Genomic DNA, 144,179 nt, shown 5'->3' with positions numbered 1-144,179 from the left:
ATTGTTTAAAAATCTGGTATATATGGACAATTATGAAAAGCTTTCTAGTTTCAGAAAAGTGCATATAAAAACAAAAATACACATTTTAGGTGATTGGTGTCACATTAAATGTGCTTAGCTATCCTTAATCATAACACTTCTGACATCAGACGTGTTGGATGCTCTTTTTTACACTAATCTATTCCTCTTATTCTCCAGACACCAACTGGGTGTCCTATAATTCAATTCTAACCCTAACTACCCAGAGTTATTTTGCAGATTCTATAGGACTACCCAGTCAAAAGTCTCAGACTGTCTGTCACCTGTATTTTTGACTAACCAATTAATAGAGAATTCTCATGATCTCCCTCATAATTCAATAACTTCGTAGAATGGCTCACAGAACACAGGAAAGCACTTCACTTACTATTACTGGTTTATTCTAAGGATACAACTCAAGAACAGCCAAACAGAAGAAATGTATAGGGCCAAGCATGACATGCCTTCTCTGGGCAGGCCACCCTCCTAGCACTTCATTGTTCTCATCCACCAGGAAGCTCTCCAAACCCAAGGTTTAGGGGTTTTATGGAGGTTTGATTACTTAGGCATGACTGGTGAAATCATTAGTCATTGGTGATTGAGCTCAGTCTCCAGTCGGGGGTGGGAAGGTTGGTGGAGTGGAAAGTTCCACCCTTCTACTGACGCCCTGGAGACCAGCTCCATCCAGAAGCTGTCTAAGTGCCTCCAGGTACCAGTCATCTCATACGGATACAAAAGGCACTTAGCACTCCCCAGAGTTTCCAAGGGTTTTAGGAACTGTGTGTCAGGAACTGGGAACAAAGACTAAGCATATGTATTTCTTATTATGCCACAGTGCTCTATTTAATGGAGAAGGCAATGGCAACCCACTCCAGTACTCTTGCCTGGAAAATCCCATGGACGGAGGAGTCTGGTGGGCTGCAGTCCATGGGCTCGCTAAGAGTTGGACAGGACTGAGCGACTTCACTTTCACTTTTCACTTTCATGCATTGGAGAAGGAAATGGCAACCCACTCCAGTGTTCTTGCCTGGAGAATCCCAGGGACGGGAGCGCCTGGTGGGCTGCTGTCTATGGGGTCGCACAGAGTCGGACACGACTGAAGTGACTTAGCAGCAGCAGCAGCAGCTCTATTTAAAAATGTTTAAAATGTCCTAACAGTAAGTACTGACTGATTAATCTCCCTCTAAGGATCTCAAAGCAGTTTGTCAATACCCCTTCTCTGACTGTAAAAGGGTATAGTGAGTCTTCTAGACTTTAAAATCATACTGATCCTTTGGAGCTCTTTGGACTAATTCATTCCCTGGTAAGCAGTCTCAAGAGGCAATGTGCTGATGCAATCTGTGCTTATATCTGCTGGAAACAGACTGCATCAAAGGTTCTCTGGGCCAGGCAACTGAATGCCATAATCGAAAGACCACCAGCTAAGTACCTGGCTGATTCATTTTCATCAAAACTGTTGTGGTTAAAACTTCCTTCTTTGTGTGGTTAACTAACACTTGCTGGCAATCCCTGAGCCCTGGTTGGGGCAGTGTTCTCTAAGTGTGGTCTTGAAGAACAGCATAAGCATCTTCTGGGAACTTGTTAAGAGATGCAGATTCTCAGCCCACCTCACACCGACTGAATCAGAAACTCTGGGGTGGGGGCCAACAATCGTGTTATAACAAGTCCTCCAGGTGATTGTGATGTGTGTTAAAGTCTGAGAACCACTGCCTGCAGTGCTCCCATCCCGCAGTGGGGAATTGGCTCCAATTGACTCACACTCTCAAGTCCAATCACATACGTACCTGGATCTCTGTGGCAGTTACTCAGGGACATAAATTCATAAAAACTCTTCAAGCTCTACACTTACTATCAGTGGATTTAATCAGGCCTACTTTGTTTTGTATTTTGGGGGGCTTTTTGTCTTGTTCTGTTTTTAATCACAGTCAAACTATTTTTAAGAAGGCTGGTTGGGGCTGGGCTTGTCCCTATGAATTAAGGTGTCGGATCCAGGGATACTGGCCCCAGCAATACTGTCTTCTAACCAGTGATCACTAGGTGGGCATTCCATGGTACCAATAGCCAAGGAGGCCTATCCCCAAAGGTATTTATTGACATTGTTTAGCAGTGAATTAGACCCTTAGCAACAACCTAAACTTGTTCTATAGCATCCTGGGTCTGTCTCCAAAATGTGGGGCACAGACCCAGGAAGCCCTAAGGTGACTCGTGGGAGCAGGTAGGTGGAAGTACTGGTCTTTGGGAGCAGTCATAAAACTCAGCTGATCTGGGCTATGTGTATATAGACAAGTCTTGGGCAAGAGAGAAGTCATGGCCAAAAAGCCATGAGTCACACAAACAGCGAGAACAGACCTGCTGAGAACAGCCTCTCTTCTGCTGATAGATTCTGCAGGAGCATGAGAAAGGGGGTGGAAGGAGATGGGCCAGGAAGGGCCCTGCAGCTTCTAACAGGCGTCTGTCCCCTGTCCTGGTCATCAGGGTGAGTGCAGACACCTGAGAGGCACAGAGAGCTCTGCACCCAGTCTCAGGACCACAGAAATCCTCTGCTCCAGGGCCAAGGTGTCTTGTGAATCCTGAAATGAAAAAAAAAAAAGCCCAACTTCCAGTCCCCATCACGAACTGTCTTCTTGATGAACCGGCCTTCCTTCGCTCTTATTTGGAGAACCCATCCTAGACTATGCAGCTGGGCCCACTTCTGTTAATCTCCACACTGCTGGGCAGTGACAGCCCTGCACAGTGAAGGGTCAGCGAGGGAAAAGTCGGAGAAAAACTGCTCCAGCAGGTGGACCCCGAGTCCACGCCTCGCGGTGCGCCTGCGCACAGTCGCCCGCCGCTCCCCGCCCCTGAGACTCCTCCAGAGTTGCGTCTGCGGTCCGGGACGCCGAACCTGGAGTTTTCCTTTCAAATGCTCCCTACAAGGTATTGTTCAGTTCGCCCTTGCCCAGTGAAATGGAAACACATTTACAACCATTCCTATCTAAATCAATGACGTCTCCCTTCATTTCCCAGACCATTTAAGGTGAGATGCAGGCTTCTGCGTTTCTGGTTCCAGGTCCTAATTGGTTTTGTTTCTGATGCTTCGATTGCATAGTTTCACTGTGGGGAGTGCTTGTTAGTTCCTTTGCCTATTCAGCATCCAAACTTTGTTTCTGTATTGGGTGAGTCTCCCATTGCATAAGGCTGGGCGGAGAAAGGCCTCCCTCTCATGGCAGAGACAGAAGCAGACAGGTAACCTCTTTCCATCTCCTGGGAGTTAGCATGGGCAGCTGCGGACCTGGGCTCGGCCAGTCAGATGCTACCGCCTGCGACTTTAAATCTTGAGCAATAATGCCAAGAGGAAGGGACCACTGCGAAGTTCTTCAGTGGGACAGCAGTGCAGTTTGTCCAGGGGTAGCGGAACCAGTGGCAGCTATCTGGTTCCATTGTCCTAAAGTGTGATCTTGTCAGCTGACTAGCCCAGGCTAGTTTCTGTTCTCTGTCTCCTCTGGCCATGTTAATGCTCGTGGTCAGCTCTCCCCTCCTGGGAGACTTGGTCTCCTTTCCCCAGATCCCAGGTCAGCATCATCACTGCCTCTGCAGGCTCTGCGCCCAGCACCTCCACCCTGCTGTGGGTGGCTGATCCTGGTTGTCAGGTTATCAGAGGCTAGCTTACCTGGTAACTCCTGCCTACCTGCTGCTTGTCTGCTAAAGCTAGTGTTCAGCTTAGTTTTTGGAGGTTTTATTCCAGGTATGATAGTTTTCAGCCAGTTCAGACGAGCTTCTCTGTGTACATACGGCACTTCTGGCCACACAGGTTGTGCAATAGGGCTGCTCTAACAAATAACCTAGACAGCATATTAAAAAGCAGAGACATTACTTTGCTGACAAAGGTCCATCTAGTCACAGCTATGGTTTTTCCAGCAGTCATGTATGGATGTGAGAGTTGGACTATAAAGAAAGCTGAGCGTGAAAGAATTGATGCTTTTTTTTTTTGTCTTTTTTTTTCCCATTTAATTTATTCGTTGGAGGCTAATTGCTTTACAATATTGTAGTGGTTTTTGCCATACATTGACATGAATCAGCCATGGATTTACATGTGTTCCCCCAAAGAATTGATGCTTTTGAACTGTGGTGTTGGAGAAGACTCTTGAGAGTCCCTTGGACAGCAAGGAGATCAAACCAGTCAGTCCCAAGGAAATCAACCCTGAATATTCATTGGAAGGACTGATGCTGAAGCTGAAGCTCCAATACTTTGGCCACCTGATGCGAAGAACTGACTCATGAGAAAAGACCCTGATGCTGGGAAAGATTGAAGGCAGAGGAGAAGGGGACAACAGAGGATGAGATGGTTGGATGGCATCACCAACTCAATGGACATAAGTTTGAGCAAGCTCCAGGAGATGGTGAAGGACAGGGAAGCCTGGTGTGCTGCAGTCCATGGGGTCACAAAGAGTCAGACGTGACTGAGTGACTGAACAGTAACACCAGCAAATCACTACAGACTGGGTAAGACCCACCAAGTGTCCCCTGTCCCAGTTCTTGGGGCCAGCACTTACACAAGGTGTGAGCGGGATTGGTTCCTCCTGGAGGCTCTGAGCGGGGTCTGTTCCATGCTCCTCTCCTGGCTTTGGGCATCGCTGCCTTCTTTGGCCTTCCTGGGCTTTAGCTGCATCACTCTACTCTGGCTCCGCTTCACATGCCCTCCCTTTTTGTCTCCGCTGCTGCTGCTGCTGCTAAGTCGCTTCAGCCATATCCGACTCTGTGCGACCCCACAGACAGCAGCCCACCAGACTCCACCGTCCTTGGGATTCTCTAGGCAAGAACACTGGAGTGGGTTGCCATTTCCTTCTCCAATGCATGAAAGTGAAAAGTGAAAGTGAAGCCGCTCAGTCGTGTCCAACTCTTAGCAACCCCATGGACTGCAGCCCACCAGGCTCCTCCGTCCACGGGAGTCTCCAGGCAAGAGTACTGGAGTGGGGTGCCATCGCCTTCTCCCTCTGTGTCTCTCCATCTTCTCTTTTTCTATCACTTTTGTAGAATGTAGAAAGGGAACATTTGGACGCAGAGGGAAGCCAACATAAAGAAGACACAGGGAGAGACCTGTGTGAACACAGTGAGCTGGAAGGTGGCCATCTACAAGCCAAGGAGGCGAGGGTGGTGGGGACAGCAGGAGAGTGCCGTAGAAATCAAGGGACAAAGATCACTTCAGGAAGGAAGGAATGACTGCCTGAGGTCAATGCTGCTGAGAGGCCTGAAGTTTCTGGATTCCATTTGCTTAAGGAACAAATGGCAGATAAAGAACTGGGGACAGAAAAGGCAGATAACCTGTAAAGAAGGAAAACGGGACTAAGGATAGATAGAGGCGGTCACTGAATAAATGTGAGGTTTGTCTGCTGGTAGGATGGGAGAGGGAGAAGGAAATGGCAGCCCACTCCAGTACTCTTGCCTGGAGAATCCCATGGACAGAGGAGCCTGCTGGGCTACCGTCTATGGGGTCGCAAGAGTCGGACACGACTTAGCGACTAAACCACCACCACGCCGCCAGGATGGGAGAGACAGCCCGCGGTAACGAAGCTGGGGATGAGTCTGCAGGGAGGTGCCTGGAGACGGCAGAAAGAGGAACATTCCGAGAGCGATGCCGAGATTCAGATGGAAGTAGTATCTCGAGCTCAGACGGGAAGAAGACACCTCTTCTGTCCTCTCAGGAGGGACGTGTGCCGCTTCAGTGGCAGGAAGGAGAGAGTTCCTCCGTGACGGCTCCTCTCTTCTGTGTGAAGTCACAAGCACAGCATCTCCTTCAGAGAGACGGGCGAATGGATGGAGGTTTGAGAAGAGTGGAGGTGACTGGACGCTACACAGAGAAGGGATGCTGCCGGGCTCACTGACACATCTAGTGAAGCAAATCATTATAGCCTGCTAGTGTTTTTTTAATGAATTTTTATTGGAGTACAGTTGCTTTACAATGTTGTACTGGACAACAAAATGAATCGGCCAGACATAGACATACATCCCTCCCTTTTGGACTTCCTTCCCGTTCAGGTAGCCTGCTAGTTTTGAAAATGAAAATTCTGAAATGTGGGCAGGGTGTATTTCTCTACACACGTAGAGACTGTGTGCCATTGGCTGTGTGAATGACACAGCCTGTGCCTTAAGAAAGGGGTGTTCAGGGCTACTTTGTTCAACAGGAATTTATCTGCCTGGCTTTTCACAGTTATAGCCCCCCACCCCAACCCCAGCTATGTAAACTCTTCAATATTTTAATATTGAAAGTTACCTGGTAAATAAACCGATAGTGAATTCGTTCCATATTTTCGACAAGGAACTTGTGTTCCTTGAACTCTTCACTTTCAAATATTTTCGACTACCACTAGGTGGTGCTTTGTTCAATTCATTCAAAAGTAAAATTTCTTTTGATTCAGAAGGAAATGTACTGAAAAGTGAACATGCTACCAGCTGCAGTTCAGTGCTAATATTTACTTTCCAACTCATTCCAATTTTCTATACCAGCTGTGGCATAAAGGAAAACTTTGCTTTTCTCAAGTGTTACACACTGTCCTGCTCATCTTTAAAGGAAATAGAAATGAAGAAGAGGTCCTTCTTTTTGTCCCCTTAAAAGGATCTGGGGAATGGAGTGATGCAGGAGGCAGGTCTCATATGAGAAAGAAATATGAATGTATGCGTGATTGAGAAATCACTTTGTATTTGCAATTCTTACACCTTTTAAAAAAATTAAAATTTTGGGACTTCCCTGGTGGTCCAGTAGTGAAGACTGCGCTTCTACTGCAGAGGGTGTGGCCAAAAAGATAAATAAAATTTCATATTAAAAAAAAATCAAACTGCCTTTTAAACCAAAGATGCTTACTAGCCCTTTTAGTTCCATTTAATAGTGCCTGTCACTTCTATGCTAGACATACCAGGTCTTCTGTAAATTCTTTACTAAAAGCACTCTGTTAAAAACTGAAATGGTCAATCTCTTATGAAGGTACTCTAAGCTAGTGGAACAACTATTTAAGTAAAATAAGGACATTTTTTCTTTCTCATCTGAAGTGGTAAAATGGGATTTTATGTATCAACCCAAAGCCTCCCTTTCCCTCTGTGTGCATTCTGGCTTTGAACACTAAACTTGCCGCTTACCAGCTCTGTGACTTTGGGCCAGCCTCTTACCCTCTCTGAACCTTGGCTTTCTCACCTGTAATACCAATATCTGCCCCGCCCCCACCTCTAGAGTTGTTATGGTGAACAGAAGCATTTTTTTTTTTAATTATTGTGAAGTTTGGGGTACAGAATGCTTGATAAATAGGAGAGATTAAGTACAAGTGCATCTTTTCAGATTCATTGTTATTTCTGCCTGAAAACTAACATTCTAGAGTTGTGTAGCACATCTTCCGTTCTCTCTTCCTCCCCCACCCCAGGCCCAGTGTCCACCCATCTTCATCTTGTATTGTGCCCCAGGGGGTTGACGTGTGTTGACTGGATGGACAGGTTTCTTTATCCTCTGGCTTCTGGCTGAGTTTGGACAGTGGACAGGAGATTGGAGGGAGGATGGAGAAAGAGTTTGGGATATTTGTTCATCTAGCTCCCTTCTGTGGGGTTACTGGGGGCTGGCTGCAGCTCTCAACTGAATTTCCCAGGTTCCCCGAGGTAGCCCTCACCACACAGCTCTCTCTATTCCTCTGAGTTTTAGCAACTTCTCACTCACTGTTTTTGCTCTTGCAGTGACTCTCACCCATTACTGAACTTGTAGGATCTCTGTGCCCTGCTCTTTGTGTTATTACATCGTCCCTTTATTAAATGCTCCTCACATAACCTAAGTGTACCCGTCTTTTTCCTGCTGGGTGTCTGTGATCCAAGACCTCTGCTAATTTTGGAGGCCACTATAAGAAATGCCCTTGGACTCTTCATTGCTTGGGGCCTCTGTGTTTCTCTGGAAATCTTGATGAAACTTGGACGGAACCCAAATTCCAGGAATTGAATTTGAAAGCCTCCCCACTACTTCCACTATGTTCTTCCACTGCCTTCTGTGCTCCCGAGTCCCCCAGTCTCCTTGGTCCAAGTGTGGATCAGACCCAGGGGGCAGCTCCAGCCCTTCTGCACTGTCCTAAGCACTCCAAACATGCTCACATTGTGTGATGCTCTTTAACTTTGCTGACTAGTGAGGGTGACACAGTAGGGACCTTGTAGCATCCCATCCAGATTTCTGCCAGCTTTACTGCCTCCCAACACCTGATCCACTCCCAAAGGAGCCCTCATTATCTCTCTTCACTTGTTCCCAGTGCTTCTTTGATTGAAGCACCTGTGACAGTTCAAAACCATCTCATCCTGTGACCCTTGGGGGAAACAGGCTCAACAAAGTCCTGAAATCACCCTACGGGCTCCACATTTAGGCTAAGTCCTTACCCAACCCCACTGACAGTTTTCCCCTAAGATCCCCAAGCAGACATGGGGGGAGCCTACAGTTTGGGAGTAGTTGGCAAGAAACAAACCAAAGGACCTGGGAACCAAGTTTTTAACCCAGTACTCTGCTTGAGAACCACAGCTGGGTGGACTTGGGACTTTTTCTCTTGTGTGCCAAGTAGCTACTTTTACACAGTTTAAAGAGCTCCTCTAAAACAGTGATTAAAGATCCCCGCCCCCCTCACCAACACACACACACAAATAAAGAACAAAATCTGGTTATAAGAGTAGTGCCGGCCCAGAACTGTGGGCACTTAGCCGGAGGGCCTTTCCTCTTGGAGCAGGAGGTGGGCTGGTGATGAGGTCCTAGGCCTGAAGCCTCACTGGCCAGGGTGATGGCAGGACATTGCAGACCCAGAGCACGTGGGCCCAGCCAGCTGCCCGCCGCAACCGCCCTCTGCTTAGGGAGTCTGAAGAGGGCCGAGATGGTGGGGGAGCCGCAAGGCCAAAAGGACACTCTGATGTCCCTGGCCACCAGCCTGCTGGTGCCGCACTGAGCTTTCAGCTGCGTCTCCTTGCACCAGCTTTGCCTCCATCACCCACAGTGAAAACTGAGGTCAGGTGGGAAGGTTTAAGAAGACTAATTGAGATTTTCCCAAAGGTCTATAGCAATTGTGGAGAAAGTTAATGGGGGGTGGGGGTGGGGGACCAAAAAAGAACAACAACACAAGAACAAAAACTTCTGAATAGGCCAGACCTTCCCAGGGCTCCTGACCTGATGCCCATTCCTCACTCCCAGCCCACCTGAGCAAGGAGTAGCTCACACCAGACATCTCCATGCTCCAGATCATGGCCTCTCCTTTCCTGGGACACTTCACACTCCGGTGCAAAACTTCCTTCTGTGTGGTCTGAGCTATTCCCAGAATGACTGACAATGAAAGTATCCACCCCATCAAGGGAAAACCCAGACTCCTCACAAAGGCTTCCTATAATTACCCAATAATTACAAGTATGTTTCTCAAATTCTGGACTGTTTTATCTAATATAAGAATATGTTTGGAACATCAAAAGCTGAATTGAATTTGGGTTGTGTGATAATCTAAGTCCAATTCCTTTGCATTCTCTCATCAAGACATCAAAATTCTTGGAATCCAGTTTATTCATGGTTCACTTTGTTACAACATGTTTTGGTGATGTGTTGTTCAGAATAGAAGGCTTATTCATATTTTTGATACATTTTTACTATTTTAAATGTTTTTTGTCTCATGTAATACATTAGACTTTGAGTGTTCCTCCACTCCCAATTTTATTAGTTTGCATTTTCCTACCATATCTTTTTTCCATCTCTTCATTTTCAACCTTCTCTCTTTTTGCTTTATATGCATCTCTCTCTCTCTCTTTTTTTTATATGCTACTCTTCTACAGAGAGTACAGTTGGGGGCTGGTTGCTCTTTCACCTAACTTTCTGTTTATTATGTAGTATTGTTTTGTTACCTTTTCACTCAGTGTCACAATTTCTGCTGAATTAACATTTTCTGCATTAATGTAGGTGGCTTCACAATTTCCTTTAAATTTTATTACTTCGCCACCAGGTGTTGACTCATCTGTGTGGCTGTCACGGCTTGCCTCCACGTGGACATCATAGCCCAAGGAAAGAGAACAAGGGCAGGGCATGACCCCGCAATTGCATAGGTGATTCCCTTTCGTTCAATGAACCAGAAACGCCCTCCCCGTAGCAAGGGACGCTGGGAAAAAGCAGTGGGGAGGCTGGTGAACGCTTGTCTCTCAGATCCATTTCCACCCTTCTAAATTCTGGTTTTTGATACTGGAATTGGCACTCTGCAAGCTACATTTCTTCTGTGTCCGCTGACTTTGTGATAAATTCCACGAAGAGAATGCGGTGGAGGTAGGAGAATCTGGAAGATAGGAGGAGGGGAGAGGGGAGTACTTCTTTATTTGCTGGCTGTCATTTTCATGTCATGCGGGGGATGGTTGTGCATCCCAGTAGCACCAACTGGTTTCAGTCTCCAACTTCTTTTGGCTCTCCCAGAACCAGACCTCAGAAGTCTGAATCACGGCTCTGGGAGACCCTTTCTCTGAACCTTTAGGTTCTACAACTTTAATTTCTTCTCTTTGTTCCCAAAGCCCTAGGAGTTGTAGCTTCTTCCTGAAGTTGTTTATCTCTGTTTTACTGCCACATTCTTCAGTCTTCCAACATCTGTTTGTTTGTTTTTTTAATCTATTTTTGGCTGCACTGGGTCTTTGTTGCTGGGATTAAGCTTTATTTAGTTGCAGTGAGTGGGGCTACTCGTCGTGGTGCGCCGGCTTCTCATTGCGGTGGTTTCTCTTGTTGGGGAGCATGGGCACACAGGCTTCACTAGTTGCGATGCATGGGCTCATTAGTTGTAGGACACCAATTTAGTTGCTCAGCGCCATGTGGGATCCTCCCAGACCAGGGACTGTGTCCCCTGCATTGGCAGGTGGATCCCTAACCACTGGACTAATGGGGAAGCCCCCTAACAGCTGTTAAACTAATTTCTTATATTAAATTCTTCTTATTTAATTAGTATGGTTTCAGCTTTCCTGAATGGACCCTGCCCAACACATTAATCTGTAGCTGGATGGCCAAATGGCACGAAAGATTCCAGTACTATTTAGGATGGGGAAAATGGATACTGAGAACAACCATCTTCAAAACAGACCAAGAATTCTAGAACAATTTCATTCTGTTGGGGGCATAACCCCACCATATCTTTCAATATTTGTTGAAACCATGTTAAGCTTTTGTTCCAGATGATTAATTTTTTATGCCTACAACATTTAAAGACTTTCTTAAACCGTTCTACTTAAATTCACAATAATTATTTAGATTTAACACATTTTATTGGTTTTATTTTAATAACTCTTTGGTATAACAGATCTTCTTATTTTATGTTATTCTTTTTCCTCCCGTGGTTTTTTTTTTTTTTTTTTTTTTTTTTAATGAAACGTGTGTATGTTGCATACATTCTGGATTCCTGGATGTTGAAAATGTGTCTTATCGTGAATGGGTGCACATGTCAGTTGTGTCATGTGATATTGACCTAAGATTATTTAGGGGAAAAAACCAGAAGTAGCACAAGGCATCAGTGCCCTGAGCTCCCATTACTCCACAGAAGGGTGATCTTGGTGTGACCTTCGTGGACTGCATGCATATAGAATTGTTCCAGGAAAGCAGACCCCCAAAGTACTTTATATATTTATAGGGAAGATGGAGGAACACTTAGTGGATATAACAGTGGGGTTTCCTGGTTCAGGAGGCTAATAAAGAGCCTCCAGAGCTCAGCCTTTGGTTTTAACCTGTTTTTCTACTGGGCTCATTTAAACCTGCTAAATGGGCTTCTTGTTAAGCCACTGAGAGAGGTGAGAAAATGAACCTTTAGCGCCTTTGGATGTATAGTTGTTGTTCAATCGCTAAGTCATTTCTGACTCTTTGCAACCCCATGGACTTCAGCACACCAGGCTCCTCTGTCCTCCACTATCTCTTGGAATTTGCTCAAATTCATGTCCATTGAGTCGGTGATGGTATCTAACTATCTCATCCTCTGCCACCCTCTTCTCCTTTTGCCTTCATTCTTTCCCAGCATCAGAGTCTTTTTCAAAGAGTCAGCTCTTCACATTATGGCCAAAACATTGGAGCTTAAGCTTCCGTATCAGTCCTTCCAATGAATATTCAGGGTTGATTTCCTTTAGGATTGACTAGTTTGATCTCCTTGCAGTCCAAGGAACTCTCAAGAGTCTTCTCCAGCACCACAGTTCAAAAGCATCAATTTTTCGGTGCTCGGCCTTCTTTATGGTCCAACTCTCACATCTGTACATGATTACTGGAAAATCATAGCTCTGACTACATGGATCTTTGTGGGCAAAGTGACGTCTCTGCTTTTTAATACACTGTGTAGTTTGTCATAGCTTTAGTTTCATGGCTGTAGTCACCATCTGCAGTGATTTGGGAGCCCAAGGAGATAAAATCTGTCACTGCCTTCAGTTTTTCCCCTTTTATTTGCACGAAGTGATGGGACTGGATTCCATGAGCTTAGTTTTATTGAGTTCCATGCCAGCTTTTTCACTCTCCTCTTTCACCCTTGTCAAGAGGCTCTTGGATGTTTATCTCCTCAGTAATGTTGATACTGATACATATAAAAGATAATTTGGCTGGGTGTGCAATTCTAGGGTCTGAACTCTGTAAGAAAATTACTCTCAGATATTAGTGTGGCTTTCTTGTATCTTTGAGAACTGTATGAGATCAACTTGAACCCTGACTTCACATTTTGTACATGTTCAGAGCAGTACCCAAGAGTTCTTCAGATTCCCAGGGGATTTGTGTAGCATAGTGGTTAAAAGAAGAAAAAAAACAAAACAAAACAGGTTCATGACCTAAATTGCCTGTGTTTAAATTCTGACTCTGTTGCTCAGGTAACCACGTGACCCGAGTTACTTAGACTTTCATTGCCTCATCTGTAAAACAGGAAAATAACACATCATCTGTGCTGACCAAATCTTTCCAGCCCCCTTGTGGTGGGTTAAGCTGTGTGACTAATTGTTGTGAGTAGAAATGACGTTTGTGATCCATGGAATTTTTGATTTGACTTTCAAGAGTCCCCTCCCCCAACTTTGGCATGGTGATGAGCAGTGTTTAAGATAGTAAGAATTGTCCAGTTTGCACACACAAATGAAAGGGAATAAAGAGAATCTTGGAATTTGAGGCCTTGTAGGTAGGCTTGCCCATAACATTTTTGAGGTCTGAGGCCAGAGCACAAAGGTGTATATTCAGTTGTCTGGATATGTGAAAGTATAAATGGAGATAAAATATTAAATAAAATATGTTCCACCTTCCTGCCTTAACAAATATAGTTCCATGATGAAAAAATAAAAACTAGTTTAAATCTATTTTTTATGACTGAGAGTCAACAAAATGTCACAAATAATTATCACACATATTTTAGGTGGTCTTTGTTGGGTCAATAATATTACATGAGTAAGAAAATTAAGAAATAAAATTTATGACATTTGATATCATTCTTTTATGAAATCACTAATTATAGATATAGTAAGATTTTACATTCCTTCTGTTCTTTTGATAGTAGTGATATAAAGGGTTAAAAGCAAAGTAATTATTCAAAGTATAAAAATTTAAATAGAATTTTATCAAAACGGAAAATTATATAGATGCAAAGTCAAAATCAAAAATTAAAATTATTTTACTTTCAAAAACATTTTCTCCCATAAATAGCAAAATTTCCAGTCTATGAAAAGGTAAAATAAAATGGTAATATATGGATATTAAACTTATAAATCAAATTAATAAGCATAAATGACTTTAATATTTTGAAATGTTAATCTTATTGCTATTTTATAATTTTTATTGCAATTTTAGTGTTCAGTGTCTACCCAGTTGCCAATATAAAGGAAACTGGCATCACTTTATGCATGCATCTAGAGCTGATATTTACAAATTTAAGAGTAACATGAATTATTAATATTGCACAATGTTTCTCTGGCACTATGTACATCTTTTGACAATACTACAGATTGGAACAGGAAAAGAAAATGAGCATTTGACATTACTGGGAAGTAGTACTCTGTGCGTGAATCTATTGCATTCATGTTCAGAGAAGGGCTTTGACAAGTTAGTCTTTTTTCCTTCACTTCCATAACTTGAATCTTCCATCCACTACAAATTAGCGTTTATCTCTGACATCAGCAGTGACAGCCCAGGAAGGTGCATGTCTCTCTGATGTAGTTACTTTGTTTCGATGATACATGAACGAGAGGAAGAGAAGGGTCTTCGTGGGGCCTGAATGGTGTCAGTTGTGAGAGCAGCCGCTGGTGCTGTGCCAGGGCTCACTGGCAGATCTCGAGGGACACGCAGACTCGCTGAAGTATGAGCCGAGGGCAGCAGTCCCTCTTGTCTAGGTCTGAGGGGACTAGAGTGGCAGATTTGAGAAGCTACCTACTCCTAAACTCCAAAGAATAAGAGACCTGAAGAAAAAGTTTGACTATCCAAGGCTAATCAGTAACTAACCCGGCAACAAAGGGTTGAGTCTTCCCACTGAAGTCTGATGGCATCAAACTGCCAGTGATGAGAGACAGACAGAGGCCTGGGAGTGAGACATTAATGTAGTAAAGTGATGTTTTGGGAAAGCTAAGAATTGGAATGAAAGTTGGGTGTGCCTACTGGCTCATGACGCTAACTTGAAACAGAGAGATCATAAGCCAGTTGAGATTTTGAGAAAGTTATATTGCAGAAGAATCTCTGAGCCTAGACTAAAAAGCTTTTAACAGGTTGAAACAATCTCTGGCCCCAAAACTTGCAGAGGCAGGAAGTAGGCTGTGAAATCAACAACACTCCCCATGATGTGGCCAAAGAGGATACAAAACATGGAAGAACCTGGAGAAAGGTGATCCAGGGGCCACAGAGAAAAGGGAAATTCCACCAACAAGTGGCATCAGGTCTCATCCAGGAAATTCCCCAGCTGCCAGCAAAGAATCCTCACAATGCCTGTCCCATCAGATTCCAGAGTTGCTGCAGACCCGTGATTGCTGTGTGTCCTCTGGCGGTCCTTCTTCTGGAGGGAAGTATCTGTAGTAGTTATCCTCTCCTGAATTTGCAGTGGTTTAGCAAGGGTACTGGGGGGTCTGAGGGAAGATAACATGTCCATTAGTTCATGTGCTGTGAGGTCACACAGAGCCAAATCCAGATCTCAGAGAGAGGCGTGTGCTGCATCAGCCCTGGACTTTGAACTGGCTGTAGTAACTTGATGAGACTTCTCATTTTCTTCCTTTGGAAGATGAGTATGCTCAATATTTGATAGCCAGAGAAGGAAGGAAATACAATCAAGACTCAAGCAGGAAGGCAGGATTCAGATTTTAGCAATCACCTTAGCCTCTTCTCCGGAGAAGGCAATGGCACCCCACTCCAGGACTCTTGTCTGGAAAATCCCATGGACGGAGGAGCCTGGTAGGCTGCAGTCTATGGGGTCGCTAAGAGTCGAACACAACCGAGCGACTTCACTTTCACTTTTCATGCATTGGAGAGGGAAATGGCAACCCACTCCAGTGTTCTTGCCTGGAGAATCCCAGGGATGGGGGAGCCTGGTGGGCTGCTGCCTATGGGGTCGCACAGGGTCGGACACTACTGAAGCGACTTAGCAGCAGCAGTAGCCTCTTCTCAGTGCCCTTGCATATCGTTTTTTCTTTGGATCTTTGCAATAACCCAGTGAGGGAGGTGGAGAAAGACCTTCAAGTACAGGGAACATCACTGACTATGGGCCCCAGCTGCTGACTCTGAAATCCATGGCCATGTTTGCTCTATGGCCACACCGCCCTCTTCCCACCAGCTGCTTCTAACCAAAGACTGGATATGGTTGGGATACTGGGACCCCTCTGACAGTGAACTTTGGCTCACGGGCATCCCCAGTCCCATGGCCCTGATGACCCTTCTTTAGCCTCCTCTCTACCTTCCCTCCTTCTCTGTTTTATGAGGGGTCAGCTTTATAGTCTCCTTCACCTTTTCTCTCACAGGGGTTTCCCCAAATAGAACCCTTGCTTGTTTGAAAAAAAAAAAAAGGCAGCCAAAGCAAAGGAGTAGATTGCTGTAGAGATCACCATCTTCCATTGAAAACAGTGCTCTTCTCTATAGTGTAGAGATATTGCTGGAAAGACATATAATCAGTTCTTCTGCCAGGGATTAGTTTTATGAGTGTCATGCTTTCCTGGCTCTGGCTTTATAATGGGAGCCCAGGGCAGTCTCTCCCTGCCAAGGACACCTAACTTCAAATCCAACTCTCTGCTGTGGGTGTCCTCTTTATTTATGGCACTCCTCTTGCTTTTTAGCTCAGCTGTATGTTGAAATATTTCAAATATTATATATAGCATTTTTATGTGTTTGGAGGAGGGAGGGTTACATTCCACATTATCTCTGTCTGCCATCCTTAAGCTCTCCCCAAACAGCAAACATCCAAAAAGAAAATGCAAAATTCCAAAAAAAAAAAAAAAAAAATTAAATCATTGGGAAAACAGAAACATTCATTTTTCTTTTAAAATATGTTTATTTCATCTTATCCTATGCATCTCTTTCAGTTCAGTTCAGTCACTCAGTCGTGTCCCCATGAATCGCAGCACACCAGGCCTCCCTGTCTATCACCAACTCCCGGAGTTTACTCAAACCCATGCGCATCGAGTCAGTGATGCCATCCAGCCATCTCATCCTCTGTCGTCCCCTTCTCCTCCTGCCCCCAATCCCTCCCAGCACCAGGGTCTTCTCCAATGAGTCAGCTCTTCGCATGAGGTGGCCAAAATATTGGAGTCCTTCCAATGAACACTCAGGACTGATCTCCTTTAGGATGGACTGGTTGGATCTCCTTGCAGTCCAAGGGACTCTCAAGAGTCTTCTCCAACACCACAGTTCAAAAGCATCAATTTTTCGGCATTGTAATTAGCATGTAAATCCTCTGAAGTGGCTCACTGGTATAGAGTCCTCCTGCCAGTGCAGGAGAAGCAGGTTCAATCCCTGGGTCGGGAGGATCCTCTGGAGAAGGAAATGGCAACTAACTCAGTAATCTTGCCTGAAAAATTCCATGAACAGAGGAGCCTGGCAGGCTGCTGTCCATGGGGTCACAAAGGGTTGGATGTGACTAAACACACATGGATGCATGATGTTACATGAAAAACTGGCAATGTGCTACTCTGAAAAATTCAGTGTAATTTTAGTAAAATTATTTGTTTAATGTAATATTTTATTTTTAAATTATACTTTAAATTATGAAACTTATAGAAAATTAGACAAGAGAAGTGAAACTGTCATCAGCTTTATAAAGTGTTATCAAGTTGCTCTTTGAAGTCATGGTACCAATATATGCTTCCACCTTGTTCTAATGTTCTCACATGCTCCCCCAATACATGGTCACATCTGATTTATTTTTCTAACCTGATGAGAAATTTTTGTATCATTGTTTTTTCATATTAATTTGTGGTTTATATAGTTTATTTAAAGGATAGTATTTATACATTTTTCTTAGTAGTAGACCTAGGATTTACATTTATCTTAATCATACTGTATCTTTAAATGGTATCATATACTTCACATACAGTATAAGAATCTTACAACAGTATTATTTCAATCTCTCCTTCCACCTTTTGTGCTACTGTGGTCATATGTATAACTTTTGCATATGCTATAACAATACATGGCTATTATTTTTTGCTTTAGACAGTTAATGATTGATTCACTTTGCTGTACATCTGAAACTAATACAACATTGTAAATGTGATTAGACATTAGAAAAAATGTGATTAGATATAAAAACTCTTTTATATTTACTTTCATTTTAACCATTTCTAGAAAATTTCCTTTTTGTCAATCTAAATTTCTGTTAGCACTGCTTGAAAGACTTCTTTTGACATTTCTTGCAGTGCAATTCTGAAGTTAATAAATTCTTTCAGTATTTGCTTGCCTAACAAATCCTTGTTTGTCTTTCATCTTTGAAAAGTATTTTCACTGAATATAGAAATCTGGATTTGTCAGTATTCTCCAACCATTTTAAGGAGACACAAAGGAGACTTGCTTATTTGGATAAGAAATCTGTGGTGAAACATATCATTTTCTTCCATATATAATTTTTCAATTGAATAGGCATTATTATTTATTTTTTCTGTTGAGTTGTGTGAGTTCTTTATATAGTACGGGTATTAATCCCATATCAGATATATGACTTTCAAACATTTTCCCCCATTTGGTATGTTGCCTTTTCATTTTGTTGATTTCTTTTGCTGGACAGAACCTTTTTAGTCTGATGTAGTCCTGCTTATTTATCTTTGCTTTTGTTGCCTTTTGGTATCAAATCCAAAAAATTGTTTCCAGTACCAACTTCATGGTGTTTACCTCCTGTTTTCGAGTTTTATGGTTTCAGGGCTTATGTTCAAGTCTTTAATCAACTTTGAGTTAATCTCTGTATGGTATAAGATGGTGGTCCAGCTTCATTCTTTTGCATATGGCTGTCCAGCTTTTCAACAGTTTATTGAAGAGATTGCTCTTTCTCCATTTTATGTTCTTTTTTACAAAAAAAATTCATTGGTGTGTGGTTGATTACAACCTTGTGTTAGTTTCAGGTGTATAGCAAAGTGAATCAGTTGTGCGTATGCACACAGCCATTCTTTTTAGATTCTTTTCCCACATTGGTTACTACAGAATATCGGGTGGTTTCCTGTGCTATACAATAGGTCCTGATTAGTTATCTGTTTTGTATATAGTACTGTGTATTTTTCAATCCTGATCTCCTAGTATAGCCCCCTCCTCCCTTTCCTCTCTGGGAACCATGTTTGTATTTTGGATCTGTGACTCTATTTCTGTTTTGTAAATAAGCTCATTTGTACCATTTTTAAGATTCCACATATATAAGCAATACCATGTGCTATTTGATTTCCTCTGTCTGACTGACTTCACTTAGTATGATAACCTCTAGTTCCATCCATGTGGCTGCAAATGGCATCATTCCATTCTTTTTTATGGCTGAAATCCACTGCGTATATGTATCATATCTTCTTTATCTATTTCTCTTGTTGATGGATATTTAGATTTCATCCATGTCTTAGCGGTTGTAAATAGTGTTGCAATAAATATTGGGGTGTGTGTATCTTTTTGAGTTAAGGTTTTCTCCATATGCACAGGAATAGGATTGCTAGATCATATTTATTTTTTTAAGGAGGACTGTCCCATTATTGTTCTCCATAATGGTTGTACCAATTTACATTCCCACCAACAGTGTAGGTTGGTTCCCTACAAAGTGTAGTTCCCAACACTACAAAGGAGGGTTCCTGTTTCTCCACATCCTCTTCAGTATTTATTGCTTGTAGAGTTTTGATGATGGCCATTCTGGTGGCGCTAGTGGTGAAGAACTTGCCTGCCAATGCAGGAAACGCAAGAGACTCGGGTTCAATCCCTGGGTCAGGAAGATCCCTGGAGGAGGAAATGGCAACTCACTCCAGTACTCTTGCCTGGAGAATCCCATGGACAGAGGAACCTCACAGGCTACAGTCCCTAGGGTTGCATGGAGTCAGACACATCTGAAGTGACTTAGCATGCACACATTCTGACCAGTGTGAGGCGATACCTTATTGTATTGGTGATGCTGAGCATCTTTACATGTGCCTGTTGGCCATCTGTATGTCTTTTTTGGAGAAATGTCTATTTAGATCTTTTGCCCATTTTTTGTTGTTGTTATTGAGCTGCATGAGCTGTTTGTATATTTTGGAGGTTAACCTCTCATCGGTCACTTTGTTTGCAAATATTTTCTCCCATTCTGTGGGTTGTCTTTTCATTTTGTTTATGGTTTCCTTGGCTGTGCAAAAGCTTTTACATTTGATTAGGTCCCAATTGTTTATTTTCTGTAGGAGGTGGATTAAAAAAGATATTGCTAGAATAAATGTCAAAGAGTGGTCTGTCTATACTTTCCTCTAAGAGTTTTATATTATCCCGCCTTATATTTAGGTCTTTAATCCATTTTGAGATGAGGATTAGGTCTTTAACCCATTTTGACGCAGTCATTTGTGCATGGTGTTAAAAGTTCTAATTTCATTGTTTTACATGTAGCTGTCCAGTTTTCCCAGCACCACTTATTGAAGAGACTTATCTTTTCTCTGTTGTATAGTCTTGCCTCCTTTGACATAGATTAGTGGACTATGGGTGCATGGTTTTGTCTCTGGGCTTTCCTGTTCTGTTGATCTCTGTTTTTCTGCCAAGACCATACAGTAATCTGTCCACTGGTGTAAGTGAGGTACTAAAGTCCCCCACTATTACTGTGTTACTTTCGATTTCTCCTTTTATGGCTGTTAAGTGTTTGCCTTATGTATTAAGGTGCTCCTATGTTGAGTGCATGTGTATTTAAAATTGTTATATCATCTTCTTTTACTGATCCCTGGTTTATTCTATAGTGCCCTTCATTGTCTCTTATAACAGTCTTTATTTTAAAGTCTATTTTTGTCTGATTTGTATTGCTACTCCAGCTTTCTTTGGATTTCCATTTGTATGGAATACCTTTTTTCATTCCCTTTCAGTCTGTATGTGTCCCTAGATCTGAAGTGGGTGGGTCCCTTGTGGACAGCATATATACAGGTCTTGTTTTTGTATCAGTTAGCTAGTCTATGGAGAAGGCAATGGCACCCCACTCCAGTACTCTTGCTTGGAAAATCCCATGAACGGAGGAGCCTAGTAGGCTGTAGTCCATGGGGTCGCTAAGAGTCAGACACGACTGAGCGACTTCACTTTCATTTTTCACTTTCATGCATTGGAGAAGGAAATGGCAACCCACTCCAGTGTTCTTGCCTGGAGAACCCCAGGGATGGGGGAGCCTGGCGGGCTGCTGTCTATGGGGTCGCACAGAGTCGGACACGACTGAAGTGACTTAGCAGCAGCAGCTAGTCTATGTCTTCTGTTTGGAGCATTTAATCTATTTACATCTATTAACATACATATGATATGTATGTTCCTATTACCATTTTGTTTTGGACTTGTTTTTTGCAGGCGCTTTTTTCTTCCTCCCCTCTTTTGTTCTTTTGTGATTCGATGACTATCTTTTGGTGTTGTGTTCAGGTTGCTTTTTCTGTGTGTTATCTAATGTAGTTTTTTGGTTTGCAGTTCCCATAATGATTTATTTTTTTAAATGGGGTGTAGTTGTGTTGGTTTCTGCTGTCCAACACAGTGAATCACCTGTATACATGTATCCCCTCCCTCGCGAGCCTCCCTCCCAGCCCACTCCATCCCACCCATCTAGGCCCCCACAGAGCATCAAGCTGAACCCCCTGCACCACACAGCGGCTTCCTGCTAGCCATCTGTTTTACATATAGGAGTGTATATATGCTGATCCCAACCTCCCAGTCCATCCCACCCTCACACTCTGCCCCTGCCCCCACCTTGTCCACTCGTCTGTTTCTATGCCTGCATCTCTGTACCATTTTACTAGATTCCACATATGTGTGTTAATATAGGATATTTTTTTTTCTCTTTCTGACTTACTTTGTATGACAGACTCTAGGTCCATTCATGTCTCTACCAATGACCCAATTTGTTCTTTTTTATGAATGAGTAATATTCCATTATATATATATGTACCATCACTTCTTTATCCATTATCTGTTGATGGACATTTAGGTGGCTTCCATGTTCTAGCTCTTGTAAATAGTGCTGCAGTCAACACTAGGGTGCATGTGTCTTTTCAAAGTATGGTTTTTTCCAGGGTACATGCCCAGTAGGGGGATTGCTGGGTGATATGGTAGTTCTTAGTTTTTTTTTTTAAGGAACCTCCAAAGTATTCTCCGTAGTAGCTGTATCAGTTTACATTCCCAGCAGCAGTGCAAGAGGGTTCCCTTTTCTCCAGAGCCTGTCCAGCATTTATTGTTTGTAGATTTCTTGATGGCCATTATGAAGTGGTACCTCATCTTGATATGAATTTCTCTAATAATTAGTGATGTTGACCATCTTTTCATGTGTCTCTTGGCTATCTGTATGTCTTCTTTGGAGAATGTCAGTTAGGTCTTCTACCCATTTTTTAATTTTTTTAATTTAAAATATTGAATTGCATGAGCTATTTGATATTAAGTCTGTCTGAAGGTTAAGTTGCTGGTCTCTTATTCCAAATGCAATTCCCATTTCTGGTGTTTGTACTCTCTTCTCCTAGTCTTTGGTTTTCTTATCATTTTTGTGTATGGATGATTTTCTACACTTACTGTATGTTTTTCTTTACTGATGACCTTTCCCATTTGTGATTTTATTTCTAGTTGTGGCCTTCCCTCCCTCCCACTCTCCTAGAGAAATTCCTTTAGCATTTGTTGTGAAGCTGGTTTGGTAGTGCTGACTCTGTTTTTGCTTGTCTGTAAAGCTTTTGATTTCTCTGCTGAATCTGAATGAGAGCCTACCTAGGTAGTATTCTTGGTTGTAGGTTTTCCCCTTTCATCACTCTAAATGTATCATGCCACTCTCTTGCCTGCAGAGTTTCTGCTGAAAAATCAGCTGATAATCCTATGGGGATTTCCTTGTATGTTGTTGCTTTTACACTTTTTCCTCTGTATTTAATTTTTGTCTGATTAGTATGTGTCTTTTAAAAAACAACTATTTTATTGTGTATTGGAGTATGTGTGCATGCATGTGTGCTTGCTGGTCAGTGACCCCATGGACTGTAGGCCACTAGGCTCCTTTGTCCATGATGTTCTCCAGGCAAGAATACTGGAGTGGGCTGCATGCCCTCCTCCTTCTCGACCCAGGGACTGAACACGTGTCTCCTGCATTGCAGACAGATTCTTTACTGCTTAGCCACTGGGGAAGCCCATATTGGGAGTATACCCGATTAATAATGTCGTGATAGTTTCAAGTGCAGAGCACAGGGACTTAGTCATACATGTCCATTCTGTCCCAAACTCACATCCAGTCTGCCACATAACATTGTGTAGTTTCCTGTGCTAATCAGTAGGTCCTTGTTGGTTATCCATTTAAAATACAGCAGTGTGTACATGTCCATCCCAAATTCCCTAACTATCCCCACTCCAACCCTTTCCCCCTGGTAACCTTAAGTTTGTAAGTTCTCTAAGTCAGTGAGTCTGTTTCTGTTTGTGAATAAGTTCATTTCTATCATTTCTTTTTAGATTCTGTGTGTAAGTGCTATCACACAGTGTTTCACATCTGTCTTGCTTCACTTAGTCTGAAAATCTCTAGGCCCATCCATGTTGCTGCAAATGGCATTAGAAAATTAAAGTGTTAGTCATTCAGTTGTGTCCGACTCTTTGCGACCATGGATTATGTACATGTAGCCCACCAGGCTCGTCTGTCCATGGAATTCTCCAGACAAGAATATTGGAGTGGGTTGCCATTCTGTTCTCCAGGGGATCTTCCTGACCCAGGGATCGAATCCAGATCTCCTGCATTGCAGGCATTCTTTTTAATGGCTGAGTGATATTCCTATTCCTTTTGCTCTGAATTGGCTCTTCTCCCCTTAGTGCTGGTTACAACTCATGCTTGGATTAGTGCAGTTTGTAGGCTGATTGCCACATGGGCCAGCCTTTCTATTGTCGTGCATTTTTTAAGCCAAGTCAATAGTTGCCTGTTTTCTAGTCTAAATCCCTTAGGACCCTCTATAAACTAGCCCGATTCTAGCTATGCAGTTTTGCTCATTGCTAACCCTCTTCTTCCCATCTTTCCATTGTCCTATAAACATAACATGTTTATATAGTCTTTTGTTGCTACTTTTGTTTCCTTTCTACCCATCTCATTCATAATTTAAGGTGAAGTTCAAATATAATATGGTTTGCCTCCTTTTGTGAACTTATAAATCCTGTTTCAGAAGTTGTAGATTTTATTTCCTGTCATAGATGTAATAAATATTTTGTCTTTCCAAATGTATTCTCCTTGACGGTAAGATCCTGGTCTTTACTTTTACTGTGGTCCCTCCAGTCCAACACCTCAGTGCAAAGTCCGTGCTTATTACGTACTTCATTTAGTGGGCCAACATTCGTAAGTGTTTTCACCAGCAAGAGAAATGAGACACCTAAATTAATATTTTTATGTTAGATATTCAGAAAAAAACTGGGGGAAAACCTTAACCAAGAGATCAAAGCATTGTTAAATGATAAATGATTTAAAATTATACATACCTATGCACTGTTATAGCAAACATAAAAATATTTTATGCAAGTTCTTAAATTATAGATCATGAATATGTTCAAGCACTTACTACTTTTGAGCCACTTATGTAACTTCTACAGATAAATAGAACACAATGAAAATGACAATAGAAGTAGGTATTTTCAAAATTGTCATCTAATATTACCTTGTCATAAATAATCTCTAGTTCATAAAAAAGAATTTCCAGTTGTGATCTTCAGTCATGAAAAATATCTGAAGATCTTTGTTCGCAATATGTTAATTTAGACTATTGATATGATTGTTCATAATTTAGCAGAGAAGCTACCTCAGAATCCATTAGCTGAGCTGAACAGATTAAGATGTAATGCTAAAAATTTAGCAACTGGGGAAAGTCAATAATTATCTCTTGAATAAGTTTTAAATGCTCAAATTAATTATGCTGATAGCTATATTACCTAACTCATTTTATTTTTCAATGATATTATTAGATCCTATTAACAGAATTTTAACAAGCACATCTCCTAAAAATAGAGAAATTTAGCTACTGTTTAATTACATGGGAGATTTAAACAAAGTATTGGTGAGAAAAAAAATAAAATTATCAATTAATACTGTATTGTGCAAAAGGGTTTCTTTTTGAGGATAATGGTAGTGACGGATTTTTGCATTTTCTCAAGCATCACATAATGCATTTCCTTCCTTCCAGTTATGAGAAACTCAGACAACTCTATCATCTTAAATTCTGTTAAGTAAACTTCATTTAAATACTTTTTGTGTCAGGTTATGGAAAACAGCATTTCTTAACTTACATGCTTTTAAAAAATCATTAAAGCAAAAATAGTTTTAAAAAAGAGCTCTTTTGAGGGAACAGTCTCTTTTGTCTACTTTCATAGAAAGCAAAACCTACTGTAAAATTAAGTGAATAAAGTAAAACTACCTTTGACTTGATAGTCAAAAATGAAATTCAAAATCATAAGTACTTTCCCAAATAATTGGGGTAATGCATGATAAAACCATGGTTCTAGCTCAATGAATTATTTCTTAAATGTAAAATCTAATGGAAAATAAAGCAAGAGAAGCACCATGACAATGGTGTGCCAATGCCATTCTCTTCTCATAGTCATTGGAAAAATTTGCATGTCCATTTGAGGAAAAAAGATACAACTTAATGGCCCATTGTTGAATATCAGAACCCTTCTAGTCTGAGTGCTATGACATTTTTGAAAATTTTACAATATTTGGTGCCTTGGACTGCTACAACAGAATAAAACTATTAATATTTTCTTTTATTGTAGGTTCCAATGGCACATGGCCTTGGTTATTTCAGAACTAATAAATGTTTAGTTCTGGAAACATTTCCATTAATTTTACTTCTTCTATGGCAATGTATAATTGGCAACTCACCATTTATTTCTCCAGAAAAATCCTTATTCTACTTTTTGTGAGTTTTTTTCTCCCACAGAGAGGGATCTTAATACTTTGCTTCAGTGAAAACCCAACTCTCAGTCTAATTTTAGATAGCTAGAAAGACCTTCACTTTAAAAAGTATGATAATCACAGAAAAAAATGTATTTATTGAAAGTTTAAAGAAGTGATTTTTCATAATTATATCAGACATAAAATGGTATAATTTTAATTGCTTCAGAAGTTAAGTATTATCTTGTGGTCAAGGTAATCTAGAAACATCAGATTAAAATTTGCTTCTACTTGGTTTGATAACTGTGCTCTTTAGGTATTTAGTGTATACATGTCTCTCTGTGTGTGTATATGTATGTATTTTTATAAGATGAAGTCCCAGCAGTAAATAGGATTCTTTCATAATTACATTCTCACAAATAAATTATTATTGTCAAACATGAAACTATAGTTTGAGATGGAGAATGAGCAAAACTACACTTAAACGCTTGTCTGTGGAATTTACTTATCTTTCCTGTCCTCTGAAATAAGTCAAAAGCAAATGTGTAGTTTCTCAGTGTATCATTAGTCAAGCTTTGTTACAGAAACACATCAATTTGTCTTCATGAAGTCTTTGATAGCATGTAATTTAGATTAAGCATTTATGAAATGTATACCTTAAAATTAAAAAATAACCACGTGTTTCTTTGTGTCTTTTCGGATTGGCTCTGAGAGAGAAGGCTGAACCATCACCCCAGTGCTCTCCAGCACAACTGGTATGTCCGTTTCTTCACTTGGCACTCATGGCTTCTATTATAACGAGTAAGATGATGTACTGATACTCAGCGTTGTGTTTCCCCAAAACCCCTCTCCCCACTTAGAATGTGAGCTTCCCCAAAGCAGGGGCTTTTGTGTTTTGGTTCTTAGTGTATGCCAAGTGCCTAGAAGAAAAACGGACACCTAGTAGTGCTCACAGTGTGGTAGGAGATGAGGTTAGAGATGTAATGGGATGCGGTTGGGGGAACAGATCTTGTAGGCCCCGTAAGGGCTCCAGCTCCGAATGTAATGAGGAGCCGCTCTAGAATTTGGAGTGGAGGGGTGCCGTAACCTGATGTGTGTTTGGGAAGCTTCAGGGCACTCCTGGACTGAGGATGGGCTATAGCATATGGTGACAGAAAGGAGGTACACAGTACTCTGGGTGAGGAACCATGCGGGCACAGAGCAGGGGGATAGCGCTGGGAATGATGAGTGGGTGAATTCTGTATATTTTGAAGGTAAAGTAACAGCATTTCCTGATGTGTTGGATGTGAGTGGTGAGAAGAGAGGAATCAATGATGAGAACAAAGTTGTTCAAACTTCAGCAACTGGAAGGATGGTGTGGTAATCAATTGATTTATGAAACATTATGGGAGCACTGTGTTTGAAGGTAGGGTAAGGGAAGATTATACAGTTCAGAGTGAAAGAGTTGTTTTGATAGGCAGTTACCAAGATAAGCCAAAGGCTGGTGCATCTGTGTGTAGTAACTCTGTGTGTGGGTAAGGGAATATTCCAGGCTGGAGACTTAAAGGTTCATTTTGTATGATAGGGCTTAAAGTGCATGCAGAGAAGAAGAAAGAGTCCTGAGTGACCTTGCAGCTGTGAAAGGTCTTGGAGAAGAAATTAATTTTATCACAGGAAACAGAATATTAGGTTCTTCTCAGGTAATAAACATTCTGAAGGAGAAAAACATCATTATCAAGTAATCTTACTTTAGGAAAGACAGGTAAGAACAAGCAAATTAGGAACATAATTTAAAGATAGAATTTATTCTTTGATGGTTTACTCATGCAAACTGCACATAAAAGAAAATAGTACAGTTTGTGTAACATTGCAAATATAAGGACTCAAAATGCTAGGTACAGAAGTAGTGTGACATCCTGAAAGTCAAAATGGAATTTGTGTTTATACAACTAATAATGATTTTTATTTGCTGAGTACAGACTGATTTACAATGAGTTTTGCTAACCTTGGTAATAAGCTCATTAACCGTTTACATGACTTCTTACATCTATGTAGTTTTATTTTACAGTTGCAAGAATTCCTGTTACCAAAGAACTTTAACTTGCATAAATAATAAAATTTAAGAAAAATGCACTGACTGACTTAGGAGAATGAAAAACGGAGGCTTTTCCTAACCCATCCAAACTACAATAAAAAACAGCCTTCTTGCAAAATTCATATTTTGTGCCTTTGAGATCAACTCCTTAGCATAACTATGGCAAAGTCATGATTAGAAATTGAGTACCTGAAAATTAGAAAATCAGTTAAAAAAAAAAAACTTTAGAAGTAGAATTATCAACCAAAAATGCTCATTTTTTATAAGCCAAACAATAAAATTCCTATTATCTTCATACTTAAAAGTCCTGAAATGTCATTTGTATAATCTGAATGTTTCCCAGTTCGGAACTTAGGCAAGGTGGGCTATTTCCTTGAATTGTCAAGGATATTCATACAGGTTTCAGTGTCAGTCTCATTAGGAGACGGGACTGGGACTTGAGCAAATAGTGTAGTATGGATGCAGGACAAACCACACAACTTATTATAAATGTGTCACAGATATTTACATAATGGAATCCTGCTTGAATGCCAGAAGTTGCTACTGGGGAGGACTCATAACTATTTTACAAAGTTTTCCTACACACATCTACTACTTTATTTTTAACAATTTCGTCTATTTTAAAATATTGTACTGTATTTTGAACATAACTGCAGAATAAAAATAGATAATGGCACATTAGAAAACTCAGTATCCCACAGATGACTGGATAATGAGAAAAGTGTACCTACAATCATCTCATCAGAAACAAACTACATCATGGAATGTTAGTTATCCAAGCCTGCACAGTAATGACATCTTAAATTGCAATCATCTATTGGCCAGCATCACACCGAAGGCATCATTAAACATTCAAGCAAAGATTGCTGGCATAAACTATTGAAAGACACACACATACACACATACTCACACTCTCTCACTCACTCTTGTTTCCCACATTATAATTACATTGTTCTAAAGATAGATACTGATTTTTTCCCACGAGAAACGTTATCAAAATTTGCTACTAAAAGATGACAGTGCTTCCACAAGAATAAGTACAAGTTAGCTTGCAAGTACAAGACAATGGGGGTAAACAGTCTTAAATTTTCTAAGTAGTAATTTTTAGGCTTTTCTGGCAACCATACCTTACTTGATTATGCATAAACTTCTCATTTTGAAACCTGAAATCTGCAAAAAATAAAAACCAAAAATCTAACATCAAAAAATTATTAAGTATCCGATAACCCTGTATTGTACTTTATATAATTTCATATTTTGTTAGCCTCAAAACATAGGATTTAAAATACTGAATTTAAGACTTGAAAAACAGTCATTATTGAAATGATAAAGGATTCCAATATTCATGCTTACTTAAAATCTTAAAATGCACTATTACTGATCTTAAGATTAAGAGTGTGCATAAAAGCACTGTATGTCTTTTACCACATTTCACTCACTTAAAAAGTGTTCGGTAATATTCTTCCTTTTGCATAATGTGCAAAATAAAAGGCAAACAGATTAAAAGAAAATTTCTTTCTCTTGCTAGTGCTTTATGACCTTGTTAACATTACAAAGTCAATAGGGACTATGCAGAACTTTGGTATAAATGATATAACAAAATTACCATCGTAGTTGAGGGTTAAGAGGTGGTCAAAAGAAATGGAAGTAGGAAGAGAGATTCAGTAACACCCCCATTTATTAAAACACCCCCAAATTAAAAGTGAAATAAACCACAATGAATTATCATACAATTTACACATTGAGCACAGAAAAATTAATAAATCTAACAATATTTATAAAAAAAGCAAAATCAGTCTTTTTCCAGAGACTAAAAACTTGTTCAGTCTGATCATCAACTGCTGCTACACCAACTTTAGAGTCAAATTTAATTTCAAGTAAAAAAAAAAAAAATTTACAACCACAGATTTCGCATAAATGGAAACTGGTCTTTCCTTGATTTCCCTTTGAAGTCACTAAGGAGTATCTAGAGCTGCTGCACTGCAGGTTTTTGATCAACTTCCTGAGGGCTGTGACTGGGAGGAAGGAGCCATGGCAACCTGCGAAAGCATGGGCTCTGTACTCTGGTCCGCCATCTGCGTGAGCACGGACGTGGCCACGGCTTCCGCCTTGGAAGTGGAGCTGACGCCATTGGATGTGCTCACAGAACTATGTTGTATAGCTTCGGTATGTGGACTACTCGGCACTGACAAATCTTCTGAACTATCATCTTTATCAGCAGCTGAGTGGAAAAAAGAAAACTACTCAGTTTCTTAGAATAGTTGTAAAAAATTTATGAGGCTGAGTCAATGTACAGAATAAAAAGTTAGATGGCATTTTACACAATCAGTTCAGAGAAGTTGGTATGACAGTAACTGAGTAACAGAAAGGTGGCTGTAAGTCGTGAAGTAGGCAATTGTGCCTGCAACAAGTCAAGTGAAGTCACAGGCATGCGCATGCAAACACCTCAATGCCCAGTAAAACAGAGCTGAAGAATTATTTGTTAAAGTGTTAAGACCCAGAGGGATGGGATAGGGAGGGAGGCGGGAGGGTGGATCGGGATGGGGAACACATGTAAATCCATGGCTGATTCATGGCAATGTATGGCAAAAACCACTACAATATTGTAAAGTAATTAGCCTCCAACTAATAAAAATAAATGGGAAAAAAAAAAGTGTTAAGAAAGAAAATTAAGTAGGAATTTGAGAGATAAGTCTCTTATAGATAAAATGAAACACCCAGCAACACATTTGACATGTAGGCCAATAGACTGGTTTTGTTATTCTTATTAAAAGGTTAGAAAACGTACAAGCATATACATAATCAAAATGAATTCTAACATACAAATTATGTCTTCAAATAATTCCCTCTGCAGAACTATATTTATTCTGACTTTCTATCTACTGCAGCAATGGATGATTATAACACCTGATTCTAATGATCTGTACATATGAGAATAAGCAATATTTAGAATCTAAATGCCACCAGCTGTTATAGTTGCATGCACTGAGATTCAAATAAAAATCCATATAAAACTGGAGATAGGACATTCTAAATATTTATGAAAATAAATCTACCAATTTTTTGGCTTGAACAACAAATCTACACCTTTCTTATTTTAACAGAAGAGAAACCAATAATTCCATTTGTATAACACTCACAAATAGTTACAGTGTATGCAAGTTATGAGACAACAGATAGCATTAACACCTGTGAACTCAGCTTCCCAACTTAAAAGACTGCAATTAACACTTGTTGATTGAGAGGACCTGGAGGGTCCTCTCTTCACCAAAGGTAATCACCATTTTATATGTATTCCCTTTATCATTCTCTTGTTTTTTCTTTGAAGTTTTACCAGATAGGTATAAATCTCTAAACAGTGTCGTTCAGCTTTATTTTTGAACACTTTAAACACAGTGTTACACGGGATGTGTTCTTTTGCACTTTGCATTTGGTATTAAAATAATTTTTACTTAGTGTTCAGAAATGACAATAAGCTGGCTTTCTATGAAATCTGAGAATACATACTGGCCTGCTTGCTGATGGCCAGGTGCTCATTCTGAAAGTCAATTATTAAGACTGTGGACCCCATGAAGCAGGACTTACCCAGGGATTTGTAATGGAGAAGATAGAGGGGGAGGAATCTGGCAAGCACAACTTTAGTTCAAATATAATTCTTCCTTTTGAGGGTTTTCTGAAATATAGTAACCCTTACAGAATTTTGATACTTTTGCCTCAAATTCATGCATTTTTGAAAGAATCTCACCATCTCTATAAATCTGCTTTAAATACAAAACTGCACCACTGGATAAAAATTTGATGTCAAGATACAGTAAAAAAACAAACCAAACCACAATCAGTAATCCTTTTTAAAATTACATAAAGCACAAAGGTACTTTTCTGATTAAGCAACAATGAAGGTTATAAAATATTTACAATTCAGTTAAATAGCCAATACAATAATAATGCATTCTAACAAAACACTGGCAAATAACAGTTTAACTGGAGAGAAGAGTAAAAAGCCCTCTATTTCACCACTACTTAACATGATAACAAAATGACCTTCGTCTCTAAGTTCTTGGGATATAAAGGCTTTCAGAAATAGAGCCATCTGTGACAAGTGGTATAAGGAAATGTAAATATACAATGGGGGCGATGGACTCAAAATGAAAAAGTGATAAGGGACAGGTGTATCCTTCTCCAAGCTTTCAGAATTAGGTAAAACAAATCTTTAGGCTGTACAAAGAATCAGGTACTAACTTATAAATTATGTATAAAATACCTTTGTGATGTGATACAGCTGTACCCATGTCCAGTTTGAGATGGTAAGGGGAGAAAAATTACTAGTGTAAATCACAAACGACAGAAAGATACAAGAGATCTTACTACACTCTAAGAGCCATTTTTAGCACTACTTAAACCAAAAGAAACCAGTTGTTTGACAATTCACCCTCTGAAGTTCCACTAATGTTTATACATATTTTCATTCATGAAAATATAAACTCACATTTAGGGTTTAATAAGCTTTGCTTCCCACTTATGATTACAGAAACAACTATGTTTGTTATGTTAATTATGCCCAGAGGTTTAGAGAAGATGAATTAATGGCAATAAGATTACTCTTATGTTTTATTCTTCATGGAATCCAAACATTAAAAATATTTTCATATTTCTCTTCTGTTTTATACTGCTGCTGCTGCAAAGTCGCTTCAGTTGTGTCCGACTCTCTGCGACCCCACAGATGGCAGCCCACCAGGCTCCCCCGTCCCTGGGATTCTCCAGGCAAGAACACTGGAGTGGGTTGCCATTTCCTTCTCCAATGCATGAAAGTGAAAAGTGAAAGTGAAGCCGCTCGGTCGTGCCTGACTCTTAGCGACCCCATGGACTGTAGCCTACCAAGCTCTTCCGTCCATGGGATTTCCCAGGCAAGAATACTGGAGTGGGCTGCCATTGCCTTCTCCGTGTCTTATAATGCTGCTGCTAAGTCACTTCAGTTGTGTCTGACTCTGTGCAACCCCATAGACGGCAGGCAGTCCACCAGGCTCCCCCGTCCCTGGGATTCTCCAGGCAAGAACACTGGAGTGGGTTGCCATTTCCTTCTCCAATGCATGAAAGTGAAGTGAAGTAGCTCGGTCGTGTCCGACTCTTAGAGACCCCATGGACTGGAGCCCACCAGGCTCCTCTGTCCATGGGATTTTCCAAGCAAGAGTACTGGAGTGGAGTGCCATTGCCTTCTCTGATGTTTTATACTATTTGACCCTTAAAATCAATGTCATAGTTTTCTCATGACTGAAAGGTTTCCTAGGATATGGGACTTTCCGTTGTTGAGAGACCCTATGACTGTGTGACTTTATATTGTCACTTTTACCTGCAAGATTTTGTCATATTACTTAATTTCTTCTAAACCTTAGTTTTGTATTACAGTGTTTTGAAAGAACTGGTATTACAGCTCATTATCATTAGCAATTGCTATGTACTATAATATGATGAACAGTTATGTATTTGTAAATTTCTCCACATTTTTTTCTGAGATTTAAACATTTACTTAAGCAATCTTTACCTTGACTATTAAACAGAGAAGTCAGATTTTTTTCCAGACTTCAAATTTGAAAATAAAAATTTTGAAATTTCTACAAAATCCAATTTCTAGAGCTGAAGAGAACTAATTTTATGCAATAACTATACTGATGTCAGTTTGACTATATAGATAACAAGACAGGAAAAAAGATGGGAACTGTTCCAAAACTCCAAAATGTCTTATTTTTTACATTTTTCACACCTTGTATATCTTCACTAAAAACTTATTAATCTAGATTTTCAGTCAGTTTGAGGATATAGCATGCAAACCTATACATCTGTACACTTAAAAAAATCTTTATGGCTTCAAATAAATAACTGGTTTGCATTTGCTGAAGATATACTGCCTGGATAACAGGGATAAAACTGTTGGGGTTATCCAATAAATTTAGATTAAAAAATTGAAGATAATTATAAATTGAATGCAACTTAAGAGTTAATTTGCCTTCTACTTTTATAGAATTATTTGTATATTTCTTTTTGAACTATCAAAATAAGGAGAGCTCTCTTGTTAAGAAAATCATGTATGCATAATGCTGAACTCAGTAGCTTCTAAAGGAAATTATGTTGTTAAGTCAGATGGGAGCCATAATGGCCTCCTCATCCCCGCAGCAGTCATTGTTAATACAACCCCAAACATAATTCTATATGGTTCCAGTTTACTCCATATGTGTTTCACAATTCTGTCAAAATGACAAGATGTCAAAGGACTGAGATTTATTTGCTCAAAACTGACAAAAATCAATGTTCTAAATATATATGGCATAGAGCTGCTAAATCTACTGAATCTTTTAAATTAAAAAATATTGCCCATTCTGATGAAACTGCTTACAATGACTACAAGTAAAGATGGTGGCCATTAAGTTTTATCGTGAGCACCTGAGGAACTGTTTGCATCCAATACAAAATGTTTCTTTCCTTTGAATTACTGACACTGGCAAATTAAAATGAAGTGGATACATATGGTTGAAACAATCTTCACATTTACAAATATCCTGAAATATCACTAAATCATAAAAATGAAAGCTGTGGGTTATATATTATGAATGTTCCTAATGCATTCCCAGCTATGTTATTTGTTACAAATTTGTGTACGATAGACAAAATTGGCCATTTATTCAAGACTAACAGCTGGTTCCAACATTGTGCATCTTATCAAAAAAGGACATTACAAGAAGGAAAAGCACAATTAACCTCTAAAATGCTGAAAACAGAAAAAAAAAACCCAACTCATTTTAAAGTGAAATATTTAAGAGGAAACTTACAGATAATTTAAATACTGTTCTAGTTTAGTATTTTTTAACTAGAAGGCTCAATATAAACATTCAGAACAATAAAACTGCACAATGCTGATTACCTAAGGAAGAATACTAGGATCTGCTACTGTAACAATAGGATCTGTTACTGATTGGTAAGTAAAGATAGTTAATTAAAAAAAAAATTACTAAATGGAGGCTGGAAAAGAAGTGTTCAGTCTGTCAATCCAAGAAGAATATTACTCTGAAAATATAAACAAAATATCATAAATACTTTCACTATATTTTAAATTATTAACCAACTCATTTTGCTGATCTATAGTAATCTCTAGGAAAAAGCTAGATACAGGTTAAAAACTCTAGATTCTGAGAAGTATATCCTCCATTCCATAATAACTCTGTAGAACTTCTGATATTTAATATTAAATATTAGAACTGCAGTCTCCATTTTTTTAATGGTAGCTTGGTTCACTCTGGCAGCATTTCACTGATATAGCCTGAGGCTGTAGGTAATGGACCATTACTCACCATGATAGCCAGATTTCTTCTGCATGGCGGTCACAGGGCAATCTTTATGAGCCAGAAGAAGCTGCTTCAGCTGCGCCACTTCATTTCTCAGCAGGGTGACTTCACTCTGGAGGAGAAACAACTTATGTACCTTACCAGCATCAGACTAAACCATTTTCACTGTTTAAAACAAGTGAAGATTAAGATATGAAAATTGAATATCTTTAAAAGAATACCAAGGAATAAACAAAAATATGCTGCTTAAATTTATTTAATCATTACACATTAGCTTTTATATTTTAACATTTACATAAAACCTGCAACTTACATAAAAATTTAAATCACAACTGGATAGCATATTTCAAAGTTTTTTACATTATCATTTGCCTTGGAACTGCTTATATACTACACAGGTTACCTATCAAAGGTATTTTTATTTTACGTATGTTACATGCTCTTTTGATTATATGAACAATTAGAAGTATCAAGGGAGTCAGGATAAAATTTCACTAACTCTGTTCACTTGGAAATAAAAAAAGTTTATCCTGGAAACTAATTAAACAGTTTTCTAGAAACTAGGAAAATCTCCATGGGGAAAACACAGTCACTGGAGAATCACAGCCATCTAAAGTGCACCGCAAGGCACTGTGTTTTTGGACACGGAACCAATGAAAGTAGACATAATGTTTAAATGGCTTAGTTGCCTTTGACCTAGGCCATTTGTACACATCTAAATTTAAATGTGATAAATCAATGATGATTTGTCCTTCTTATTACAGAGCAGTTCAGTCTTTGTTTTGGATGCATTAATCTGGTAGATTCTATGTAGAAGTTACAAGTTGAGAAAGCCCAATTAATTCCTTTGGACCACCCCCCAAACCTTAACACATAAATTAGTGATAATTACCAATACTCAAGAGTTACAAATAATATGAATGTAATAGATTAATAACATTAAAAAATCTTAACATACAAATACCTCTACTTATTTGGACTTACATTAACTATTCACATTTCATCCATGAACCCAAAATTAAATGAAGAAATACAGCAAAAAGGTATACATAAAAGCTCAAGCACTTCTTTTTCCATCCCTAAATCTCTTACCCAGAAAGCTGAATGTAAAATAATTTAGTAAATTAGACTCATTAGGTCTCCTTAAGTGACTGATGATAGGAACATACAAGATCAAACAATAAAAGTTCAGTAATCCAAAGGCAAGTTTGTCGACTCAAACAGTTCCTCACACGCCAATAACAACGAACTGTAATTGCTGTGTTAAAGCACAAAACAAAAACTGATGCTTTATAAGAACTCTGAGTCATTAAAAAAAAAGGTTAAATTATGTTTAGAACATTGTATTTGAGACAAGAATGGGTGTATAGTGATTAAAGTACAAAAGAAAAAGGTTTAAAGTTTTGCTTTAAAAAACAAGCTGTTATTTAGAAAATTAATTTCTATGCAATACTGAATCATTAGTGTCAATACTGCTAATTATCTCTATTAATGGCAGTACTTATGAGAAACCATATTATGAATAATCCACCATATATAATCCAAAATGTTTCTCCCTCTTTCTGCTGTTAGCTTGATTTTGAGACTTCCATTTACAAGTTTCTCTCATTAATTTCTCTAATATGAAATAGGGCTGAATATGTATTTTTAGTCAAGAATACACAATCTTTTATAATCGAGTACCTGTGACCACCCTTCTCATTAGTTTGAACCTATTAAATAATCAATATTTAATGATTTTGACCTATAAATAGAAATTTTGTATGGCTAACTAAATATATACTGTTATTTCCATCTAGAAAACCTTTCCCTTTTGCCTTGTTAACTATTTCACTGTCTTTAAAAGTCAACTCAGTACAATATAAATACACATGGTGTTCATTTCTGTGCTTCCACAGCCATATTTACATATATGTACATATGTGTGTTTGTATGTGTGTATTTACATAGCACTTATCTCATTGGATTGTTTTTGGTTTACTTATTTGCCACCGCTGTTAGATTGGGGTTTCTCAAGAGCAGGGATCACTTTGCTTTCTATATCCCCAGATCACAGTCCATGGCCTAGCATAAACTGAGTACACTGAATTACCATGGTCTTCTCTAAAATCTATTTCCAGTCGGTAAAAAAAAAAAACACCAAAGAGGGTGAAATGAAATAGCTTAAATAATATAAAACTGGTCAGTGGTTCTAATTTCATTATTTTGTCAACAACCTCACCACATAGTCACATTGTTCATTTTCTTAGAAAAGGAAGATTGACATACTTAATAGCATCATCTCAATTACAGAATTTTAAAAATCACAAATGCCTTCTCAACTAAATACTCAATATGGACATTCATCATAAACCATATTATGAAAGAAATGATGTATTAGATAAAATTCCTGAGCAGTCGCAAGTTGATAATCTGATACAAAATAGTTTGATTTAAATAAAATTCTGGGTGTTAACCATTAAAACAATATTCCTGTGCACTCAAAAATAAATATATTCAAAATCTCTCTTTAAATGACAGGTTTGAAACTGGTTAAGTTTGAATACAGAAACTGATATTCCATCTAACAGCTGGTGGTATTATGGTTGTTCACCTAATCAGACTACCTGGTTCATGAACAAGTGAACAAATAAATGTAAAGATGCCACTAGCTAAAAATGGGTAATGAACATTAAGGACTTTAGAGAGAAGGTATTTGATTCCTGTTATAAGGGCTTCCCTGGTGGTTCAGATGGTAAAGAATCTGCCTGCAATGTAGGAGGCCTGGGTTGGGAAGATCCCCTGGAGAAGAGAATGACCACTGAAGAATTCCATGGACAGAGGAGCCTGGTGGTCTGTATAGTCCCTGGGGTCGCAGAGAGTTGGACACGACTGAGCGACTAACACTTTCACAGCTTATATTTGTGTTAACTGAATTTAATTCAAATCAGGGGCAAAAACTGGAAGAGAGGGGTAAATTAAAAAATGTTTAAATATTATAATTTATATATACCTAAGTGATATAGTACACAAGTATGCTGTTCTTTATCCAAAATGCAAATAGTGTAATTTCCCCCTATACCTTTAAATGACAGAAATAGCAAGGAAAAAAACCCCAACAAACTCAAGGTGTGCTCAATACAAATTTAGTTCAATCTTTTACATCATCCTGATCTAAAATATTTTATAATGATAAGAGATTTTCCTAATGGTAATCCTAAGCTCATGTGATTTTTGATCAAAAGGTTAAATTAAATCAATAGTTTGTATTTTATTGTATTCTAATACTCAATTTCTTTAAAAAATGGTTATCAGTACTAGACTGAAAGCAGCAAATGGGACATGGTTACTAGCAAAGAATTGGAACTGTAAGAAATACTGCAAAGTAAACAGTTGGATAAGAGAGGCCAAACCTTAAAGAAATGGATTTAGTTGAGCTGGAGAGCCCTAAGTGTAAGCATATGCTTATGGTCAAGATCAGGTCCCAGGTAGGAGTTGATAAAAGGAGGCTTATCCTGGTATATAACCTTTACATTAGGCAAAATTAGAAAAGTTTGCCAAAGCCCGGCCAGTATTTTTTAAATCATTTATGACAAATGCAGAAAATTAAACAAATTAAACAAAACATTCAAGAATTATAGTCACATAGTTATATGTATAAAGGAAAGAACTTAAGAAGACAGACAGTATTTAGACAAGGCAGTTCCATAAATCATGACTTAAAGCCATAACAGAACCAGTTTGCTTAAGCCATAGTGAATCTGAAAGAAATGTTAAGCCATAAAGAGATTTAATATTAAATGAAAAAAGAAATATTTATACCTCTGTATCTGTGGATTATTTTAGACTGATTATAATTGGATTCAGTCTCCAAAACCTTTCTGGTTAGTCTTAGTTTATTTGCAGAATATATTAACTCTCTTTCTGGGTCATTCTGAAGATGAAATGAAATATGAGACATGAAAACATTTTGAAAATATTAAAGTCCCATTCAAATGTGACCAATTACTGATTTTTTTTTTTGGGGGGGGGGGGCGTCAAAGTAAAATGTATTTGGTAAGATAAAGCAGATGCTGAAGAAATAATTATGGTCTAACAGAAAATATAATTATTTGGCATTGTCTATACCACTGCTCTAAATCTATTTGTATCTACTCAAAGGTTAATTACATACTGATGAACAAATTATATATATATATTTACAGTTTGTCTGAAGCAGATCAGACTGATGAAATAATGACAGGATAGCTAATTGAATAACCAATCAAAACATTTCATTGATATTTGGCCACAGACTGATGTATCAGGTTCCATAAATTCATGATCTTTGACTTTCTAGTTCAGCTACTATCCCCCAAATTAAAGAAATAATATTGGCTAGTTTCTTCTTTGGGGAATTTCTCATTGCTATGATCATTGATTTTTGTGAAGAGTAGCTTAAGTATCTTAATTTCTCTATTACCTCTCTTATTTGATCTTTAAAATAGTACTTATCTTCTATGAGTTTGACAGATGGGGAGGTAAAGGCTTGGGAAGATTTTAGTAAAGACTAGTAAAAACTGCAGCCATGAAATTAAAAGACACTTGCTCCTTGGAAGAATAGCTATGATAAACCTAGACAGCATATTAAAAAGCAGAGACATCACTTTGCCAACAAAGGTCTGTATAGTCAAAGCAATGGTTTTGTCAATAGTCATGTATAGATGTGAGAGTTGGACTATAAAGAAGGCAGAGCACTGAAGAATTGATGCTTTCGAACTGTGGTGCTGGAGAAGACTCTTGAGAGTCTCTAGGACAGCCAAGGAGATCAAACCAGTCAATACTAAAGGAAATCAGTCCTGAATATTCATTGGAAGAACTGATGCTAAAGCTCCAATACTTTGGCCACCTGATGCAAAGAGTTGACTCATTGGCAAAGATCCAGATATTGGGAAAGATTGAGGTCAAGAGAAGAAGGGAACAACAGAGGAGGGGATGATTGGATGGCATCACTGACTCAATGGACATGAACCTGAGCAAACTCTGGGAGATAGTGAGGGATAGGGAAGCCTGGCGTGCTGCAGTTCATGGGGTCGCAGAGTTGGACACAACCTAGCAATTGAGCAACAACAGTAAAAAGAAGTACTCAGAATAAAATGCATGAGATAGAAGTGGCATCACTATTACCCTTTCCCCCTCTAGAATATAGTGAAAAACTCAGTCTGGGAATGGAGAAGAAAGACAGTTTTAGAGTTTTTCAGGAATTAAACAGGTATTGGATACCATCTCCCAATTGTTGCCATTCCTTTCTATTTCAAGTGATAAATACTAAAGTAAAATACTGTTTAGGTACCAGGATTAAAAGATCAATCCCATTCCCTCTAAGTCAATGGACCATTAAACAAAACCTTTTCCATATCATTAACTTATTAGTGAAAACTCCTCACGTATCTTGTTATCAAAGAATGCTTCTATTAATTTACTGAGCTTCCAGTCCACACACATTTGCAGTGTCTAAGTTTTAAAAGTAAAATCCACAACAAATTCTACAGGTTTTATCACAGATTGTTAAGAGCTCCTATGAGCCTGCCTTTTGTTCATAAAGGAAATGCTGCAATTCTAAACTGAAAACTAACCCACAAGATGAGTATATGAAAGACAAAGACATAACTGGGTTACCACCATTTCAAGTAAAAGACAAAATCATATATTACCTTTGAAAATATAATAGTTTATAACCAACAGCATCCAATTCTTGGTCTAGAGTACCATAAATGTCTCTAATACAATTTGATGAAACTGTTTTTAAAGCAATGGCTCTAGAAAGCTAAAATATAATTAAATTCAGTGAATGGGGCAGTAAGGTTGAATAATTAGTATTTTCTTAAAACCTAATATATATATATTATTTGGTAAAAATATGAACAGTCACACCTCAATACTCATTAAACCTTTTATTATATATAAGTAACCATGGGTCATTACTGCCCACTACACTGATCACCTAAACCTGAATGTCACGTGAAGAATTATTAAGGAAATGTAGAACTGATGAATGTTTTCACATAAAGTAGAGTTTAATTATTTCTTTGACATTCAATTTTCTTTATAAGTCATTCTGTTCTTCACAGTTAACAGTTTTGCTGTTGGCAGACTGAATGAAATTTTTTCTCCAGAATCTATTATAAGCATATTAACTCTTCATATTCTGAAAACTAGAATGTGTCACTTACTTTTTTAAAACTTATTTTATATGACATGTAAGTAAAAAACAAGAAAAAGTCTATATCCACTTGAAACAATAGAGAAAGTCATAGTTGAAGTACCCTTTCTTCCCAAACCCCCTTTATCACTGTTACAAACTAGTACATGTCATTCTTAAAATTTTACCTCTATTTAAAGATTCGTTTCTATACTAATTTCCATACATACAATCTATACATTTAACTATAAAGCTTTCATTAATGAAATTAGTATGTGACTTTTGAGTAATTTGTTGAGGTGAAATTTCCATAATATAGAATTAACCATTTTAAACTGAAAAATTCAGTAGCATTTAGTACACATCTGCAATGTTGTGCTACCACCACCCTCTATCTGACCATTCAAGAGTAAAACCTCTTATCCATTAACCAGTTTCTTCCTATTTCCCTCTTTCTCCCCCCAGTCTCTGGAAACTACCAGTTTGCATTTTGTCTCTATGGATTAATTTGTTCTATATATTTCATATAAATGGAGTCATATAGTATGTGACTTTGTGGCTTCTTTCACTTAAGCATAATGTTTTGAGATTTATTCACATTGTAGCATGTAATTTCACTCCTTTTTGTGGCTGAAAAATATTTCGTTGGATGTATATGCCACAATTTATCTACTGATGGACATCTGGGCTGTTTCCAAGCAACTTAGTTTTTGCCCATAATATTACAGACATTTTCCAGGTTAATATATTCAGAAGGACTTTATTCTCTTTCTTTTTTGCAAAAGTATTTTTTTTAAATACCCGATAACACATCATCTCACCTATCTTCATGTTTTGGTATACATCTTTAAAACTAAGAACACTTTCTTTCTAACCATGATGGTACCCATCCCTCAATGATTAAAAATACTTATTTTTATGCTTAGTGAAATAAATCAAAGAAAGACAAATACTGTATGATATCACCTGTATCTGGGTTCTGAAACATAAAACCAGTGAATATAGTGAATAACCAAAAACAAAACAGATACTGAGAAAAAACAGTGCTTACCAGTGGGCAAGATAGAGATAGGGGATTAAGAGATTAAAAACTGCTATATATAGGGACTTCCCTGGTGGTCCAGTGGCTGTGTCTCTGCACTCCCAATGTAGAGCACCCAGGGTTTGATTCCTGGTCAGAGAACTAAATCCCACATGCTTCAGCTATGAGTTCACATGCCACAACTAAGATCCAGCACAGACAAGTATATAAACAAACATTTAAAAAACCTGCTATGTATAAAATAAACAAGCTGCCAGGACATACTGTACAGCACAAGGAATAAAGTAAGTGTAAGTGGAGTATAACCTTTAACAATTGTGAATCATGATATGTACATGGAAACATGTAATTATATACTATATATCAACTATACCTCAATTTAAGAAAAACAACTGGTTCTGTTTTAATTTGAGGTATTAACTAGTTATGTTCAACAACAGAGTTTAACTTAGTGATTTCTTGATTGTGACTTCTATTTAGAAGTTTCATGCTTGCTTCAAAACTGAAGTGTTAGCTAACTTTTACTTAGGTGATAAATCTTGCCTTTATTCCTCCAATCAAGAAATTTCTACTCAAATTAGGAAATATAAAAAGGAACACATTTTACAATAATGATATTTTATATAGTATGGATGGTGGAAAAAACATGAAATTAATGAAGCAAATATTACATTTATTGTGAATACTGAATTCTCCAAAGTTTTCTGAAATAATAAAGCACTGTTGGTGTTCATAGTGGTGACCAGGGCTGCAGTATAATTAAGGAAATAGCAATATGATTAACATGAGTTTGAGCAAACTCTGGGAGATAGTGACAAACAGGGAAGCCTGGCATGCTGCAGTCCATGGGGTCACAAAGAGTTGGACATGACTTAGCTACTGAACAACAATCTCATTAAAAGTTGTTAATATTGTTATAACTCGGGTCAAAATAGGAAACTGGCCAAACCCGAAGTCCAGTACCTTGAGAATAATACCATATATTTATATACCACTTAGTTTGGCATAACAAGCCAAATTAAAAAAGAAAATATTGATAAATTTATCCTATTAAAATTAATTTATTTTAAAATGCCTGCAAAAATTCTAATTTGATGTATGTAACAATCCAGAGCAGAAGAACCAGCAAGTATTATTATCTCTATTCCATGGGTAAGACAACTGAGGCTAACAAAGAATGTTATTTTTAATACCATGTAACTGTTAAGAAGCCAAGTCAGTCAGAAGAATGATTTTGTTAGTTTAAGAATAGATCCACCTAAATCACTTTGTTAATGTATTAATATGAATACTCCAACATTTAAATGAGAGTTAATATTCAGAGAAATCTGATAAATAACCATTTTTACAGTACATAAATAAATTTGTATCTATAATGTTTCACTTGAAAGAAAAAAATTCAAAAGTTTTTTTTGAAAAATTATGAAAATAGTTCCAGAAGAATAATTTATCAGGTAATATATTATTTAACATATCCTAGTATATAAGTACATATTTGAAGTCTCTGTGATATGGTAAAATTAAAATCATATTTAATTTTATTTGAAATGGTTAAAAGTAAGTTTTGCAAGATAATTTATTTGTTCTAAAGCTAACGTCAATATTCAAAGCCCAACACAGAGTTTTAAAAGATGTCTGTCTCACATATGAAGAAGTGTTAAGTTATTAAAATTTACATTAGGCGAAATGCTATGCCTGGAGCTAAACAAGCTAGAAAGCTTTTTCCTAAGCAATTTAAACAAGACACTGATACTGGTGACATCTTTAAAGATGTAAGATGAGAGCAAGTCTCATCATTAATCATGATTAATTTTTAAGTAGGAATGGACAGCTCAGAGGATTGACCAATAATAACAACTACAATTCATTAAATTCATAATGAATTTAAATTCATCAATTTAATTCATAAATTCATCAGTGTTTTTCATTGACGCTCATCAACTGGTAGTTTAGATTTTACTTAAGAATATTCACAACATTAAAAACAACAACAAAAAAGGAAGTAAAAACAGAAGGAAGGAAATAGACTTAGTGCTGCCCAATACCATCATTGAAAATCTTACCAAAGACTGAATAGGAAGGAGCTTTAAAACCTTTATACCACATAGGCTTCCTAAGAAATAAATCTGAGGCACACTGGCAGGGCAGTATGAAATGATTTCTACTGCCACTGGCCATATTGTACCTGTTCTGTGGATAATTAGTCCTTCAGTTCCAAAGCTGTCAATCTGGCACCTTTCACGAGCACTATATTCACTTTAAATAAAACAAACAAAACAAAACAAAATTTATAATTCAAAGAACAAAAGAACTTAAAAACAAAAACTGCAAACTGAACCAACTCTATAGTTGTGACATGAACCAAAAAATAAGAAAAGTGAAGTACCAGTAATATTTTACAGTTGAAGATTCTGTTGAAGTCTATATCATAACTTTATAAAGTTTAAACCAGATAGTTTAGGTACTTTTGTACAACGCAAGTAAACACATTTAAAAATTTCTTCACTGTATCAGTATTGAAAGTTATATTACTTCATCTTGGTATTCAAATAGGTTTATTAAACTACACTTTACTACAGATTCCATACACACCCAATATTGTATCCTAAAATGTCTGAATAGGAAAAAATAAAGAAAATGTGTGTTCATAATAAAACAATTTACATATATGCACCATACCTGCAGTTGACCATTTAATGAACTCAAGTCTTCTGCTTTCTTCTCTAAAGACTGAACCCAGACTTTTCTTTTTTGCCGGCATCTTGAAGCTGCTGCTCTATTTCTTTCCAGAAACTTCCTCCTTTTTTCATCGGGATCTTCATTAGCTGCTCTTCTTCGACGACCAGTTGTATTTTGGGTCTGTGGAGTTGTGTGAGCTGGAGAAGCCTATAATAGACACAAATGAAAGCTTTTGGTATTTGTACCTACTGATTAAAATTTAACATAATAGGCAGTAAAGGACTGCCAAGGTGAAAGTGAAAGTCACTCAGTTGTGCCAACTCTTTGTGACCCCATGAACTATACATTCCATGGAATTCTACAGGCCAAAATACTGGAATGGGTAGCCTTTCCCTTCTCCAGCGGATCTTCCCGACCAAGCAACTGAACCAGGCTCTCCTGCAATGCGGCTGGATTCTTTATCAACTGAGTTATTAGGGAAGTCCCTTGCAAAGGTGACAGGTACTAATTTTATTTTCTAAGTCTCATTGTATACATCAATATTCTGAAGCAATGTGCAAATCACTCTGTTGTTTAACAAATTCCTTGAAATAAATAAGCATTGCTAAACCAAGATTCTCACTAACCGTCACAGTGAATGTATTTTTTGTTGTTCAGTTGCTAAGTTGTGTCTGACTCTTCGCGACCCCATGGACTGCAGCACACCAGGCCTCTCTGTCTTTCACTATCTCCTGGAGTTTGCTCAAACTCATGTCCATTGAGGCAGTGATGACATCCAACCATCTCACCTTCTATCACCCCCTTCTCCTTCTGCCTTCAATCTTTCACAGTATCAAGGTCTTTTCCAATGAGGTGGCTATTTGCATCAGGTGGCCAAAATATTGGAGCTACAGCATCAATATTCATACAATGAATATTCAGAGTTGATTTCCTTTAGGATTGTATTCTATTCTTTAATGTTTGTATAAATAATATTTTCATGTTTATAGAGAATACAAATAAATTAAAAAATGCAATACAAATGATGATGTAGAGATCTTTTATTTTTCCAAGTGCACTTTTAAGCAAACATTATGTTATAATTGAATCCTTTGATAATTATTAAGGTATTAATAAAAAATAACTTATTTAAATCCACTATGGGAAACCATGGTTTCTATGCTATTTTTGAAATAAAGAATAGCATTAAACTGTAAATGTTTTTTAAAAATTGGTTTCTCTAAACTTAAGGAGTTGAAAGTACACAACACATTTTAGTGTATTCAGCTTTTCTTCAGTTTCTGAAATTTGGGGTCAGTCTTTTTCTAAGGGTCAGGTTTATATAATTAATTAATGCTCATTTTCCTGGTAGGTAGAATCCCAGAGTCTAGATTTTCCTTTTAATTGGTCTGCCTGCCCTGCAAAATCAGCCAGACAGAAATCTTCAGTCATTAGTGATATTGTCCAGTGTTTAGGATTATAGAATATATTCATGTCTCTCACAAATCCCAAAATTGTGCCACAGAACACCTGAATACAGGAGATAGGATATAAACCCTTAGAAACAGCGCAAAAGAAAGCATTGTGTGGCCATAGACATAGGATCCAAAGTAGCAGCCTGAAAACAAATCTCTTGCCTCTACTTTAATGATATTTTAAAATGATGTATACAAAAATTTCTACATTTTCTTAATCTATACCATAGGCAGAAATCTTTAAGTTCTGCAGGTAATTAACCTGAATTATATATAACTCTACCTCTAACAAGGATTTGAGGCTACTTAGAAGCATATATTCTTCCTTCTCTCCCTTTTTCTATTGATTCATTCACTCTACTTCACTGAAAAACATATAAGAACTATTCTAGTGATATAGCAGTGATAGAGCAGGAAAAGTCCCGCTCTCCTGGAGCTTCATTCCAATACAATACAGTATGAAAATATAAATAAAAATGAGATCCAGGTAAACTATAGTTAAGTTTCATTCATTTATTTTCTTTTAAATAAACTTTTAAGTATGTAAAAGCCATACTGAACTTGCCAGCCATAGATAAACAGTCATGAGCTCCATTAGGCTCATGAGCCAGTTGGCTAACCCTGAATTAAGACATAAGAACACACTCACTTTTCCTCTCTTTTGGCCCCTAAGTAAAGTTGCTTGGTGGATGACAACCACAACTATTTCACTTTATCTTAAGTTTCACAAAGGTAAAATACAGTTATCTAAACACCTATGCTTAGGAGGTAGTGTTAAACTTGCTGTTCACGTGTGTTTCTTTAATTGGAAAGTTTTACTTTTAAATGCTAATATTCTTTAAGTAGAGAAGAAAAAGGTCTAAATAGAGCTCTGAAACATTTAACAGAAATACAGTCACCCTTTACTGCAGACACATAGAAACAGCAATCATCTAATGGCCGGACACAAATTAGAGTGAAACGGGCCTCTAGTATAAACAGCTGCCATTAAACCTATCTGTTACTTTGGTGACATTTCACAAGTGTTAATTCAAGAACTATCTTACATCAGTAATATGGTTCATATATACATTACTTGTTGAATACAACCAATAGTAAAAAAGTTTTCTTTAAATACTGTTGATGGATACTGTGCCATCTTAAACCAACACACAGATACTCTGAGAAACATTTACAGAGTGTCCTCAGCAGTAACAACTGCTTATTTATTTTTTGTATGTTCAACTTTTATGTTGAACTACCTTTTCTTAAGGCTTTTTAAATACACTTTTGGAATAAAAATTTGACCAGAAAAATCTTTTCAAAGTATATAGTCATTGAAGTCACACTGTGTTTTGTTTTTGTTTTTTTTTAAAGGAAAACTGAGTGATGAATGATAAAAACAACACACATACCGGAGTTTCTGTGGTGGATGTGGCTGGCTGTTGTAATGACTGTGGTCGAGATTCCTCTGATTGAGTCCTAACCAAACCACTACCGTGACCTTTGACAGTATCGCCATTGGTAACTGGAGGATGTTGCTGGGTCAAAGCAGCTTTTAATCTCTGAAATGCAAATACCAATTTAAAAAAAATGCTCCCTGCTTTCTACCCAAATCTAACTCCTAACACACTTTTGGTTAACCAAATGAGACATTTGTTAATGAATACATAAACTTTAAACTTAGTTCTGATTTATTATATTCCACTGCATTCCTAAATATCAGTAAGACAGATAAAAGGACCTTTGGGAAGCATTCCTGAGTCATTTTGGGCAACTTTTCCTCTCTTCTTTCTTTGGAAATAGCGTAAAGAGGTAGATAATAGAGATCAGCTTTAGACAAAGTCCCCTACATGATTCTAATGCAATTGTTTTCATTTGGTGCTCAGCTTTCTTTATGGTCCAACTCTCACATCCACACATGACTACCTCCCACCACAGTCCCTGAAAATCCTGTCTGTTTTTTGATTCTCAAAGTTTTGCCTTTTCCAGAATGTCATATAAATGGAATCATACAGTGTATATAATAAGCCTTTTGAATCTGGCTTCTTTCCTTTAGCATAATGCACCTGAGATCCATCTCTGTTGCTGTGTCATCAGTAATTTTTAAATCAGTTTCTAATAAACAGTATGTTGATTTTACAAATTAGGACGCTAGAGATCATTTGCCCAAGGTCATACAGCCATCAAGCTAGTTAAGATCCTAGATTTAAATCTGGATCTCCTTATTTTCAAAGTGCAGTTTTTCCATGGCATGATGTTATATATATTATCCTACCTCCCCCACCAAAAAAAAGAAGCAAAAAAAAAGAAAATGGAAAAATCAAGAAAGATAATCTCAGGCTGGATGGCTTGATGATTCAAAAGACAACTACAAAGGAATCCCCGGGTGGTCCAGTGGTTAGGACTTCGCCCCGTCATAGGCCCAAGCTTAATCCATAGTCAGGGACCTAAAATCCTGCAAGTCAAGTGGTGCAAAAGACAACCACAAGGGATTCGGAATGCCAAGTCTGATACTGTAACCGCTAAAGCCATATCAACCCAAATTAGGTGTGTTTTTCCCATCTCTTCTGACTGAGTACTTTCGTTCATAAAGTCCTACTTTCTTCACTGGTTAGCACACCTAGGATATATATATGTTTTTACACATACGTAAAGTCCTAGTTTCTTCACTGGTTAGCATACATAAGATATACTGTATATATATTAGCATACAAAATGTGTACAGCTGAGAAGATACTTTACTGTTCAGAAATTAACTCTGTCTCCAACTATCTGAACAAACGATCTGTAAAACTGGGGAAAATGACAACTTCCTTGTAGGGCTGAGGTAAAGATTAAATATGTAAAACTTACCTGAGTTACGTAAGGATTTATTAATTTTTTATCAGCTTCCTTACCTTTTTCAAAAATATCTATTGAGCCCTCTATTTTCACAGTTCAGGTGTTAGGGTATGGACACCAAAGAATCATGAGAGTTCCTTTACTTTTGTATTTTCAAAATATACTTAGGAAAAAAAGTACTCAGGGATCATTTTAAGGACAGGTTTAGCTCAGTCTGAAGCTAAATATTTAAAATTTAAAATTTTAAATATTTAATATTATATTTAAATTTAAAATTTTTAATATTTAATATTATATTTAAATTTTTAAAAAATATTTTATTTATTTATTTTTTTGACCGTGCCATGTCTTAGTCGCAGCATGGAAACTCTTAGTTGTGGCATGTGGGATCTGACCAGGGATCAAACTTGGGGATCCGCTCCCCTACAGCGGGAGCGCAGAGTCTTAGCTACTGGACCACCATGAACTCCTCCAGATGTATTTTATTTTGGAAAATATATTCTCAAGACCACATGGTACACTGCATCTTTCAGAATCCAGGTTTAAGATTCCCAGTTCCATTTTTTCTTCCTTCTCTTATAAACATGCAGAAATAACCACATTAGCAGCTAAGATCCAGGAAATTGGGACACTCATAACTGATGGGATAATGTGGAAGTGGATGGATTAAAACTAATTAGGTAGGTGACAAAGCAGTACTTGCCTGTAATCAGGAAGGAATACTTAAGCTCAATGGTCAAAGAAGTGAAAGCAAAAAGAGGAATTTGAAAGTGTGGGTCATATATACAGAAGGAGGAGGATCTGGGGAGGTGGTCAGTGTGCATAATTAACATCTTTTAAAAGTCAATCTGTAATAGCGTTAGGTTAGGGCTTTCATTTCTGGATATAAAATGTATAAAAATATAAGTACTGGTTGAAAAAAAAAATATAAGTACTGGTTGAGATGTGAAGCTTGGTAAATTATGTGTTGGTAAAACATTTTTAAGTCCTTAGGCAGAAAACATAGAATTGAAGAGCATTTAAAGTTTTATAGTAAAGAGCTTAGCTCTTAGAATTAATGAAATACAGTAACTGCACATAGGGGAGTCTGAAGTACATAAACATCACTCTCTTGAATAATCTTTAGTAGGGCAAGTTACTACCTTATAGAGCACTTAAAAGCAGCATCAGTATTCATTCATTATCCTCTCTTGACTGCCCTAGGGTATACAGTACTCATCCATGTTTGCTCCATGCTGTTACATTGATTACAATGGGTCTAACTTGGAAGTGTGCCACTGGATACAAAATGCAAGAAAAAGATTTTCAAGGGTTAATTAACACTGCTTTGAACTACAGATTTTTTTTTTAAAATATAAACTATAATTTTTTTTTAAACAAACATGTTTAAAAACAAATGTATGCTAAAAAAAATTACAGTGGGTTAGAAGAAATTTATCTAAATGGTGATTCATATACATTTTACAACTAATGTAAGGATACCCACAATCCACCCACATATATGTTGAGACATTTTAAAGAAGAGTAATTTGGTTCCCCCAAATTAATGAAAACGTCTATAAATATGATAGATATTTATTTTACAACAGAATTTTGGAGCTAATCAATTAGTTCAATTACCATCTTACAGATAAAGAAAGAAATTAAGGCCCAAAGAGTGAAGTTACTTCCCAGGATCACAGAGCAAGTTAGAAGCAGATCTAGGACCAGAAATTCTGTCTCTTGACTCCTAGTTCACTGAACAAACATATTTTAAACAAAAGCTTTTCCAAACTAGAGCTTTTGTCTTACATTAAGTATTCTAAGTATATTTTAGTAACTATTAAGAGTATCAGGCACTGGTCAGTCCATTACTGGATCAAAATTTCTATCAATAGAGAAATCTAATATAAGTAAATGAAGATTAAGTACTCAGAGAAATTATGTAAGATTTAACAGGTTTATATTCTCTAACATGTACAATAAAAGCTAGGCATCATTTTAATTTTAAACTAAAGGAAAGAAAACGAAAATCTTTATTACTATGTTTCTAAGCAGACTAGTGCTTTAATGTTAGAGTTAAATTTTAGTGTTGTAAAATTCAGCCACTAGGTTGAAAACTTTTTGTCTTAAAGACTGTGTCAATTAAAGAGTGAATATAGGGGGAAAAAAAAGACTGAATATAGTCTTGTTGTGCTGACCAATCTGAGATCCATCTTAAGAGGTAATCTGCTAAAAATAATTTGTTATTCAAATTCTATGTTATATGTTGTACCTATGAAAGCAAATTTTTATCACATCTGTCAGAACCTGGTAGGAATAAACTACTCGATCATAGTTCAGAGAAAAAACATAATGTTCTCTAGAAACAATTTATGAAAAAGTCAGATCCATATTTCATAAGTACCACAAAAGCTCATCAGAGTAATAACCCTCCTTCTCCTGGGTGTTATCCTACCATCTGCTGCTCTGTTACTTATCTTTATTTTGCAACTAATTAACAGCATAATCTTCTAAATTCAGCAAGTTAATTATCATTATTGTGGTCTTTGCAGCATCATCAGTCCTTGTAAAATCTTGCTCCCCACCCCCAGAGAACATATGAAAATGAACTAGGTTGGGAGAGAGTCTGTTTCTTTGGAGTGGGCTCATTTGGTGTTTGCTGATTAGCTTGGCATGCAGAGGGAGGTCAGAAGAATTCTGCTGAACATGAGGCTCCATGCAGGGCCCAACTAAGTTAATGTAGGTTTCTGAACATTTGCCAAGATGCCCTCTGTCAGCTCTCAGTAGAAACCCCCTGCAGAAAACCTACCAGCTACCCACTGCGTGCAAAGATACCTCTCAGTTTGTCACACAAGCCTTAAAGGAATGATTCTGGAAAATACAACTTAAATACTTAACTAAATCTTCTTAAAGGAAACTCCTGGATGGTTAACATTTTCTTATTCAGATGAGTTACTTTTTGATTACAAATATTACATAGGAAATTTGTTTTTTTAGAAGAGTAAACACAGGTAGCAAATATCTATGGTTTAATGTGCTTAATGACAAACAAAACCCCTAAACTATATTTAATTTGGTGAGAGCCAGTGATATTTTGTAGATAACAGGAGATCCCAAGAGTTTTCCTAGAGTATTAAAAAATACTAGGTAATCTTTTTATTTGTGGAACTCCCCTACATACATTTTTACTTAAAATACGTTTTTACTTTTCCAAAGACTTAAAAGTTCTTAAAAAACAAAACAAGCACAACTTGTCCTGAAAGAATTTCTTCAGCAAAAAAAGAAGGATCTTCTTTAAATATTTGTAACAAACACAATGCATATAAAGCTTCCAGTAAGCACTGGGCACATGAAAATCAGGCCACTGCAAAAGCATCCATGGCTACCTTAGGATACAGATAAGTTTCTCTTCAGCTATAGTGTACTACTCATTGTTCTGTGTTCCAATGCTGCCATTTCTCAAACATTTTTTAACCAAATTTTAGCAGTTACTATTGCTGTATTATTTAACATTAACAGACTGTGACCAGAAAGGTCAAATAAATCCTTAGCAGAGATGCAGAATCAAACAGGGAGGATGTTTAAATATTTTCAAAGAGTTGAAAACAACAAAGCAAAATCCAATTGAAGCAGTGAAAGAAGAAATTATAATGTTTGCTGGGGGGCTTCAGACTGGTAAAAAGTCAGAAAAATTATTTAACATGTAGCATGAACCTAGGGGATGTGAGCTGGGGACCATTCATTTGGAGAGAACGGAATTAAGAGTTCTACCACTGACAGAGAAAAGAATCCAATCCCATGACGTTTATCTGATCACTAAGGAACCTCTGCACTAGGGTATGAACCGAGCCTCAGCTTTTCTCACTATAATCATACAATTATTTATCTAGTAAATCTTTTTAGCCCCCGATGCTTAATAAGAAAATCAATGACACTGACATTTTAATTCAAGTTTAGAAACAATCAAACCAAACCATTCAAAGTTCTGCCAATAGGAGAATGGATAAAGAAATTGTGGTATACTTACAGCACAGAAAACTACTCAGCAATAAAAAGAAACTACAATACACGCAACAACATGGATAAGTTTCACAGACGTATGCTTAGCTGAACGCAAGAGTATACATTGATTTTATTTACATTGCTGGTGATAAATATTAACAGCTGGGGGAGATGGACTGAGGGAAGGGACATAAAGAAATGTGGATAGATGTTAATGTTCTATACCATAATAGAGGTGAGTTACATGAATGCACTTAAACTGTACAGTTTAAATTGGTCCATTTCAATCTATGTAAATTTTACATTTAAGAAAGGCTTATTAAAAAATAATTCAGTGAGGGTAGAGAATGGTCTGAGGAAGAATGACAGTTATATTGCTAACAATTGAAGCTGGGTGATGAGTACATGGGGATTCATTACAGAATCTTATTTACTTTGTATATAATACTTGAAATCTTCCACAACAAAAAGCTTATAAAAAAAGGGGGGGGGGCTAATTTCTGAATCTTTTTATTTAATTAAAAAACAGGACAATCTTATTTACTATCCCAATTGAAACAGGTAATCACCTAAATATGGCTATTTTATGTGTTAGCAATATTCTACTATGAAATTTAATTGGACTGTTAAATTTAAGTGAGGCAATTTGTGACTCCCCATGCAATTTGGGGAGCCTTCAACCTATAACTGTTTCATATATAAATATGTGAAATACAGCTTTGGTACTCTTCAGTGTACAAGCATACAAAGTATTTTTCTTCTGACTAATTAAGTTTCTCAAATTCATTCAGTTATTCAGGGAAGCTTACTAGTTTCTATCTTATAGCCAAAAGGATTTCTTTAAATCTGATCAGTTCTTTACAAATTGTGGCAGGAAAAGCCCACTGAATACGTAAAGGTATTCTGAGAGGCAGATTACAACAGGATCTCTTTAACTTCTATTTCTATTCTACATAGTTCTCACTAATTCAGTTTCTCATTATAATAGTTACATTAAGTAGGAAGTGTAAAACACATTCCTAGTGAAGATCTGCTATCAAATGAAAAAGATCCATCTTAGTTAGTTCCATGGCTTTGACCTAAACATGGTGTTACATGAAAAATTCTCCCCTTGGATTTTCAAGTTCTTTCACTATCATCAATAATCAGCTAATTTTAATACTCTTCAACCAACTATTATTCATTCATATGGTATATAAGTTTTACTGTTTAAAAAAAGTTATCACATGCCAAATTCAGACTGATTATTTGCATTAATGGAGAAAAGCAGTAAAAAATTTAAAGCCTTGCAACAATACATGATGGTTTTTATGTGTACAAATTTTTATAATGTCAGTATAGTGCCCAGTATAGAACTGAAACAAATAATAGGTGTCTACCAACTATTGATTGATTTTAGTTAAAAATTAGCTCTAAAGTGTGTTAAATTGTAGAAGGGAGAATTATTTTGATTTAAAAGAAAATTAACCCACTGAACCCCCACCCCATAGCAGCAGCTTCAGGTTGCCTACTAAGAAGATTAGCAAGTAAAAAAGATTTGAGGCTAAGAAAGACCCCAGAAATCAAAGTTTAATCCCTTTATTTTACAGATGAGGAAAATGAATCTCAGAAAAATTAAAGTGGCTTGTTTGGGGTTAGTGAACAGAAGAATTATGAGTAAAATGAAAATATGTCTTCTGATTCCTACTCTGTAGTTCACCCCTTAACATCGATTTCTTAGTGCCTGAAACACAAGTCAAAAATATGGTTTTCCTTTATATATAATGTTCACTAACCTGTATACTATTTCAGAATTTTTTCTTAATACTGTTCTACTCATTTGCATGAATGTTTAAAATCATTCATTATGTCAACACTGCCTTCAGATTATTACTTCTAGTTTCAGCTGCAATATCCCTAGCCTCCAGCAGGAGGAGTTTGCCTAAAAGGCCACATCAAACATCAGACAAACCAATGATAAAAACTAGAACTTTACTCCCAATCGATTCATTTGCTTTCAAGTACCAGTGCCCTGTCACTATGCTAATTAAAACTTTCTGGTTCCCCTATAATGTAATACAGCCCACAGATTTATAATATTTTATCTAAATTGTGCATCTGAAGTGGGCTTTAATTGAAAAAGCTAATTCAAAACAGGGTCAAGATATGTACAGAACAAATAAAATCTTGCTTACCATTTTTGCTTCTGACTGTACTGGTTGAGGAGAGGAAGGACCTGGAATTCCTGGAACACTAGGCACCATGGTGACTGGTCGAACAAGCTATCAGAAGATATTGAAAAATAATTACTAGAGAATATATTCAAAATGAGATTTGTACTTTATTTGCACAATGGCTGCTATAATAATTTACATAATAAGTATATATTAATATGCATATGACAATATATTTATACAGTCAGTTCAGTCGCTCAGTCATGTCCGACTCTTTGCAACCCCATGAATTGCAGCACGCCAAGCCTTCCTGTCAATCACCAACTCCTGGAGTTTACTCAAACTCATGTCCATCGAGTTGGTGATGCCATCCAACCATCTCATCCTCTGTTGTCCCCTTCTCCTCCTGCCCCCAATCCTTCGAGCATCAGGGTCTTTTCCAATGAGTCAACTCTTTGCATGAGGTGGCCAAAGTACTGGAGTTTCAGCTTCAGCATTAGTCCTTCCAATGACCACCCAAGACTGATCTCCTTTAGGATGGACTGGTTGGATCTCCTTGCAGTCCAAGGGACTCTCAAGAGTCTTCTCCAACACCACAGTTCAAAAGCATCAGTTCTTCAGTGCTCGGCTTTCTTCACAGTCCAACTCTCATATCCATATATGACCACTGGAAAAACCATAGCCTTGACTAGATGGACCTTTGTTATTATACATTAACAAAGTATATATTGTGTTGGCCTGTTTTTAAAGTAATAATAAGACACATTTTTCATTTTCATCAGGAACTGTATTGAACAACATATTCACTGTTTTGTTCCACTACCTTCTGCCATTTTTCAGGCACGTTAAAGATTCCATCTTCCCAAAACTTTTTATCTTTTTGAGCAAAGAAACTGTTCTAGGTCCCTGTCATAATTTGTTTTAAAAGTGGAATGTTTTTGTTAGCTTTCAGTAGAAAATCACATGTAGAAGTAACAGTCAAGAAGGTTTCTTTCATTTCACTTACGTGGAACTCAAATATCAAAGTGATGATTTATCAAGCTGGTACAAATGATTTTCAGTGCTTGATTTGGATATTTTGAGTATGTCAGCTATCAAACTCATGATATAAGATTGAGTGTTCTTAATTAATGCCTCAATTCGATCACTATCAACTTCAACAGGCCTACCCAACTGTGGGGCATCGTCCAGCAAGAAATCTCAGCACGAACTTCACAAACCACTTTTGACACGTTCTATCAGACACAGCACCTTCTTCATTTACTACACAAGTCTTTTTTTTTTTGCATTTCAATCGTGTTTTTACCTTTCTTGAAATAATAAAGCATAAATGTGTTGAAAATGTTGCTTTTTGTTTCATCTTCAATATTAAAACGGCTATAAATATTCACCAATTTCAATTAAAAAAAAATGCACACTGATATGACAGCTGTCACAATACAATCTAACAAAATTGTTTCAAATGAAGTTAAAGACAACTGAGTGCTACTAGAGCCATCTTATGGGGAGGGACTGAATGAACTTTTTGACCAACCCAATATATTAATATTTATATTGTTAAATATAATAATTGATAAAATTATTTGAGACTGCAGAATCAGAAAACTGTATCTGAACACTTACTGATCTTAATCCTGATTTATCCTTCAAAACTTGTCAATTTTTCTCATTCATTTTTAATCTTAAATTTTCGTAATTTACTTTTTTAATAATTCCTTATAGAAACTAATAATATTCAGTGAGCAAGATTTCTCACAGATCCGTCACACCTCCATTTTGAGTGAGAAAGAATGTTAAAACTTGTATAACTAGGCATAAAAAGTAATTTCAACAATGAACTCTGCTTTTCTAAAATATATACATATAAAATGAACTTTGCTTTTCTAAAATACATATAAAATTTATAAAATATATACATGAAAGTTCTTTAATACATTAAATAAAGCATAATGACAAAGGAGAACCTGATTACCTCTAGTAATTTCACTAATAACACTACTGAACAGACTTTCCATTGTCTTTTGCCTTCTTTTTAAAAAACGTTAGTATCAACACTGAATGATTAGTTATTGTATACTAAAGTATATCTCTTTTTCATTTCAGTTTCTCTCACTGCAGTTACATTTAACAGGATACCATATAAACCCAGATACAAGAACGTTTCCCCATCAAAAATATCTGGAGAAAAGAGGGAGTAGTCACCTTACATTTGAGTCCTTATAAAATTCTCAAATAATGCATTTTGAACTACAAAGTTCCATTTGAAGACAACACATTATCTTGACTTTGTGGAAATATCTGAAATATTATAGTCAATGCTAATTTTGGATACTTAGGTCACTTCAGTTAATAAAAATAAATATTTAATGTTAATTTTAGTTAATATTCATGAAGATATAATCTCACCAAAAGTGTCCTGAGGACATAATCTCACAAAAAGTGTAAGGAAGATTTTAAAAATAATTTTTAAAAACTATACAATAAATGATTATATTGTACTAACCAGAAATATCTATCTAAAAGGTGAAAAAGAGACTCTTTTTATTATGAGTATTAGGACTTGATGTAAGATTTCCAGGATTATAATAGTAGATTCAAAAAGTGTTACACTGAAATTATTCAGATGAGGATGAAAATAATGTGTTTTGGAAAACTTTGTGAGGTTTCTTAAAAAGTGGTTCTAAAGACAAAAACTTGAATGTTGAAGACACATTTGAAGATTCCATTATTTTATGAAATGTGAGAATAGAAAAAAAAGTATTATTTCTAACATATTATTCCAAAGAATGTGCCTTTAAATACTAAGTTATTGAATAGTGTAAGTAGATATTTAACTACTATCTATGTCTTTCAAAATTTATATAGTTAACATGCCCCTCAAAAAACTTGTTTTTGATCTTCTCATTAGGAAAAGTGTCCATTCTAGTAGACCATTTAGATTTTCACATGCTTGGGACAGCAAAGGAATTCCATAAACCCAACATGACTATAAAAGTTCAGAATACTTTTATAAATAATTTCTCTAATAATCAAAATAACATGGAGTTACCTGATAAATGTTCCAGTATAAATATCTTCTTACAGAACAGAAATCTATGTTAACATTTGAATTCTACAAATCTAGCAAATTGAAATGGGTTGAATAAGGAATTAGTTTTAATTTCAACCTTATTTTTTTAATTTATTTTTTAATTGAAGGATAATTGCTTTCCAGAATTTTTTGATTTCTGTCAAACATCAACATAAACCAGTCATAGGTATACATATGTCCCCTTCCTCTTGAACCTTAGGAATTAGTTAATACTAAAAATAAAAGGAAAACAATTAAGATTTCGAGGATTGAAAAATGTTATTTATCCAGTTATGTTTGGCTTGAAAGATTTACGCCATCACAGTAAATATCAATGAGTAAATATTACTCAACACTAAGTATTTTGTTGAATTCGGTTTCATAAGCTAATCAAGCAGCCCCAAGTGTATTTTCTGATTATAAAGATCAGTTTTCTATAAAGAAAATATTAAACAGTCTAAAAACTTACTGGGACTGCAGCTGGAACATGCACATTAGAACTTGTGATTGATGCAGGAATGGCAACAGGCATGGTTTGTCCATTAGGAAGATGTAACAGGAGAGGAAATGGGCCTGGTACAGGACTAAGGAAAACAACAGAAGGGCAATTAGAAAAAAGAAATCTGTATCAATGATGCTTAAAAAATATAAAAGTATTTTTACCCCTATTATAATTTAAAAATAAATTTTCCAGAGAAATCTAAAAAATTAATAAACATAACAGAAGAGAAAACAGAGGACAGACAGGTGGTTGCCAGAGGGAAGGGAATGGAGGGATGAGAGAAATTAAGAGGTACAAACTTCCAGTTGCAAAATAAATGAGTAACAGGAATGAAATTCTCAGTATGAGGAATATAATCATTAATAATGCAGTATCAGCTCTGTATGGTAACAAAGGTGGTCAGAAGATACAAACTTATAGTTAGAAGATACATAACTACTAGGGATGTAATGTGTATGTGTATGGTGTGCTCAGTCGTGTCTGACTCTTTGTAACCCCATGGACTATAGCTGCTTGCCAGGCTCCTCTGTCCACGGAATTTTCCAGGCCAGAATCCTGGAGTGGGTTGCCATTTCCTTCTCCAGAGGATCTTCCTGACCCAAGGATCGAAACACAGCATCTCTTATGTCTCCTGCACTGGCAGGTGGGTTCTTTACCACTAGTGCCACTTGGGAAGCTCTAAGTGTTCACTGTATATAAGAAAAAAAAAAAAGAACAAGAGGTCCAGCCCAAGGAAAATGCCCATGTGACAGATGCAAATTTTGATACCATTTTTCATAAAGTGAACTAAATACCCACAAAAAATTATACATGGTATATATACACCACTCAAGAAATTAAACAAAAATTTCTGAACCACTGCAAAGCACATTGTAAAATTTAATTAGCTTTAATTGCTTTGAAATGTACAATGTATGTAAGCAGTGTAGGATAAAAGGAAAAAAATGGGAAAAGCTACGAATTTAGAGAACAATCTGCAATACATTAGTGAGAAAAATTCTTATCAGAAAGCTCTTGAGAGCTCCCTGTAAAAACTGAAAGAAATGTTTTGTGTTAGTTGCTCAGTTGTGTCTGACTCTTTGCAACACCATGGAAAATAGCCTGCCAGGCTCCACTGTCCATGGGATTCCTCCAGGCAAGAATACTGGAGTGGGTAGCCATTCCCTTCTCCAGGGCATCTTCCTGACCCAGGGATCAAAGCCGGGTATCCTGCAATGCAGGCAGATTCTTTACCGTCTGATCCACCAGGGAAGCCCTGAAAGAAATGTTATCTAGTGATAAAGATAATCTTATGTGTTTTGTGTAAAATAGCATGAAAATAAGAGACCATCTTAAAATCACAATCTGTGTTAATTTGTCTTTAAAATTAAGCACTGTATATGTTTTCTAATTTGTTAGAAAACATTTATAATAAAAAAAAAATTACCCAAGTATTTTTTCCAAAAATAAAAGCATGCAAAAATGATTAACACACACACAAAACTAAGGCCACAATTAGAATAATTAAATGTCTTAGGAAAATCATGACAAGAAAAACTTGACAATTCAGAAAATTCAATGACTGGCCCAAATCACTTACACAATTGGCCTGTTGGAGGACGGTGCCTGGGTGATTACAGTACTTGAGGTTGGTGAAGGTACTGCCTGCTGAATAATGACACTTGAGTCAGAACTTGTAAGCAGCACATTGGGAACTTGTAAAGATGCTGGACGAACTATAGCTGATGTGGGCTGTGCAGTTTGTGCCAATGGTACTTCCTATTTAATAATGAGACGGAGAAACAATGAAATTTAGAAATCCAAGTCAATTCAAGTACCTTAATGAACAGAATATAACACATCTCTTAAAACCCACAAAAAAAAAAGCCCACACTTAGTAACACCCCAAAATATATTAATATTTATTTAAAGTTAATTAAGAGAAAACTGTAGAAGCAGTTGTTTCAAATGCAATGTTAATATTTTAATTTAAAAAACATCTGAGTGGTTTTTTCAGTGCAACTTGTTTTACCATCAATCTAGAAATAACTCAGGCTGGGCAACTTGGCTATATAACTCCATGAGAATTCTAGTAAAAAATAAAACTACAATTCCATTCTCATGGAAGTACAGAATTTAAAATCCAGATGGGACTTCCTTGTCCTACTCCATCATTATATTGTATAAAGAAGAAATAGGTCCAGGAGACTCTTTTATAGTTGATATAAATTCAATAGTAGAAATGTTAAAAATTTTTTTTAAGTAATACAAATGTTTGCTAATTCCAGGTAACTATCTCTACATTACCACTAATTTCTCAATATCAAAAGGTGAAGTAATATTAATACCTTGAATGTAAAACTAAACTACTGGAGTAAGATCTTTCCAAAATAAAGGAAAACATGGAACCTTATAGATGGTCTTTTCCCCAATTTACAGATTAGAAAACAGATTATCCAGAACTCCGTAACTAGTGTAAAAATTGGTCCACCATGTTCTTTGAATTTGCCTTTATACTGCCATTTATTCTCAGAATCTTATTAAGCTACACAGCAAGAAAGATAAACTAGTAATACTGGAACTTCATTTACTTGACAAGTTTGAGAAATTACAAGGACTAGTAGGAAAAGAGACAATAAACAAGTAAAACAAGAAAATTTTGGACAGCAGTGAGTTATAGACTAACAGTACAACATAGTATCAATAAATCATGAGATTAACTGAGGGAAAGTTGGGAGTTGGCTACTTCAGATAGCATAGTGAGGTAAAGTGAGCTTCTTTGCAAAATGGCATTTGAACTGGTACTGAAAAGATGAGCGCATTCTAGGGAGAAGGAAGCAATACCAAGAGCAATGTCTTTGAGGCAGGAAAAAGCTTAGAATATCTGATGAACACTATCATAGAAAAGGCATGAGGTGAGGTTGGATAAGAACACAAGTCTAAATCAATGATGGCTTATGGAAGAAGCATGAGCTACCTTAAAGGCAAAGGCAAACCACTGAAGGATTTTAAGCAGGGAAGTGACATAATATATTAAAAATATACAGCCTAGCTTCCCTGGTGGCTCAGTTGGTAAAGAATCCACCCACAATGCAGGAGATCTGGGTTCGATTCCTGGGTTTTGAAGATCCCCTGGAGAGGGGAATGGCTACCCACTCCAGTATTCTAGTGATTGACTTTCACTCACATACATATATATTCAGATATACATCTACACAAATTTAAGTATTCTGTATATGCTTGTGTTTGGACACTTTCCTGCATGTTTGTTACATTTCAATTAAAAATAATTTAAAAAGAAAAACAAAGCCACCAATTAAGAAAAATATACAGCTAATGGAAAATAGGTTGGAGATGGAAGTAGAAAGTCCTGGTAATTGTTAAATTATATTAACTGAACAATATATTAACAAATAACTATCAACAATTATTAGAAGGTAACTGTTAATAATCCAAGTAAAAGATGATTTGGACTACAGTGGTGACAGTGACGATGAAAGAGATAAATTAAGGATATATTCAGGAAGTAGGTTTGGTAACATGTGCTACTGGTTTCATTGAGAAGGAAAAGAGGGAATTAAGTATTCTTTATTTTTGGCCAGAGCAACTAGGTGGATGGAGAGAAAATTTATTGAGACAGAGAAAACTTTGGGGAAAAAAAGGGGCGGCTCTAATTTAGACATACTATGTTTAAGACGACACATAAAAGGAAATGTCAAGACGGAGCTGCATATGAATATGGAAATCTGGGAAATATCTGGGTTGATATAAATTTGAAAACCAGGTAGGTGGTTTTTAAAGTTACAGGTCTGGATGAGAGCATTTAAGAAAGAAAAAATTGAGAAAGAGAAGGGGGCTCAGAATTTACTTCTTAAAACTTGGAATAACTATGCCCTGCCCAGTGTGAGCTAGACTGAAGAATGCAGGAAGAAGAAATACCCCTAAGAGGGCTAAAACAGCAACCAGCAGGAAAAAACTGTTGAGTGTGAAGGGACTGGAATATTCTCCAGGTAAAAGATATTTATATCAAAGATTTAACAGCATTTCTTATAACTGTGATAATGTGGAAACAAAATTTACATTCAAGATCAGTAAACACATTATGATAAAGTGCAACCATTAAAAATTATGATTTTGGAAAATTTTCTAATGGCATGGGAAAATATTCATTAATGCTGAATGTATAAAACATGATATAAAAAAGTAAACTATGATTCTTCTTGGTATTTATCTTTGTATCCCTTTATACGTCTATGTAACTATTCACTTGTATGTGTGTCAAAGTGTTAGGCAGCTCTTTGCAACCTCATGGACTGTAGCCTGCCAGGCTCCTCTGTGTCCACGGAATTCTTCAGGCAAGAATCCTGGATTGGGTAGTCATTCCTTTCTCCAGGTGATCTTCCCAACCCAGGGATTGAATTCGGGTTTCTCACACTGCAGGCAGATTCTTTACTGTCTGAGCCACTATGGAAGCCCAACATATATACGTATATTTTTATGTACAAAGGTAAGCATATATCTGGGAAAATGTTTCAAAATATTAGTAATTCTTATTGCTCAGTTATGGGGTAAAAGGTATTTTCTTCTTTCTTATATTTTTCTGGATTCTTAAAGCTTTTTAATAATGAGAATGCACTTTTATAATAAGTAAATAAAAAAATATAAAACACCTATGATCAAAACACGTATTCTTAGGTATCAATAAATAGTTACCTTTTCTGCCTTACTTCTAGCTCCTCTGCCATGGCAAAAGTCCGTTAGTTAGGCTATGATTTTAGAGTAACATAACCTACAAAAGAACACTGTCATTGCCTTTTATTGTGCCCCATGCCTCCAAATAAATGTGTTTAGCAGATGTGCTAGTAAATGAACATTAATTGAGAAATACCTGTAATAATGGTAACTCAACACATAACATACCCCAGTCGGCCCCAGGTACCAAAGTATTCAGATCTAGGAATGAGGCACTAAATTACTACAAAAAGACTATACCAAGTAAGAAAGACAGTGTCATCGTCATTGTATTAGTTGCTATTACCAAAGATCACTGCTGAAGTAAGTAGCTATTCCTTTAACCCTTTAAAAGTCTAAATAACCTTTGTTCAAATAATTTTTAGTTGCAAAGATTCTTAATTAAGCTGTCAATGTATAAAAGTAGCAAAAAAAAAAAAGGAAAACCCAGAGAAATTAAATTTATAAATTTATGTATCCTCTAAAAAAATAACAGGTTTATCTTAAATGACTACTATTCTCTCCAATAATTTTTCTGTTTGTCATAAAAAATTATCTATAATCTTCTTTCCCTAAAATTTCTGAGTATTCACAGGCTTTCACATATAAGACAAGTACAACCTGATGCTGATTAATGCATATTACATTAAAATTTTATGTAGGCCAAATATTAGACTTTACTGAGAATGCTGATTTTTTTTCCCACTTAGTTTGAGTTTCTTCTATAAATACAAACTTCTAACCTTCTCATCACTGGTAGTAGACTCTGGGTGAGGTAAAGGACTATCCTGGTGAGTTGTTTCTACAACAGAGGGCTCCTCAATTTTGCTTCTTATGATGGGTGTTGCAAGAGGAGATAAATCTAGAGGCATCTAAAACACAAATTAAAGAAAGTGTTAGGAGTTTAAAAACAGCCAGTCAGTATATCTAAAATAAGAAAGCAACAAGTGAAAACTGTTCTGTCAGAAGCACTCTTTTAATTTCATGGTTAATAACATACTTTCTTAATGTCATCTTCCGAGGCTTTCTTGAACTCATTCTCAAATGGACTTGCCAACTCATTAAACAAACCCACTTCTTCACAGTTTTTCAAGAATCTTGTTGGTGTTGGGGTCTGATCTGAAATAAATGTCAATACGTAATTACACATATTTAAGTATCATACAGGACTCTAAAGTATTTTAGCTAGTAAATTAATGAATTAGCAGGACTGGTTCAGTCAGCTGTTAATTCTCTTTGGAAAGACCTCTTCCTTTAAAGCAAACAAAATTTGGTTAAGTTCTTGTTGCAGTTTAAGGTATTTCCTCCAACTTTATGAAAAATAAAAGTATGAAAAGATTTCCTGTTTGTTCCTTATTCCACATGTTCTGAGTAGAGTGACATAAGCATCCTCTATTCAGAGATAAACTAGTATCATTATCTAACACAAATTAAAAAAAAATTTACACTATTAAAACTTACAAATGCTTAAAATACATGCAATTTGGGGAAAACTAGGACAAGAGCATGTATATTTGCTTTAACTTGGCCCTTCCACTAGTGTTCACAATTATGAAAGCAAATTTAAGATAAAACAGTGCTGCACTAAAACATGAACTCGATGTACATGTGAGCACATGTTAATTACAAAACAAATGCTAGTTAAGATCTACACTGAATGAAAAACAGCAAAGTATGAATTGTGCCTGTTTAGTTTTATTATTTTCAAGGCTATTTGCTCACATTGATTAGGATTAATAGCACATTCAATTCTATTCACATTTTATATACTTTAGGGCATCAACTTTACAAGTTACATCAAGGATTTAGCCTAAACTAAATAAAAGTGTAAGGATGACTCCTGGTTTAAGATATAATACTCGAAAAACCTTCTGTGAAATTAAAATATGTATTTGTTAACTACTGGGTCCCTAGAGTGGGAATTACTTACTATTTTATCATCACCCTCAACCCAACATATACACAGAGTATTAATGTGTTTACTACCTATAAATATTTAACACTAAAATGATCTATTTGTCATACACATCAGATATAATATAGGCCTACCTCAGACAGTAGGAGTATTATCAAAATTACTGAAGGACTTTTTGTCATCATTTTACCTAATACTCTGCAATGTACATAACCTGTACTCCCCAGAAGACATACAAAATACTATTATAATAAGGGCCCAGCATTCTTGTATCAACCTAGGTCCAGCCATCATGACTGCAATGGTAAACTGAATCTAAATTAGACTCTTCTGTTCATGCCCAAAGGATTTGTCTATGCCCAAGAGAAGGTTCCTATTTTGTATTAAAGGGAGAGGAGTCTTAAAAATAAAATTCATATGCAAAAATCACTTTTCATCAGCAATTACTGTCATGATCAGGCTTAGAAAGAAAAAAGTCAACACAGGCACAATTGTTTAAACATGCATATGGTTTTTGGCTATTTATCATCAAATATATATCACACCAACATGCACTGTATTTACACAGTTACATTATACTACTGATTTCAAGTATATTTAAAGAAAAAAAGTCAAGTGCTATGTTTAAATGTGTTCTACTTTTCTAGAGCATTAAATGTAAACAGATAGTAAAGTAAGTTTTAGAAACCAATCTCAAAATATTTTTGAGTTAAATGTTACAGAGAGAGATGTGGCTCTAAGGCAAGAAGTTCCAGAGAAGGAAAGACCTTCATGCCCAGGGGAGTGAAACTTCCAGGCTGCAGTTATTTCGTTTGCATTTTGGTTTTCTCTCTCAATATCTGATACATGGTATTTTAAAGAAATGCATACCACACTCTTACCTGCTTCCTTTTACTTATAGAAATGAAGATGTGCTGAATGTTCCCCTACATTTTTCCTAAACAAATTGTTTTTTGGTGAATTATCTGTTACTTCCAGTTTTTTCAAGACAAAAATCTTGATACTGAATGAAAAGAATTATCTTTTTTCCTCATTATCATATACAATGCTTATGAGAGATAATTTGATTTCAAGCAGGGTAAAAATTTAAAAGTATTAATAATATTCAGGTATAATTCTAGACTTACAAATAGTATAACCTAAGCTTTATAAGAGAAAAAAATTAAAACATTAATTTGAATATTTGTAATATATGACTGTGGTTATGACAAAAGGGCTGAAATTTATATAAGTATATTAAATTTTATGTAAAATTATTTTATCACAATACTTCTGGTGTGTATACATATACAGAGATGTATGCATCTATAAATACCCAAAAAAAGAGGTAGCTGACATATAGCATGGAAGGACAGTAAACCAATGCATATACTGGGCTTCTCTTTTCACATACTGAAAGATAATCATATCCACGTAGGTGATACAGTATGTTCATAGGAGCAACATACAAAAATAAAAAGCATTGATTGAATTTAAGCCCCCTTTATTGAGAGTATTTTACTAACACAGATGTTTAGTCCAAACAGAAACATAAACAAAATCCTAATGAACAAGTCTGCTAATTGCTTTCTCCAACAGGAGGAGCCTGATCATTTTCTAGCTTCACGTAGCACTGTAAAGCAGATGTAAACAGCTAAAAGAAACAATGACTAAACATCACGTTAATTGAATTATCAGTTAAATGTAAATTCTGGAAATGGTATGAATGCTCCCAGATCCTAATTAACTTCCACAAAAAATGATATTGAAGTCTACATTTGAAAACTATACAAAAAAGTGAAATGAAAGGTCAGGAGGAAACATGAAAATGTAATGGGTAAAATACATGTTGCCAACATATATTGTAAATGAAATCATTGGAATATCACCAGAATAAATTATTTACAGAGAATACACAAAAATTGTGCACATTCCAGGTGAAATATGTATATAAGCTATTAATAAAAGCATATACTAACCAGCCACAATGACACTGTCATTACGTGCTGGGCCAAATTTCAGTGTCATCTCATGTTTATGTTTATGGACAGCCAAATGATCCTCGTTGGTAAAACGCTGTGGCAAAAAGTTTTAAAATATAGTTAAGATTTTCAATTTGATCAAATAAGTTAAATGATAAGGAAATTTTCATTTCCACAACAACATGTAAAACCACCATTAACAAAGACATAGCAGTTTGTTAACTATAAAGAATCTACTGTTAGTATAGATAAACATACCAGGTCTCAATCATAGAGAAACTCATTACCCAAGAATGAGCAATACTGATAATACTAGGTCACATAACTCATTTGAGAGCATTTAAAAACAAAACCTGAGGCAAAGAAACTACATAAATTTCATTTGGACACTAAAAATAGACCGTTAATTTTTGCCATATCATATTAGAAATATATACTCCATAGTATAATGACTTTTGAAGAAAGTATTGTTATTTTACTTAGATTTCAGGTTACTTACCACTTTTAAAATGAGAATTTTCTTATAAAAATATTACTCCTGGACAAATTAAGAAGTAAATCAGGTGCTTTATGTTACCACATAAAAAAGAATGCCTTGATTATAATCCAGCAAAGAAATAGCAGTCAATACAATAAAGCAATTCATTTTAAAATAAAAATTTTAACTTAGAATAAAGTGGTTTTACATTTTTTTCATCATATTCTTATATAAAAAAATGAAGCAAAATTATTTCTAAAGCTACACTTAACTTTGATAGGTCCTATATGGTAAAGGTGACATTTATGATTACAATATAATACATTGTTTAAATATCTCCTATGTCTGGATATCAATCTTTATGAAGATGCTCCTTATCTTTAGCAACATTTACAACTGAATATAGAGCACTTTCTTTTTATTTCAGAGAAATAATAATAAAATGTCAAATTAAGAGATCTATACTCTCTAGGCTATATCCTTAAAAATGGGATGTTAAAATAATGAACATCGTTTCTCGGAACCACCAAAAATGGATTCCTTATCCTGTGGTCTTACCATTCCCTATTCAACTCAGTATGTACATCCTTTCATGCAACTAATGATAGCAGCTTTAGGGTTAACCTTAAAACAATGTAAAAGAAAGAAACATTTCTATCTACTATGCTTTCTTTTCTAAATATTAAAAGTATGACCTGTATCATCCTTAGCCCAGCCCATAAGCCCACTTAAAAAGTTAATCCCTCTCATTTATATCTGATTTTGCTCTGCACAGTACATGTTTACAGCACCTAGTAATATTATATTGATGCTTTCATATTTCCTTTCAAGTAGACTGAGCTCCTACTATTTCAGTTTCCCTCAGTTTAACATATAGTAAGTAGTCAATAAATGTTAACTGAAAGAATGAACTCCTTACAAGTAAAGAACTGAATCTTCAAGCCCAATCTAAAAGAAACAAAAACCACCAAACCACAGACTGTTCCTAAAGGTGAATTAAGCCTTAATTTCATTTGGTTATATTGTTTTCTCATGTAAGTATGCTTTCTCTACTAAGTCTTTAAGTTATTGTACACCAGTGGAAAATTATTAATATGTCCCCTCTTTGGAACCTGCTTGTATTCCCATTGAAGATGAGTATCCAGATGCAAATAGTAACTCTATCCCTTGATTTACTTATTTATAATTGAAACAATCATTGAGGAATCATAATCTAGCTCTGCCCTACGCAAGTGCTATTTTCCTACTGCTTTGTCATTATGTATAAGCATCCTTTCCAAATTTGGAAAAATAAGAAATAGTCACCCTTTGATAGAGTTTCCAATAACAAAGCTTTTGGAGAGTGAACATAGCAATAGCATTTACCAGCACTACTTCATTGCTTTTTACTTTGCATTACAGTTTTGAATGTCTTACAAGTATCTTAAAGCAAGATTCACTTTATGTTCTAAAGAACCTAACAATGTGGCTTCTCCACTGAAGGCAATCATTAAACATTTGCAAGTAAATGCATTTTAGTAGAGGTCTTAGATTTTAAAACAGCAAAGTCAGCATAATTAACAGAAGAGCTTAGAAAGTTATCTCCTAGGAATTTTATCCCCATGGTATCCTCTGCTTAGTTATTGGTTTGAACACAAATATTCAAATCAAACAGCAACTACATATACAATAAATAACATTATGTTTTCTACAAAATATGTGAAAATACCAACAAGATTGATTATAAGTGAAAAGTAGCAGGTAAAAGGACCCTAAAATACATTTAAGATCATATGAATAGTAAAAGGAGAAATGCTAGGAATATGAATTCACAAAGTTTCAAAGAGAACATACAGATCAAGTTTATCTAAATGCTATTTATAAAGGAATTGTTAATCATATTTCTATACATGGGTAAAATACATTGAAATTGATACTTGATACAAACGAGTATTCAGTATCATGGATCTATACCATGATACAGATATCATCTATATCTATAACCTTGCCTATCATCTGAGGAGACTTATTTACCTCTTAATGAGAAACTTAAAACAGTGTCAAAAGGCAGTCACCAGGAAAAGATATATATATGTAAAATGCATTATCTTTTCAACAAATACTTACAAAGCAGCTACTACAAGCTAATATTTTTGCAAGAATCTATTTGAACTGCTTTTCCAGACAAATTAAAAGGTTTATTCTAAAAATAAGTTTTGTAGAAAAATAATGATACTGCTAGTAATAATATATTGAATTCATACAATTTCTTTCTTCCAGGCAATTGAGAGCACAACTCCAATGAAAATGTTATACATGTGCAGTGTTCTGTTAAATAAGAAAGACTCTGAATATACAGCTGAATAAACAATGGGAAAGGCAGTCAAGAAAGTTAGAATAGGCCAACAGTCTCTCTTACAAGGTTAAAAAGGAAGGGTAAAAGGGGATGAAGTAGCTGCTTCCATAAAAAATTAATTTAAGCTCAGGTATTGGAGAAATTTGTGTTTCCAAAATGTGAACACTCTTATCAGAATCAACTTCTTAAGAAATCAGTCATTCTGCATTTAATACATGCATTCATATCCATGATATAGATGATTATTGCTAATTTAAAACATTAAATAGGTATTAAGTTAATAAGGTCATTAGGCCAATAGCCCATTTTACTACTTCTTTCACAAATTTAAGTACTCTAATTCAACACCAGGGAGTTACTGATCAAATACACACACATACACATACACTCTCCCACACTTTCATTGAAACTTCAGATTAAATAAAATGAAATCTTATCTCCTTTAAAAAAATGTATAATGTATTAACATTTCACCAAAGAAAACATTTTCAATGAGAGCATCACCAAAAGAAAAGCTATTATCAATAAAATTTAAGAATTTCAATGTTAAAAGAGTCTTTCACTAAATTATCTCAACTTTGTCTCTTTTACCAAATTCAATGCAACATCATGTTAAAATAAATGAAATTATCAAAAGTCTTTCTATGAAATACCTAAGTGTCTGAGACCAAAAAAAAATTTAATAGAAAGAGCCAACAGTTAAAAATTTTGCACTGATATCTATAGATCTCTCTGAAATAACATTATTAACAAAACATACTTAAAATTTTAAAAATCTATTTGAAAATTTAAGTCCATTAAGTGTTTTAAAGCAAAAATTCAAATTTGGAATAATGTTGTTAACTAGTGACAAAAAATAATTTGTACTACCACCATCAGATTGGGGCTTCTAAAATCAATGCTTAATAGAACTTTTGACTTCCTAGGAAATTACTATTTGAATCTAGAGAGAGACCATAACTATTTCTGTTCCAAGCAAGATTTAGCAAATGGATGATGCTGACCTTGGCCCAATTGTCATTTGGCCAGTAACAGTTATAAGGCATTACTATAAAATAGATTAGACTATTTTAAGTATCTCAGAGAACAAATATATGCCAAAAAAGTTATTAATACCTAGGAATGAAGTGTTCATGATGAGAACAATACTTAAAAGTTATCAGTGAAACTAAAAATTGTTTTAGCTTTTAAAACAATATGAAAAAATGTATGAGGAGCCTTAAAAATGTGTATACATTTTGATATGTTAATTTGGTTTCTAAAAATGTATTTTGAGGAATTAGGGAGATGTACATAAGGGGTTATACAGAATATTCATCATAATGTTGTGGTTTTTTTTAGGCCATAATAATTAAGTTTTAGGCCATAAAAGAGGAATAGGCAAATAGATTTTGGGACATATTCTGGCAACAGAACACTACACAGGAACTCAAACTCATGTTTTCAATTAGCACAGAAAATGTCATACTATATAATGTATAATATACTATGTAATATAGTATAATGCTATACTGTATAATGCATAGTATAATACTATATAATGTCATTTGCATACAAATAGAATACAAATTAATACATGAGGTATGATCCCAATTTTGTTTGAAAAATAAAAGGGGGGAAGGACTTAGGAAATGAACCAAATGTTTAACAGACATCCTCTCTAGATTTTACTTTGTCAGCATTCTCAGTGATACTTTTGTAATTAAGAAAAAAGAAAAACTTTTAATGTTCACTGAAAAAGATACATATACAAAGACCCCTATTGAAATATACCTTGAAGGCTAAACATTCTGTTTTGGGATATTTTGCTATAAACATAACACAAGAGTAGGCTTGGGTTCACACTTATCTCCAGTGTTCACAGGTTCTGTGACTGAGAGGCATTCAGTAATGTATTTGTGCATATGTAAAATGAGGCCAGTAGCACCAACTTCATAGGGCTGGTGCAGGATTAAATAACATAACCCATATAAGCTTCGTAGCACAGTGACTAAGTTTAAAAATGTTATTATCATTATAATTGCTTTTATTACTACAACAACTGTTATATGAAACTTGGAATTCCTCCAATCTTTTCTGAAACAAGTTGGAGCACAAATTTAGACATGGTATGATACACACTTGATAAATGTTTGTAAGCTCTGTTCTACGGTTCACAAGCAACTTCTGAGTTTCTCAGGTAGACCTTTTTCGTTACTGTTTTGAATAAACTTTTTATTTTGGAAAACTTTTAAATTTACAGAAAAGTTGCAAAAACTGTACACAGAATTCCTATACACTCCTTACTCAGTTTGTTTCCCCTCATGTTCTCCTATTATTGTGGCACATTTATAAAAACTAAGAAACCAACACTGATATATTACTGTTAACTAAACTCAAGACTGGTAGCTTTAGTATTGCCCAGCTTAACCAGACTCTGGCTCCAAATGACTTTTTGTTATGTTCCCAAATTCAAAATAATCTCTGAAAATTATGTCAAGGACTGCCAGCTATCCCTTAATATGTGTTACTCTTTTTCCTTCAAATTAAGAATTTCCAAATTTTAGGTGAGCACTTGGCTGCCCAGAACAAAGCCCACATTTTCTAGCATTCTCTGCAGTTAGGTGACCATACTCTTTTGGGATCAAAATAATGAGTGAAAATCATCTGCATTACTTCCAGTTAAAGCCCCTAAAATGATGGGTGTGGACATGCTCTTCTCTGCTCCCCCTTCTCCCTCCCTCACTGCTGGAATGTGGACTTCATGGCAGGAGCTGGACAGCCATTTGGACCCAAAAATGGAAGTAGCATGATGAGGATTATAGAACCAGCCTACCTGGGACTCCTACACTTCCTGGTTATTATATTAAAAAACAAGCCAATCAGTCTGTTGTTAAAGGTTGATTCTTTGTCTCAGCCTGCATCCTAAGTAATACAAATCTCTTAATAACAATATGCCATAGCCTCTAAAGATAATTTCTTTTGTGCACTGGAATATACAGAAATTTTTATGGTGACCATATCGAAGAAACATGTTTGTATGTCTAAGTTTTGATATGGTTCCTTTTCTCTATTCAAACCTTCCACACCTCTTCCCGCCTTTTCATTCTCAGTTACTATGGATAAATGGTCCATGGTCCTATCTAAGGCCAGTCCTTCCACTTGAACACTGGATCCCATCCTCTCTTAAGGACCCCATTTCTGCAACAGTTCCTCTCTCTGCAGTGTAAAGTTATGCTGTGATAGTTGCACCTTAAAATTCAAAACAAGCAAAAAAGCTCCATCTTTAATTCTCCTCCAGCAGTATTTCACTGTTCCCTTTAAGTTAAATTACAAATAAAAGGTATCTCATAATGTCTCCACTTCTGATTCTCCACATTTACTCTTCAGGCTAATTCCAATCTCACTGTTGTCACTGCTCTTTCACTGAAGCTACTCTTATCAGGGTGTCTTAACAATCCCCATATTTCTAAATTCAATAGTAAATACCGAATTATCCTAGCAACTATATGACTACATTGTTTCTCCACATTTTGAAATACTTTTCCCACTTGACTTCTAGAACACAATTTTCTTCATTATCTGCTGCTTCTCTGCCTTCTCTATGTCCTTCCCCTCTTTCTGACTGCTAAACACTGGAGTGCCTTAAAGCTTAGTTCTCATCCTTCCTCTCTATACTACTTAAATACAGAAGTAAAACCGAAGAAATATGGGGATTATGGATTATCAGACAAAATGTATTCCGAACTCTACCAATGGAAAAATAATTATTACCAGACATTAAGGGAGGAGGAAAGGAGATGTAAGAAGAAAAATGAGTGTTATCTCCTTTCATAATAGGGAGTCTGAAAAACTATTCTAACTTAATATTTTTCATATTTTTAAAAAATATTAAATCTTTTAAGCAATCTCTGATACATACATGTTCTTATATTCAGCAATAGGTTGCTTTTTCTTCTGTTGAATTTAAGAAAATTTTTAAAAAATAGTGTAATAAACCCCCTTGGTACACTTCACTCAGCTTTAGCAATTATCAACCTATGATCCATCTCATTTCATCTCTACTCACAATTCACCCAATGCACTTTTTTTTTTTGAGACCAATTCCAAGAATTATTTTACCTAGAAATATTGCAGTATCCATCTGTGGCACATTGTAAAACATGGCCACAAATTCCTTTTGGTATGAAATACACCCTCCTTCCTTTGCCATGTGGTTAATGCTGGTTCTCCATCCAGAGGATGGTACCTATTTCTCCACCCCTTGAGTCTGAGCTGGTCTGGTGACTTGCGTGATCAACAGAATGCTATAGAACTGATGCCCTGTCACTTCCAAACTAAAGCTTCAAGGAGCTCTGTAGTTTTCAGCTTCTATTGCCATGGAAAACTGCTGTCCAGAGATTCCCAGGTAACAAAATATATTGAACACATATTTAATAACCTTGGCATATGTCTTTTCATAGTGTTGATATAACATTTGTGGGACAATCCCAAAAGTGGGATTGCTGGGTCAAAGAGTAAATGCGTTTGCCAACTTGCACTTTTACCAGCAATGAAGGAGAGTGCAGGAGTATTTTCAACATGACTGAAGTAAAATGGCTGCTGCTTTGCCAAAAATATAAACATTCTGACGGTAGAAAATGCCAAAATAATAACAGATTGATTTATAGACAGCATCATTAGATGGAAATGTTGCTGATATACATATTGAGGAAGGATAGTGGCTGACTTCTAGGCCTGATAAAGTGCTGGAACACCCTAGCTACCTGCAGAGGACTCTACAAAGGCTCTCCTCCCTATTCCGTGTGGGCTGAGCGGTAGTCTACCTCAGTCTCTCGGCTATTTGTGCCACAGATTGGGCATGTTCAAGGCAGCCTGCTATGAGAACTCAAATAATGAATATCAAAAAGCTCCCAGACTTCCTGGATCTGGTATTGAGGTGAATAAACTCCGGCTTTACCCCTGGTATGTGTTGTATAATGTTCAATTTGCCTCATTTCATCAGCTAAGGAAGCATTAATAGTGTCTATAAACAATATGGATGTGTTTGAACAGATTGTATAATTTTCCTCAGAAATTTTAAAATATTTTCTCGACCTGAAAACTATCTCATTTCCATTTACCTTAATTCCCCTAATTTTACTGAATTCATTCTCTCACTGGTTCTATCTTCCAGTTTTGGGGTTGAGGTACCAAAAACCGGGAAAGTTAGATGTTACTAATTCGATCTTGGGTTCTCATCCTCTCTGATCTTTTGTTGGCATTTAATCTTCATTTGGTTAAATGCCAAATGAGAGCTAACCTTCATTTAACCTCATTTCTTAAGTAAATTTAAATGCAATGCTTTTTATTAAAAATGGCATATGTATTACTAAAGAGTCAATCACAAGATGACAATTCCAACTATTTTAAGCAGAAAAGAATAAGACAAAGAATCAGGGACTTGTCTGAGACTGAGTTTTCAAGAATGATTCCTAGAACAACACAGCAAAATTGGTCATGGTCCAAAGGCTGGCTTGAGACACATACTGTATTAGCTATAATTCAGGGGTTACAGAATTATGCTCTCTGTACAGTCCATTCCAGCAAAATGGACCACCTTTCTACTTAACTTAGTCCCAAACCCAAGGAGAAAATGTCATTTATCATTATGAGTAAATCATATCCAAAATTTTAGTGTAAAAGGATTTTGGAAATTGCTTTCCTGACTTTATAGAAAAATGTATACAAAATTTATCTCCAAAATATATGTCAAATCAGTCTATTTCTTTGTATGTCCATTACTACCACCTAGTCAAAGCCACCGTTATCTCTCACCTGACTGCTGCCAGTCTCTACTTTCCCAGCTTCCACTATTAGCTCAGCAACAGCTTTTCATTCCTCTGTGAATAAAACCCAAACACCTTAGACCACAGTCAACAAAAAAGCTCTACAGGTTATGGGCTCTTTTTATTCCCCTACCTTTCTGACCTCATCTCCTACCCTTATCCTAGTTAATCACTATACGTTCCAGCAGTCATCTTTCTGTTCTTAAACACACCAAATTCATTTCTTCCCTCTTGGCCTTAAACTTGTTGTTCTTTCACTCTGAAAAACTCTTCCCCAAGGTATGTGTAGGGTTTGCTTCCACATCTTTATTCAAGTGTCACCTTATTACAGAGGCATTCACTGACCAACCCATTTAAAATATCACCAACTCTGGTAATTTCTACCTTTATCCTGTGAAAGTGTTAGTCACTCAGTCGTGTCTGATTCTTTGTGACCCCAAGACCAGGCTCCTCTGTCCATAGAATTCTCCAGGCAAGAATACTGGAGAGGGTAGCTATTCCCTTCTTCAGGGGATCTTCCTAACCCAGGGATTGAACCTGGGTCTCCTGCATTGCAGGCAGATTCTTTACCGTCTGAGCTACCTGGGAAGCCCTACTTTTATCCTGCTCAACATCACTGGACATCATGTAAACTAAAATCTTTAGATACCACTACACCCTCACCAGAAGGACTAAAATTAAAAGACTATCCGAAACAATCCTGAAAAAGAAGAACTAAATCTGAGAACTTAGCCTAAGTGACTGGAAGGCTCACTATGTAGCTAGAGTAATCAAGACATATGGTACTGGCATAAACGTTGACAGACTGATGAAAAAACAGAAGTTCAGAAATAGATCCATGCTTATACAAATCATCTGGTTTTCAAGAAAAGGGATGAAGCAATTTAATGGAGAAAGGAAAAATCTTTTCAACAAATGACACTAGAATCTCTGAAAAGCCACATGGAAAAAAGAAGTGAGCTTCAACTCCTAACTCAGACTTATGCACAAATATTAATTCAAAAGGCAAGAGACCTAAATGAAAAGCCAAACTTTCAGAGGAAGATGAAGGAGAGTATTTTTGTGTCTTAAAGGTAAACAACAGTTTCTTAGGTAAGTCTCAGAAAGCAACAACCAAAGAGAAAAAATTAACACATCAGACTTCATTAAAAGAAACATCCATCTTTTAATGGACAGATTATTTTCATATTATGAAAGTCAAGTTGGAAACCAGAGACATAAAGAAAAAACTGAAGATGGACTGGTATCCAGAATATTTAAAGAACTCATACAACTCAATAATTAAAAGACAACCCAATCTTAAAAAACAAGCAGAAGATTTGAAGATATTTCACAAAAAATAAGGTATAAGCAAATGAAAAAGTGCTCATCTTTTCATCAATGAAATGCAAATTAACACACAATTTATCAGTATACACCCAATGAAAATGGCTAAAATTAAAAGAACCACACCAAATATTGGCAAAGATATTATACAACAGGACTGCTCACAGACCACTGGTGGAAACATTAAGTGGTACCTCCCTTTTAGAAGCAGTTTGACAGTTTCCTAGTATATGTAACATATGATCCCATCACTATCCTTCTAGGTAGTCACCCAAGAGAAAAGAAAGAATGTGTTCATACAAAGGCTGGTACTTAAATATTCACAACAGCTTTATCTGTAACAGCTAAAAATTGGAAATAAGCCAAAAGTTCATAAACGAGTAAATAAATAACTGTTTGTGAACTAAGGAAATATTATTCCTCAATGAAAAGGAATTAACTATTGATCACATAGTATGGAGAAACTCTAAATTATGTGGAAGGAAAGAAGCCAGTCAAAAGTACATACTGTATGATTCCATTTACATAAAATTCTAGAAAATAAAAACTAACCTATAGTGACAGAAGGCAGAATAGAGGTTGACAGGGTTGGGAGGGGTGAGAGGGAGGCATAACAAGCACAGGAAACTTGGGGAGATGATGAATACATTCACTATCTGAATTGTGATGGTTTTATGGGTACATACATACGTTAAAATGTACCAAACTGTACACTTATAAGTAATATGCAGTTTACTGTATATAAATTATATCTCAACTTAAAGTATCAACTAAAGAAAACAATGAGAACCAAAGAAACATTTTAATATTTATGGTTTATAGTTTGTATATTTAAGTACTCTATAATTTTACTACACATTAAATTTATTTTTTCGTTCCTCAGTGTCTATAGTTAAGATTATTATAAAAATTTTAGAATAATAATTTAATGGTCTATTGAAAAACACTGAAATATCTTCTGAAACACTAAAATATTATTTTCTGAAAATGCTTCCACACAAGCCTATGTTAAAGATTATAGACTTAATAACATTAGTATATTAGTGAGATGCTGTACATTAGTGATTTGCTCAGAGGTAAAAATTAGTTAATTTCACAAGAGTACAGCAAATAAAACAGTTTTCATCCGAGATAATGTATCTGATTTCCAACTGGGCAGTTTACAATGATTTTCAACCAATAACGATCAAATGAAAATGCTTTTAAACCTTGTGTTTTCTCCAGGTTTTCCATCTTTCCCTTACAAGACTTAACTTTTTTTTTTCCATGTTAGATTGTATTCTTTAAAATTTAGATATGCTACTGAAGAAAATGAATTTTTTCTCCAAATTTTTCTGGGTTATTTTCATTCTAACTTCAAAATTGTACAAAATATCATAAAAGAATCCCCTTAATGACAACATTCACTGTCCTAAGTGTTTAATAAATGTGAACATACCAAATAATTTATGTATTACCTGGCCACATCCAGGGGCAGTACATAGAAAGGGTTTGTCATCACTCATATTCCACAGGTCCTTGTATTGCCTATAATAAAACATTCAGAGATGATTAAACATTTTACAGTACAGATTTTTAAATAAATAACTTAAAATATTACTTGATTTTCATTAAGCTTTTTACCTTTTCTATCTGAATGTGAAATAAAACAGTTTTACTGACATTTTAACCCCATCTTCCATTTTCTTATTATGAACAAAGACATGCAACATGCAGATTTCACATTATAGAAAAAACTGTTAAGAACTCTGATCTATTAGGTTAAACCTTTCCTGTTCAGTAGCATAAGCGCAGAAAGAATGAAATAATTAGAAGATCACTACCTTATTTTATTTTTTGTTTATTTATTTGGCTGCACCAGGTCTTAGTTGTGGCATGCAGGATATTCAGTCTTTGATGCAGCATGTGAACCTTCAGTTGCAGCATGTGGGATCTAGTTCCTGGGTCAGGGATCGAACCCAGGCCCCCTGCATAGGAACCTCGGAGTCTTAGCCACTAGACCAGCTGGGAAGTCCCTAGAAGATCACTACTTTAAATACCAATGAAATTATGGACAGGCAACTCTCATCAATGTCTGGTAAAACCATCAGGAGCAAAGGTGATGGGAGCTTCATAATGGCTGGGTCAGGTCGACAGCATCTGAACTCACGGGTCAGTGTTAAGTTAACGTCACTAAAAGTGGGACAAATACTGTGAGTCCCCTGATGAGACAACAGAAAGCACATGAAGCATTCATGGTGGGGGGCGGGGTGTGCAGCTGTATCCAAACCTGAAATCTAATCAAGCTTTTCTAGATTCTACTACAGGAAATAAAGGAGATAGAGAAAACAGATCAAACACCACTACTGAGATGCAATTAGCAAAATTCTACAGCACAAAAGACCTGGTCTCCTGAAAAATAAATGTCATGGGGAACAAAAGAAAAGAGAAAGTAGAGGGGAACTGCTTTAGGTTAAAAGAGGTTGAATATACCATATTAAATAGAATACAATATGGGGACTTTCCTGGATCCTGATTTAAACCAAAAACTACAAAAAAGACATTTTCAAGTCAACATTATTTTCCTACTTTTTGAATTAGACTTGAAAGTTCCCAATTAGTCCTTCCATTAACTTGCAGGTTTTTGTTTTTGCTTTCTTCCTACAAATTACATACAACTATATTTGACTGAATTAACAAGTCTGTAAAATTATTCCTTTTTCAACACTAGTGTGTTAGCCTTTCAGAAATACGTAACCTTCAGAAACCTTTGAGAAAAAGCCCTTCGCAAACAGAGATGACAATTGCTATCATAGTCAGATTTGGGAAGTGCTAGAATATTTCTTTTGGGAGGCAGGACTTTTCAAAGAATTACTATGTTCGAGGGAAATGACCAGAAGAGCACCTAGAATAGAGCATATCTACCACATCCATTTTCTGTCTGAACCCTTTTTCACCTTATGGGACTAGTATTACTTGGAACTCATTTAAGGAGAAATCAAAACCCTAAAATATATATTTATCTTTGTCATAGTTAAGTGTATTTTGATGCTCTATTAGGAGTATCAGCTGAACTACATACTATATAAATAAATATTTCCTTATTTATAAAAAAAAATGAACCATTTATCTAGAAATAACCTGTGAAAATACTTATAATATACAATATGAAAAATAAAAAAATTTGAAAAATAGCCCAAAACATCAAATATTGCATACAAACCTGGCAGAATTCACATATAACTTGAATTTCACAAGCTGAACAACTTATCACGTCCTCTTTTTCATGGCAAGGACACTGAAAAATGAAGTGGTTTCACACTATTAAATATTTAGTTTTGAAACACTTCTTGAAACATAGTAAAAAATAAAAACACTCAGATAATTACACTCTCTGTAGCTACTGTCATCCAAAAACCCACTCACTATTAAGAATCTTTATAATAGAGCTCTGCTCCTAAAATAAAAACATCCATATAAATGCAAAATATATCCAACTCCACCATAAAGAAGGTAAAAGAGAAACATTTAGCTTAGCCTTTAAGGTTGTGACTGAAGGGCAATAATTAAAAGAGTGAAAATCCTGACTTTTTTGAAGTCTGGTGAAAAGACTAGACCTCCTATTTCAAAATATCTATTCAGAAAGCTTTAAATTTTTTCAAATGCAGTCAGTGTGGTCTGGTTCTCAGCCTAATTCATCAGTCTATTTGTCCCTCAATGTAGTTGAAGGAGCTCCCTCTTCCCTAACTTCATAGCTTACTTATCTGATATTAGCTTAAGGACAAGTACAACACTTAAACTACTAGGTGAGTGTCTCATTTTTAAACCCAGCTAAGCAGCAGCAGCAATACTCCATTACATTCACTGAAACCCCATCTAGTGGCGAACAGAGTTAACTATATGCTTATCCATAAAAGCCAATGGTACATAAGAGAAAAAAATTTGTTTTTACATAATTTTGCTTATAAATGTGGTGAAGAATGTTCTGCTCAACAGAATTGGGTAATTCCTGTGGAGAAATGTACAAATAGCTACAGTTCTGAATCCTGGAATCAGAGATGATATAAGAGATAAGAAGAAGAAAGTTCTGAAAGAAAGGGAGCATGTTAGTTCCTCAGTCATCTTGACTCCTTACAGCCCCATGGACTATTTATTTACTGCCTCCCAGGCTTCTCTGTCTATGGAATTCTCCAGGCAAGAATACCGGAGTGGGCTGCCACTTCCTATTCCAGGGAATCTTCCCCAACCAGGGACTGAACCTGTATCTCTTGTGTCCCCGGCACTGGCAAGTAGATTCTTTAACCACTAGTGCCACCTGGGAAGCCCCCATTAAATATCAAGGAATGAATAAATTGCTATATAATATGAACCAGTTTAGATTATGTTAACTATCTCAATAAACTAAAACTAGTAAGACGATGCAGTTCATATTGCTTTGAAAAATCAAAGCAATATTTAAACTCAGATAAGTTCAGGAAACATTTAAACATCAAACACACACACAGACACAAAGATGAAAAAACAAAGACCCTCCACTCTGAGAAACTTTTAGTCAAGCAGAAGAAAGAAAACAGAAATTTCAATACAATCTGGTTAAGAATAAGAGTTAAAATATTAAAAATATAGAAGTAGTGTAGGGAACCAATCTGATACTTATAGAAAAGCTTTCTAAAGGAATTAACCCTTGGTATTCTTTTCTACCTGCCATGACTACTATTCTCCCATTCTACAAAAGAAGTTCCTTACCTACACAGCAGATTATTTTCTAGCCAACCAATAACAATTCCCATTACTTATATACTATTTCCTAATATCTAGCTGAGGTAGCTGTAAAGACAACAGTCAAAGCACCTTGAGACATAAATGATCATAATTCCTCCAGCAGGCTTAAATGCTATCTGTGTGTTAATCTAACTGAATCTCAAACCTCTAAATCCAGGCTTATCTCCCTTTCACATCAAGGGTGGAAATATGCTTCTAAGAAAGCACGGGAAAGAGGCTTTCAACTATAAACTATAAACTGTCTGACAGTGTCAACTATAAACTGTCAGAGAAGTCAATGACTGCAGATAGAGAACTGTTACTACAGCACACCGCTCTCAGGCAAGCATCTACAATTTATTAGTTCAGTTCAGTCACTCAGTTGTGTCTGACTCTTTGCGACCCCATGGACTGCTGCATGCAAGGCATCCCTGTGCATCACCAACTCCTGGAGTTTACTCAAACTCATCTCCATTGAGTCAGTGATACCATCCAACCAACCATCTCATCCTCTGTCGTCCCCTTCTCCTCCTGCCTTCATCTTTCCCAGCATCAGGGTCTTTTCAAATGAGTCAGCTCTTCCCATCAGGTGGCCAAAGTACTGGAGTTTCAGCTTCAACATCAGTCCTTCCAATGAATATTCCAGACTGATTTCCTTTAGGATGGACTGGTTGGATCTCCTTGAAATCCAAGGGACTCTCAAGAGTCTTCTCCAACACCACAGTTTAAAAGCATCAATTCTTTGGTGCTCAGTGTTTTTTATAGTCCAACTCTCACATCCATACATGACCACTGGAAAAACCATAGCCTTGATTAGACAGGCCTTTTTTGGCAAAATCATGACTCTGCTTTTTAATACGCTGTCTAGGTTGGTCATAACTTTTCTCCAAGGAGCAAGCATCTTTTAATTTCATGGCTACAGTCACCATCTGCAGAGATTTGGGAGCCCCCAAAAATAAAGTCTGCCACTGTTTCCCCATCTAATTGCTATGAAATGATGGGACTGGATGCCATGATCTTTGTTTTCTGAATGTTGATTTTTAAGTCAACCTTTTCACTCTCCTCTTTCACTTTCACCAAGAGACCCTTTAGTGCTTCTTCATTTTCTGCCGTAAGTGTGGTATTATCTGCATATCTGAGGTTACTGATATTTCTCCCAGCAATCTTGATTCCAGCTTGTGCTTCCTCCAGCCCAGCGTTTCTCATGATGTACTCTGCATATAAGTTAAATAAGCAGGGTGACAATATCCAGCCTTGATGTACTCCTTTTCCTATTCGGAACCAGTCTGTTGTTCCATGTCCAGTTCTAACTGTTGCTTCCTGACCTGCATACAAATTTCCCAAGAGGCAGGTCAGGTGGTCTGGTACTCCCACCTCTATCAGAACTTTCCACAGGTTATTGGTGATCCACACAGTCAACATAGTCAATAAAGCAGAAATAGATGTTTCTCTGGAACTCTCTTGCTTTTTCAACAATCCAGCGGATGTTGGCAATTTGATCTCTGACTCCTCTGCCTTTTCTAAAACCAACTTGAACATCTGGAAGTTCACAGTTCACGTACTGTCAAAGCCTGGTTTAGAGAATTTTGAGCATTACTTTACTAGCGTGTGAGATGAGTACAATTGTGTGGTAGTGTGAACATTCTTTGGCATTGCCTTTCTTTGGGATTGGAATGAAAACTGACCTTTTCCAGTCCCGTGGTCACTGCTGAGTTTACCAAATTTGATGGCATATTGAGTGCAGCACTTTCACAGCATCATCTTTCAGGATTTGAAATAGCTCAACTGGAATTCCATCACCTCCACTAGCTTTGTTCATAGTGATCCTTCCTAAGGCCCACTTGACTTCGCGTTCCAGAATGTCTGGCTGGGTGATCACACCATCTTGATTATCTGGGTGTGAAGATCTTTTTTGTACAGTTCTTCCATGTATTTCTGCCACCTCTCCTTAATATCTTTTGCTTCTGTTAGGTCCATACCATTTCTGTCCTTTTTTGAGCCCATTTTTGCATGAAATGTTCCCTTGGTATCTCTAAGTTTCTTGAAGAGATCTCTAGTCTTGCCCATTCTAATGTTTTCCTCTGTTTCTTTGCACTGATCACTGAAGAAGGTTTTCTCATCTCTCCTTGCTATTCTGTGGAACTCTGCATTCAAATGGGTGTATCTCCTTTTCTCTCTTGCTTTTTGCTTCTCTTCTTTTCACAGCTATTTGTAAGGCCTCCTCAGACAGTCATTTTGCTTTTTTGCATTTCTTTTTCTTGGGGATGGCCTTGATTCCTGTCTCCTGTACAATGTCATGAACCTCCATCCACAGTTCATCAGGCACTCTATCAGATCTAGTCCCTTAAATCTATTTCCCAGTTCCACTGTATAATCATTACGGATTTGATTTAGGTCATACCTGAATGGTCTAATGGTTTTCCCTACTTTCTTCAATTTAAGTCTGAATTTGGCAATAAGGAGTTCATGATCTGAGCCACAGTCAGCTCCCGGTCTTGTTTTTGTTGACTGTATAGAGCTTCTCCATCTTTGGCTACAAAGAATACAATCAATCTGATTTTGTTGTTGACCATCTGGTGATGTCCATGTGGAGAGTCTTCTGACAAAATGTGGTCCACTGGAGAAGGTAATGGCAAACCACTTGTGTATTCTTGCCGTGAGAACCCCATGAACAGTATGAAAAGGCAAAAAGATAGGACACTGAAAGATGAACTCCCCAGGTCGGTAGGTGCCCAATATGCTACTGGAGATCAGTGGAGAAATAATTCCAGAAAGAAGGAAGAGACAGAGCTAAAGCAAAACCACCACCCAGTTGTGGATGTGACTGGTGATAGAAGTAAGGTCTAATGCTGTAAAGAGCAATACTGCATAGGAACCTGGAATGTTAGGTCCATGAATCAAGGCAAATTGGAAGTAGTCAAACAGAAAATGGCAAGAGCGAGCGTCAACATTTTAGGAATCAGAAAACAAAAATGGAATGGAATGGGTAAATTTAACTCAGATGACCATTAGATCTACTACTGTGGGCAAGAATCCCTTAGAAGAAATGGATTAGCCCTCATAGTCAACAAAAGAGTCCAAAATGCAGCACTTGGATGCAATCTCAAAAGCGACAAAACGATCTCTGTTCGTTTCCAAGGCAAACCATTCAATATCATGGTAATCCAAGTCTATGCCCCAACCAGTAATGCTGAAGAAGCTGAAGTTGAATGGTTCTATGAAGACCTATAAGACCTTCTAGAACTAACACCCAAAAAAGATGTCCTTTTCATTATAGGGGACTGGAATGCAAAAGTAGGAAGTCAAGAAACACCTGGAGTAACAGGCAAATTTGGCCTTGGAGTACAGAATGAAGCAGGGCAAAGGCTAATAGAGTTTTGCCAAGAGAACGCACTGGTCACAGCCAACACCCTCTTCCAACAACACAGGAGAGAAGACTCTACAGCCTATACTGGTAGGAAAATCACTGGCATGAAGAGTACACAGGAGGGTTCTACACAAGATTTAAGAAGTCAGTTTCTTTGGTTTCTCTAATCTCTCTTTTAACTCTTCTTCTAACATTCTTCATCTTCCCTCTCCTTGTGATTTACTGCCAAGGTTTCTCCTTTTCATCTTTGAACAAATATTTGAGGGTCTATTTTGTTCTTCACTCTATGCCACGTGCTAGGGACGTAGTAGTGAACTAAGATAGGTATTTGCTCTCAAGAAACTTCCAGGATAGTGATGGAGTTTATACTAGCTAATCAAACATCCAGCTCAGACTCCTCTTTCCAGTTTCTAGGACAATTCCACATATAAACATGTGTATGTTCTTCATATTTTTTCTATTTCACTGCTATAAGGCATTTTATTTTAGAACTCCAAACCTGGTTGAAGGTATACTTTAAATTTTGTTTGTTATAACATAGTCACAGCAATATCCACTACTAACTACACCACATAAATGATCAATCTTACATAATTCTAAAAAATAATCTTTAACGCTCAAGGTTTATTTGGGGTTCAGAAAGAGGTCATTGTTATTTCTGGATATTATGAACTAAATTACACTTGCTGAACTAAGACGTTGTAAGAAACTTTATTTTTTTTTTTTTGTAAGAAACTTTAAATTTGCTCTCAGAAAAATAGAGAAAAAAAAAGAATAATGTATAAAAATACACAAATATTTTTTAATTAAAAAAAAAGAGTATTACAACTTCCTTTAAAATACAATTACCTAAATAAATGCTATGGACCTAACAGAAGCAGAAGATATTAAGAAGAGGTGGCAAGAATACACAGAAGAACTATACAAAAAAGATCTTAATAACCCAGATAACCACAATGCTGTGATCACTCACCTAGAGCCAGACATCCTGGAATGCGAAGTGAAGTGCGCCTTAGGAAGCATCACTACGAACAAAGCTAGTGGAGGTGATGGAAATCCAGCTGAGCTATTTCAAATCCTAAAAGATGATGCTGTTAAAATGTCAGCAATATGTCATCAAATCTGGAAAACTTAGCAGTGGCCACAGGACTAGAAAAGATCAGTTTTCATTCCAAACCCAAAGAAAGGCAACGCCAAAGAATATTCAAACTACCGCACAAATGCACTCATCTCACACACTAGCAGAGTAACGCTCAAAAGTCTCCAAGCTGGGCTTCAACAGTATGTGAACTGAGAACTTCCAGATATTTAAGGTGGATTTAGAAAAAGTAGAGGAACCAGAGATCAAATTGCCAACATCCACTGGATCATAGAAGAAGCAAGAAAATTGCAGAAAAACATCTATTTCTGCTTCATTGACTACACTAAAGCCTTTGACTGTGTGGATCACAACGAACTGTGGAAAATTCTTAACGAGATGGGAATACCAGATCACCTTACCTACCTCCTGAGAAATCTGTATGCAGGTCAAGAAGCAACAGTTAGAATGGGACATGGAACAATGGACTGTTCCAAATTGGAAAGTAGTACATCAAGGCTGTACATTGTCACCCTGCTTATTTAACTTATATGCAGAGTACATCATGTGAAATGCTGAGCTGTCTAGGTTTGTCATAGCTTTTATTCCAAGGAGCAAGTGTCTTTTAATTTCATGGCTGCAGTCACCATCTGCAGTGAAAAAGCTGGCTTAAAACTCAATATTCTGGGGAGGGAGGTGGGAGGGAGGATCGGGATGGGGAACACATGTAAATCCATGGCTGATTTATGTCAATGTATGGCAAAAACCACTACAATATTGTAACTAGCCTCCAACTAATAAAAATAAATGGAAAAAAAAAATAAAAGGGTAGAGTTGCTGCAAAAAAACCCACAAAAACTCAATATTCAAAAATCTAAGATCATGGCATCTGGTCCCATCACTTTATGATAAATAGATGGGGAAACAATGGAAACAGTGACACTTTATTTTTTGGGCTTCCAAATCACTGCAGATGGTGACTGCTGCCATGAAATTAAAATATGCTTGCTCCCTGAAAGAAAAGCTATGACAAAAACTAGACAGTATGTTAAAAAGTAGAGACATTACTTTGCCAACAAAGGTCTGTCTAGTCACAGCTATGGTTTTTCTAGTAGTCATACATGGATGTCAGACTTGGACTATAAAGAAATCTGAATGCCAAAGAATCGATGGCTTTGAACTGTGGTGTTGGAGAAGACTCCTGAGAGTTCCTTGGACTGCAAGGAGATCAACTAGTCAATCCTAAAGGAAATCAATCCTGAATATTCATTGGAAGGACTGATGCTGAAGCTCTAATACTTTGGCCACCTGATGCATAGAACTGACTCGTTGGAAAAGACCCTGATGCTGGGAAAGATTGAAGGCAGGAGGAGAAGGGGACGACAAGGATGAATTGGCTGGATGGCATCACCGACTCGATGGACATCAGTTTGAACAAGTTCAGCGAGTTGGTGATGGACAGGGAATCCTGGCATGCTGCAGCAGTTCATGGGCCACAAAGAGTCGGACACAACTGAGCAACTGAACTGAAATTCTGCCATATTATGAAATAGTATCAGCAGTCCCCAACCTTTATTGGCACCAGGGACCAGTTTCGTGGAAGACAATTGTTCCACAGATGGAGGTGGAGGGTTGGGGTGGGGGTGGATGGTTCAGGTGGTAATCTGAATCCATGAGGAGAGCAATGGGGATTGGCAAATGGTGCAAAGCTTCACTCACTTGCCCGGACGCTCATCTCCAGCTGTGCAGGCCAGTTCCTAACAGACTGAGAACAGGTACTGGTCTGCAGTTGGGTTAGGGACCTCTGGTAAAATCATTAAATATTAAATGTCATTTTAATGGCTATATAGTATTCCATATAGATCCACAGTGTCATACAGATACAACATATTTATAACTAATTCTCTATTACTCCATTATGTGTGTGTTAGTGGCTTAGTCGTGTTGACTCTCTGTGACCCTATGGACTGTCACCCATCAGGCTCCTCTGTCTGAGGGTTTCTCCAGGCAAGCATACTGGTATGGGTTGCCATTTCCTTCTCTGGGGGATATTCCCGACTCAGGGATTGAAACCAGGTCTCCTGCAGTGCAGGTGAATTTTTTACCGTCTGAGCTCTATTATAACTATTCTCTTACTGATTTTTATCATCAGTGACTATTTTTGAGGACAAATCTTTGTGTAATATCTGTAATTATTTCCATTAGATGAACTTCTAGAACTGAAACTACTATATCAAAGTGAAGGCACATTTTTAAGACTTTTAATTTACATTGCTAAACTCTTCAGATACATAACACTGACTTCTACTTTACCTGTAGTGTACAGAAAGACCTCATTTCTCAATGCCCATACCAACACTGAATATTTAACTTTTTTGTTGAATTAGTGGGAAAAAAATTTTTAAGTTGCGTATCATGACACACAAGTGAGACTGAACCTTTTCATATATAAAATGGTTCTTTGTAATCTCTAAAATGCTTCCTTTGCCCAATCTTTTTTAAAAAATGGAAGGTATCTGACACATGACATTGTGTAAATTCAGGGTGTAAAGTATGGTACCTTGATACATTTGTATGTTGTAATAAACTGCTACTGTATATTTATTCTACATTACCTAAACATCAACTTTATCCCTGCCTTTTGCCCATTCAAAAAAATAAAATGTTAGTCCAAAATTCTCTCTTGAATACAGATCAGAGGCTCTTTCTTATAACATGGATTTCTGATTATTTACCTCATTGTATTCCTGATCTAGTTCTAACTACGCAAACTACAAATGATGCCCCAAACAGTGAAACGACTTACTCGAGGTAAAAAACGGCACAAGAAATTTCTCCTGCTATAGTCTGTGCCTGCCAGCTGACCAGCTTTGCTATACTGTGCATATGAACTGTCTTGTGTTGCAATTATTTGCCTACCAACTATACAGCAATTTTATGTAAACCACTTTAAAAAAAATTGTACAGAAAGACTCTCTGGGGACTTGTAGAGTTACTCAACAGACCCATTATCAAATAAAACCACACATAATATAAGATGCCAATTAAAAAATCGTAACGAAGAACACTTTAAGGAAAGATGAAAGGGAGGAAATGGGTTGACATTAACCAGCAAACCATGTCTTATAACTTAACATTAATATAAAAGACAACCTTCTAAGGAAAAACACATATAAGGGTATCTTCATGGGAGACAGATTAGTCAGGCCATTGAGGGAGCAGCCTGTCTAAGTACAGAGTATGAGAACCTGGACAAGAAGAGAAAGGTGCTCATGGGGGGAGGGGGGTTGGGCTGCAGAGGAGACTGAGTTAGGTAAGGGAAGATCTGTCTGTGCAAGCAGGGGGAAGTAGTCTGATGTGGGATGTCGGTGCCCCAGAAGGGTGAGGCGGTATACACGTGAGGTAAAGAACAGGGATGGCACCAGCCCAGGCCAGGATACCAGGGCCTGAGCAAAAGGATACCTACCTGATGAGAGGAAAAGGTCTGGGGGCAATAGGCAATTCATTACATGTAATGCAGGTAATGAATGAATACGTGAATTTCTCAAGGATACAGTGGATGAAAATAGGCAACACTATACAGAGGATGAAAATAGTCACACCATAATCACACAGAATAAATCCTGATATTAGATGAGATTTATAGATATTGGTTGGGGAAGGCAATGGCAACCCACTCCAGTACTCTTGCCTGGAAAATTCCATGGACATAAGAGCCTGGTAGGTTGCCATCTACGGGGTCGCACAGAGTCAGACACGACTGACGCGACTTAGCAGCAGCAGAGATATTGGTATGAACTCATGACTTTCAATGGAAACATACAGAAACACAGATGATAATATGTGTATAAATATGCACATATATTCACATACTTCCCTAGCTGTGTCACTGAGAGGGCCTAGGAACACTGATACCACCTAACCAAGAAGCCCACTTAGCACTTGATGTCAAAATGCCATTTTTCAACCAAAAGGAACCTGGGATGCTTGAAGAACTGATCGATTCCAGGGCTTTAGCAGGAAAAATACATGATGGGCCTTGAATATCTTGTGCAAGAAAAAAGGACTTATTATGAATTTAGCCAGAAAGTCGCTAGATCTCAGACAATTTCAGAATCAAAATAAATGACAGTAATAGATATTATGAATAAAATAGGATTTCATTAATCTGATATAAAAAATACATACCAATATAGAAGAATAAACTGAAAGTTTGATTAGACAGGATACTTACATCCTTTCAAGGTATCTCTGCATAAAATACATTTTAATTACTAAAGGCAAAAGAGTAATATACAGTACAAATGCCTGGCAAACATCACTTTACTCAAGTGATACAAGTTAAAAGGGTTGCAATGAGGAGGACACAGCATCACTTTCATGATAGTCATGCCATAGATACATAATCTGAATCTAATCATGAAGAAATACTACACAACAATACTACACAAATTGAGGTAAATCCCCTCAAAACAACTGGCCCATAATTTTCAAAGTGTCCAAGTCAAACAGAGATCAAGGAACTGTTTCAGATTGAAAAAGACCAATGAGTCACAACTACTAACTGCAATGTGAGATTCTAGACCGAATCTAGTTGCTATAAAGGACAGACATTATTGGAATAACTGGCAAAACTTAAATATAATATACAGATTAGACAGTAGCAATATTTTGAAATTAACTTCTTGATTTTCATGGTTATATTACGATTTAAGAGGAGAATGCCTTATTGTAGAAAATAAAGTATTTGCAGGAATTGGATATCATGCTAGCATCTTAAAAGGTTCTGAACTAAAAAAAAATTAAACATAAAAATGGAAGAACTTACAGAAGGAGCTTAAAGTGTATAGAAATAACATGCACTATCATAATTTACATATAACCATTATATAATTAGTATCATGTAACTTTTAGCAGTAGTTAAGAGAATATACTAAAATATACAGATTCTCTTAACAATTCTCTGATTGTTTCTGGATTATAACTTTCATATTGTGTCAAAGAACAGAAAAACTATGTTCTGTATTGAAAGTTAAGAGCAAACAGAATCATAATAATTTCTGTATCTGACTAAAGACTTGAGAGGTGACTAAAATTTAGACAATTAGCTGTCCTATAGGCAACTCCCTTGTTTAAAACATGAAATGTAGGTTAAACATTTTAAGACAGATAATGTTAAACATATTAAGATAGATAATCCTTTACCCTGTAGTATCAATATTCCCATGCAATTTTGAATTATATCATTCAAATGATATAACTGATAAAAATATTTGCTTTTTTTACATCTCCTATCAAAAACAAGTAAAAAGGAAATCACTTCATAGAAACTAGTATGAGCAAATGAATCTTTGAAAACAGAAGTGGGGGAAATGAATCAGTTTCTGGTGGTTAATTTCAGAAATCACTAGATTCTAAAATATGAATTTTACTGATATTCTAGTTATAGAACTACAAATGTTGTAACCTTTACACTTAAAGCATGTATTCAAGCTTCAAAGCAGATTTCTAAAATACAGATAATATTTCATGTTACATATGATATGCAGAATTCTCAAACATTTCTAATACAAATATATTTTATGAAATTTATTTGAAGATATTTGACTATTTGTACCTGATACTGCATTAAGAATAAGATATGTTTCCTGACCTCAAAATTAGTTTAGTAAGGAAGGCAAACAAGTGAATATAGTAATACTAATTTAGTGATATACATACAATAATAAAGATATACACAGGTGCTATGGGAACATAGGGGAACAGGGAGTATACTAGGGCTGGTTACCTTTCTTCCCTACCCATAATCCCCTCTTAGAGCCAGGCGGCCAGCAAAAGGCAGTCCTATATATTTCAGGTAAACCAGGAAAGACATCTGAATAAGTTAGGACAATCAGATTACCTCTTCAGGAAATGTGTTAAAAAACAAAAGTCAACCAGAGCTATACATTAGACATTTAAAATCATACTCAGGATTCACAGACACCTTCTGTCATGTTCCATACTGATAAGAAATTAATGAAAGCCAGAATGGAGTAGGTACAGAAAACAGAGACAAAAAACCATGCAGCCAAGATGCGTGAAAAGTTTCTATGAAGCCTGATGCTTTCTGTGACTGGGTCAAGTGAGAATCTTTTGTATTCTGAGTATAAGCTCTTCTTTTCTCTAAAGTTAAATTTATCTGAACTTCTACCCCGTCATTAAGACAAGTACCTAGCCAACCCTGGAGAGAGAAAGGATCTGCCAAGGATACTGAAGGAAGTAATGCCTGGACTTAAGTCTTCTTAAAGAAAAAAGAGATGATGTTTTGGGCAGAGGAGAGAGCAGAATACACAGAAGGATCGCCAAGAACTTCTAATGGCTAAACTATGGGATATATGGTTGAAGAAGAAGAGAGCTGGGGCCAGAGCAGGAAGCAAATTTCAAAAGGCCTTTAGTGCCTGAGCAAGGAGTCTGGAGTCCATCCTCATTCCCCTATCTGACCCCTACCCTGAGGTTATAAACTATGGCCCTGTGCCAAAATGTTAAGAAAGTTTTTGAACTTTCTAAATAGTTGAGAGGTGTGTGTGGGGTGGGAGGAGTGGAGGAGAAAAAGAAGCAAGAGACTATATGTGACCCCCATAAAGCCTAAAATCTTACTATCTCGCTCTGCAAAGAAGTTTGCCTAATCTTGTTATTAAAAATGGGAAAATTCATGTTGAGGTTTGACAGAAAATAACAAAATTCTGTAAAGCAATTAAAAGATAAAATTTAAAAATTTAAAGAATTAAATTAATAATAAAAAATGTAAAGATTTTAAATAGGTGATTTAGATCATCAAAGGGACATTTTTGCAACATCACTAATAGAAGTGTGGAGGATGATTAGTGAGAGTAACACCATGCATAAGAAAATTATGCATAAGAAAATCAGTTATAAACTTCTAGATTCAGGAAAGAGAACGATGAATTATACTCAAGCAATGCCAGTCAAAATGAGAGGAAAGGATACGTTATGCCCTTATGGTTAGGTCTCTAATCCTTAACGGTGTCTGCAGACCCTTGCATGCACTGGCCTCTGACATCCACCGCATTCTTATGATACCTTCATTTTTTGGCTGTAGTAATGCAAACCTTTAATCAGCTCACTCTCTCACCCCAGAGCGCTCGTACTCCCCTCTCATCTGTTTCTGAGTTAACACCACTCACCACTGACCTTCTTCCCTCTACTACCCCTACCCTGTAATTTCCAATGTCTCTTTGAGTAATCCAGTTACTGAGCACATGCAAGAGTAGGACTTTCTGTCCAAAATGTTTTTAAAATATAGAATATATCTCAAGGATTAACTCCTGTTACTGTACCTATAAAAAGTCCTACAAGAGTTGGGACTTTCATGCTGGGACCCTTTGCTACAGAGGACTCTCTAGTCAGACAAGTTAGGACACTCTGAATTAAAATTATGTACTTTATGTAAAGTCTTTGGCGTGCTTTTATATGCTGATATGCATTGTAGCTCCAAAAGGACATCTCCAAATCTGCCAAACATCAGAACTTTTTTTTTATTAAAGTCAATATGGTAGGACACTACCATTCTGAGGATTGCTATCTGGAAATACCTTTTTAATTTAATAATATTTGAGAGACAATCACAAAATAAAAGGCCACTTTTGCAGTAAAAACTTAAAATCTCTTACCTTTCTAGCTGGTAGGCCATGAGCTTTATCTACTGTGCTGCCAGGTATCTGTCAGCTCTTATTAAGTAAGCAGTGCTTCTCAAGCTTCCATCCAAATATCCCTAGGGCAAAGGAGAAGCAGAAAAGAGCAAACTCATTACTCTGCAAGAGCTAAACAACTTCTCTACAAAAATTTATAAATGGTTATTTTACATTTTAAAGTGCATGTGAATTTTGCCTTCCATTCCATTATTTAATATAAAATTAAGGTTCCCTCAAAAATCTTCCATAAAGATACTTATCCTGTGGCCTCCCACAACTCCTGGCACACTGCCATCTATTAGAGGTGTAACAATTTCAAAGATGGAAGCATGGCAATGGAGTCTTGGTGAAAAGAGAAAAACAAAACTTTTTCATGTAACAGAAGGGAGAGGTAGTCATAGCTGATCTGTAAAACGGCAGTGCTGAATCTGAGCAGCAAAACTCTTACAGTGAACATTAATAGTTCCTCTTATGTCAGTGTTCTTTACACAACAGTTTATGTGGTTCTTATTTGGAAACAACTTTTTTACACCCGTATCAGCTAGGATTAGCTTTAGCTGTGAGTGAGAAAACTCAAAATAACAATGGCTTAAGTGAGTCAAAAGTTTATTTCTCTCACATGAACACAGGTAGTCAGAACCATGACCATTAGGAACCCAGGTTCCTTCTATTTTGCAGTTTTGCCATCCTCAACATGTGGCATCTCCATCATGGCTTAAAATAACTGCTCAAGGTCTAACCATCACATCAGATGACAGGAAGGAAAATGGAGAGATGGGTGATAGCCTCCTTTCAAGGACACTTTTCAGAAATTTTACAGGAAACCTCTATTCTGGTCAGAACTTAAGTCACATGGCTAGAGCTAGCAGGGAAGCTGGGAAATACATCCTTTATTTCATCATATGCTCGGGGTGGGGATGGGGGTAATGGAGCGTCTACAATAAGGAAAAAAGACGAGAATGAATATTGGTGGATAATTAGTTTTTTCTGTCATCATACTCTGGTCATTCTAAAATGGAAGATGGTTGGATACCTTGTAGAGATGCCTTATCAGTCCACTGACAGGAGCTTTCAAAAGTAGATAGTTCTGCCAGCAGCCAAGGAGCAAGACCAATGTTAATAAGGACTTCTCTAAATATGCAAGACCAATCTGTATCTGAAGACCAGAGTAAAGAAACAACCTAAAAAGTTTAGGTTTGGAAGGATAATCTCACTAGGTTTTCCATAAACTTTCCATAAAAATGATTACACAGGACCGATTAGGTAAGCAATGGAGTGCCTAAGATGAGACTGGGTAAGAACTTGCCAGAAAGCTCAGTTACTAACTATATTAGGAAAAGGCAGTGATCCCAGGAACAAAGTTAAAGGGAAAGTCAACTTTTCTCTACTGTTATTTGAGTGCTGAGCTCCCATACCTGAGAGTCAAGTGTGAATTTGGACCTCCATTTCCTTATTGCACAAACTGTTGAAAAGAACTTGCACTTTACCTTGAATAAAGTTGGCTGAAAAGGCCTTAATATGTTTAAAAGTTCTGATGCAAATACCAAAAGTGATAATGACTCTTATTTCAAAGCTGGCAACAAAATTCTGTTTTATATACAGACTCTTCCTTAAAGGAAAAGGGACCAGAAGAGGGTATTCTGCTAGACAAATGTAAAATGGGGACAGTGAATGGAGCAGCAATTCAAAGGACAAATGGCTCTGTGGGATAGCTCAAAGGTTCACATCTTCCAGGGACAGATCAATTTCTGCAAATTATTTCTTTCATGGAAATGCTTAAGTATGGCTTCAGATTTTCCTATTGAATATTTGCATTTAGTTCAGCAGCTGCTTACAAAAGACGAGGAACTTATATCTAGAAAGCAGCAAGATGGCCTTCTGATCTTTACTTCAAGCAAAAGCAACATTAAGCCAGCCAGCTGAACCTGACAAACAGAGCTCATGTTTAATGCATGCAAGGTTAAGCCAATTATCTAGACTTTGAAAAACATTAAAAATAAAGGTTTATTTGTTTGTAACTTGAAGGGCACAAATGTAAGGACTCTCTCCTTTACCACTACTACCCTACCCCAGCTACTGTGAATGTATGTCTTATACTTGGACAAAATCAACTTGTAGGTAAGGGGTAGGATCTCTGTCTGCTAAACGGAACAAACACTACTAATGGCAAGTATTCAGGAAAGAGAAATTGGGCAAAGAACAGGGCCCAAAAAGGTAGACATTAGTGTGAGAAAGGAATTAATTCTACTTAAGATGGATTCTGGGAGAGAAGCTAGCTTCTGGCCTTGTGGGAGCAGAAGAGTTAGGTAGGTGGGGGAACAGATTTTCAAGGGAGCAACGTTCAGACAGGTGTTTGTATTACTGCAGATACACTAAGACTTTTCAAGGGACTGATAAGTAAAACATGTTTTAAGAAAATCAATTTCTGTATCTTCAACTTCCCTTTGTTTGCTTTCCTAATAATCATCTGCCTGCTTTCCTTAAGTGCTCATAATTCCTTATTTGAAAAGAAACCCATAGCTCTTAGCCATACCAAATATTACTACAATGCATTGCCCTGGATTGTAAAAATCTCCATGGAACAAAACAACGGGCTGATTTAATATAAGAGTGTCTTAAAGCCTCCATTAATCAAGGCACCCTTATAAATAGTGCTGTTAAAGCGAAGCATGGCTTTTTAAGAATGATGTTGTGCCTTGTGTTGAGGAATGTTTTGAATTCAGATGTATTGAACAGTGTGATGACAGGAACAAAAACCCTTTCATTTAATGATTGCCTCTTCTATTCTCAAAATGCTGTGGAAAAATGCATTGTCCTGAGAGTGAGCTTCATGAGAACAAAGCAAAGAGGAAATCAATAGGAAACTCTGTAAAGTTCAATTTATATTTGCTGCAAAGAAGTAGGATAAGGTGATGTGATCAAAATAGTTTAAAGCATTAAAATACCCTGGATTCAAAAAAAATTATTCTTAATTATAAGTTCAGTAAGAAAAAGGAACAATAAAAATGCTCAATTGTTAAAGGTGAATTAAGTCGTTTGTCTTTTAAACCAATGACAGATCGAATCACTAAGGATCACAGTTGATGCTCAAACAACTCAGGGCACCAATCTTCCATACAGTCCCAAACCTGAGTGTAACTTAAAAGATGTCCTCTGTATCTGTGGATCCTCCACTTTCCCAGTTCTGCTCCCACAGATTCAACTACTGGCAGGTGATGCAGTAATGTTGTATATACTACTGAAAAAAATCCACATTAAGTCAACCCATGTAGTTCAAACCTGTGTTCTTAAAAAATCAACTGTACTTAGAATGGTGTCAATATCTTGAAAAGTCAGAAATCATTCTTTTTTCAACTCAACTTATTGTTGTTCAGTCACTAAGTTGTGTCCGACTCTTTGTAACCCCATGGACTGCAGCATGCCAGGCTTCCCCGTCCTTCACTATCTCCTGGAGTTTGCTCAAACTCATGTCCATTGAGTCAGTGATGCCATCCAAACATCTCATCCTTTGTTGCCCCCTTCTCTTCTTGCCCTCAATCTTTTCCAGCATCAGGGTCTTTTCCAATGGGCTGTCTCTTCACATCAGGTGGCCAAAGTACTGGAGCTTCGGCATCAGTCCTTCCAACGAATATTCAGGGTTGATTTCCTTTAAGATTGACTGGTTTGATCTCCGTGTTGTCCAAGGGACTCTCAAGAGTCTTCTCCAACACCACAGTTTGAAAGTATCAATTCTTTGGCGTTCAGCCTTCTTTATGGTCCAACTCTCACATCCCTACATGACTACTGGAAAACCATAGCTTTGACTATACAGATCTTTGTCAGCAAAATGATGTCTCTCCTTTTTAATACACTGTCTAGGTTTGTCAAAACTTTTCTTTCAATTTCATGGCTGCAGTCGCTGTCCGCAGTGATTTTGGAGCCCAAGTAAATGAAATCTGACACCGTTTCCACTTTTTCCCCATCTATTTGCCATGAAGTGATGGGACTGGATGCCAAGATCTTCATTTTCTGAATGATGAGTTTTAAGCCAACTAAAACTAAACTTACAAAGAAAAACTTTAGGAATCAACTTAGAAATGTGCTAGAGTACACAGTTCATCAAATTTATTTTCAGGAGTGTATGTATGAGTACACTAGGCAGAATGGCCGCCCAAAGATGTCCCCACCCCAAATCCTGGAATCTATGAATAGGTTATGTTACAGAGCAAAATGGACTTTGCAGATGTAAAAATGGTCACAGACTCTAAAACAGGAAGGTTATCCTGGGCTATCCAAATGGGCCAATCTGATCATATGACCCAGTGAGAGTAGAGAACTTTCTCTGTCAGAGAGATTCTGACAGTAGCAGAAGTCAGAGATAAGCAAGAGATAGACTTTACTTGCCATTACTGGAGGCAGCAATACTGAAAGCATTTTAGCTTCTACGAGTGAAGATCAGCTCCAACTGACAGTCAACAAGGAAAGAGAACGGCAGTCCTGTAACTATATGCAGTCAACAATCCAAATGAACTGGAAAGTGGATTCTTCCTCAGAGCCTCCAAAAAAAAAAAAAAAATTGCAGCTCTGTCAACATACTGATTTAGACTTTGTAAGGCCCTAAAAAGAGGGCCCAGGTGGACTTCTGACAAAAGTTGAGAGATAAATTTCGTTTGTTCTATAATGCAAAGTATGTGGTTATTGCTGATGAGGAATAGAAAATTAATAAAGCAAAAATCCTAAGGTACTCAGGAGGACAGGCTTGCAGACCAAGGAACTGCACAGATTTAGAGCTTTCTCTGTGCTCTAATTTCCTTCTCATATCTTGGTAAGAACCAAAAACAAACAAACAAAATGCCAAGAAATGATCCTAGAGCTCACACTGGGAAGAGCAGTATAGTCATAATAGACTTAAATCTAAGCAGCGGAAAACCTGTAGCTGTAAGCTAGAAGGACTTCATTCCCCTTTCAACGTTTAAGATTCTTTGAGTTTCTAAGCTAGGAAAAATTTAAATGGTATGATTTCACTACTATCCTCTCCAGTAAAAAAAATATACTAGTTTCAGGATTGTAAAAAAAAAAATGAAATTACTGTATAAGTAAAATACATTAAGTACAGAGCATAGCACTCATACAATATCTATTCAGTTTATTATAAGTTTTACTGTGTTTTATTTTGACTTTAAATGCACATTTTCCTAATAATCCTAATCTTACTACCTCCTTTATTTTTAAAGCCTGAAGGTGAGAATTAGTTAAACTTTTAGACAGAAGTTTTTTTTATTAATCTTTAACCCATGAATTTGATGTTATCCCCTCAAGTTATCTGGTACATGTTTAGTTCATCAGTGTAAGGAAGTGAGAAAAATGTAAGCTCAGCTTTAAGGATGAAAGCAGTAGTTTTTAATTGTTGCCCACTCCCAGCAGACACGGGACTTCCCAAGAGGCACAGTGGTAAAGAATCTGTCTGCCAAAGCAGAAGATGCAACAGACACAGGTTCGATCCGAGTCAGAAAGATTCCTTGGAGTAGTAAACGGCAGCCCACTCCAGTATTCTTGCCTGGAAAATTCCACGTACAAATGCACAGCACACATGACAGATGTTCTTCACACATATCACCACTCCCAAGAGTATACCAGAGTTTTGATGAAATTCCTCGAAGTTGATGAGATACATGAAGAGCATCACAGACGTCTCAATATTGTATTCATGAAAGTACATTATGAGTGCAGATGGCCCTATGGAGTCAACCAACCTTGGATCAAAAATATTTGCGGGAACAGGACTTCCTTGGTGGTCCAATGGTTAAGGCTCTGTGTTTCCAATGCAGGGGGCACAGGTTCAATCTCTAGTCAGGGAAATTCCGATATGCCAAGCAGTGTGGCAAAAAAAAAAATTGGGGGGAAGAAATTCCAGAAAGTTCTAAAAAGCAAATGTTGTGTTTGCCTCCAGCTGGCAACCATTTACACAGCATTTACACTGTATTAGGTATCATAAGTAATGTAGAGATGATTTAAAGAACATGGGAGGATGTACTTAGGTTATATGCAAATACAATGCCATTTTATATATGGGACTCGAGTATCAGTAAATTTTGGTATCCACAGGGGATCCTGGAACCAAACTTCCACAGATACTGAGGGATGACTGTATGTGAACAGTGAAATTAGCCCAATGTTTCAAAATGTTCTTTAATAAAAATAACAGTAGTCCAATTTTTAAGTCAAACTTCATTTCTCAAGTGAGTCTTGATTATTGCCAGACCTCTACTTCTTAAGTGATGCAAGGTAAACAAGTTCTTATTTTAAAGTTTAAAGTTATAATAGAACAAGATTAGAAATATATAAACACAAAGAACTTACAGATTAATGGTTATGAATATGAACAGTGCTAATCCAAGTTTTTACCAATAACATTATTTTAGACTTGGTAATCATATCAGTTATGTGAAATAACATCTCCAGCATTGTTTTTGCTCAAGGCAGATGTGTAAAATGCGCTTCTTGATCACTGCTTTTCCTCACTAAAAACTTATCTCTGTAAGAATAAAAAGATTAAATAGAAATTCAGAGCTCAGCAAGAATTAAAATAATTCATGATCACCACTCAGGGGTACATCAATAATAATTTTTCATTTTGAAGAGGGTACAAATAACATAGATTATGTAAAATTCCCATAACAACACTAGTAAGCTTACCCCCTCCCACACCATACAAAGTATGTCAAAATTCAAGTAAATGAAAGAGATATTATCTCAGAAGTAACCCTCATTCCAATATCCATACTTCACAATCATTAAAATCTATCTTACAAAGATAAAAGATATCAGTGACTCTCAACAATGTGATTGAGAAATGATGTTGTACTTATAGTAAATAATTAGTAAAGAAATCAAAAGCACAAATATCAGAAATATGGTCTTTAAATTAAATCATCTCTTCCACTAAGGAGAGGAAGAAATGAAAGTTCTCACTGAAATGTTTAAGGTGGGATTGGTGAAGCAGAAGAAAATGATAACTGGATTGCACAGAAATCACAGCATCATAATTTTATCATTTCAGTGATTTCTGGTAACACTATTCTAGCATGTTTCCAACAAATAAACGGAAACTCACTAACCTAAACAATACAATTAGAAAAAAACTAAGTTATAAAACTGGAATGTCAAAGATTTAGGTTCCATGAGGCAAACTAAAGAATGTTTAGGGAACATATTTATAAACTTAAGGTATTTTATTAAGGTATTATATTATTAAGGTAGCCATATAATACCAAAATACACCTGGTGATTTACCAACTGGCTTTTGCCAATTACAATCATTCCCACCTGTCTTTCTCTACTAATCTTCTTGAGAATCTCTCCAATAATAAGCTACTATTACTGTTGGGACTGGGCTTCTCCGGTGGCTCAGTGGTAAAGAATCAGCCTGCCAAGCAGGAGAGACAAGTTTGATCCCTGTATTGGGAAGATCCCCTGGAAAAGCAAACGGTAACCCACTCCAGTATTCCTGCCTAGGAAATCCCAAGGACAGAGGAGCCTGGCAGTCCATGGGGTCACAATGAGTTGGACACAATTTAGCAACTAAACAACAACAGCTGTTGGGAGTGCTTTCTATTCCTTGGATATTGTGACAGAAAAAATGACTGAGAATCACCATCTTTGTTAAGACACAGACTGCAGACACGGGTGAACAGGCCTAGCCCCCGAAGCATTTATTCACATCCTTTCTTGTTGCAAAAAATGTTTTTAATTACTACAATTACCAAAATGACAAGAAGAGGGAAAAAAAGCATCACTAAACATAAAAATGTAAAGGAATGTATCAGTTTCAAGCTTGTTAAAAAGAATTAAGTGAAAGTAATATTTATGTATTTACAATTACAATATATATGTAAAATAATTCCAATTATTGTTGGCCTTAAAGATCCACAAACTTCCTTAAATTTCTTTGAAACTATACCTCACACTAACTTTTTAACTTTAAGAAACAGAAATAAGATGTTTTGTGGGATTGGGCCCTAGATATGAACAGGTGAATACTATTACTACTACCTCATTAAGTTACATTAAGAGAACATGAGGAATTTTATGTACGTTCTTAGTCTTAATAGGTGTGCGAATAAGATAAACACAGAAACATAGTGAGTTAAACTACTGACTATAACTGCTAATTTGTTTTATTTACAGTACATTTTAATTAGAGACTAGAAAAACATTTTATGTTTTTATTTTAAAAAATAAATTATTGCTACTCACTGGGTTTTCAGTGAAAGACTGGTGAAAATCTGGTTTTAAATAGGGAGACTTCAACTACTTTACCTTGTCGGAGGACATTACAGTAAGACTATTAAAGAGAAAGAAGTACCAGTTTATAGTCTTATTTCATAATGGAAGGAAGAGCTTGTAAAAAAAAAATGAGTGGAAACAGCACGTACAGTGGGACAGTTTACTTGATCTAACATGATCTAACAACAATTTACCAGCAGAGAACATACAAATCATTAAACCCCAACTTTTCCAAAAAACAAAAATTTAAGTAGAAAAAATGTAGATGATTAATTGAAAGTTAATGCTAATTATAGGTAGTAGAAATTTGAGGCAGAGTACATTGCTTTTAAATACGAAATTCATACAGCTTCTAAATCCTAAATACAAACACTCCAATTTATTAAAGAGCTGACACAATAATTTCTACTCTTAATCTTAGTTTTAAAATATGAAACACATATTGCAAGTAAAGTAAATGCAGGAATTTCTGGATTACATATCTAATAGATAATATAGTGCCCCAAATATGAAATAAACATTCTAATAAGATGTTTTAAAAAGAACTTCTAGAAAATAATCAAATCTGCAGAAGGTATTATGTACCTTAAAAACATATGCACAAAAGCACCTGAAAGCTCTGTCCTTACTGACAATTAAAAAACAAGCACTTATGTTCTAAATTACCACAATATTATATTTTAGTTAAAAACCTAATGGTGGCAACATCCTCTCAGAATAAGATTAAACATGTCTTGGGGAAGCAGCATACACAGCACTGTAATTCTGGACTATTCTTACAGATTATTTTACAAAGATTAGGATTCAATTATCGATGGCCTTAATTCTGTTTGATCTGAAGAAAAGCATCTCTATTTTTTTAACATACTTTACAATGATGTCCCTGCCGCTTTGAGAACAGTGTTCTTAGTAGACTCTTCAAGTCAGTGTAATCAATTACAAAATATAATTGCTATTATATTTGTCTTTCAGGGCACTTAACCACATAGGGATGACTTTCTAAGAAGCTTCTCACCTTCATAGTTTTGGTACAAAAGACCAAAGATATAGGCTTTAAGATAATGACTAGAAAGACTACTGACAGTGGTTATAAATTTCTTCAGATAGGACAAAAAATGTGCTCAGTGGAACAGTTTTTGTTCTGATTTCAAATCTATACATTAAGTGTATCTACTGTTACTGTCTCCAAGTTTTAAAATTCCTTAGAAATTGTTACTTTCACATAATAACAGGTACTAGTCAATAGCCTAAAGTACATCAGGAGTAATCCCTTTTACTCCATCATATTCACAGTAGTTTTGCTCTTGGCCTGGCCAGTTTTAAAACTCTTCATTAAGCAAAAGGCAAAGATAACTTTATACGATCTAAGGGCACAAAAATAGTCCCCATCTCTTTCACTCTCTCCCTCCTTCTAGCGTCAGTTTAACCACTGAACACAGAACCCAAACCCACATACACATACTCTCGGTACTGGTCCCCAGGGCATCAATTAAAAAAAAAAAAAAAAGCAAAGGTTATACCCCTACAGATTCTCTGCAGTCTACCCAGGAAGGTTTTTTAAAATTTAAAAAAAAAAAAAAAAATGGGGAAAATACTAGAATCAATCTGCACCCGCACCTCAGCCCCGCCCCATCGGGAAAAAGTGGGGGGTGGCGGGAGAGTGAAGGGGCAGAAAGGACAGAAAAGGCCAAGACTTCCAACTCCCAGGTTCTCCATTCCATTTGTTCCGTCAGCTTCCACCGCAGCCAGAGACCCTGACCCTATTTCCAACCGCGCGTCCAGTTCCTCCCCACGCCACCATCATATACAGTGCCCAGCCACTGAGTGCAGAGACCGGAGCCGGCCCTCTTCCTGTTCCATTCCAGAACTGAAGCGGGGTTTCCCTGCGCCCCCTGCGACTTCGACATGTGCCCCTGGGACCTCTGAACTGACCAGAGACGGGGAAGGTACATCGGGGGAGGGGTCTAAGAGAAGCCGTTATTCCTTTTTCCTCCACGTTAGGAAAGCGCGCGAGCGGGGAGGGGCCGGAACAACAAATGCCAGTTACCTAACGGTCCGGCCTGGCCAGTCCGGCTCCTGAAGCCGACGCCGCGCGGGCCGCAGAGGCGGCAGCACAGCCACAGCCGCAGCCGCCCCGAGGGCTAGGCACACAGGCAGGAGAGCCGGAGGTGATGGGAAGCGGGGGGTGGGGACTATGGTGAGCGACGTCGCCATGTTAGTGCCTTCTTTCTCCGTATCCCTACAGTCTCCAGTCCTGCGGCCCTCTCCTCATCACTACTCACCTTTCCAGCTCACTAGTTCATGCTCTTTTCGGTCGTTGGGAAGACCCAAGCTCCGCGGTGTTTACAAACTACCCCTAGAGGAAAGGGCTGAACCACACTTTAAAGGCCACGGGCTCCCACAGGCTTCCGTCCTCTCTCGCGAGATCGGACTGACAACCCTTCTCTCCGCCCCACTCCCGGCATCCCTCCTTTCTTCTCGCGCCCCTCCCCTACACGCACACGCCCCTTCTAGCCTTCCTTCAGACGGAGCGCCTCCGGGTCAGGTGGTTCCGTCAGGCTTAAGGAAGCGGGTGGGACTTCAGGAGGGCAGGGAAAGCGGGGCGGGAACCAAGGGATACTCGGGTGCTGATTATTGGATAAAGAACTCGAAGGGCGGGAAGCAGTTATGGAGGGGGCGGGACCAGAGTGTCAAAAGAGCTGTGTCTCTGTAACCCGCGAGCAACTGAAGGCTGTGACTGGCAGACGGCTGGGAGGCGGGCGCGGGTGTGGGGCGCCGGAGCAGGTGGATGTTGAGGTCGCGTGAGGTTGATAGTGAGCAGGAAGGAAAGGTGAACTCTGGGAAGGCTGCGAGCGGCGGGAGAGAAAGCAGGAGTCCTCTGAGCCCAGCTCTGGAAACCTGGTATTTCCGTTTCTGTCACTTCCCGGTCCTAGGTAGAAAGGGGAGTAAAGCGTAGGGAGGCGTTCACCGTAACCCACCTTCCGGCTACAACTGAACCCTGAGACGGAGAGCTTCGGTTTAGAAGAAGTGGAGTCTGCTGGAAATTAACTCTCGAGCCCCCAACACGTCTGAAATGGGAAAGCAAGATGTCAGTTCTGAAAATAAACGAGAAAGCCTTTACTGTGAATGGCATTTTTTCGAATTTTACTAAGCTGTAGCTGAAACTGATTCCTCCGGCTCTTAGCGCGCCCTGTACGTGATTTTAGCATATAATTATGTTCAAAGTAACTTACCAAAAGGAAATAACAGTGCTTTACACTATATCTCCCTAACTTAAAATAGTAACAGGGACTTGTTTATAAGAGAAAAGCTTCCATATTATGGTGTATCCTATTTTATCAATTTTCCCTTACTAAGTAGTTATAGACAAAAATACATCAATTTTAGTAGAGATAATTTCAAATATTTAAAACATCAACAACTCCGTGTTAACACTTTAGAGAAAACCAAAGGACACTAATATGGCATAGAAATAGCGCTCGTTCCATGTTACTATCCTGCTACTTCACAGGTCGATGCAATACCAAGAAAATATGTCTCAAACTTTGAAGGTACCTGTTTAAAAAGTGTGTGTGTGTGGGGGGGGGGGGGTCATTTGATTAATATGAAGGACAAAAGATATTTATTGCACCGCAGTTGACACAGATACACTCTTACAAACAGAAGTGGAAATCTGTGATTCTTTTTACAACTTAAATGTTTCAAATGTTAACTGTAGGGATATTGGTTGTTCAATAAATACACACTGGCACGTTGAAAAGTATGATAGGGACCCCTGCAAAAATCTGCATTAGTTTCTTAAAAGCACATTTTTTCCAGTGCCTTCTTTTCCATTTATTAAGTGATGATTTATAGTCTGTAGCAAAATTATGAATTGAGTTTACATATGAACATATTTGCTCGACAATAAAAACTTTGCCTGCTAATGCAGGAGACATAAGAGACATGGTTTCAATCCCTGGGTTGGGAAGATCCCCTGGAGAAGAGAATGGCAACCCACTTTAATATTCTTGCTTGGAGAATCTCATGGACCAGAGGAGCCTGGTGAGCTTTAGTTCATGGGGTCCCAAAGAATCAGACACAACTGAGCAACTAACACTTTCACTTTCATGAGCGTAAACTGTACTCTCCAACATCTCCAAACTCAAGTGAAACAGAAACTGTTGGAAGATTGTGGGACATGTATTTGACAGTTAAAGAACCTGCAGTTCAGTAACGGTATCTGGCATTTAGCAGGTTTCCGGCCTGTATGCCTGTATGTGAGTCAACAAACCCCTCTTTTAAAACTAATTTCATTACTCAAGAGACCTGAAAGAAGACAAATTATTGACACAGTTTATGTCTCAAGTTAAAATGAAAGTACCATCCCTATATGTTAGTAACACTGTAGTACTGTTAATGTAGTGTAACATTGATTATTAAAACCTCAGGAGCTCAGGGATTAGATCTGATAGAGTACCTGAAGAACTATGCATGGAGGTTCGTAACGTTGTACAGGAGGCAGTGATCAAAACCATCCCCAAGAAAAAGAAGTGCAAAAAGGCAAAATGATTGTCTGAGGAAGCCTTGCAAATAGTTGAGAAAAGAAAGAAGTGAAAGACAAAGGAAAAAAAGATATACCCACCTGAATGGAGAGTTCCAAAGAATAGCAAAGGGAGATAATAAAGCATTCCTAAGGGAACAATGCAAAGAAATAGAGGACAACAATAGAATGGGAAAGACTAGAAATCTCTTCAAGAAAATCAGAAATACCGAGGGAACATTTCATGCAAAGATGGGCACAATAAAGGACATAAATGGTAACGGACCTAGCAGAAGCAGAAGATATTAAGAAGAGGTATCAGGAATACACAGAAGAACTAAAACAAAATCTTAATGACCTGGATAGCCACAATGGTGTGTTTGATCAGTCACCTAGACCCAGACATCCTGGAGTGTGAAGTCAAGTGGGCCTTAGGACACATCACTACGAACAAAGCTAGTGGAGGTGATGGAATTCCAGCTGAGCTATTTCAAATCCTAAATCGACTGAGTGGAGCACAACAAACTATAGAAAGTTCTTAAAGAGAATACCAGACCACCTTGCCTGCCTCCTGAGAAACCTGTATGCAGGTCAAGAAGCACAGTCAGAACGGACATAGAACAATGGACTGGTTCAAAATTGGGAAAGGAGTACAAGTACAAGGGTGTATACTGTCACCCTGTTTACTGTGTACTGTCACATGTCACTCATTTATAAGTGAGTTATAAATGTTATAGCATTTCAAATTAGATGAATTTTTAAAAATATTTTCCATTCACTTATGTCAAGAATTTGAAATTCTTTTCTCCAGTTTTGATTCATTTTCATTTGGCAGTAGGTTTGGTCTTAAATTTCTCCTCTTCATCCCTCCTCCTCCAGTACTTTGCCAAGTTGATAATTATCTACATAATGGGTTAAAATATATTTTTAAAGAAGTCTTTGGGAGTCCTTTTAGACAGGAGGAGAATCATTAGTAATACAGATGGTACCCTGATCTGTTGTGAGGATACATTTTGCTAACTGTCTAAGGAAAATATACCAAAACTGAAAAAACATAAAGGAGGTCAGAGGAGGACTTCCCTGGCTGTCCAGTGGTTAAGATTCCATGCTTCTAATGCAGGGAATTTGGGTTCAGTTCCTGGTTGGGGAACTAAGATCCCACATGCAATGCAGCCAAAAAATTAAAAACTTTTTTAAAAATGAAGGAGGTCAGAGGGAAAAATGGGTGGAATGAATGCAAATCTGTTATATATACATGTAGCAGTTTGGCATAGCAAAGTAGCTCACTTTATCTACATCTAGTTCCACAACAGTTCCTTCACTATGGCTTTACTGCAATGGAGAAGACATTCGGTGTGAACAAAATGAAGTCAGTAGTTTCAGTTCTGATCCTGTGAACTTGTAAGCTCACTATTTATGCATAATCTCACAAAAATTTTCTCACTTTCTTGTTTCTCAATATCCCTGAGAGCTCTAAAGTTCTCTGCAAGTTTTTTTTTTTTTTTTTTTTTTTTTAACAAGGGCAGGAAACTTCTGGACTGCTTCTTTGCCTGTCTTATTGTTCCACATATGTATCTATCTAACTTACTCCTAGGAAAATTAGTGAGGACCTGGTGAACCACCTTTAAGAAACTAGCATGACTTCTGAATAAAACGTATTCATTCAATACAAGGAGACTATTTGAAGAAAACTCCTTTCTGTTGAACAAAGTGTCCATTACTAAAGAAACACAAGAAACAATGGTGGCCTCTAAATGCTCTCAAAACTTTCCCAATGCCACAGAGTGTTATGTTTCCATCTTATTTAGAAGTATTTATGTGATTATTCATCCATAAATCTGTTATTGCTCATAAGAATGCTACTAAAACCCTACTATATATACAGATAAATATCTATCTATAAAAAGAGTAAAATGGGAAGATTTACTTTATAAAATGTAGTTTCTGTTTGTAACTAAACAAAACATAGCATAGTCCAGGGCATCCCTTATGTCTGCCTTGGACTAGGGGAAAGAGTTTCTATAGGTATCCTCACAGGTATTTTCACAGGTATCCTCAAGGTGCAACTCAGTACAGTGGTTTAGATTTTGCCTGTGGAATCAGGAAGGGTGTGTTTATGTGTGTCTGTGTGGTGTGAAGCAGACTTAATTACCCACCCACCTGATATCTGAAAGATGAGGACTGCATAACCTAAGACCCTTTAGTTGATTTTTGGGGTAGCTTCTATCTCATGACTTCTCTCTCTTGTACACTGCCAGAGTATTCTTGTACACTGACAACCATGACCTATGTCAGTTATCTCTCAGCACCTATTCTCACTATGGAAATTTCCATTCTGAACATTTCAAGTGCAAGGAAGACCACTACACACCTCCCACCCCTCAAAAGAATTTATCATTGTGTATGGCATTGTGGAGCTGTATTTATCTTCAAATTACACCAATAAGCTTATGCCAGCTTCAGTGACACCAGCCCAAAGAGAGAGAATGGCATTTAAGGCCTCATTTTCATCCTTCATCTCAATGACTTATCTTATCTCTCTCATCCCACTCCCTACAAAGAGGGTTTGTCATCATTATGGTCTGCTTTCCACACACTATTAAATTACCAGTAAAAGTAGATAGAACTACTCCCAGAATAAAGACTTTTATCTGTCCTTTGTGTCTACCCTTCCTGGCTCCCCATATCTAGTCTACTTATCAACCTGAGGCCCAAATAAGACCAAAATCATGAGTTCCTTATTTATCAGAAACCAAGGTAGGTCTGGTCATACGGACTCTCCTGGGCCCTAGCCAATACCTAGCTCTTTCCAGTTACCTTCTTACTTTGGACACAGTCTCTCAGGTTCCTGTCAACCAAATGCTTTGTCTGTTTTTCATCAAGTGTCAATACTGATGGAGCATAAAACATGCTCAATATGTCAGGCACTGTTCCTGACCCTAAGACCACAACAATAAATAAGACAAAGTCCTCTGAGCAAATCCTCATTGTGGGAGGAGGGGCAATACAGTACCTATATAGTCAGATAACTCAATGGTAAGGGCTATGGAGAAAATAAAGCAGGAGTGTGATAACATGCAGTATTATAAGCTTACTCCTTTTATACAACTTTACAGGACTTGAGAACTACAGATAGTTTAGACCTCTCTAGAGAAGTAGATGGGCTTCCCTAGTGGCTCAGATGGTAAAGCATCTATCTGCAATGCGGGAGACCCAGGTTTGATCCCTGGGTCGGGAAGATCCCCTGGAGAAGGAAATGGCAACCCACTCCAGTACTCTTGCCTGGAAAATTCCACGGATGGAGGAGCCTGGTAGGCTATAGTCCATGGGGTCACAAAGAGTCGGACACGACTAGGCGATTTCACTTTAAGATACAAGTCTTGAGGGAATAATACTGAGCTGTCCAGCATCCGAGAGATTCAGCCAACCTATGCAGCTATTTGAGGAAGCAAACCCTGTGACTTTTCTATAAGAGGAGCAGATCCTGGCATTTCCATGGCTGGGAATTGCTGACTAAATGCTTTTTGTTCAAAAGCAGCCACTGACAACAACCATGAGTCCTTTTAGGAGTCTCTACCAAGATCTGCTGCAGGATAATAGCTAGTGCAAATAGGCAGGACAATCAGGAGCTCTTGGATTTAAGAGTCCCTGTTAATCTTAGGTCAGTTCTTCCCTTCATTATTGTTGAGAAAGAAGCTCTAAATTACAAAACATCTAAGAGACAGATTACTTACATTATTTGGGAGAAAGAAGTATAGATTCTTGCCAAGAACCTATGCCAATATTTTGAGATTATAAAGAGATTGACAGCCAAAAGGATATGACCTAGGGAGACAGGTTACTCTCAACTTACAAAATTGACATTTCTATAGATTTTTGAGATGTGTATTAAAGCCTATTTTCCCTCTGACAAATTAGACCAGTGGTTCTCAACTTCCTGACTTTGGGACCCTGTACCTCATAACAATTTGTTACCATAAGTAACATTTTGGGGGAAAATAATTATATTTTCCAAAACAAAAGGAATAAAATTATTTTCATTTTTGCAAACTATTATGTCATGCTTAAGAGAAGATAGTTGCATTATTGTATCTTCTTCTGCACTTGATTTGCAGTTGGGAGTATATGATGAAAATCTAGCCTCACGGAGTTATGTAAATGGAAAAGAGGACCTCATGAACTCCCTGAAGGGCTCTTGGGGCTCTCAGAATTCTCAGACCACACTTTAAGAATCACTGGATTAGTGGTACATTGCAATAGGGAGGAGAAAATAAGTCTCTCAACGAGTGAGTTGACAGCTTTTTGAGAGATAAAGAAGTCTGAGTCATGGCATGCTGGCAATTGTAGTATTCTGGTAGTGCTTCTTTGAGGAGCACTGTAAGCTTTGAGTTTAATGTATTAATATATACAGGGTGGAGAGGGAGGTGGGAGGTGGGATCGGGATGGGGAACACATGTAACTCCAAAATATATATATATATATATATATATATATATATATATATATATATATACTGACTCAAAAGATCTGCTGTGAGGCTCCAGAACCTATAGTTCTAACAAGCTTCCAGATGATACTAATGGTGCTGATCCATGGACATCACTTTAAGTAGCAATGTTCAAGTAAATTATGATATATACATCACCAGAAAACCTATAGGACTATACACAAGTGAGCTTCTGTGTGTAAGGGAAGTGTAGGACGGGGACAGGTGGAGGAAAGAGAGAAGTATAAATAAACTATATACATGCCATATACTTAAAGAAAGCTATTAAGATGCTACTGTTTCTTATAAATCCTATTCAGTTCAGTCACTTAAGTCACATCTGACTCTGCAGTCCCATGGACTGCAGCACACCAGACTTCCCTGTCCATCACCAACTCTTGGAGCCTCCTCAAACTCATGTCCATCGTGTTGGTGATGCCATCCAACCATCTCAGCCTCTGTCGTCCTCTTCCCCTCTCCTTCAATCTTTCCCAGCATCAGGGTCTTTTCCAATGAGTCAATTCTTTGCATCAGGTGGCCAAAGAATTGGAGTTTCAGGTTCAGCATCAGTCCTTCCAATGAAAAAATTGTATACTATGACAGATTTTCACTACTACTTGTTAACTGTCAAAGCAAGCGAAGGCATAACGTTGCTATGTTTGTTGAGGCAGAGGAGAATGGTATTAGATCTGAAAAAAAAATAAGTTTTGCCCCTAATAATTCGGCAAGTAGTGATAGAACTGTCTCTGACGTTCATAGTATTATCAATAGAGTAATACCATGAAATTATGAAATTTATATATTCTCAGAATGTAGAGAAATTCAGCAACTCATTATTTCATGTGTAGAAACCACATTTTTAAAAGGTTTTGCAAAGGATCAGTTCAGTTCAGTTCAGTTCAGTCGCTCAGTCATGTCCGACTCTTTGCAACCCCATGAATTGCAGCAGGCCAGGCCTCCCTGTCCATCACCAACTCCCGGAGTTTACTCAAACTCATGTCCATCGAGTTGGTGATGCCATCCAGCCATCTCATCCTCTGTCGTCCCCTTCTCCTGCTGCCCTCAATCCCTCCCAGCATCAGGGTCTTTTCCAATGAGTCAACTCTTCACATGAGGTGGCCAAAGTACTGGAGTTTCAGCTTCAGCATCAGTCCTTCCAATGAACACCCAGGACTGATCTCCTTTAGGATGGACTGGTTGGATCACCTTGCAGTCCAAGGGACTCTCAAGAGTCTCCTCCAACACCACAGTTCAAAAGCATCAATTTTTTGGTGCTCAGCTTTCTTCACAGTCCAACTCTCACATCCATACATGACTACTGGAAAAACCATAGCCTTGACTAGACGGACCTTTGTTGACTAAGTAACGTCTCTGCTTTTTAATATGCTGTCTAGGTTGGTCATAACTTTCCTTCCAAGGAGTAAGTGTCTTTTAATTTCATGGCTGCAATCACCACCTGCAGTGATTTTGGAGCCCAAAAAAATAAAAGTCTGACACTGCTTCCACTGTTTCCCCATCTATTTCCCATGAAGTGATGGGACCAGATGCCATGGTCTTAGTGTTCTGAATGTTGAGCTTTAAGCCAACTTTTTCACTCTCCTCTTTCACTTTCATCAAGAGGCTTTTTAGTTCCTCTTCACTTTCTGCCATAAGTGTGGTGTCATCTGCATATCTGAGGTTATTGATATTTCTCCCGGCAATCTTGATTCCAGCTTGTGCTTCTTCCAGCCCAGCGTTTCTCATGATGTACTCTGCATATAAGTTAAATAAGCAGGGTGACAATATACAGCCTTGACGTACTCCTTTTCCTATTTGGAACCAGTCTGTTGTTCCGTGTCCAGTTCTAACTATTGCTTCCTGACCTGCATATAGGTTTCTCAAGAGGTGGGTCAGGTGGTCTGGTATTCCCATCTCTTTCAGAATTTTCCACAGTTTATTGTGATCCACACAGTCAAAGGCTTTGGCATAGTCAATAAAGCAGAAATAGAGGATAGTACTGCAATAAAACAAACTTTTCTTTACTTGTCATGCAAACAAAACCATATTAGCTAAAATGATCAAATAGAATTTTAAACTTACAGTAGAAGCTTGAGATGGTTGATTCTTAAATGTTATTTCCCATTTCTCTATAATTCTTCCTTAAGCTTAACTTCAATAACATTAATTTCTACCCAACTTTAGCCATTCAGCAACTTAACCACAAAATTCCATCATTCCTTTGACCTACCTTACTGCTGAGATCTTGAACACTGAAATTTAAAGAACTTGTCTAAACATTGAAAGGATCTTCAACCTTATTGAAATCTCTAGGCCCTTAATCCCTCCCTTTCAAGTTTTTGATAAAATACACATAAAATATACCATCTTAACCATTTTAAGTATACATTTCAGTCATTAAATACATTCATAGTATTGTGCAAGCATCACCACCATCCATCTCCGTAATTCTTTCCATCTGGTAAAATTAAAACTCTACACTCATTAATCTACACTCCCCCCAATCTCCCTCACCTCAGCCCTTAGCAACCATGATTCTTTTTGTCTCCATGATTTTGACTATTCTCATATAAATATATATATATATATATATATTTTTTTTTTTTTTTGAGGAACACCATACTATTTTATACAGCAGCCATACTATTTTACATTTCTACTTTCTGTGCATAAGGATTCCATTGTCTCCACATCCATGTCAACTTTTGTTATTTTTTTGATGTAGCTATTCTAGTGGGCTATTTGCATTTCCCTAAATGATCAGTGATATTGAGCATCTTTTCATGTCCTTGTTAGCCTTTTGAGTATCTTATTTGGAGAAATATCTATTCAAGTCCTTTGATCATTCTTTTTTTGTTCTTGTTTTAGGAGTACTCTATATGGAACTTAATCTCTTATAAGATATGATTTACAAATATTTTTTCCCATTGTTAAGATTTTTTATTGCACAAATTAAAAAATATTCATGATGTCCAACTTATCTATTTTTTCTTTTGTTGCCTGTACCCATGGTGTCATATCCAAGAAATCTGCCACATCCAACTGTCTTCCAAACTTTGCCATTTTCTTCCAAGAGTTTTTTTTTTCCATTTATTTTTATAGTTTTAAGTCTTATGTTTAAATCTTTAATCCAATTTGAGTTAATTTTTGTAGATTGTTAATAAGGGTCCAACTTTTTTCTTGTGCATGTGGATATTTAGTTTTCCCAATATCATTTGCTGAAAAGACTGTCCTTTCTTCACTGAACAGTTTAGCATTTTTGTAAAAGTTAATTTACAAAAAAATTTACTCACCCATAAAAATGAATGAAATATTGCCTTTTATAGCAACATGAATGAACCTAGAGGATATCATATGTGGTAAAGTCAGAGAAAGACAAATACTACATACCACTTATATGTAGAATTCAAAAAAATGTACAAATGAATTTACATACAAAACAGAAACAGACACACAGGAAACAAACATATGGTTACCAAAAGGGAGAGAGGAAGGACAAATTAGGAGGCATATGGAATTAACAAACTACTATACATAAAACAGATAAGCAACAAGGACTTACTGTTAGCACATGGAATTATATTCAATACCTTGTGATAACCATGATAGAATATAATCTGAAAAAATATTTGTATCATTTTGCCATACATCTGAGACTTAAGACTATATTGTAAATCAACTATACTATACTTAAAAAAAGTGTGAAGATTATTTGGCCATATATGCAAGGGTTTATTTTTGGGCTCTCTATTACATTGGTCTATTGTATCTATTTTTAAGCCAGTATCACAGAGTTTTGATTACTGTAGATTTTCAAAGTTTTGAAATCAGGGAATTCATCTTTTTAAACTTTCTCCACATTTTCCTTTAGTTCCTCAAGCATCTATAAGATAGTTGTTTAAGTCTTTGTCTAGTGGATCTGCCATCAGGTCTTTATCAGGGAGATTCTGTTGATCTTTTTTTTTCCCTTTGAATGAGCCATACTTTCCTGTTCCTTTAAATATTTTGTGATTTTTTTTTGTTGTTGTTGTTGAAAACTGGACATTTGAATTTATAATGTGGGATATCTCTGGAAATCAGATTATCTTCCTTCTATAAGATTTAATTTTTTGACTGTTGTGGGCTCTTCTGCCAAGGACCAATCAGCCTGATGTGTGAAACTTAAGGTATTCCCAGGTCTTTTTGAGTCCTTGGTCACTGTCCTTACTCCTGCCCTGCACTTCTATTCACATACACTCCATATCATATACCACACGTCTCCCCTTTTCAAGTCCACAAGTCTTTAAGAGTATGCTTCAATCTTGACCATAACTGGCTCCAGTCCATCCTACATACTGTTCTTGTATTAAACTTTAAGCAGATCTAGACCTTCAATAGCTGGCTGTGGTCAAATGAATTACATCTGCCAGATTACATAATTTGGCCTGTTTACCTTTGTAGCCTTATCTTAAACTAATTCCCTACCCTCATGCTTTTTTCCTCATGCTATTCACTGGATAAGATATCCTCTTAATCTGGGTTTTCTTCATTCCACCAGTTCAAGGTATATATTAATTTGTGAAAAAGAACTCTTCCTCATGTAATTCCATCACTAGAAAACTCTTCCTACCCCTTCTGAACATCTTAGTACTTTCTGCCACTCTTCTGGAACTCACCATTCTACTTTGTTTCAGTTATTTCCTTAAGTGGCTAGTGTTTGTGGATAGATGACAAGATTCTCTTTGGTTATACTTTATAATTCAAATCTGCATTTGAGCTTAATCCCAAAGGCATCAAAAATACCACATTTTTGCAATGAGGAAAGGTAACAATGTGTCACTAAATAAGTACACATGGAGATCTGAAATACCATTAGGAACAACATTCTTCTACTACTCTTGGGTGTTGTCCTCTCTGAGAGTATACAGGCCAAACTCATCAACATGGAAAACTCATTTGGTCTTTGATGTGAAAACATCTTTATTGGCCTCTGTTCACAAACTAAAAAGTTAGTGAAAAGCAAACACCATTAATATTTGCTAGTAAGGCTGGTAGCACTTGCTGCAAAAATGTACAATAAACATTTCTGCTGTTAAGGATATATTCCAGTGTTGGAAACTTGTTACTGGAAGTAAGATAAAATTGCCTGTGGTTACACTGCTAAGTTATGCTTACTTTCTAAGAATTTTTTTGTTCAGTAACTTAGAAGCCAAGCAGCCATAGCACAATTTCCTTTTCATTCTCAGGGGATTTCCTCAGCTAAGGGCATGTCTTTTTTTTTTCCATTCATTTTTGTTAGTTGGAGGCTAATTACTTTACAATATTGTAGTGGTTTCTGTCATACATTGACATGAATCAGCCATGGATCTACACCCCATCCCGATCCCCCCTCCCACCTCCCTCCCCACCCGATCCCTCTGGGTCTTCCCAGTGCACCAGGCCCGAGCACTAGGGCATGTCTTTTAAGAAACCTGTTCCATAATTAATGTTTCAGGCCTCTTTAACCACCAAACCAGCACTAAGAGCAGGTTTTGGTTTGTCTAAGTTGATCTTATTTAAAATGAACTGGGGACTTTGCTGGTGGTTCAGTGGTGAAGACTCTGGGCTCCCAATGCAGAGGACTCAGGTTAGGTTGCTGCTCAGGGACTAGATCCTACATACCTCAACCAAGAGTTCACATGCCATAACTAAAGATCCTGCATGCTGCATAGAAGACCTGGCACAACCAAATAAATATTTTAAAAATAAATGATTATGGCTTTAAAAGTTAATAAAATAACTATAATGAACTTGTTACAAAGGATTGGTTAATCTAAGTACTTCCCTAGGACTTAAAAGCTTTGGTATGAAACTTTACAATATAGACTTTGTGTTAATTGCATAGTACTTCTTAAGTTGTAAAACATATATTCTTTCAACCATTTTAAAGTGTATAATTCAGTGGCACTTGGTACATTTACAGTGTTGTACAACCATCACCAGAACACTGATTACCCCAAAAAGAATCCCCACAACTATTACACAGGCACTCCCCAATCTTCTCCCACTAGCCTTTAGTAACAACCAATCTGCTTTGTCTCTGTGGACTTTGTTTTTTGAAGCAATGCAAGGCTTGTGGGGTTTTAGTTCCCCAATCAGATCAAAGCTGGGTTCTCAGTAAAGTCCAGAGTCCTAACTACTGGACCACCAGGGAATTCCGTGTCTCTGTGGATCTGCCTATTCTGAGTATTTCATATAAACAGAATCATATAATATGCAGCCTTAATGTGTCTGGCTTCTTTCACTTAGTCTGTTTCCAAGTTTCATTGATGTTGTAACACTTATCAGTACTTCCTTCCTTTCTATGGCTGAATAAACCATTACATGGATATACCACATCTTATCATCAGTTTATGCAAACACCATTTTTTGTTCATCCAAACATCAATTTGGTTGTTTCCACCTTTTGGCTGCTGTGAATAGTGCAACTATGAACATCCGTATATAAAGCTTTTGCTTGAATGCTTGTAATTTTGGGTATATACCAAGGTGTGGAATTGCTGGGTCATATAATACTTCTCATTTAAGTTGCTGAATTCAAATATTGAGTGGTGCTATTTATGAAAATAGTGAAGGCTCCAGGAAATTATGTTTCACACACTAGATGATTAACCAAAAAGTGGCAGTAGCTCTAGCTCTGGTTTTTGACACTAGGTAGTGGGGAAGGATATGGCTAAGTTAGTGATTCTCAAATAGTGTGCACAAAAATTACCTGGCAAACCTTTTAAAAAATGCAGATGGCTGAGTCTCAAGGCCAAATATTCTAATTCAGTAGGGCTGGAACCTAGGAATTTGTACTTTAGACATCCTAGATGATTCTGATGGAGATGGGTCTTTCCAGTGCACTCTGACACACCCTTGAAGCTGATGGCTCTTTCTCAACTGAAATCAGATTAGACAGCAGGGATTAAAGGAGTAAAATGAAGCTTTCCCAACTGTCACCTTAATCTTTTATAGAAACCCTGCAACTGTGATGACAAATAATATATCTGCTGAGGAAATATATATCTGCTGTGAGGAAAACTCAAGTCTTTCTATAGTAGACTTTCCTCATTTTAATAGGCAAAACTTGACCAATAAACAACAGATAGTATTACAAATAAAATACTACTGAAAGCATAGTTGCTCAGTTGTGTCCGATTCTTTGCAACCCCATGGACTGTAGCCTACCAGTCTCCTCCATCCATGGAATTATCCAGGCAAGAGTACTAGAGTGGGTTGCCATTTCCTTCTCCAGGGGATCTTTCCCACCCAGGGATCAAACCCAGGCCTCCTGCATTGCAGGCAGATGCTTTATCCTCTGAGCCACCAGGGAAGCCCATAACTGAACCAGTTGTCATTCCCAAGACTCCTATTCTAAGCATTTGTTAGTATCAAAGATAAACAATGCTGTAGCAACTTTTGGCTTTAAACTGTAGCCAATTCAGTTTACTTTTTGATACTGAGTTTCTTCTAAGAAGGCAGGTAAGATTCACTACAGACACACAATTGCTCAATGTGAGACTTACTGACAATCAAAAATTGCTTCCCTAATCCCAACACCCATTTAATAAGGGTTCAATTCCTAAAAACCTGACATGATTTATTTTTAGATCCAGGTGTGTAAGACCAGCCAGGTTAGTCTTGGAAGGTAATACTGCTTCCACGTATTGTAATTCATGTTAGCCCTTAAAAACATAAAACCATCTTAAGTAATTAACTATCCTGATTTAACCATATTTCATAGAAGCTCAAAACACTCCAACATTTCCCCTTTATATGAATAAACAAAAGCCCTATAATTTACAATGTGCAAAACATTAAAATAATTCCCATAAAATTATATTAGCATATTTTCCATCACCAGGGACTGGTACAGCCTCTGCCTGAATACATGTTCTTCTCAGTGATGATCGAAATTTAAATTTAGGTAAATACAAATCACAGCAAAAATAAACTTTTCATCTTTAATGAAATGACTTTGGAAATAACATACATTTCCATGACACCAACACTACAGTTTTCGGAGTCACAGTAAGATACACAGAATTATATCCGTAATTATATGAATGCCAACATTTGAAGCAGTAATTTCTGTTACATGGCAAACAAAATCAAGAAAGCAACCATCAAACAAAAGAGACCCATAGCTTCAGACAAGGCAAATCCCAGGATAGCATATGAGAACAGCTGCTGCTTCAGTGAAGGGTTTCTAAAAGAGACAACACATACCATTGTTACTTTGAAATATTATTCAAATTTTAGCATGGTTGACAAATGTTAAAGAACCAGATTATTAGTGTTGGGTTCTTTGTAAGCTGAAAAGTACTGGCACAGCGTTCTGCCCAGATCTCTTTTGGTTCTGCCTGTGACATTCCTTTCCCCTCATTCCTAATCAGATGGGGAAAGGAAGGCATTATCTCCCTATGTCAATGGTCAGTCTTCATCCATTATGAAGGATTCTGACCTTCTTATCCCCGTAAAAGTATGTTTAAGATTCGATAGTTTAAATAAAAGGTCTTAAATAATAAGATGGAAACTGGTATTCTTTCAAAGCATGAGCTCTCTTGCTTTGACTTTAGACAATGAGCTTCTCTAGTCCTTAATAGGTAAACTGGAGTCTCTCTAGGGGGTTTTGGGAGCAGTGATAATGCATGCAAAGTACTCAAAATGTAATGCAAGACACAGAAAGGCACTAAATAGAAAGTAGCTATTATTATTTCACTAGTTTTCTAAGTTTCCAACTATTTCAAACATGTTTTCAAACTATTTATTTGGCAATAGAAATTACCTGGCATAACCAATGATGAGACTGCCAAAGACTGTTCCAATACCAGCACCAGAACCAGCCACTCCTACTGTGGCAGCACCTGCACCAATAAATTTGGCTGCAGTATCAATGTCTCTGTTGACCGCACTGGTCTGAAACTCCCTTTGGATTAACTGAGACACACCATTCTGGGTTCCATTAAATACCGTAGAGCCCTAGACAGCAGGAAATAAAGGCAAAGGTCAAATTAGTAATCACAGTTAGCTATTGTAATCATGGTACTGTCAAAATGATAACCACTTCTCTATTTGTAGCTGAGTTTGAATAGAAGATGGTGTGGCACAATGGAAAACTCTTGGGCTTAGAATAATTCCAGTCTTGCAGAAAAGGAACAACAGTATCTATACCACATAAGGTCTTTGAAAATTAAGAAACAGTGTATGTGCATATGCTTTTTAATAGAGTAGGCGGTTCAGGAACTGTTGCTATCAAAATCGTACACCAGCAACTCAAAACTATACATTTAAGTATATATATTAATTATATCTCCTGGCCAAAATTCAGGTGAATAAGTTTTGGATAAAGTTTCTTTCATTGGCTCATCTTCTGCAAATTTTTTGGATGAAAGCGTGGAAAGGACTGCCTAAAACCATTCATTAATGAGGTTTTCCCCCTTCACTTTGATAAAGACCCTAAGACTTCTTTGGTAGCATTAGTTAATTTTACCTCTCCAGTCCTAGTCTCTGGTCGAGATAACACTGATGCAGAAATTGGTCTGTATGCAACTCTGGATCCAGCTCTGATCTATTCATGAAAAAGATTCCATGTATTAAGACAACAGATATGACTTCAAGGACCCTTCCCACACCATGAATTCTAAAAAGGCAATCTGCAAAAATGAGTCAGAAAGATCATGACTTTTCTGTATTGATTCTTATCCTGGCTATTTGATCATTTTTCAACGTATTAAACAATTTTGACAAAACTTGTTAATGAAATTTTAAAACTTATTCATAATGCATTTGTAATACTCTGAACAAAACTTGTAAGTATTGCTTTTAAAATTTCAATTATTGTAGTGCCACAATTCAGATCAGAAAACCAGCAATAAATACCCCACATTCTTTGGTAAGTTAAGTGGATCAACAAGTACATAAGCACTATAAACGCTTGTCATTTTAAATAGCCCATTAGTTAAAATGAGCTCTCGCTATTTCTAAGATTATTCCTATATGTCCATTAATCATAAAATTAAAAAGCAGTTTAAACAATTCCACACTGGTGGAAGAACAATCTTTTAAACAGTCTGACCATAAGGACATATTCCTGCCCTTGAGTGTCCACTAACTAAGGTCACAGAAAATTCCTTCAGAACCAAGATCTGATTCTCTAAGACAAACCCCCCAGATCTTCACACAAAGTACCCAAAAATGGTTTTGGAAATAACACTCCAGAAGCAGTAGAAACTTTGGGCTGCTGCACTAGCCGCCTCCGCCCACACAGGGTGAGGCAAAGTCCCTCCCTCTGCAGCATCGGGTTTGACCTACAGATCGTAATGGAGACCGCAGCAGCAGCGAACGTAGGCCTCAAGGCCCCTTCCACCCTTCTCTGCACACCAACCCTCGCGAGCACGGATCCAACAGGGTGTCGGAAGCGGTGGGGGAGGGGCCGTTCCAGGACAAGGAGCAAGGAGTGTTTGACCTACACCGAGCTGGGCCTGACAACTAGGCCCCGACGGTTCTCCCTAGCCAGAGTGGAGGGGAGGAGCGAAGTAAGAAACCCCACGAAGGAAAAGGAAAGGGACAAAAAGACACAGAGCTTAAGAGGCGTGAGGTAACTGTCCTGAGAGGGCCGTGAGTCCCGCGCGGAGGTGACCCATTCAACAACGTGGACGCCCGTGCCAAGAGGTCGGGCCCTCCAGCTCCGGGCCCAGTCTGGGCTACGCACCAGAGCTGGGGTGCAGGCAAGCTTGGCGCAGGCGAACATCTTGCACTCTTCGGGGCAGCGCAGCTGGAGGACTTGGGTGACAGGAGACGTGGGCTCCTCTCCCGCTTCCTCTCTGCGGAGGCAAAGAGGCTTAAGGTCAAGTGTCCTCCGAGGGCCAGTATTTCCACCCAAGTCCCTCGAGTTCCCGTGCACGCGGTCAGCTCGGGCCCAGCGCCAAACGAGGCGCCGGCAAAATGAACGGGTCCCTCTGGGGCGCAGCTCCACCACTGCCAGACCCGGCTCCCGCGCCCTCCGCTTACCTTCCAGTGAGGTGGCAGCGGCCGCGGCGGCAGAGGTCGAAGGAATGGGGCTGGGCGCGCACGCGCAGTCCCGCTCTTATTCGCACCGCAGCACCCGGATGGAGAAGGCGGGGAATTGGGTGAAGCCCGGAAGACGCTCAAGGTCACTTTGTAACAACTTTATTGGTAACCAGTCCGGAAGTACAGAGACAGCAGCCCTAAGATGGAGTGGCGGGCAGAAGACGGCTGAAGGAGAGACAAAAAGTAGATATTGAAAACTAGCCCAGGGAGAGGGAACCGAACGGATAATTTCGCCTTTGATCTAAGCTGGTCGCAGGATAGTGGGACTTAATCTATCAGTTGACTTTCTTAATGAGATTTGGCCTTTTATCAGTTGCTAGGTTTCTTTCGTAAAAGAGATCCCTTCCTGGTCATTGTTCTCTGTGAAATAGGACTCTGTGGGGAAACCGTTCATTCACTGCTTAGCAGAAAGTGAAAATACATTTCTGTAAAGGAATCTGAAAAAAAGAGTTCCAGAAGTCTGGAATAATCTTTTGGGGGAAAGTGGGCCTGACCTTCTGGGACAAGTTCAGTTCAGTTGCTCAGTCCTGTCCGACTCTTTGTGATCCCGTGGACTGCAGCACGCCAAGCCTCTCTGTCCATCACCAACTCCCAGAGCTTACTCAAACCCACGTCCATTGATGTGGTGATGCTGTCCAACCATCTCATCCTCTGTCGTCCCCTTCTCCTCCCGCCTTCACTCTTTCCCACCATCAGGATCTTTTCAAATGAGTCAGTTTTTCGCATCAGGTGGCCAAAGTATTGGAGTTTCAGCTTCAACATCAGTCCTTCCAATGAATATTCAGGACTGATTTCCTTTAGGATTGACTGGTTTGATCTCCTTGCAGTCCAAGGGGCTCTCAAGAGTCTTCTCCAACATCACAGTGCAAAAGCATCAATTCTTCCGTGCTCAACTTTCTTTATGATCCAACTCTCACATCCATACATGACTACTGGAAAAACCAGAGCTTTGACTAGATGGACCTTTGTTGGCAAAGTAATGTCTCTGCTTTTTAATATGCTGTCTAGGTTTGTCATAGCTTTTTTCCCAAAGAGCAAGCATCTTTTAATTTCATGACTGCAGTCACCATCTGCAGTGATTTTGGAGCCCCCCAAAATAATACTGGGACAAAGGAATAAGCCCCCCCCCAAAATAAATACTGGGACAAAGGAACAAGCAAATGAATAGCTCTAAGAGCTTTGTGGCTTGGGCACAAAGTTACTTCTTGGTAAAGAGAGGGAGGTCAGTTTTTCTTCCAGCCCTGTGATTGGGAGAATTAAGGGATTGTAAATGTTTTTTCATGTAGGGCCAGGGACTAAAGAAAGTCTGAGTATTTTCAAAAGTGACCCAACTGGAACACTTATTTGGGCTTCAGATGAATACAGAAATATCTCAGGAAAAAAATGGCTCTTACTGGACTTCTGTCAGGTCTTGAATTCTGTAAATCTGACTTAGTAGTTCTAACAAGTGGCTATGGAGGTGGTACAAGTCAACACGAAAGATTAAATATCTAGGGATATCTAGGGACTGAAATCCTACCTACTTGGCCTAGAGCCCTGAAACAACATAGACCCAGAGGATCACTTTTTTTCTAGTTGGCACAATGGTGCAGTATCATCTAGCAGTAATCCTGGGGAGAAGCCCTCAGAACTAAAACTTGAGGAATGAATTAAGACTGATCCACTTCATAGGCAATTAAGACACTGATCCAGCTCCATAGGCAAATGCTTCAAACTCACATGTGAGCTGATCATTTTAGGCTCAATCTTTAGCACATAAAACAGAGTTAATTCACATGTGCGGTTCAAGGAGAACTTACTAGGATATTTTCTGAAGCACTCAGTTCTTGCTTGAAGTATGTAGTAAGATGTCCTTTGATGTCTAAATTTGAAGAAACAATAATGCTCTGTAGTAGTCAGGGTTCGCCAGAGAAACAAAACTAGCTGGAAGAAAAATTTGACCTCTTTTGGTAGGATCCTACTGTTTCTGTGGAGAACCTGGACTAACACAGAACATTATTATATTAAGCATTATTGTTTATATAGGCTCCCCAGGTGGCACTTATGGTAAAGAAACCACCTGCCAATGCAGGAGACGTGGAAGATCCCCTGCAGGAGGGCATGGCTACTCACTCTAGTTTTCTTGCCTGAAGAATCCCATGGACAGAGGAGCCTGGAGGGCTGCAGTTCATAGAATCTCAAAAAGTCAGACACAACTAAAACGACTTAGTGCGCGTGTGTGCCTACACACACACACACACACACACACACACACTAACTGACTTATGTGGTTATAGAGACTGTGACACACACACACACACACACACACACTAACTGACTTATGTGGTTATAGAGACTGTGACACACACACACACACACACACACACTAACTGACTTATGTGGTTATAGAGACTGAGAAGTTCCATGAACTGATGTCTTCAAGCTGGAGACTCAGGAAAGCTGATGGTATAGTTGAACTGGATCTGAAGGCCTGAGAATCAAGGAGGCCAATGATATAAATCCCAGTCAGAGAAAATAAGATGGAATGGCCCACCTTAGGAGTGAGACAGGGAGAAAAAAAGTGAATTCTTCCTTTCTCTGACTTTTGTTCTATTCCTCAATGGACTGGGATGGCCACCCACATTGGGGAGGGCAATCTACTTTACTGAGTCCACAGATTCAAATGCTGATCTTGGCAGGGAGGGAGGCCCACTAGGGAGTGGCCTATTTATTATTATAAATAAATAAATATATCTTATATATAATAAATAATTATATATATAATTATGACTGATTCACATTGATGTATGACAGAGACCACTAAAACACTATAAAGCAATTATCCTCCAGTTAAAAAAAAATTTCATCCAGAAACACCTTCACAGACACTAGAAATAATGTTTAATATACATACTCCTGTGCCCAGTCAAGTTGACATATAAAATTAATCATCACGGGCCTTATACTTCAGTAATAGATTATCTTAAGGAAAAAATTATTCTAAATAAATTTGTGTATGGAGATGGCTTAGAGAAATAAATCAGCCATAAATCAGTAGCAGTAACTGTTGAGAAGAGGCAGGAGAAAAACCAGGCCCCCTAACAGTCTCACTTCCATGGTGCATGTGGATTAGTTGCCTATAGGAGTGAGAGGTACCCTCTGTGTCCAGGCTCCCGCCTGACATGTGTTGGCATGTCAATGAGCACATGAGTTGGCCTAGAAGAGAATAGGTCCTTTGTGGGTTCTGTGAGTTAGAGTTTAAATATTTATGAAGAATTTTAGGTGTTCAAAGAACAGATGTTCTACCTTTGAGAATGGTGTGTGTGTGTGCATTTCAAACAGAGAGACAGAGACACAGAGAAAGACAAATAATAAGTTAGTAATAAGTATTTAATCCTGTCTACATTTTTTCTTAGACTGTGGAGTCAGTCATGTTAAGTTATTGGACATCAGAATTAGGTAATTCAGTTCAGTCACTCAGTTGTGTCCAACTCTTTGTGACCCCATGAACCGCAGCAGGCCAGGCCTCCCTGTCCATCACCAACTCCTGGAGTCCACACAAACCCATGTCCATTGAGTCGGTGATGCCATCCAACCATCTCATCCTCTGTTGTCCCCTTCTCCTCCCACCTTCAAACTTCCCCAGCATCAGGGTCCTTTCAAAAGAGTCAGTTCTTCACATCAGGTGGCCAAAGTACTGGTTTCAGCTTCAACATCAGTCCTTCCAATGAACAGCCAGGACTGATCTCCTTTAGGATGGACTGGTTGGATCTCCTTGCAGTCCAAGGGACCCTCAAGAGTCTTCTCCAACACCACAGTTCAAAAGTATCAATTCTTCTGCGCTCAGCTTTCATTATAGTCCAATTCTCACATCCATACATGACCACTGGAAAAACCATAGCCTTGACTAGATGGACCTTTGTTGACAAAGTAGTGTTTCTGCTTTTTAATATGCTGTCTAGGTTGGTCATAACTTTCCTTCCGAGAAGCAAGCATCTTTTAATTTCATGGCTGCAATCACCATCTGCAGTGATTTTGGAGCCCCAAAAAATAAAGTCAGCCATTGTTTCCACTGTTTCCCCATCTATTTGCCATGAAGTGATGGGACCGGATGCCATGATCTTAGTTTTCTGAATGTTGAGCTTTAAGCCAACTTTTTCACTCTCCTTTTTCACTTTCATCAAGAGGCTCTTTAGTTCTTCTTCACTTTCTGCCATAAGGGTGGTGTCATCTGCATATCTGAGGTTATTGATATTTCTCCCGGCAATCTTGATTCCAGCTTGTGCTTCATAATATCTGATAATATCTGGCTGATGATTGCATGAGGAAGAAGGGAATGGGGCAGTAAAAAGAAGTATGAAAGATAATTTCTAAATAAATCCTTCCCTATCCTGCATGCTCCTGTGCAATGTGACTTTGCTACTCATCTCATGTAATCTACTGCTTGATAATTAATATATAAATATCATTTACATTAAAAGAAAATGAATACATATGAATATGAGATCATGTTCCTCTGCTGACTCTAACCCATCTCGGAGTAACTTACTCCTTTTCCAGTTAATATGTCAGATACTGCTAGTTACCTATTCAACATTTATTCTCCTTTCTCTCTTACTTACAGGATCCTGCTACCAGTTAAAAAAGTACTGAGCTTCCCAGGTTCACTTACAGTTAGGAATTATCAATGGTTTGTGAGTTGAAGTTACTTGGCAATGCCTCTAAGAATGCTTAGAAAGAAGTTAGAGGCAACTGGTTCATTTTTTTTCTTTCCCTTTCTTTTTCCTGCCTGGAATATGAACCCAGTGTCTGGAGGTGAAGCAGCAATCTTGCAACCATGAGTCCAGAAGCCACACATTAAGTATGGAGAAACTGGGAAAGAAAAGGAGCCATAAAAAAAAGAATGAAATTTTGCCATTTGAAACAACAAGGATGGACTTGGAGGGCATTATACAAAGTGAAATAAGTCAGGCAGAGAAAGACAAATACTATATGATATCACTTATATGTGGAATATAAAAAATAAAGCAAGGTAGTGAGTATAACAAAAAAGAAGCAGTTAGAGATATAGAGAACAACCTAGTAATGGGGGAGAGGGAAAGGAGAATGGGGAAGACAGAGGTAGGGGATGAAAAAGTACAAACAATTACATATAAAATAAATAAGCTACAAGGATATACTGTACAGCACAGGAATATAGCCAATATTTTATATGACTGTAAATGTAGCATAATCCTTAAAAATTGTTAATCACTATGTTGTACACCTGGAACTTTACTATACATCAACCATGTTTCAACTAAAAAATAAATAAATAAGGAGTCTGAGTTCTTAACTTTTTAAAAGAGTAGCTATAGTAGCCCTTAACTGCCTAGTTATGGATTTCATGGTACAGGAGAAAATCAATCTATTTGGTTAAGCCACTGAAGTCAGTTTTCTGTTATGTGCAGCTGAACACAATCCAAACTGATACATAATTCTGTAGATTTACACCTGAAACTTTTTTGGATTTTGGGCTGTGATTATAGTGGCCTATTCTCTCACAGAATTTACATTAACTTATATCTGTCTTTTTTCCCCTTATCTGCTAGGTATTTCTGCTGGGACCAACCACAAGACAGAAATCATATTAGTAATTTGAACAGGGAAAATTTAATACAAACTATGTTAACCAGTAAAAGGTATCTAACTACTAAAAATGGGAGAGTGTATTCTAAGGGGTCTAGAAGCAGGAACGACAAGAACAGCTGCTATCCTCGGCTGAGGAAGAGTGAACAGTAAGGGAGAATTTAGAGATTTAGAGGAGAGGGCACGGCCGTCACAGGAACGTGCAGCCCACAGTCCACTTGTGGTGAAGAAACTTGCTGGAGGCAGAAGCCACACAAGTGAACCATGAGGATTGCTGAGGTGAACACAACCAGGCCTCTGCTGCAAGCCAATCCACCTGAAGAAGAAAGGAAAGTCCTTCCTCTTGGTCTGGCTCCACAGTGTCTTGCCAGCACCCTCTATTGGCCAAACCTAACATTTGCCAGTTGTCAGAGCAGAAATGCCTAAAGGGTCCAGTTGTAGAACAGAAACAAGGCAAAGAAGCATGGATTTCTAGCTGAGAGTCATAAGTTATTAACTAACAGAGATGGTAAGATTTTTAAGGGCAGGAGTAACATCTAATTCATATTTATGTCTTCTATAGCAGCTAACATAGAGTATTAAACATAGCAGTCACTCAATAAATGTTTGCTCAGTAGTAACTAAGGTACTTGGTATGGTTGAAGTAATTTGCAAAAATTTATTCTTCTAACTAAAATTTTAGGCTGTTGGACAAACTGGAATGAACTCTAGAATTTCTTTTTCTTACTCGTATTGCAAAATTCAAACTTAGAGACCTCGAGGAATATTTTTTTTTTTTTTAATTTGTGTCATGAGTTTGTTCAAATAAACATTCTATGTATGTACCTAAGAAGGATTCTGTATTTATAGTCTTGTGTACCTAAAGAATTCATTAAAAAAAACAAAACAATAAAGCCCTTTATTGACCTGTTCTATGATACAAAGGGGCTGCCCAGGTGGCTCTGTAGTAAAGAATCCACTAGCCATTTCAGGAGATGCAGGAGATGGAGTTTCAATCCCTGGGTCTGGAAGATCCCCTGGAGTACGAAATGGCAGCCCGTTTCAGTATCCTTGCTTGGAGAATCCCATGGACAGAGGAGCCTGGTGGGCTACAGTCCAGGGTGTCACAAAGAGTTGGACACAACTGAGCTTGCCTGGAGAATCCCTTGGACAGAGGAGAATGGAGGGTTATAGTCCTTAGGGTAGCAAAGAGTAAGAAACGACTGATGTGACTGAACGTGCGTACGTGCATGCGTGACTGACTGAGCACGCGCAGCACACGTGATACAATAGAATGTTGGCAGACGTGGGACACGAGCAGAAGCAGAATAGGCCCTGGGCTGGCTTGTGAGGCCGGCAAGGTCTGTCGGTGGTTAGTCTTTGACTATTTTTCTCAAAGACTCTGCTCTGTCAGTGGGCAACTGACTCTCTCTGCCCGCACCTTGTACTTGCTTGGTATCTCCTAGCTATGTTAGGCTCTCCATGGCAACAGCTACTGATGCTATCTCTTTCCAGGTATTTCCGCTTCTGAGCTCTTACCCATGTAAAATCTAACTTATTGCTTGCTTCAGCAGTGCATATACCAAAATTGTAATGATACAGAGAAAACTAGCATGGCACCTGTGCAAGGGTGACACTCAAATCCATCATGTATTCCATATTTTTATAGTCTGCTACTATTAACCTCACAAGTGGAGAAGGAATGTGAATGCATCTAAGAAGGGGAGAGAATTACAAATACATTTCCTCCTATGTTTTAAAAGTAGAAGGTTCAAAAATGGTTCCCAATATGAGAAGGAATGGATTGAAGGGAACAGGAATAGATGCTAACCCTCTTTGAATATACTTTACTTTCTGGATTTGGGTTTGGAACCATGCAACTCATTTAAAAAAGTGAAAAAAAAATTAAATCCCCTATAAATTGAAACAAACGAATTCCACCGTTTCTAGTTGGTAGCATAACCACAATTTACTCTTTGTAGGTACAAAGAGTCCAGAAATGGACAAAAAGAACAAACAACTCCTTGATCATCAGCTTCATGCTCCCTGGCCTCTTTGCTGTTCCTCCAGCACCCCAACCATACTGCCCGATAGAACCGCATGTTTTGCTCCTTTAGTTTGCAACACCTTATGTTTACTTGGCTTAACCTCCACTTCATTCAAGTTTTTCCTCAAGTCACATCTTAAGTGTGGCTTTCCTGGATCCTTTACCTAATTTTATATTTCTCCATGGCTGTTATTGCTACCTTGGCATCATTTATGGCCTGTTTGTTTGTATCTCACATTAGACTCTAACTTCTTAAAGAGATGGGAATACCAGACCACCTGACCTGCCTCCTGAGAAATCTGTATGCAGGTCAAGAAGCAACAGTTAGAACTGGACATGGAACAACAGACTGGTTCCAAACCAGTAAAGGAGTACGTCAAGGTTGTATATTGTTACCCTGCTTACTTAACTTATATGCAGAGTACATCATGAGAAATGCTGGGCTGGATGAAGCACAAGCTGGAATCAAGATTGCTGGGAGAAATATCAATAACCTCAGATATGCAGATGACACCACCCTTATGGCAGAAAGTGAAGAAGAACTAAAGAGCCTCTTGATGAAAGTGAAAAAGGAGAGTGAAAAAGTTGGCTTAAAGCTCAACATTTAGAAAACTAAGATCATGGCATCCGGTCCCATCACTTCATGGCAAATGGATGGGGAAACAATGGAAACAGTGAAAGATTTTATTTATTGGGGCTCCAAAATCACTGCAGATGGTGATTGCAGCCATAAAATTAAAAGATGCTTGCTCCTTGGAAGAAAAGCTATGACCAACCTAGATAGCATATTAAAAAGCAGAGACATTACTTTGCCAGCAAAGGTCCATCTAGTCAAAGCTATGGTTTTTCCAGTAGTCATGTATGGATATAAGAGTTGGATCATGAAGAAAGCTGAGCTCTGAAGAATCGACACTTTCGAACTCTGGTATTGGAGAAGACTCTTGAGAGTCCCTTGGACTGCAAGGAGATCCAACCAGTCCATCCTAAAGGAGATCAGTCCTGGCTGTTCATTGGAAGGACTGATGTTGAAGCTGAAACTCCAGTACTTTGGCCGCCTGATGCGAAGTACTGACTCTTTTGAAAGGACCCTGATGCTGGGAAAGATTGAAGGTGGGAGGAGAAGGGGACGACAGAGGATGAGATGGTTGGATGGCATCACCGACTCAATGGTCTTGAGTTTGAGTAAACTCCGGGAGTTGGTGATGGACAGGGAGACCTGGTGTGCTGCAGTCCATGGGGTCACAGAGAGTCGGACACGACTGAGTGATTGAACTGAACTGATATGAGAGCAGGGACTTTGTTTTGTTTATTGCTATATCTACATAGCCTAGAACTTGCTTGACCTATTATAGGCACTCACCACATTTTTAAGCAATGAGGTTGGAGAAGGAAAGGAGAAACTGTTAAATTTTCTTCACATGTGCATGCTTACCTCTGCATTATTTGATATGTTACCATAAGCATGAACTTCAACAGTTAAAAAAGCAATATGTTAGGAAAGTTTTAATTTATGGTAACTGATAAATGTATTATATTATCCCCTCTGTGGCAGCTGCATTAATGAAACCAAAGGGAAGCATTATTAAATGTTGAATTTCAGTTGTTGGTGATGGGCTTGGGTGTACTTTTAGGCAGTAGCCCCATCCAATACATTTCAAATTATATTCAAACTCTAATCTATTCATGATAAGGTTATTCCTGTTTTAAAGCATCATGTATGTGTGGATGTGGGTGTGTACACCTTCTTATCTATATATTGGCTGGAGTTTCTTGTATTCTTTTATGTGATAGGAAGGTATACTGTCAGTTTCAGCTATATGTGTGTGTATATACATTTAAACACACACACACACACACACACACACACGCATGCCATGCCATGTGGTTTGTGGGATCTCAGTTCTCCAGCCAAGGATTGAACCTGGGCCATGGAAGTGAAAGCACTGAATCCTAACCACTTGACCACCAGGCAACTCTCATATTACTCTACTTTTATTTAGTTTTTCACATTTTTTGTCCTTCAGATTCATGTGTCAATCATTCATTCAACAAGCATTTTATTTATTTTATATAATTGTGAGTCTGCTTTCTAAAAGGATTTTCTTTGCTGAGAATTCTAGAATAAAATATGTGGTAATTAAGGTAAAATTAAAAGCCTTTTTTTTCCTGGCCCCCTACTACTTTGCTATTGAAATCCTCTGGTCTTCTATAGGTTTTTGTGCTACTCTCTCAATTCATCCCACCCTTGTAACTTTGGCGACTTTACCTGGCAAGGCACAGGGGGACCTCTGAGCTTTCAGTTACCTCTTATATATATCAACAAAATACATGCTATGCAAATTCAGCTGAAGGTCAAAAACAAAACAAATGGGGGGGGCAGACTAAGTGCACTGGTAAGAATTAGGACCAAGTTTTATTAACTGTCTCTATTTGCTATCGTTGCTCCATGATTATCTAGACAAATAGTATTTCCCTTGAGATCTGATACTTCCTTCCCACATTACACTTCTCTTGCCTTGGAGTTTTTATTTAATTTGGACCTCTAACCTGCCAGAATAGTAACCCTTTTGGCTTACTCATCCCATTCTTCAACATCTAGCCAATTTTCTCTTAAAAACCATCAGGAAAAGAATCCCACCAAAATTGTCTTTCTAAAATGATATAAGTAATGCATAACTATAGGCTTATAAATAATCTTAGCAATATAAGATTATAGCCAGCAAAATCATAACTGTTGTATATCCTCCTCTCCAATATTGGTTTCCTCCTTAAAAATAAAAATTACTAACAGTACAGTGTGTACCTTTCTGGGCTTTCTTGGTTCCTCAGATGGAAAAGAATCTGCCTGCAATGTAGGAGACCCAGGTTCCAGCCCTGGGTGGGGAAGATCCCCTGGAGAAGGGCATAGCTCCCAGTATTCTTGCCTGGGTAATTCCATGGACAGAGGAGGTTGGTCGGCTATAGTCCATGGAGTTGCAAACTTTCACTGTATTTTTACATGGAAAAAATTGGACATGACTGAGCATCTGAGCATATGGAAATATTGATATATATGAATAGAATTTTTAATTTTCTTAAAAATTTATCTTATTTTCAATGAATAGTGCTGGGAAAATTGGATATTTGCATGTGAAATACTGCAAATGTTACCTTATACCATATATAAAAATTAACTCAAAATGAATCAAAGACCTAAATGTAAGATCTGAAACTATAAAACCCTTAGAAAATATAGGGTAAAAATCTCCATGACAATGGATTTTATGATGATTTCTTGGATATGAAACCAAAAGCCAGGCAACAAAAGAAAAAGATGGATAAATCGGGCTTCATCAAAATTAAAAATTGTATGCATCAAAGGACATTATCTAGAGAGTGAAAGGACAACCCACATAATGGAAGAAAATATTAAAAATCATATCTCTGATAAGGTATTAATATTCAGAATATGTAAAGAACTCCTACAACTAAACAACAAACCCCTCAAACAACCTAATCTAAATATGAAAAAAGGAATTCAATAGGTGTTTTGCCAAACAAGATATACAAATGGCCAATAGGCACATAAAAAGATATACAACATCACTCGTCATTAGCGAAATGCAAGTCAAAACCACAATAAGATACCATTTCATACCAATAAGAGAGACTATGATCCAAAAAAATGAACAATAACAATTGTTGGTTAGGATGCGGACACACTGGAATCCTGGAGCAGTGATCATTGGAATGTAAAATGGTGTAGCTGCTGTTGAAGACAATGTGATGTCTCTTCTAAAAAGCTAAATAAAGAGTTACCATATGCTCCACAATTCCACTTCTAAGTATATACTCAAAATAATTGAAAGCAGGGGCTCAGATACTTGTACATCTGTTTATAGCAGCATTATTCAGCATATTCCAAAAGGTGGAAATAATACAAATGTCCATCAACAAATGAATGGATAAGCAAAGTGTGGTATATACATACAATGGGATATGTATGCTGGAGAAGGTGTGGAGAAAAGGGAATCCTCCTATACTGTTGGTGGGAATGTAAGTTGGTGCAGCCACTATGAGAAACAGTATGAAGTTTCCTTAAATGCTAAGGAATATAGAGTTACCTATGATCTAGGAACCCCACTCCTGGGCATCTCTCTGAAGAAAGCTCTAAATCAAAAAGATGTATGTACCTCAGTGTTCATAGCAGCACTATTTACAATAGCCAAGACATGGAAGCAACCTAAGTGTCTATCGACAGATGAATGGATAAAGAAGATATGCCTTCTTTATCCATTCATAAATGGAATATTACAACAGAATAATACTCAGTCATAATAAAGGATGAAATATTTCTATTTGCAACAACATGGATGGACCTAGAGATTATCATACTAAATGAAATCAAGTCGGACAGAGAAAAACAAGTATCATGTGATATCATGTATATGTGGAATCCAAAAAAAAAAAAGTGATACTAGTAAACTTATGTACGAAACAGAAACTGAGTCATAGAAAACAAACTTAAATGGGGAAAGGGAGTATTGCTGTTCTGTTGCTAAGTCATATCTGACCCTTTGCAACCCCATGGACTGCAGTATGCCAGGCTCCTCTGTCCTCCACTATCTCCTGGAGTTTGCTCAAATTCATGTCCATTGAGTCAGTGATGTTATTAAACCATCTCATCCTCTGCCGCCCCTGTTCTCCTTTTGTCTTCAATCTTTCCCAGCATCAGGGGCTTTTTCAATGAGTCAGCTCTTCGTATCAGGTGGCCAAAGTAGTGAAGCTTCGGGTTCAGCATCAGTCCTTTCAATGAATATTCAGGGTTGATTTCCTATAGGATTGACTGGTTTGATCTCCATACAGTCCAAGGAGCTCTCGGGAGTCTTCTCCAGCACCACAGCACGAAAGCATCAATTCTTTGGCACTCAGCCTTCTTTCTGGTACAACTCTCACAGCTGAACATGACTATTAGAAAAACCATATCTTTGACTATATGGACCTGTGTTGGCAAAGTGATGTCTCTCTCTCTCTCTTTTTTTTTGCAGTCCCTAAGTTTTTATTAACATGAGTTTCCAAAAAACAAGCATCGATATTAGTGTGGGAGGAGAGGGAAGGGGAGGGAGAAGGAAGTCTGCTCTACTGGTAATAAAGTGCCAAGATTCATCCATCATGGATTTCATAGTCCCCCGGAGAAACCTGGTCCTTAAAAATCGTGTACCACTTCTTCAAACCAATCTTGTTCCAATGGGTGCCAGTTTGGGCTGTGATCAGCTTTTTAAGGTCCCCAGTGGTGTCATCAATATTGCATGTAACATGAACCTTCTTTCCCAGATGTTCATTGCAAACAACTTCAATCATCCTGGCTGGAGCTTAAATTGCTTAGAACTGACTGACACCACAACCTCCTCACTCGAGTTGATGTTTCTGCTTTTTAATACGCTATCTAGGTTTGTCATGGTTTTCCTTTCAAGGAGGAAGCGTCTTTTAATTTTGCGGGTGCAGGCACCATCTGCAGTAATTCTGGAGCCCAAGAAAATAAAATCTGTCACTGTTTCCTCTTTCCCCCCTTCTACTTGCCATGAAGTAATGGGACTGGATGCCATGATCTTAGCTTTTTGAATGCTGGGTTTCAAGCTAGCTTTTTCACTCTCCTCTTTCACACTCATCAAGAGGCTCTTTAGTTTTTCTTCACTTTCTGCCATTAGAGTGGTATCATCTGCATATCAAAGGTTGTTGATACTTTTCCCAGCAATCTTGATTTCAATCACAAGCAAGCTTGGGATTCATCCAGACTGGCATTTCACATGATATACTCATGAGTACATCATGTGAAATGCAGGGTGTCAGTATACAACCTTGTGGTACTCCTTTCCCAATTTTGAACCAGTCCATTGTTCCATGTCTGGTTCTAACTGTTGCTTCTTGACTGCATATAGGTTTCTCAGGAGATAGGTAAAGTCGTCTGGTATTCCCATTTTCCAGTCTGTTGTGATGCACATAGTCAAAGACTTTCACGTAGTCAGTGGAGTAGAAGTGTTTTTTTCTGGAACTTGCTTGCTTTCTCCATGATCCAAGGAATGTTGGCAATTTGATCTCTGGTTCCTCTGTCTCTTTGAAACCCAGCTTGAAGATCTGGAAGTTCTCAGTTCATGTACTACTGAAACCTCGCTTGAAGGATTTTGAGCATAACCTTGCTAGCATGTGAAAAGAGTACAACTCTACAGTAGTTTGAACATTCTTTGGCATTGCCCTTCTTGGGATTGGAATGAAAATTGACATTTTCCAATTCTGTGGCCACTGCTGAGTTTTCCAAATTTGCTGACATATGGAGTGCAACACTCAAACAGCATCATTTCTGGATTTGAACTAGCTCAAATCCACTAGTTTTGTTCATAGTAACGCTTCCTAAGGCTCACTTGAATTCGCATTCCATGATGTCTAGCTCTAGGTGAGTAACTACATCATTGTGGTTATATGGGTCATTAAGACTTTCTTGTACAGTTCTTCTGTGTATTCTTGCCATCTCTTCTTAATATCTTCTGCTATTAGGTCCTCACTGTTTCTGTTCTTATTGTGCCCATCCTTGCATGAAATGTTCCCTTGATATCTCCAATTTTCTTGAAGAGATATCTCGTCTTTCCCATTCTATTGTCTTCCTCTATTTCTTTGCATTGTTCATTTTAGAAGACCTTCATATCTTTCCCTGCTATTCTCTGGACCTCTGCATTCAGTTAGGTATATCTTTCCCTTTCTCCCTCGCCTTTCACCTCTCTTCTTTCCTCAGCAGTTTGTAAAGCCTCCTTAGACAACCATTTTGCCTGCTTGCATTTCTTTTTCTTTGGGATGGTTTTGGTCACTGCCTCCTGGACAATGCTACAAGCCTCCATCCATAGTTCTTCAGGGAAAGATATAGGGATGGGTAAACTGGGAATTTGGGATAACAGATACACTCTAGTGTGTATAAAATAAACAACAAGGACCTACTGTATAGCACAGGGAACTATATTTAATATTTTGTAATAACCTATAATGGAAAAGAATATGAAAAAGAATATGTATATATATTTATATATAACTGAATCACTTTATAGTATACCTGAAACATTGTAAATCAACTATACTTCAGTTACGAAAGAAAAAGAGAGAAGTAGGCTTTAGAAAATTGAGATTTTTTTATAAAATAGAAACAAAACTTATGATGAAAAAAATTATTGTATCTCAGCAAAAGAATTTGATACATGCTATAACATGGATGAAATTAGAAAACAGTAAAAATAAGGCACATGCAAAAGGATGAATATTGTATGATTCCTCCTATATGACGTACTTAGAATAGGCAGATTAGTAGAGATAGAAAATATTAATAGAATAGAGGCTACCAGGACTGAGGAGAAGGGAAATGGAGAGTTGTTGTTTAATGGGTACAGAGTATCTCTTTAGAATGCTAAAAAAGTTCTGGAAATGAATAGTGGTGATTTTGTGCAAAATGTGAAAGTACTTAATGCCATTGAACTGTACACTTTTGAAATAAGCTTTAATATAAATTTTAATGCAAAATTTATATTATATCCTTTACTAATATAACAATCCCAAAAATTGCACCTCAATTTTTCAATAAATATGTGTTAGCAATCTTTCAACTTCAGTAAATACAGTTACCTGAATCTTTTAAAAATAATGTTTAAAATTTTATAAGGGAAAATGCCAACATACCAAAAAGCAAATGGAATAGCATATTAAATTCCCACCCATCACCCAGCTAGCAGTTATCAACACATGGTCAGTTCTGTTTTTTGTATTTTCCCTCTCATCTATTCCTTCTCCTCTCTATCTCCTCTATCGCACGTTATTTTGAAACAAATAACAGAGGTCATAATACTCATATTATGAATGTTTAAGTATAAATCTCTATAAGGACTCTTTTGAAAAACATAACCAAAGTATCATTATCACACTTAAAATATTTAACAGTTTTTATTAATCTCATCAAATATGCAGCCAGTGTTCAGATATCCCTGATTATCTTATGATACTTTAACAGTTGGTTTATTGAAATTAAGAATCTGAACAAATTCTACATACTGTAATTAATTATATGTCTTTTAAGTCACTTTTAACCTATAGATTCTCCCTCAGTCTCCTTTTAACTTTATTAGTTGAAGAAACTCAAGTTTTTGCCATTTAGTCCTTCTGGATTTTGCAAATTTATCCTCATGGTGTCATTGAACACGTTTATTTGAACTCTGCATTTACTGTAAATTGGTAGATAGATCTAGAGGCTTGGTCAGTTTCCTTTCCTTCTTAAAATATCTTTTATAGGTTATATTTTGTACTTCCTGTGTGTACCATTTAGGAAGCACACAATGCTGGTTGTCTTTTTCTGACACTAAAATTGATCAATGAGTTCAGCTTGATTTATTCGTTATAAAGCTCCTTATCAGTTTTTTACTTAACAATTTTAGTGGTCATTGATGATTATTTTGTAGATCCATTATTTCATTAGGACAGAAACATGGTCTCTCCCAATCATTTCTTCTTCACTTATTAGCTGGAATTATTCTACAAGGAAAAACTTTCCCATATCAACTATTTTTATTATCTTGTATTAGTTAGGATAGAAAAGGCAGAAAAAATTGTTGATTTTTTCCCTTTGTTGCAGTTTTCAGAATAATGAATCATAGATAATTTTAAACCATCAGGATATGAGTACAAGAATGATTTAGAGTGGGTGATATATCTTTAAGGAAATTTGGGTGATTTCTTTATTTGAAAAAAGCCTGTTTCCAGGTGTTCTCTAAGGTCTATTCGAGCTCTTATAGCTTATAAGTTTTCTTATTCATAACAATATTTATGCTTTATTTCTCAATTTTGAAAGGAATCAGTTAACATGTTCTAGGGTTCTTCAGAGTGTAAGATACCCCTTTAACATATAGTATACTTTGTTTGCTAAATAATTTGCAATAATTTTGTGGGTTTGTCTCAAAATACTGGATAGGTAGCTCATATTTTGGGATGAAACTACTTTATTATCTTTAAAATCTTTTATGCAAAAAAAATTAGCCTAAATTTAAAAATCTTAAGTATTAAGGAAAAATTGCTAGAAGAGAACAGAGAAGTACTGTTAACCTTTTACCCTGACACCAATTTTATCACTTTCTACACTTTTTCATATTCTCTCTTATTCCTTTTGTTTGTACACATGTATGGTATATGTATGGTATTGTCTTTATATATAAACATCTCTCTATATCTATCTATATATATACACAGATGTTATATTTTTATTTTTTCTAAATAATTTGAGAGTAGGTTGCACACATCATGTCCCTTAATATTTCTCTGCATATTTCCTAAGAACAAGAAGATTTTCTTACATAATCACAGCAGTCAGTTCAGAGAATTTATCATTAACAAAACCTACAACCTATGCTTCAGTTTCATCAGTTGTCCCAATAAGGTCCTTTATGGAAAATTTTCCCCTCTCATACAGGACCCAGTCCAAAGTCACTTATTGTATTTAGTCACCATGTCTTTTAATGTTATTATCTAGAACATTTCCTTAGCCTTTCTTGGTCTGTCATGACATTGACATTTTTGAGGAACCAGGTCAATTTCATTCATTTTATCTTGTCATAACCATATACATTGCTCAGTTCTCAGTCATAAATTACAGAAATTGCCTATGACTGACTGACCAGGAAAGGAACTTATTAAAAAGGTACTGGGGAGCTCCTTGACATATCTCAATAAATACATTTATTTTGCATATATATGCAAATATTGTTTTATATACATACATAACTCTTTTTGTTTACAAACAAAAATAACATTTACTGAGCACTTCTAATGTGTCAGACACTGTCCATATTACAAAACATGACCTATAAGATAAATACTCTTTCAAATACTCCTGAATCCCATTTTTAAAATGAGACAATTATGATTAGAGGGATTAAGTAGCTTGCCCAAGGTCATACAAATAATAAGGGACTGAGTGTTGAAAGTCAAGTTGTGTCTGACATTAAAGTCCATCATCTTCACTTCCACACTCTTTTATGGCTGCATAACTTGAAACCTTTTCCATAAGATATTAGCTAGAAAATAAATGATCTGTGATAACCCGAAGTATTAAATATTATTTCAGTAAATACTAGGTTACAAGAGGTGCATCCTGAAAAACATCCACAAAATATAGCTTTTTTCCATCTTTAAAAACATTCCACAGACATGACCTAATGCTGGAGTTACTGGCCAGAAAATCCTCAGCATGCACATCAAAATGTACCCACTTGGGGGCACCCACAATGCAGCTTTTCTGCTTGTTCTGTCCAGAAGCTGTAAGCCTTGCAGAGCTGAAGTTGAGCCAGCTGATGAGCTCAGGCTGCTCTGCAGGACTCAGGCAGCCGCATCCGATGTCTCAAGGAAGCGCCTCCCGTATCTCCAAATGGGAGGAATATTTCCCTTAGCATGTTGCCTCCACAATAAATTGTTACTTTGTGCTATTTAAAACATTAATACTTAGTACATTAGCTATGGGCCATTATTAGAACTTAATGACCAAAGCCAAGAACTAAAAATAATTTGCTGATTAAAAATGATATATTTGTCCAAAGGAGTTTTTGGATTTATGTTATGCCAACATTAGGAACCTAATAATTAACCAGCAGAGGGTAAAAATGTGTCCTAAAATCAAGCTAAGTGTTTCAAATTGGTTATGTGTTCTCACCTGAGGCGTGCTCTCTGGTGATCCCTAAAGCAAGGAGGGCTTCTAGCTAACATAAGTCAGGGGTCTGGTCTTTAGCTCCATCAGACAGTAGAGATATTCCTGAAACTTAACTGATGTCAAAGATGTCACTGACCCAGATGTGTTATTGACCCATTGCCATGGCTGCCTGGAAAGGGATTATCATCCACAGCATAAGGAGTGAAGATGTGGGAAATAAGGTTGTACTGGATGTGGCTATCACAGTGTCATTTATAGCTACAGTCTCTGCTAAAGAGGAGATGAAGTGGCCATGCTCTGTACCATATGAATCTTCCTTTCCTATATATGGCTGATTGCACTAGAGGGAGCCAAAATATCGCCTGGAGACAGCTTATAGGGCGACCTGGCTCAAAAAGCACTACTACAAGCTGGACCAATCATAGGCTTGCTTGTGGGAATCCGATCTGGGAAATAGAACATGAGGTGGGTAACAGTAGGAGCTGGTATGAAAGTACAGAGTGGGGTACGATGCACAATAGAGGCCTAGAGCAAAGCCAGGTGTGAGGAAGCTAAGCTGTAAAGAGGCTGAGACAATAATTAGTGTATTGGTTGCCATCATGTCTGACTCATTGCAACCTCATGGACTGTAGCCTGCCAGGCTCCTCTGTCCACGGGATGTTCCAGGCAAGAATACTGGAGTGGGTTGCCTTTTCCTTCTCCAGGAGATCTTTCTGACCCAGGGATCGAATCTGGGTCTCCTGTGTTACAGGCAGATTCTTCATCATCTGAGCCACCAAGGAAGCCCAAGACAATAATTAAGAGGAACCTATGAGGAGGAGAAAATATGGAGAAGAAAAATCCAGTCTTTTGTGGGAGGAGTAGCAAGAAGTGTGAGGAGAAGTAGGGAGAGGAAGAGGGCTGAGCCCTGTGGAGATGGAGCGCTAGAGGGAAGAGTCACAGCTCTCTTTGACAGTGCAGTTTCTGATCCACCCTGATCCTTGTTCCTTGACTGTCATGAGATTCTGGCTCCATCCTGAGTCTTACAATGCTGTGACTGCTGCTAAGTCGCTTCAGTCATGTCCGACTCTGTGTGACCCCCTAGATGGCAGCTAAACAGCCATAACTGTGGGGATTCGAGTGAATATCTGTTACCAAAGTAACTAACTAGGAGTGATGTGAGAGAAAAATATTAGTTTACAGAGTCGTTTTTGAAAAAAATGTGGTAAAATATACATAATATAAAATTCATCACTGTAATAATTTTTAAGTACACAGTTCAGAGGGCTTCCCTGATGGCTCAGCTGGTAAAGAATCTGCCTACAATGTGGGAGACCTGGATTTGATCCCTGGGTTGGGAAGATCCCCTGGAGAAGGGAACAGCTATCCACTAATACCAAACCACCTGACCTGCCTCCTGAGAAATCTGTATGCAGGTCAAGAAGCAACAGTTAGAACTGGACATGGAGCAACAGACTGGTTCCAAGCCGGGAAAGGAGTACATCAAGGCTGTATATTGTCACCCTGCTTATTTAACTTATATGCAGAGTATGTCATGAGAAATGCTGGGCTGGATGAAGCACAAGCTGGAATCAAGATTGCCGGGAGAAATATCAATAATCTCAGATATGCAGATGACACCACACTCATGGCAGAAAGCGAAGAAGAACTAAAGAGCCTCTTGATGAAAGTGAAAGAGGAGAGTGAAAAAGTTGGCTTAAAACTCAACATTCAGAAAACAAAGATCATGGCATCCAGTCCCATCATTTCATGGCAAATAGATGGGGAAACAGTGGAAATAGTGACAGACTTTATTTACTGGGGCTCCAAAATCACTGCAGGTGGTGACTGCAGCCATGAAATTAAAAGATGCTTGCTCCTTGGAAGAAAAGTTATGACCAACCTAGATAGCATATTAAAAAGCAGAGACATTACTTTGCCAGCAAAGGTCCATCTAGTCAAAGCTATGGTTTTTCCAGTAGTCATGTATGGATGTGAGAGTTGCACTATAAAGAAAGCTGAGCTCCGAAGAATTGATGCTTTTGAACAGTGGTGTTGGAGAAAACTAAGAGTCCCTTGGACTCCAAGGAGATTAAACCAGTCCATCCAAAAGGAAATCAGTCCTAAATATTCATTGGAAGGACTGATACTGAAGCTGAAGCTGCAATACTTTGGCCACCTGATGCAAAGAACTGACTCACTAGAAAAGACCCTGATGCTGGGAAAGATTGAAAGTGGGAGGAGAAGGGGACAGATGAGATGGTTGGATGGCATCATCAATTCAATGGACATGAGTTTTAGTAAACTCTGGGAATTGATGATGAACAGGGAGGCCTGGCGTGCTGCAGTCTATGGGCTCACAAAGAGTTGGACACGACTGAGCGATGGAAATGACTGACTGACTGAAACAGTTCAGATTCATTAAGCACATTCACATTGTTGTGCAACTATCACCACTGTCCATCTGCAGAACTTTTTCATCACCCTGAACTCTGTACCCATTAAACAATAACTCCTCCTGTCTCCTCATGCAGCCCCTGGCAACCACTATTCTACCTTCAGTCTGTACGAATTTGTGCTGAGTCCCTTTCAAATGAATAATATTGGTATAAACTGTTAAGATATTATTTATGATTTATATAAATTGTATTTATATTAAATGGTTAGGATTTATTTACAACATTGGTATCAAATGGTTAAGATATTACTCACATTATTGATATTATTAAATGGTTAAGACATTTTATTTAAAATTACATTTGTTATAATATTATACAGGTATGCATGGTATACATATCATTTATGGTTAAGATATTTATCTTAACTACTTAAATGGCTAAGATATTATTTATCTGGACAAAGCCACTGCCCAGAGTTTTGGGGGAGCTGGAGTTATCCCAAAGAGCCTGGGAAATGTAGACTATTGATTGTGTGCAGTCAGTGAACTGCAGAAGGAATACCAATCAGGCAGGAAACCAAACCTGAGTAGGAAGCCCCAAGGGTGTCTGAGATGTCGAGTGATGTCTTCAGTCATGTTCTAGCAAAGGGGTTGGTGTGTTTAGAGGAATACTCCTATGATGTATGAAGTAAAATAACTTTGCTTGTGGGGGAAAGACCGAGATCTGGGAAGAAAGGAGGCCAAGGCAATTGTGGGTTAAAGTCTGCCATCTTTACGTGGCTAGAGTTGACTTATTATACTAATTTGATTCCTAAAGTCTGTGCTTTGGAAACATCCTTCTAAGAGGTTTCCAAACGTCATAGACCATATAATTTTCTAGTGGTTGTGCTGGACCCTCAACAGTGTGGGGTCTATGAGGAGACCAAAGTAAGCTTAAATTTTACTTAAGGGGCAAGGGTTTAG

At 37.3% G+C, this 144,179-nt stretch overlaps 3 protein-coding genes and 1 non-coding gene across 6 annotated transcripts; 1 reads left to right on the top strand and 3 right to left on the bottom strand.

Annotated features, from left to right (window-relative positions):
- Positions 1-27,228: 27,228 nt before the first annotated feature.
- On the bottom strand, positions 27,229-104,875 carry ATF2 (activating transcription factor 2). Of its 3 annotated transcripts, none has more exons than XM_043894246.1 (13): positions 104,706-104,875; positions 94,138-94,238; positions 78,737-78,806; positions 67,331-67,427; positions 64,458-64,576; positions 64,201-64,329; positions 60,327-60,505; positions 58,715-58,829; positions 55,197-55,283; positions 47,610-47,759; positions 44,762-44,968; positions 34,887-34,992; positions 27,229-28,716 (listed from the first exon to the last, which is right to left on the bottom strand). In XM_043894246.1, exons 2-13 carry the CDS (start codon positions 94,155-94,157, stop codon positions 28,637-28,639), a joined length of 1,359 nt encoding a protein of 452 aa, XP_043750181.1. In that variant the 5' UTR covers positions 94,158-94,238; positions 104,706-104,875; the 3' UTR covers positions 27,229-28,636. The 3 variants fall into 3 exon arrangements, with proteins under 3 accessions (XP_043750181.1, XP_043750180.1, XP_043750179.1); XM_043894245.1 differs by having other exon boundaries at positions 27,229-29,767; positions 60,327-60,394; positions 104,706-104,874; XM_043894244.1 differs by having other exon boundaries at positions 27,229-29,767; positions 104,706-104,872.
- Positions 104,876-119,378: 14,503 nt separating this feature from the next.
- ATP5MC3 (ATP synthase membrane subunit c locus 3) lies at positions 119,379-122,577 on the bottom strand. Its single transcript, XM_043894586.1, has 5 exons — positions 122,442-122,577; positions 122,143-122,254; positions 120,922-120,999; positions 120,217-120,410; positions 119,379-119,637 (listed from the first exon to the last, which is right to left on the bottom strand). Exons 2-5 carry the CDS (start codon positions 122,179-122,181, stop codon positions 119,523-119,525), a joined length of 426 nt encoding a protein of 141 aa, XP_043750521.1. The 5' UTR covers positions 122,182-122,254; positions 122,442-122,577; the 3' UTR covers positions 119,379-119,522.
- A 7,070-nt stretch (positions 122,578-129,647) lies between these two features.
- LOC122688865 lies at positions 129,648-129,752 on the top strand. Its single transcript, XR_006339606.1, has one exon. It is a non-coding gene; the product is annotated as a U6 spliceosomal RNA (small nuclear RNA).
- A 5,524-nt stretch (positions 129,753-135,276) lies between these two features.
- LOC122688267 (ubiquitin-like protein 5) lies at positions 135,277-135,474 on the bottom strand. Its single transcript, XM_043894155.1, has one exon. It carries the CDS (start codon positions 135,472-135,474, stop codon positions 135,277-135,279), a length of 198 nt encoding a protein of 65 aa, XP_043750090.1.
- Between the last annotated feature and the right edge of the window lie 8,705 nt (positions 135,475-144,179).

This window comes from Cervus elaphus, chromosome 33 (genome assembly GCF_910594005.1).
Source record: "Cervus elaphus chromosome 33, mCerEla1.1, whole genome shotgun sequence".
Classification (NCBI taxonomy): Eukaryota; Metazoa; Chordata; class Mammalia; order Artiodactyla; family Cervidae; genus Cervus; species Cervus elaphus.
The sequence above is the reverse complement of the archived record's forward strand: the minus strand, read 5'-3'. Positions and strand labels throughout refer to the sequence as shown.

What these genes read in the sequence shown, in the direction of transcription:
- ATF2 (XM_043894244.1), bottom strand. Translation starts at nt 94,157, where the DNA reads ATGGCCTACCAGCTAGAAAG. An exon ending in CTGCCCCTGGATGTGGCCAG is followed by an intron (nt 67,428 to 78,736) that starts GTAATACATAAA and finishes TTTTTGCCACAG; the next exon opens with CGTTTTACCAACGAGGATCA. An exon ending in ATGTTCCAGCTGCAGTCCCA is followed by an intron (nt 55,284 to 58,714) that starts GTAAGTTTTTAG and finishes ATCTTCTGATAG; the next exon opens with CTTGTTCGACCAGTCACCAT.
- ATP5MC3 (XM_043894586.1), bottom strand. Translation starts at nt 122,181, where the DNA reads ATGTTCGCCTGCGCCAAGCTTGCCTGCACCCCAGCTCTG. An exon ending in TTGCCTGCACCCCAGCTCTG is followed by an intron (nt 121,000 to 122,142) that starts GTGCGTAGCCCA and finishes TTTCATGAATAG; the next exon opens with ATCAGAGCTGGATCCAGAGT. An exon ending in CAGAGACTAGGACTGGAGAG is followed by an intron (nt 120,411 to 120,921) that starts GTAAAATTAACT and finishes CCTGCTGTCTAG; the next exon opens with GGCTCTACGGTATTTAATGG.
- LOC122688267 (XM_043894155.1), bottom strand. Translation starts at nt 135,474, where the DNA reads ATGATTGAAGTTGTTTGCAATGAACATCTGGGAAAGAAGGTTCATGTT.